The sequence below is a fragment of the Primulina tabacum genome, chromosome 7 (assembly GCF_025594145.1).
Source record: "Primulina tabacum isolate GXHZ01 chromosome 7, ASM2559414v2, whole genome shotgun sequence".
Classification (NCBI taxonomy): Eukaryota; Viridiplantae; Streptophyta; class Magnoliopsida; order Lamiales; family Gesneriaceae; genus Primulina; species Primulina tabacum.
The window spans coordinates 35,378,345-35,519,592 of record NC_134556.1 but is presented as its reverse complement, the minus strand read 5'-3'; the positions used below and the strand labels follow the sequence as shown (position 1 = coordinate 35,519,592).

The 141,248-nt window shown below is 34.8% G+C and overlaps 15 protein-coding genes across 21 annotated transcripts; 7 read left to right on the top strand and 8 right to left on the bottom strand.

Annotated features, from left to right (window-relative positions):
* Nucleotides 1-1,687: 1,687 nt before the first annotated feature.
* Nucleotides 1,688-7,033, bottom strand: LOC142551492 (putative xyloglucan glycosyltransferase 12). Of its 2 annotated transcripts, none has more exons than XM_075660761.1 (2): nucleotides 5,780-7,033; nucleotides 1,688-1,823 (listed from the first exon to the last, which is right to left on the bottom strand). In XM_075660761.1, the coding sequence occupies exons 1-2, from the start codon at nucleotides 6,533-6,535 to the stop codon at nucleotides 1,749-1,751; spliced, it is 831 nt and encodes a 276-aa protein (XP_075516876.1). In that variant the 5' UTR covers nucleotides 6,536-7,033; the 3' UTR covers nucleotides 1,688-1,748. The 2 variants fall into 2 exon arrangements, with proteins under 2 accessions (XP_075516876.1, XP_075516877.1); XM_075660762.1 differs by lacking the exon at nucleotides 1,688-1,823 and adding an exon at nucleotides 5,579-5,650 and having other exon boundaries at nucleotides 5,780-7,032.
* An 11,887-nt stretch (nucleotides 7,034-18,920) lies between these two features.
* Nucleotides 18,921-22,792, top strand: LOC142551491 (putative xyloglucan glycosyltransferase 12). The gene is made up of 5 exons (XM_075660759.1): nucleotides 18,921-20,154; nucleotides 20,301-20,609; nucleotides 21,072-21,362; nucleotides 21,492-21,605; nucleotides 21,706-22,792. The coding sequence occupies exons 1-5, from the start codon at nucleotides 19,399-19,401 to the stop codon at nucleotides 22,327-22,329; spliced, it is 2,094 nt and encodes a 697-aa protein (XP_075516874.1). The 5' UTR covers nucleotides 18,921-19,398; the 3' UTR covers nucleotides 22,330-22,792.
* A 17,981-nt stretch (nucleotides 22,793-40,773) lies between these two features.
* LOC142551490 (growth-regulating factor 6-like) lies at nucleotides 40,774-43,471 on the top strand. 2 transcript variants are annotated; one of them, XM_075660757.1, is made up of 4 exons: nucleotides 40,774-41,344; nucleotides 41,601-41,774; nucleotides 41,866-42,187; nucleotides 42,573-43,471. In XM_075660757.1, the coding sequence occupies exons 1-4, from the start codon at nucleotides 41,053-41,055 to the stop codon at nucleotides 43,186-43,188; spliced, it is 1,404 nt and encodes a 467-aa protein (XP_075516872.1). In that variant the 5' UTR covers nucleotides 40,774-41,052; the 3' UTR covers nucleotides 43,189-43,471. The 2 variants fall into 2 exon arrangements, with proteins under 2 accessions (XP_075516872.1, XP_075516873.1); XM_075660758.1 differs by having other exon boundaries at nucleotides 41,211-41,344; nucleotides 41,426-41,774.
* A 2,290-nt stretch (nucleotides 43,472-45,761) lies between these two features.
* On the top strand, nucleotides 45,762-46,085 carry LOC142550715 (large ribosomal subunit protein cL38). The gene has a single exon (XM_075659793.1). The coding sequence runs from the start codon at nucleotides 45,762-45,764 to the stop codon at nucleotides 46,083-46,085; it is 324 nt and encodes a 107-aa protein (XP_075515908.1).
* Nucleotides 46,086-47,284: 1,199 nt separating this feature from the next.
* Nucleotides 47,285-52,399, bottom strand: LOC142551488 (inositol-tetrakisphosphate 1-kinase 3-like). 2 transcript variants are annotated; one of them, XM_075660755.1, is made up of 10 exons: nucleotides 51,986-52,399; nucleotides 51,208-51,285; nucleotides 51,059-51,091; nucleotides 49,544-49,664; nucleotides 48,963-49,055; nucleotides 48,687-48,794; nucleotides 48,416-48,592; nucleotides 48,148-48,203; nucleotides 47,940-48,024; nucleotides 47,285-47,744 (listed from the first exon to the last, which is right to left on the bottom strand). In XM_075660755.1, the coding sequence occupies exons 1-10, from the start codon at nucleotides 52,181-52,183 to the stop codon at nucleotides 47,674-47,676; spliced, it is 1,020 nt and encodes a 339-aa protein (XP_075516870.1). In that variant the 5' UTR covers nucleotides 52,184-52,399; the 3' UTR covers nucleotides 47,285-47,673. The 2 variants fall into 2 exon arrangements, with proteins under 2 accessions (XP_075516870.1, XP_075516871.1); XM_075660756.1 differs by lacking the exons at nucleotides 51,059-51,091; nucleotides 51,208-51,285; nucleotides 51,986-52,399 and adding an exon at nucleotides 50,550-50,969.
* Nucleotides 52,400-59,206: 6,807 nt separating this feature from the next.
* Nucleotides 59,207-66,170, top strand: LOC142551487 (RNA-binding KH domain-containing protein RCF3-like). 2 transcript variants are annotated; one of them, XM_075660753.1, is made up of 8 exons: nucleotides 59,207-59,282; nucleotides 62,389-63,174; nucleotides 63,501-63,917; nucleotides 64,020-64,274; nucleotides 64,455-64,754; nucleotides 64,931-64,998; nucleotides 65,083-65,194; nucleotides 65,668-66,170. In XM_075660753.1, exons 2-8 carry the CDS (start codon nucleotides 62,431-62,433, stop codon nucleotides 65,809-65,811), a joined length of 2,040 nt encoding a protein of 679 aa, XP_075516868.1. In that variant the 5' UTR covers nucleotides 59,207-59,282; nucleotides 62,389-62,430; the 3' UTR covers nucleotides 65,812-66,170. The 2 variants fall into 2 exon arrangements, with proteins under 2 accessions (XP_075516868.1, XP_075516869.1); XM_075660754.1 differs by lacking the exon at nucleotides 59,207-59,282 and adding an exon at nucleotides 60,001-60,022.
* A 406-nt stretch (nucleotides 66,171-66,576) lies between these two features.
* Nucleotides 66,577-70,786, bottom strand: LOC142550900 (amino acid permease 6-like). Its single transcript, XM_075659942.1, has 7 exons — nucleotides 70,517-70,786; nucleotides 70,163-70,396; nucleotides 68,866-68,959; nucleotides 68,526-68,743; nucleotides 68,060-68,202; nucleotides 67,255-67,482; nucleotides 66,577-67,144 (listed from the first exon to the last, which is right to left on the bottom strand). The coding sequence occupies exons 1-7, from the start codon at nucleotides 70,620-70,622 to the stop codon at nucleotides 66,719-66,721; spliced, it is 1,449 nt and encodes a 482-aa protein (XP_075516057.1). The 5' UTR covers nucleotides 70,623-70,786; the 3' UTR covers nucleotides 66,577-66,718.
* Nucleotides 70,787-79,333: 8,547 nt separating this feature from the next.
* On the bottom strand, nucleotides 79,334-80,335 carry LOC142550714 (uncharacterized). Its single transcript, XM_075659792.1, has 3 exons — nucleotides 80,153-80,335; nucleotides 79,957-80,083; nucleotides 79,334-79,707 (listed from the first exon to the last, which is right to left on the bottom strand). Exons 1-3 carry the CDS (start codon nucleotides 80,333-80,335, stop codon nucleotides 79,334-79,336), a joined length of 684 nt encoding a protein of 227 aa, XP_075515907.1.
* A 2,145-nt stretch (nucleotides 80,336-82,480) lies between these two features.
* Nucleotides 82,481-83,995, bottom strand: LOC142550713 (uncharacterized). The gene is made up of 2 exons (XM_075659791.1): nucleotides 82,967-83,995; nucleotides 82,481-82,870 (listed from the first exon to the last, which is right to left on the bottom strand). The coding sequence occupies exons 1-2, from the start codon at nucleotides 83,993-83,995 to the stop codon at nucleotides 82,481-82,483; spliced, it is 1,419 nt and encodes a 472-aa protein (XP_075515906.1).
* A 6,230-nt stretch (nucleotides 83,996-90,225) lies between these two features.
* On the top strand, nucleotides 90,226-94,654 carry LOC142551486 (xylulose kinase 2-like). Its single transcript, XM_075660752.1, has 11 exons — nucleotides 90,226-90,417; nucleotides 90,675-91,329; nucleotides 91,443-91,531; nucleotides 91,822-91,886; nucleotides 92,769-92,824; nucleotides 92,900-93,020; nucleotides 93,107-93,181; nucleotides 93,263-93,316; nucleotides 93,542-93,636; nucleotides 93,721-93,895; nucleotides 94,245-94,654. The coding sequence occupies exons 1-11, from the start codon at nucleotides 90,359-90,361 to the stop codon at nucleotides 94,475-94,477; spliced, it is 1,677 nt and encodes a 558-aa protein (XP_075516867.1). The 5' UTR covers nucleotides 90,226-90,358; the 3' UTR covers nucleotides 94,478-94,654.
* A 2,490-nt stretch (nucleotides 94,655-97,144) lies between these two features.
* Nucleotides 97,145-99,826, bottom strand: LOC142551485 (VQ motif-containing protein 9-like). Of its 2 annotated transcripts, none has more exons than XM_075660751.1 (2): nucleotides 98,599-99,826; nucleotides 97,145-98,018 (listed from the first exon to the last, which is right to left on the bottom strand). In XM_075660751.1, exon 1 carries the CDS (start codon nucleotides 99,632-99,634, stop codon nucleotides 98,624-98,626), a length of 1,011 nt encoding a protein of 336 aa, XP_075516866.1. In that variant the 5' UTR covers nucleotides 99,635-99,826; the 3' UTR covers nucleotides 97,145-98,018; nucleotides 98,599-98,623. The 2 variants fall into 2 exon arrangements, with proteins under 2 accessions (XP_075516866.1, XP_075516865.1); XM_075660750.1 differs by lacking the exon at nucleotides 97,145-98,018 and adding an exon at nucleotides 98,067-98,288.
* Nucleotides 99,827-106,782: 6,956 nt separating this feature from the next.
* On the top strand, nucleotides 106,783-109,451 carry LOC142551484 (uncharacterized). The gene is made up of 5 exons (XM_075660749.1): nucleotides 106,783-106,979; nucleotides 108,208-108,525; nucleotides 108,604-108,686; nucleotides 108,788-108,869; nucleotides 109,215-109,451. Exons 1-5 carry the CDS (start codon nucleotides 106,938-106,940, stop codon nucleotides 109,266-109,268), a joined length of 579 nt encoding a protein of 192 aa, XP_075516864.1. The 5' UTR covers nucleotides 106,783-106,937; the 3' UTR covers nucleotides 109,269-109,451.
* Nucleotides 109,452-110,269: 818 nt separating this feature from the next.
* LOC142551483 (uncharacterized) lies at nucleotides 110,270-121,359 on the bottom strand. 2 transcript variants are annotated; one of them, XR_012821579.1, is made up of 16 exons: nucleotides 121,180-121,359; nucleotides 121,024-121,070; nucleotides 119,489-119,582; nucleotides 118,900-119,078; nucleotides 117,668-117,718; nucleotides 116,495-116,551; nucleotides 114,967-115,087; nucleotides 114,590-114,656; nucleotides 114,452-114,493; nucleotides 113,645-113,750; nucleotides 113,431-113,541; nucleotides 111,705-111,765; nucleotides 111,505-111,606; nucleotides 111,390-111,436; nucleotides 111,228-111,255; nucleotides 110,270-110,655 (listed from the first exon to the last, which is right to left on the bottom strand). XR_012821579.1 is itself a non-coding variant. In XM_075660747.1 (16 exons), exons 2-16 carry the CDS (start codon nucleotides 121,039-121,041, stop codon nucleotides 110,518-110,520), a joined length of 1,233 nt encoding a protein of 410 aa, XP_075516862.1. In that variant the 5' UTR covers nucleotides 121,042-121,070; nucleotides 121,180-121,355; the 3' UTR covers nucleotides 110,270-110,517. The 2 variants fall into 2 exon arrangements, 1 of the variants encoding a protein (XP_075516862.1); XM_075660747.1 differs by having other exon boundaries at nucleotides 111,694-111,765; nucleotides 121,180-121,355.
* Nucleotides 121,360-127,325: 5,966 nt separating this feature from the next.
* Nucleotides 127,326-136,979, top strand: LOC142551482 (uncharacterized). Its single transcript, XM_075660746.1, has 12 exons — nucleotides 127,326-127,718; nucleotides 127,800-127,949; nucleotides 128,377-128,494; nucleotides 128,846-128,942; nucleotides 129,866-129,972; nucleotides 130,913-131,035; nucleotides 131,240-131,393; nucleotides 132,113-132,173; nucleotides 132,273-132,655; nucleotides 133,656-135,258; nucleotides 136,060-136,441; nucleotides 136,759-136,979. Exons 2-11 carry the CDS (start codon nucleotides 127,822-127,824, stop codon nucleotides 136,304-136,306), a joined length of 3,021 nt encoding a protein of 1,006 aa, XP_075516861.1. The 5' UTR covers nucleotides 127,326-127,718; nucleotides 127,800-127,821; the 3' UTR covers nucleotides 136,307-136,441; nucleotides 136,759-136,979.
* Nucleotides 136,980-137,386: 407 nt separating this feature from the next.
* Nucleotides 137,387-138,841, bottom strand: LOC142550899 (chemocyanin-like). Its single transcript, XM_075659941.1, has 2 exons — nucleotides 138,493-138,841; nucleotides 137,387-137,953 (listed from the first exon to the last, which is right to left on the bottom strand). The coding sequence occupies exons 1-2, from the start codon at nucleotides 138,665-138,667 to the stop codon at nucleotides 137,511-137,513; spliced, it is 618 nt and encodes a 205-aa protein (XP_075516056.1). The 5' UTR covers nucleotides 138,668-138,841; the 3' UTR covers nucleotides 137,387-137,510.
* Between the last annotated feature and the right edge of the window lie 2,407 nt (nucleotides 138,842-141,248).

Sequence of the window (141,248 nt, the reverse complement as noted above, 5' to 3'; positions counted from 1 at the left end):
ATCGTTTAATTCGGTTAACCGATTTCAAAATTTTGAAAATCGTAACCGAAACGAATTAACTGATATAACCGATTTTTTTTAATTTGAAAACCAAATTTCTGAATTGGACTGGATTCGATTGATAAATTCGATTTAACTAAAATCTTGTTCACCCCTGCTTTTTGTAATTCTCATTGCATGTTGATCAGATTTGGACTTACAATAATCAGTTTGCCATATGACAAATTTTATTTTGTACAGTTTATATTATATATTTTTATATTTTATAAGTTATTTCAAGAACAAATCATCGTTAAATCTCAAACGTACAGTTGTATTTATTTTCAGTAATATTAAAAAATAATTTAGCCCGAAAAATGTTTTTGCATTCTTTGGCCTCGAAATTCTTTATAAAATAGTAAAAATCTAGTACTAATATATTATATTTAAGTACGCAATATTTCAAATCTAAAATTAAAATATGATATTTGAGTATTCGAACATGTATAACGAATATTAGTATTAATAACATATTATGAACATTTGTGTTCCTCTTGCAAGTCACTTAATCATTTTGCAATGTTGTAGTTTGTCATTGATGTCACAGGCAACCCAATTGCGTAGGTATACTCCCAGGTATCATTTGTTTCATCAGTTCGTCACTTCACATTTTAGATCTACAAATAATTTTTAGCAATGTACCATCATCTGCAAGGCTAGGATCTTATATGTTATGACATTTGCATCCTAACTTGCTTTATTTCCATTTGCTAACCTTGAATGTCGTTGAACTGCAAAAAGTTGAGCAGATCTCAATCAATTTAGACAACGCTCAGATCTTAAAATTCTTTTTACATTTGTTTATTCTGGTTTCAATTATTTTTTTTAACGAAATAAAAACATAGAATAGGCGTATGATTTGTTTGCTTATTATTGAACAATTAAGCTAGTTCCTCCAGAAATCAAAGAAGTAAACTAATAGGTTATTAAAAAGACAAGGTTTCTGAAATCTTAGTGTTCTCCTGCGTGTACGTTTGTGCTGAAAATTTTATGCAATTCAAATTTGTTTATTACCTTGTTCATCAATTCTTGTGCTTCTTTTAGGAGAGAATTCGGTGCATGCACCTTGGCAAGAAAATGGCCAAGGTGCATATCATCAACACTCTCAGAGAAATGATTGGTACTGGAATATGGATAAATCGTTCAGAGATCATGGTAGTAATTTTAGGGAGACTCCTCGAGCCACAGAAAGAGCTCCATTATCACATCACTATTTTCGGTACTTGGCCTTGACATTTTGAATTTCAGAAAATAGATTTTTCAAATCAATTTCATGTAGAATTTTATGTTTTTACTTTCACTGAAGTAGTCTACAGTAGTTTTATCAAATCCATTGCATGTAGTATTATTCTTATTTTCACTTAGTAATAGCAGAGAATGTGTGTGTGTGCTGTTGTTGAAATTTTTGTGCTTATCCATTTCGGTGGTTTCTTTCCAAATGACTTTGCTCTACCAAATATCTGTTTATGGTATAATGCATGTAATTTACTTGGATCTTGAACTGCAACCTTATTGCTGGTATGCGACATTTGTGTTGTGAATGATGGGTCCTCTTTATTTCTTCTTGTTTTTGTATTTGCTTGTATAATCGTGATCATCTTTCATATCTCCCACATTGTTCACAGTCAGCATTCAGAGTTAAGGCAAAGGAATTTCACCCTGATCAGAATCAGGATAAAAAAGGTGTTGAATTCGCCACCAACTCCGTATTATTTTGAACTTTCTTTCATCATCTGATTGCTTAGTTGCTCTATTTGCTCGACATGTGCTTCATCCAGAGTTTGCTGAAACAAAATTCAAGGAAGTTATGGTGTCATACGAGGCTATCAAGACACAAAGAAAGAATAATGGGCAATAATAAGAAGCTTGAAAGAAGTTGCTACTCTCTATTCCCAAGTCTCGTGAAACCATTGGCTTGTTCACCTCAACATATACGTGATGGTGCAAAATTTTCATTTCTCCTCAGTTAGTTGCAATACGAGGACGCGAAACTGTCTCATCTTTTCTGGGTTGGTGGTATAGTTGAGTGTCGTCAAGAATCAGACTAGTTTTCGAGGTTGAGTTTTGCTAGGACAACTGAAGGTTGTGATGCTTGTACTCAAGGATGCAACCAACCATGTATAAAAGAGAAAATACACATTCATAACTGGAATAGTTGGGATATTAGAATATAGCATAAGACTGCACACGAAACCAAATTAGTTGATTGTATATATCCTTGCAAGTTGTTAGCGTTATCTCGACATTTCTAAACCCGTTTTTCCGAAAAGAAAAAAAAACTTGTGTTTTTGTCCATGTGCTATTATTTGCGTGTGAGTGTTCATACTGTTGGAAAAATGAGTTTTGTACTCGTTTAAAAAAATCGATAAAATAATTTGAACGAGCTACGTAGCATATTGATAGCGTTCTAAACATCTCAAGTTCGTGTGGCTTTGAAATTTGTAGTGCTACTATTTTAAAGCCGTAGTCGTTATATCTTGGGAAATGAATTGTGCCAATAACCGTAAGCATCGGGGCGGGGCAATATCGTTTTAAAGGAAAAAGAGTCAAACTGTTGCATCGACTATTTTTTCCTAGCCATTTGGTTCACCCATTTATATCCCTTTATTTCCCAAGACAAAAGAACACCAAACCAACAATCTTAAAACGATATTCGAACTAAAATGGCCTCAACAAGTACAACGACGAATCCAACGGTCCATCATGGAGAAAAACCTGAAAAGTTCCATGGTATTGATTTCAAGCGGTGGCAACAAAAAATGCTCTTCTACTTGACCACCTTAGCTTTGGCGAAATTCCTCAAAGAAGATCCACCTACTGTTGATGAAGGAGAGCAAGATACTCAAAAGAGGACAGCCGTTGATGCATGGAATCATAGCAATTTCCTATGCAAAAACTATATCTTGAATGGACTAGACAATGCACTATACAACGTGTATTGTCAAGTGAAAACGGCAAAAGACTTATGGGAGTCACTTGACAAAAAGTATAGATCTGAGGATGCCGGCTTGAAGAAATTCATTGTCGGACAATTCTTGGATTTCAAGATGATTGATTCCAAACCTATTATGGCCCAAGTGCAAGAGTTACAAGTAATTCTGCAAGAAATTCATTCGGAAGGAATGAACCTTAGTGATTCATTCCAAGTGGCGGCCATGATTGAAAAGTTGCCTCCTATGTGGAAAGACTTTAAGAATTATCTCAAGCATAAACGCAAAGAGACGAATCTTGAAGACTTGATTGTACGCCTTAGAATTGAGGAGGACAACAGGGCATCCGAAAAGAAGGCCGGAAAGAGCAATTTTGAGGCGAGAGCAAATTTGGTGGAACAAAACACTAGCAAGAAGAGAAAGCACCAAGGAAATGGTGCAAAGAAAGGAAAGGCCAAAAAGTTTAAAGGAAATTGCTATAACTGTGGCAAGCCTAACCATTTGGCACGAGATTGCCGAGTTAATCAAAAAAAGTCAAAGGACCAAGTGAACATCACCGAAGATGAGAAATTGTCAAATGACATGACGGATCTCATGCTTTCTGCTGTTGTGTTTGAATCCAATCTAGTGGACAATCCAAAAGAATGGTTCATCGATACAGGAGCAACAAGGCATGTTTGCGCCGAAAAGTAAATGTTCTCTACCTATACTCCGATTAGTGGACGACAACTCTTTATGGGTAACTCTACTACGTCAAAAATCGTGGGACTTGGAAAGGTGGTGCTCAAGATGACATCCGGCAAGGAACTAACTCTTATTGATGTGCTACATGTTCCGGACATTCGAAAGAATCTTGTGTCGGGATCAAAACTTGTCAAGGCTGGATTTAGACTAGTGTTTCATTCTAGTAAATTTGTACCATTTAAGAATGATATGTTTGTAGGAAAAGGCTATCTAGAAAAGAGCCTTTTCAAACTGAATGCGATGATTGTACTTCGTAACATTGAAAGCAATAAAAGTAATAATTTTATTTACTTGGTTGAGTCGTGTGATTTATGGCATGATCGTTTGGGTCATGTAAGTTATAATTCATTACGTAAACTAGTAAATTTAAATTTATTGCCTTCAATTGACGTAAACAAAAAACACAAATGTGAGATTTGTGTTAGGCAAAATTTACAAAGACCTCGTTTCCATATGTGGAAAGAAATACAACTCCTTTAGAGTTAATTCACACTGATTTATGTGATTTGAAGTTTGTGCAAACTAGAGGAAGAAAAAATATTTTATTACTTTCATTGATGATTGCACAAGGTATTGTTATGTCTATTTGCTACGTAGCAAAGATGAGGCTCTTGAAGTGTTTAAACACTTTAAGAATGAGGTTGAAAACCAATTGACTAAACGAATAAAAATTATTCGCGGTGATAAAGGTGGAGAATACAGAGCACCATTTGACGAATTTTGTTGCGAAAGTGACATTATTCATCAAATTACTGCGCCATATTCACCACAATCAAATGGTATTGCTGAAAGGAAAAATCGCACCCTTAAAGAAATGATGAACGCAATGTTATTGAGTTCAGGATTACCCCAAAACTTGTGGGGGGAAGCAATCCTTTCAGCCAACTACATTCTTAATAAAATACCACACAAAGTTAAGGACGAAACTCCTTATGAATTATGGAAAGGCCACAAGCCTTCTTACAAATATTTAAAAGTGTGGGGGTGTTTGGCAAAAGTTGAAGTGCCAAAACTAAAACAAGTAAAAATTGGACCTAAGACAATAGATTGCATATTTATTGGATATGCAAATAATAGTAGTGCATATCGATTTTTGGTACATAAATCTGAAATAAGCGATGTGCATGAAGGAACAATTATTGAATCAAGGAATGCTGTCTTCTTTGAAACAACATTTCCTTGTAAAGAAAATAAGGAAATAAGTTCTCGAAAAAAAAAAGACTTATGAAACTACGAGCAGTGGAGTTCAAGAAGAACAACAAGAACCACGACGTAGTACGAGGGCTAAAACAGCAATGACCTTTGGCCCTGATTTTCTAACTTATATGTTGGAAAATGAACCAAGGACAATTAGTGAAGCACTATCAAGTCCTGAAGCCCCTTTTGGAAGGAGGCAATGAACAATGAGATAGAATCTATCTTGCAAAATCATACATGGGAATTGGTTGACCTCCCTCCGGGAAATAAACCATTAGGATACAAGTGGATTCTTAAAAGCAAATACAAGACCGATGGATCTATTGAAAAATATAAGGCTAGATTAGTAGCCAAAGTATATAGACAAATGGAAGGTCTTGATTATTTTGATACATACTCGCCAGTGACGAGAACATCTATTCGTGTATTGATAGCAGTTGCAGCATTACAAAATCTAGAAATACATCAAATGGATGTGAAAACGGCGTTCCTCAAAGGGGAACTTGAGGAAGAAATATATATGGAACAACCCGAATGGTATATAGTTCCTGGACAAGAGAAAAAAGTGTGTATACTCGTTAAGTCATTATATGAGCTTAAACAAGCGCCAAAACAATGGCATGACAAATTTAACAAAACTATGTTGTCAAATGGCTTCAAAATTAACGAGTGTGATAAATGTATTACATCAAAGGCACACCTGACGTATATGTGTTGGTATACCTGTCACAAGTCAAGAACTAACAAGATTTACTCTTTTAAATTAATCGGGAAACCAGAATAGAACAGTACATTGCTCTGTTTGGACCATTATTCGCAAGTTTAGATTCAAATTATTGAGAAACAAGAAAAGTATTTGAGAGTGGTACCTCTTTTTCATTGCACATTGGGATCTGAACTAAGACCATGGGAAAGTAACCACCTCCATCTCCCGACTCAAGATCTACAAGGTCTTGTTTGGCAATTGGTTTGAGATCCTTTAATTTGATCCAGAAACAACCCAAACAAAGTATTAGCCTATCCACGCTTTGGATAAGGAAGAGCAATATACAGATATTGATCAAGAACTGGAGCGGTGGAGCAAGATACTCAACCCTGATCAAAACCCAACTCGTGTAAAATGAATCAAACACACCCTTTACTGTTAGAGGATCGGCTAAAGTGTACAGATACTGCAATTGAATATCTGGAGCCTCAAAATGCCACCCTTTGAAATATGCAGACATTTCAAAACCAAGCATGATTAAAGATAGCCCAAGGAATACTTTGATGAAAATATAGAATCTGGATTTGACGGCGGGGTTCTCGGCGTCCGAGGTGTCGGTGGAGTCCGTCGTTCCCGCAGAGACGCGCCGACGGATGATGGAGACGAGGGAGAAGAATGCGGCGGCAATCGATGCGAGGCATCCGGCGGCTTTGTGGGCCTTTAGAAGAAGAACCCAAGTGAGCTGCTTGGCGTTCTTGTTGCGGCCGCCCTTTGAAACAGGGCCGTTGGGGTACATGAAATCTTCTTCTGAGGGGGATTCTAGCTCCACCATTGACCAATTGTTTGGATGCTCCATTTTTACTACCACAGGGGTGCCCTTGTGAGTTTCCTTTTCCCACCAATACAAAGATGGTGCCATTATACCACAATAGTTTGATTTGATTTTCTTGAAATGTGTCAAAAGTGTATGTATAATCAGGATCTTTTACACTTATTTACGTGATGGCTTTAATCCCAGATGGGAAATTTCAAGAAATGCCCCCAAAAGTTAAATTTTGAATGGTTTTCATGAAATGGCATCGAATGCTGTTGAAACACCAAAACGTTGAAGCTATGAATCAAGAAATGGAGCCCTTTTTCCTTGGGTATTTGACCAAGCAATACCAGAATACAAAGGGAAAAGCCCACAAAAATGCTACAAAAACTTCATTTCAAATGAGCACAGAAGGCGAAGAGAAAGATCGATGGACTCGTGTGAAGAAAGAAGAAGCTTATGCGTCTGAAACTCAGGCAGACACTCGTATGGAGATTATACGGGAACTGAAATCCCACAGCGGAAGCAAAAAATTACTACAATTTATTAAACTATCTTTCCTATTTTTTGAGGTGAAAAATATAAAATGGGGAGAATAAGAACATTACAAAAAGTCCTTGTGTTTCATTTACAGCTTGCAAGATAAAGAACTGAAAAGGACAGGATGTGGGGGCAGAGTGTTGTTCGACTGGAACACTGTACAAAAATGGCAGAAGCATACCAATCTACAGATATCACGTTTCACAGCGGTGAAAAACAAATCGAAAATTAGAACTCAAAGGTTAATAGCTCAACACGTATTTGATTTGGATTCAAAATTTTATTTTATTTTTAAGGAAAACTAATCATGAACACAGATAATAGGACAGAAGCGCGTTCTGCGTCAAAATCACCACCAACACCACCAGCCCAGCCCACCTTTCGGTTTCCACAAAAAAACAAGAGAAGAAAATCGATTTACCAAGAAAATCTTGAGTTTAAATTTTCACCTGCGAGAAACAAGAAAATACGGAAAAAAACCAATATTACTCGAATTATTTGAATAATTCCCTCACGTTTGGAAACGACAAGGTAAGAATAAATCGTGTGAAATATAGAAAAACCTTATGTTTTTTTAAAAAAAACAGAAAAAATATATAAAAATTCCGACAAGAAGAAGTGGGAAATTGGCTTTTTGTAGTACAATAATCTTCCCAGTTACAGCTGCAGTTTGAATTGAATATGGCAGATATTCATCACTCAAATTTGAAAATAATAACAGAAATCGCAAAGAAATTCGAATTTTTTTTAATAGAAAAAGGCCGATTTAATATTTCTTAATCGCAATTTAACAAAAAATGGGCAAAGGGTACGCATAATTGACTGAAATTTCGAAGAGCAATCAATCAAATAATTAATAGGGGAAGATGGAAACTTCAATTTCCTTTACCATTGCAAATTAACTCATTGCGCGTATGAATGGCAGCATCTATTCATCAATATACAATAAATTTAGTGAAAATTGAATGAGCATAAATCGCAAATTAAATGGTGACGTTCACTAACCTTTGACCCCTGGAGAAAATGATGATTTTCCAATTTTCTTTGGAGTTTTTAATTGGTGCATGTGAGGATCATGCAAAACATAGCTGCTTAATCTGCATGCAGAAGAGGGAAACCAAAAATTGCTGGAAAAAACGTTTTTATTTTATCTCATTGGATAATAATAATAATAATAATAATAATAATAATAATAATATCACAAAATTTGATTAGCATTGATTCATTAGCTACACAAATTTTACGCGCACGTGTGTATACATATATGCAAAAAATTCATTGATCATCTTACATGTCAATTTTATGAGTCGATCTTACCGAACTCGACCCATAAAAAATTATTATCTTTAATGTCAAAAATATTTTTTTACTTCAATATGAATAGACTCAATTCATCTTACAAATATAAATCGATGAAGCCTTATCACGGAAAACATACTCATTTTAGGCAAAAATTTGTGTGAGACGGTCTCACGGGTCGTATTTTGTGAGACGGATATCATATTTGGGTCATCCATGAAAAGTATTACTTTTTATGCTAAGAGTATTATTTTTTATTGTGAATATCGATAGGATTGACCGTCTTACAGATCAATATTCGTGAAATCATCTCACGAAAGACTCGTAATATTTTTATGTTTATGAAAAATAAAACACAATGAAACAAAAAACGAATTATTATATTTTATGAAAATAATTTTCCAACATAATTACTTTTCGTAAAAAAAATTTATATACTTACAATTATTTATTGAAACGACATCTATGATTATATTTTGTATTAAAATTTAATATACATTCATCGCATATTTATGGGTATTAGTGTTTATTAAATTAAAAAAATCCATCACGTTATTCTACGATTTTGCATTTAATTTTATTTGAAGAATTCATAAAATTCGTTGACTAAATATATGAGTGGTTGACCAGTGATCGTAGTTCGATTCCTCATATAAACATCTTTTCGGACGATCATGTCGATAATAATTATTTAGTGAGGTTTACTGGTTGCATACTATTAAGTTAAGTTCCATTCACTGACCAAGCCTCCCATTTGGTAAAAAAAAGGTGGAGGCGTTAATCGCAAATAAACTTAGAATTTAGGGTGGTTGCAAAACGGCTAATCATGTGTTTACTTTTACTGAATATTGACATAATTTGCGCTAAACCAAATATACCAAAACTCATCACTTCAAAGCTTTGTATTAAATTTTAGAGTAATATTATACGTACAACTGCATTTGTACAACAATTTTTATAACACAAACAATTCAATATAAAAATCACGTTTATCAAAATTTCATGATAAATTCAATACAAAATTTCATGATATAATAACAAAATCTCACTTATAAATATAATATTGCGGTAAGATATATATGTTGTACGTTTACCATCATATTCTAAATATTATCCGTGGTGTGAACTTATCGTGCGAAATTGGGTTTAAATGAATTCACTGATTTAGACTTAATTTATTATTACAACAAGTTTTAGAAAATGACATCAACACATCCCTACTCGTGGCTTCGACATAATTATTTAATAGGAAAATTTATCGTTAACTTGTTGAGTCAAAATCAGTGGGAGAGTGTTACACTGGATTATTCACTTGATAGAAATAATATTTTTTTAATAAAAATAAAATATTATTATTCGCATATGTGAGACACGTTGAATCGATCTAAAGTTAATAATTTTTCATAAGTTTGATCGGATAAAAGATTTATCTCATAAAATTAACTTGGTCTCACAGGTCTTTTTTTTGAAAAATTAAACACTCTTCACAGATAGTAAATTTATCTTATAAAATTAATATTTAAAATTGTCCGATATGAATTTTTATGAAAAATTAAACACTTTTCAACTATAAAAAGTAATGTATATTAATAACTTTTTAAGATAGATAGATACGTACTTGTTGTAACAAATCCGAGAAAATTGATGAAAAACGACAAATTTAACATAATTTTTAAAACAAAAATTCTCATTTAATAAGCCCAACATTTTAAAGAAAAGAAAACGTTTAATTTAAAAAAATACGACAATCCCGTACAGCTTCCAACCCACGTCGAGCTGTCTGCTTTCAATGGTTGGTTTTGAAAGGCTGTGAAATGTCGAAAACAGCCTCGCTGCCTTTTTGAACCACCGACAGTATATACCCGAGGATGATCCCACCAATAAAATGTGATGTCTATCTTAATGTATTATTATTGTTATTATTTTCTACCACTTTTTTAGATATTAAATACATATTAAAATTACTGATGTAAGTAATTTAACACAATTAAAATAGAATATATATATATATATATATTGATTAACAAATTTTGACAAATATATGTATGTTATATATCACACATATATATGTTATATTATATATGAAAAACCTAATAAAACATGTACTATATTTTTGGATTCTAACTTTTGACGAGAATTGTAAGAGCGAACGTTTGTCATTTTACTAAAAATTATAGCTGATATAACAATATAACTAAAATATTTTAAACCGTGCAATAACTCAAACATCACTACGTCGATTTCTTTCTTAAAATATACAATTATTGCACAAAAAACATACATATATGGAGAATGGCTTTTAGAATATTAATTTTCAGTGAAATACAACTTAATAGTGTCGTGAAAAATAATAACTTTGTAATGATTGAATAAAAATATGACCGATATTAATATTAACATCCGAGGTCATCAAACCGAATCCTCCGCTATGCACGGTAGAACCGTTGGATCACGCAGGCAGATCCAACAATGGTGTCGTGCACAACACCTGATGCGTTGCACATGGTCATCCACTTTGATAAATGATACTACGTATGTCCAAAATAAAAATAAAAACAATCAGTAAATATATTTGTGATTTATAATATATAATAAATTGTAAAACAAAATACGATTAAATTAGATGGGAGAGTTCTTGATTATAAATCTGTACACTTAAATCAACACGTTTCAGCACATGAATAATTAGCTGTTAAAAGGAGAAAGTCCGAATAGTCGCTCTACAATTATATTCAACTCCGCGTTTCACAATAATTATCGTTGAATTGTCTCACCTCTTATGATGATTATTGGCAAAAACTTGTGTGAAACGATCTCACGGATCGTATTTTATGAGAAGGATCTCTAATTTGAGTCATCCATGGAAAAATATTATTTCTTATGCTAAGAGTATTACTTTTTATTGTGAATATCGGTAGGGTTGACCCGTATCATAGATAAAGATTCGTGAAACCGTCTCACAAAAAACCTACTCCTGATTATTATATCAAAATAATTGGTGTCGAAAAATCGAACTCATTAAAATGAGTCGTTTTGTCTTCTTCAAATGTTGTTAACATTTTAAGAATGTTATTACTTTGTCAGACATATTGCGAACGACATCCCATATCGAATTTTGCTTAGTCTTCTTATGACGAATACAACACATTCTTTGGCAGTTTGAATTTGTATCACAAAAATCGATTACATTTAAAAATAAGTGTTGCTATAGGTTTTCATTGCTTAGAGTATTTGGAATAAAAATCTTAATTTTCACATACTGATTTTGGGTATAAAAAAACCATGAAACGATTCAGATGACCAAATTAAATATCGGTCACACACTTCACCAAAAATTAAAATTGATAATGGTTAATTAGTATGTAAATTGAGGCCAGCATACCATTAACCACCTCTCTAGAGATGGAGGGATCGATCAACAAGACATTTAGTCTTTTGTTGCAATTATTTTATCGATTTTAAATGAGTACAAAACTCATTTTTCCAACAATCCCCCACATGAATGAAAATTAATGCATGTGACTATGCTGACTCGACAAATAACGTTCTAGCAAAATATTATTGCATCAGGATAGGTAGCTTTTGGCTTTGAACCTTTCTTAGTAAGATATAATCGGATTTACTTGGCAATTAATGGACGTGATGCCTTGAATTATTCGCCGTTTTGTGTAAACCAAGACAATTATATTCACACAATAATATTTCTAACATTTCATTATGTTCTCATTGTTGGGTCCATTTCGGCCATGTACACCTCTTGGTTTCGGGAGTGCTTTTCATATTTGAAGCGGCCACACTTCGCACTTACGCCGGTGATCTCCTAGGAGAGTATCCCACTATACTCCAACATACGTATTAGCATATCTTAGGAATCATTAAAGGTAAAACCTAGCCTCATACCCCTTTGTGGGCAACACTACTTATCATAGGAATAGGTAGGAGTTTTCTCCAAGGTGTTTCTACCAATCTTGTAATTTAGTTGTCCCTTTTGAACCTAGATCTTGGGATCTCCAGTCAACTAGGTTGGGTATCTACTACAAGATTTAATTTTGGGGTTTTAATCCCATTCCTCTTGATAGACAATTCATTTGATCTATCGGCATACATTTTGTAAGTGGATCCGCTAGATTCTCCTTTGATTTTACATAATCAATGGAGATAATACCATTAGAGATCAATTTTCGTATGGTATTATGTCTACGACGGATGTGTCTAGACTTACCATTATATATAGTGTTTTGTGCCCTTCCAATTGCTGATTGACTATCACAGTGAATTATTATTGAGGACACTGGCTTATTCCAACAACGGATTTCTTCTAAGAAATTTCGAAGCCACTCGGCTTCTTTTCCAGCTTTGTCTAAAGCTATAAATTCCGATTCCATTGTGGATTGAGCAATGCAAGTTGGCTTAGAAGACTTCCATGATATAGCCCCACCACCAATGGTAAATACGTAACCACTTGTGGATTTTGAATCATTTGTGTTAGATATCCAATTTGCGTCACTATAACCTTCTAGGACCGCGGGATATCTCGTATATTGTAATCCATAATTTAAGGTGTATCTTAAATATTTAAGTACCCTAATTAATGCCTTCCAATGATCATTGCCAGGATTACTTGTAAATCTGCTGAGTTTGTTTACAGCATAAGCAATATCTGGACGAGTGCAGTTCATGAGATACATCAGACTGCCTATAATCTTCGAATACTCTAATTGAGATATGGGTTCACCTTTATTTTTAGAAAGATGCAAACTTGGATTTACAGGTGTTTTGATCAAGGACATATCATTCGCATTATATTTTTCCAATATTTTCTCAACATAGTGAGATTGCGACAAAACACGTCCTTCCGATGTTTTGGTAACCTTTATTCCCAAAATGACATCTACTTCTCCCATATTTTTTATATCGAAGTTTTTTGTTAACATCTTCTTAGTAGTCTTGATGATATTAATATTGCTTCCCACAATTAACATATCATCGACGTACAAGCATACCATCACATATACTTCAGGTGTGCCTTTGATGTAATACATTTATCACACTCGTTAATTTTGAAGCCATTTGACAACATAGCTTAAAATTCAAATTTTCAAGATATAAAATCTTGAGTTTGAATTTTCTAAGTTTATACGCTTAAATTCGAACTTTGGAGTTAAATTTGAGAGTTGTCTTCTAGTTTTGAGTTTTTTAAGCATTTACGCTTAAATCCAAGTTTTGCAAGATTTAAACTCTTGTAATTGAATTTTTAAGTTTAACGCTTAGAATTCGAAATTAGAAAGTTTGCATACCATATTGATAGCGTTCTAAACATCTCAAGTTCGTGTGGCTTTGAAATTTGTAGTGCTACTATTTTAAAGCCGTAGTCGTTGTATCTTGTGAAACGAATTGCCAATAACCGTAAGCATCGGGGCGATATCGTTTTAAGGAAAAAGAGTCAAACTCTTGCCTCGACTATTTTTTCCTAGCCATTTGGTTCACCCATTTATATCCCTTGATTTCCCAAGACAAAAGAACACCAAACTAACACATACATTTAAAAACATATATATATTTTATTTTAAAAACTACTTAAAATATATTTAGAATTAAGAAAAATCGTTCACTCCTGCCGTCCATTCTCGCTTCACTGTGGAATTGTGATACGGGGCCAACGATCTCTCATTCCAATAATGGATCCATGGACAGCTATTAGTGCACGTGACTAGTTCGATTCGAATGATGCAGTTTCGCGTTTCTAATATATCGTTTGATTCGAATTATGGGCTTGCACGAGGATTTTGAAATGATCATTCTACACGATTAAACATGAATTATGGTCACATGTTCAACCATGATGTATAGATGAGTGATCATGATCACTCATTACACGTTTCATGTGCTGAGTGGATGAAAGTAATCCTCATATGGGTAGCATCTATCAAGTCACAATATTGCAACAAAAGACTAAATGTCTTGTTGATCGATCCCTCCATCTCTAGAGAGGTGGTTAATGGTATGCTGGCCTCAATTTACATACTAATTAACCATTATCAATTTTAATTTTTGGTGAAGTGTGTGACCGATATTTAATTTGGTCATCTGAATCGTTTCATGGTTTTTTTATACCCAAAATCAGTATGTGAAAATTAAGATTTTTATTCCAAATACTCTAAGCAATGAAAACCTATAGCAACACTTATTTTTAAATGTAATCGATTTTTGTGATACAAATTCAAACTGCCAAAGAATGTGTTGTATTCGTCATAAGAAGACTAAGCAAAATTCGATATGGGATGTCGTTCGCAATATGTCTGACAAAGTAATAACATTCTTAAAATGTTAACAACATTTGAAGAAGACAAAACGACTCATTTTAATGAGTTCGATTTTTCGACACCAATTATTTTGATATAATAATCAGGAGTAGGTTTTTTGTGAGACGGTTTCACGAATCTTTATCTATGATACGGGTCAACCCTACCGATATTCACAATAAAAAGTAATACTCTTAGCATAAGAAATAATATTTTTCCATGGATGACTCAAATTAGAGATCCTTCTCATAAAATACGATCCGTGAGATCGTCTCACACAAGTTTTTGCCAATAATCATCATAAGAGGTGAGACAATTCAACGATAATTATTGTGAAACGCGGAGTTGAATATAATTGTAGAGCGACTATTCGGACTTTCTCCTTTTAACAGCTAATTATTCATGTGCTGAAACGTGTTGATTTAAGTGTACAGATTTATAATCAAGAACTCTCCCATCTAATTTAATCGTATTTTGTTTTACAATTTATTATATATTATAAATCACAAATATATTTACTGATTGTTTTTATTTTTATTTTGGACATACGTAGTATCATTTATCAAAGTGGATGACCATGTGCAACGCATCAGGTGTTGTGCACGACACCATTGTTGGATCTGCCTGCGTGATCCAACGGTTCTACCGTGCATAGCGGAGGATTCGGTTTGATGACCTCGGATGTTAATATTAATATCGGTCATATTTTTATTCAATCATTACAAAGTTATTATTTTTCACGACACTATTAAGTTGTATTTCACTGAAAATTAATATTCTAAAAGCCATTCTCCATATATGTATGTTTTTTGTGCAATAATTGTATATTTTAAGAAAGAAATCGACGTAGTGATGTTTGAGTTATTGCACGGTTTAAAATATTTTAGTTATATTGTTATATCAGCTATAATTTTTAGTAAAATGACAAACGTTCGCTCTTACAATTCTCGTCAAAAGTTAGAATCCAAAAATATAGTACATGTTTTATTAGGTTTTTCATATATAATATAACATATATATGTGTGATATATAACATACATATATTTGTCAAAATTTGTTAATCAATATATATATATATATATATTCTATTTTAATTGTGTTAAATTACTTACATCAGTAATTTTAATATGTATTTAATATCTAAAAAAGTGGTAGAAAATAATAACAATAATAATACATTAAGATAGACATCACATTTTATTGGTGGGATCATCCTCGGGTATATACTGTCGGTGGTTCAAAAAGGCAGCGAGGCTGTTTTCGACATTTCACAGCCTTTCAAAACCAACCATTGAAAGCAGACAGCTCGACGTGGGTTGGAAGCTGTACGGGATTGTCGTATTTTTTTAAATTAAACGTTTTCTTTTCTTTAAAATGTTGGGCTTATTAAATGAGAATTTTTGTTTTAAAAATTATGTTAAATTTGTCGTTTTTCATCAATTTTCTCGGATTTGTTACAACAAGTACGTATCTATCTATCTTAAAAAGTTATTAATATACATTACTTTTTATAGTTGAAAAGTGTTTAATTTTTCATAAAAATTCATATCCGACAATTTTAAATATTAATTTTATGAGATAAATTTACTATCTGTGAAGAGTGTTTAATTTTTCAAAAAAAAACCTGTGAGACCAAGTTAATTTTATGAGATAAATCTTTTATCCGATCAAACTTATGAAAAATTATTAACTTTAGATCGATTCAACGTGTCTCACATATGCGAATAATAATATTTTATTTTTATTAAAAAAAATATTATTTCTATCAAGTGAATAATCGAGTGTAACACTCTCCCACTGATTTTGACTCAACAAGTTAACGATAAATTTTCCTATTAAATAATTATGTCGAAGCCACGAGTAGGGATGTGTTGATGTCATTTTCTAAAACTTGTTGTAATAATAAATTAAGTCTAAATCAGTGAATTCATTTAAACCCAATTTCGCACGATAAGTTCACACCACGGATAATATTTAGAATATGATGGTAAAAGTACAACATATATATCTTACCGCAATATTTATAAGTGAGATTTTGTTATTATATCATGAAATTTTGTATTGAATTTATCATGAAATTTTGATAAACGTGATTTTTATATTGAATTGTTTGTGTTATAAAAATTGTTGTACAAATGTAGTTGCACGTATAATATTACTCTAAAATTTAATACAAAGCTTTGAAGTGATGAGTTTTGGTATATTTGGTTTAGCGCAAATTATGTCAATATTTAGTAAAAGTAAACACATGATTAGCCGTTTTGCAACCACCCTAAATTCTAAGTTTATTTGCGATTAACGCCTCCACCTTTTTTTTACCAAATGGGAGGCTTGGTCAGTGAATGGAACTTAACTTAATAGTATGCAACCAGTAAACCTCACTAAATAATTATTATCGACATGATCGTCCGAAAAGATGTTTATATGAGGAATCAAACTACGACCACCGGTCAATCACTCATATATTTAGTCAACGAATTTTATGAATTCTTCAAATAAAATTAAATGCAAAATCGTAGAATAACGTGATGGATTTTTTTAATTTAATACACACACTAATACCCATAAATATGCGATGAATGTATATTAAATTTTAATACAAAATATAATCATAGATGTCGTTTCAATAAATAATTATAAGTATATAAATTTTTTTTACGAAAAGTAATTATGTTGGAAAATTATTTTCATAAAATATAATAATTCGTTTTTTGTTTCATTGTGTTTTATTTTTCATAAACATAAAAATATTACGAGTCTTTCGTGAGATGATTTCACGAATATTTATCTGTAAGACGGTCAATCCTATCGATATTCACAATAAAAAATAATATTCTTAGCATAAAAAGTAATACTTTTCATGGATGACCCAAATATGATATCTGTCTCACAAAATACGACCCGTGAGACCGTCTCACACAAATTTTTGCCTAAAATGAGTATGTTTTCCGTGATAAGGCTTCATCGATTTATATTTGTAAGATGAATTGAGTCTATTCATATTGAAGTAAAAAAATATTTTTGACATTAAAGATAATAATTTTTTATGGGTCGAGTTCGGTAAGATCGACTCATAAAATTGACATGTAAGATGATCAATGAATTTTTTGCATATATGTATACACACGTGCGCGTAAAATTTGTGTAGCTAATGAATCAATGCTAATCAAATTTTGTGATATTATTATTATTATTATTATTATTATTATTATTATTATCCAATGAGATAAAATAAAAACATTTTTTCCAGCAATTTTTGGTTTCCCTCTTCTGCATGCAGATTAAGCAGCTATGTTTTGCATGATCCTCACATGCACCAATTAAAAACTCCAAAGAAAATTGGAAAATCATCATTTTCTCCAGGGGTCAAAGGTTAGTGAACGTCACCATTTAATTTGCGATTTATGCTCATTCAATTTTCACTAAATTTATTGTATATTGATGAATAGATGCTGCCATTCATACGCGCAATGAGTTAATTTGCAATGGTAAAGGAAATTGAAGTTTCCATCTTCCCCTATTAATTATTTGATTGATTGCTCTTCGAAATTTCAGTCAATTATGCGTACCCTTTGCCCATTTTTTGTTAAATTGCGATTAAGAAATATTAAATCGGCCTTTTTCTATTAAAAAAAATTCGAATTTCTTTGCGATTTCTGTTATTATTTTCAAATTTGAGTGATGAATATCTGCCATATTCAATTCAAACTGCAGCTGTAACTGGGAAGATTATTGTACTACAAAAAGCCAATTTCCCACTTCTTCTTGACGGAATTTTTATATATTTTTTCTGTTTTTTTTTAAAAAAACATAAGGTTTTTCTATATTTCACACGATTTATTCTTACCTTGTCGTTTCCAAACGTGAGGGAATTATTCAAATATTTCGAGTAATATTGGTTTTTTTCCGTATTTTCTTGTTTCTCGCAGGTGAAAATTTAAACTCGAGATTTTCTTGGTAAATCGATTTTCTTCTCTTGTTTTTTTGTGGAAACCGAAAGGTGGGCTGGGCTGGTGGTGTTGGTGGTGATTTTGACGCAGAACGCGCTTCTGTCCTATTATCTGTGTTCATGATTAGTTTTCCTTAAAAATAAAATAAAATTTTGAATCCAAATCAAATACGTGTTGAGCTATTAACCTTTGAGTTCTAATTTTCGATTTGTTTTTCACTGCTGTGAAACGTGATATCTGTAGATTGGTATGCTTCTGCCATTTTTGTACAGTGTTCCAGTCGAACAACACTCTGCCCCCACATCCTGTCCTTTTCAGTTCTTTATCTTGCAAGCTGTAAATGAAACATAAGGACTTTTTGTAATGTTCTTATTCTCCCCATTTTATATTTTTCACCTCAAAAAATAGGAATGATAGTTTAATAAATTGTAGTAATTTTTTGCTTCCGCTGTGGGATTTCAGTTCCCGTATAATCTCCATACGAGTGTCTGCCTAAGTTTCAGACGCATAAGCTTCTTCTTTCTTCACACGAGTCCATCGATCATTCTCTTCGCCTTCTGTGCTCTGAATCTTGGTGTCATTTGAAATGAAGTTTTTGTAGCATTTTTGTGGGCTTTTCCCTTTGTATTCTGGTATTGCTTGGTCAAATATCCAAGGAAAAAGGGCTCCATTTCTTGATTCATAGCTTCAACGTTTTGGTGTTTCAACAGCATTCGATGCCATTTCATGAAAACCATTCAAAATTTAACTTTTGGGGGCATTTCTTGAAATTTCCCATCTGGGATTAAAGCCATCACGTAAATAAGTGTAAAAGATCCTGATTATACATACACTTTTGACACATTTCAAGAAAATCAAATCAAACTATTGTGGTATAATGGCACCATCTTTGTATTGGTGGGAAAAGGAAACTCACAAGGGCACCCCTGTGGTAGTAAAAATGGAGCATCCAAACAATTGGTCAATGGTGGAGCTAGAATCCCCCTCAGAAGAAGATTTCATGTACCCCAACGGCCCTGTTTCAAAGGGCGGCCGCAACAAGAACGCCAAGCAGCTCACTTGGGTTCTTCTTCTAAAGGCCCACAAAGCCGCCGGATGCCTCGCATCGATTGCCGCCGCATTCTTCTCCCTCGTCTCCATCATCCGTCGGCGCGTCTCTGCGGGAACGACGGACTCCACCGACACCTCGGACGCCGAGAACCCCGCCGTCAAATCCAGATTCTATATTTTCATCAAAGTATTCCTTGGGCTATCTTTAATCATGCTTGGTTTTGAAATGTCTGCATATTTCAAAGGGTGGCATTTTGAGGCTCCAGATATTCAATTGCAGTATCTGTACACTTTAGCCGATCCTCTAACAGTAAAGGGTGTGTTTGATTCATTTTACACGAGTTGGGTTTTGATCAGGGTTGAGTATCTTGCTCCACCGCTCCAGTTCTTGATCAATATCTGTATATTGCTCTTCCTTATCCAAAGCGTGGATAGGCTAATACTTTGTTTGGGTTGTTTCTGGATCAAATTAAAGGATCTCAAACCAATTGCCAAACAAGACCTTGTAGATCTTGAGTCGGGAGATGGAGTTGGTTACTTTCCCATGGTCTTAGTTCAGATCCCAATGTGCAATGAAAAAGAGGTACCACTCTCAAATACTTTTCTTGTTTCTCAATAATTTGAATCTAAACTTGCGAATAATGGTCCAAACAGAGCAATGTACTGTTCTATTCTGGTTTCCCGATTAATTTAAAAGAGTAAATCTTGTTAGTTCTTGACTTGTGACAGGTATACCAACAGTCTATCGCTGCTGTGTGTAATTTGGACTGGCCCAAAGGGAGATTATTGATTCAAATTTTGGATGATTCGGATGATCCAACGACCCAGATGTTGATTAAAGACGAGGTTCATAAATGGCAGCAGAATGGTGCCAATATTATATACAGGCACAGGGTGATTAGGGATGGATACAAAGCTGGCAATCTGAAGTCTGCCATGGGTTGTAGCTATGTTAAAGATTATGAATTTGTTGCTATTTTCGACGCCGACTTTCAGCCTACTCCGGATTTTCTTCAAAAAACTGTGCGTCATTTTAAGGTACTCAATTCATCTCTAAGTTTGGATCATCACTTTGGAATGAGTACTTGAACTGGAATATATTAAATTTGTTATCTTAAATTTCCATAGTTTCCATTCATAGAACGTGTTGCACTTCGTAAGTTCATTACCATGGCTTTTATTTTCATTATTGTTAATGCATCAAGCAAGAGGGATGGCTCATGGCAGTGGCTGTCTCTTCTGAAATATGATAACCAAATATAATTTTGACCCCTAAAATTTTCAAGTTTTTGTTTTGCCCCCACGACCAACTTTTTGGTTCCGCAACTGATCATGGCAGAGGACCCATGGGGAGACCAAGACTTCAGAGCTGACTGCCGTCTCCATTAGTTGTTACTTGCGTTGTGGCCATATGCATAAATCTTAGCATTATATGTGTCATGTTTGAATTTTTTCTGATTTATAAGGAAACAAAAGACGTGCCTTGGTTTCAAATTGTAGGATAATGAGGAACTGGGATTGGTTCAAGCGAGATGGTCATTCGTGAACAAGGATGAGAATCTACTGACAAGGTTGCAGCTCATTAATTTAGCTTTTCATTTTGAAGTGGAGCAGCAAGTCAACGGCCTCTTTCTAAACTTTTTTGGGTTCAACGGGACAGCGGGTGTGTGGAGGATTAAGGCGTTGGAAGAATCAGGGGGATGGTTGGAGAGGACCACAGTTGAGGACATGGATATTGCTGTCCGAGCCCATCTTCATGGTTGGAAATTCATTTTCCTTAATGATGTTGAGGTAATTAAAATATTACACTGTGAAAATTGCCATTTTGAAATACATTTTGAAACGCCTTGGTCAAAATTAAAAACTAGATTTAATGGCATTGTTCTATATGAGTTTGCTAAAACAATTTGAATTTTTCAGTGCCAATGTGAGTTACCAGAATCTTACGAAGCATACAGGAAGCAACAACATAGGTGGCACTCGGGGCCGATGCAGTTGTTCCGTCTCTGTTTGCCAGCCATCATTCAATCAAAGGTTTGTGCTAAAACTATGCGCTGTGTTGTACAGTTAATTTTTTTGCTCATCGTATCGCGATTAATCTTGTTTGCTTTCTAAATTTGGTCTCTATTTGCAGATCAGCATTTGGAAAAAAGCGAACATCATATTTCTCTTCTTCCTGCTACGAAAACTTATACTCCCATTTTACTCGTTTACTCTATTTTGCATCATTCTTCCGATGACCATGTTCATCCCAGAGGCAACACTTCCATCCTGGGTTGTTTGTTACATTCCGGCTGCCATGTCGTTTCTCAATATTCTACCTGCACCAAAGTCGTTCCCCTTCATTGTACCTTACTTGCTATTCGAGAACACAATGTCAGTTACCAAGTTCAACGCCATGATCTCTGGTCTTTTTCAACTTGGAAGCGCATACGAGTGGGTTGTCACCAAGAAATCCGGCCGTTCATCGGAGGGTGATCTCATATCCATGGCTGAAAAAGAACCGATGCCCCACAGAGGCAGATCGGAGCCAAATTTAGAAGAAATGCAAGTGGAAAAACGGCAAGAAAAGAAGAAGGATTCGCGTAAAAAGAAGCATAATAGGATATATACCAAGGAGTTGGCTCTAGCTTTCCTTCTATTGACAGCTTCAGCTAGAAGTCTATTATCTGCTCAAGGTATCCATTTTTACTTCTTGCTCTTTCAAGGTGTATCGTTCTTGCTCGTTGGGCTAGATTTGATCGGCGAACAAGTATAGTTATGCAAAGTTATCTGGTTTCATATTCATACCAAGAATGTAAATCACGTGGATACTGAAGTCCATACACATATGTGAACGTGGAACAAGGACCTCTAAGGATCAAGAGACACTGTCCCATTTTTCTCTTTTCGTAAATATAAGGTTTGGGGGATGATCGATGATCACCTACGGAGCACATCATCTGCGAGTCAAAAATGCGCGACCGCTAATGGCATTGCCTTCGGTACGTCGTGTCTCGGAATCAAACGAACCAGAAGGGAACGGTGATGTTCATCGTCATGGAAGATTTCCTTTCCTTGTTTTGTAATGTTGGGTTAACTTTATTTTATTAGATTTTTTGGATTTTTTATTTAATTTTTTGGGCGATATAATATTCTTTTGTAAGAAGAATTTGTGGGAAAATTACAAAAACTGAGTTCTTTCATTGCTGATGGGAAAATAAGAGAATATTCATAAATTATTGATTGAGTCTTTTTAAATGACATATTTATTATGTTTCATGGAAATACAAAATATGTTTTTCTCCATTTTATGATCATATATGAATAGCATGTCATGTGTTTAATCTGTCCGGTCAAAATAAAATAACTTCACGCGATCATTGGATGATCTTAGTACAAGAGGAAAATATGTACGCACGTTACATCTGTTATTATTATTTTTAATTTGACTAAATAAAATTAAATAATTAACACGAAATTTTTTCTATTTACAAGAGTTGTTCGATTTAAAATATAAGTTTTGTTTAGATTTTTTTCTACGTAAAATATAGAGTGACTTGAGGATGTTTTTAGTAAGGTAAGAATGGTAATTAGAAAATTAAATATTTTGATATCTTCTACAATAGTTACTCTAAGAGTCTCACACGTATGTGTATATATATATACTAGTATAAGATGCACATGCATTGCATGTGCTATTATTATTTTTAATTTGATTAAATAATACTAAATAATTAACACGAAATTATTTTCGATTTAAAAAAGTTTTTCGATTTAAAAGGGAAGTTTTGTTTTGATTTTTTTATATTTAAAATATGGAGTGACTTGAAAAGGTTTTTAGTAAAATAAGAAGGGTAATTATAGAATTAAGTATTTTGGTGTCCTCAAAAGTAGTTATTCTAAGGTCCTCACACTTAATATAATAGTATATATATATATATATATATATATATATATATATATTATCCTCCTTATTTATGAATGGAGATGGTCTTTGCCACACAAACAATATATTTTTTCGAAGTGTTATTGCAATGTTTATCTTAAGCCAACGACTATTTGGGTCATGTTGTAGGGGACATCAATCGCATTGATGAATTGGACACACTTCAAATAAATACTTTTGGGTGTAATAATAATTTTAGGAGTTATACTCCAAGCGGTTGCTGAAATACTACAACTTGCCACCCATAACTAAATGAGCCCAAATGTCATAATATATATACTTTTTGAAAATTAATAATACATTTTTTATTATATAAATGACAAAAACTTGTGTGAAACGGTTTCACGGGTCGTATTTTGTGAGACGGAGTTCTTATTTGGGTCATTCATGAAAAAATATTACTTTTTATGTTAAGAATATAACTTTTTATTGTGAATATCGGTAGGATTGACCCGTTTCACAGATAAAGATTTGTCGTCTCACAAGAGTCTTTTCCCGACTTGTTTTTTTATTGATAATAAAATCATAATTATTCGAGATCGAGTAATCAAATTTGGGACATTAAAGTTCGAGTTGTACTTTGAACTAATTACGTAAACATCGAAAACTAGTTACATTAACTATCCTAATCTCATGCTAATTAAATCTAATAAGGTAACGGTCAATCGCAGGGATACAAACAAGGCATAGTTGCAATTAGCTTATTAATTGAGTAACTAACTAACTAACTAACTTGTGAGCTATATAGACTCAAGGATGGTGAGTGGATTAAGCTAGAGGAAACAACGTTGGCACAAATAATGCAAAAAGCCTTTTTTTTTTTGGCACTTTGTTTTTATGTCGAGGACAGAGTAAAATTTCAGAAATAGAAATATTTACTTATTCGAGTTGGGGTACTCGAACTTGAGACATTAGAGTTCGAGTTGCTCATGAGCTACTTACTCGTCTACTCACGAACGATTTCAGTTAGTTTCCGAACAAAATAGCCAAGTTTAGAGATGTAAATAAACTAACATGTTCACGAGCTACTAGGAGCATGGCTCGTTCGAGATCGTTTGTTAAGTTTATCGAGCTAATCTCGAATTTAAGGATGTTCAGCTTGTAAGCTCGCGAGCCTGTGCATGAACTCAAAAAATAATGAGAAAGATTTTACAAGTATTAAAAAATAAATAGTTAATATTTAAACACAAAAATCTCTATAATACAGTCTCATATGTCAATTTTGTGAGATTAATCTCCAACCCGACCAAGTTTATTTTAAAAAAAATATGTCAAAAAATTTACTTTCTCTTTGTAAATAAGAATCGTGTCAACCAATCTTACATATATAAATCAGTGCGACCATCTCACATTAGACTTACTCATATTTAAACACAAAAATTCATATGAGACCTTCTCACGATTCAATTTTGTGAAACGGATATCCAGCCAGAACAGGTCCATAAAATAATATTATTTTTCATGCCAAAAATATTTTTTTTGTAAATATGGAACGAGTCAACTCATCTTCCATATATAAATCCGTGAAATGTCTCATATTACACTTACTCATATTTAAACACATTATCAAATGAATTCATCCAAACAAACCAATAAATATATTATTATAAATTTTCAATCTTTAGCTTTCTCAATCCTTTCATCCAAATCAAGCGCTACTTAAATTAATTGGTACTAGGGATGTCAATTCAGGTGGGTCGGGTGGACCAATAGTACTATTCAAAAATTACTCAACCCGAACCCGAGCCAACCCAAAAACTCTCAACCCGAACCTAAACCCGAATCAACCTGATCAACTCGTATAACCCGATTTCGAATTTTTTAAAATTTTAAAAGAAAATTAAATAAAATTCAAAAAAAATGATAATAATATTTTAATTTAAACACATAATAACAAAATATCCCTCATATATATAATTTAAATTTGAAGTTTAATTGTAGAAAAATAAATTATATTTACTAAATCAAATAAACAATTATTTAAAAAATAAAAAAAATATTCAAAATAAATATTAAATTCTGAAAATTTATGATATAAAATATACAATAAATATTTTTTCAGTAATATAATATATAAAAATGTAGATAATATTTATTAATTATATGTTTTTTAAAAAAATTAAAATTTTCGGGTTGACCCGAACCCAACCCAACACGATCGTGTTTTTCGGGTCAGCTATCGGGTCCAACCCAATCTAACCCGAACCCAAAGGCATCAAACCCAAACCTGATTTTTTCAGGTTGAACCGTGTTGGATTGGTGGATTGTGTTTGATTTTGATACCCCTAATTACTACTTCCTCCCATTGGGCTGGTATGAAATAATGAAAGGGTTATGCAGGTAAAAAAACACAGGCTTCATCGTTGCAATTACAGGCTTTTTATTCACAGCCCATAAAAGTTCAGGCCCAGAAAACTAAATATAAAAAAAATAATTGTATGGCAGCCCATTTGGATTAGTTTAGCAAACCGATGGCTAAATTGTAACCATGTAATTCCTCGAGACCCTACGTATTATAATTATTTATCATAAATATATATTTAATTTATTTGGGTAAATAAAAATAATTTTTTTTGGTCTGAAGAAGAAGGGTTGCCAAGAAAGATATTCAATCCCAAGGTTGAAAAAAGCTAAGGGAAAAAAAAGGTAGTTAGTATAATAATCCCACCGTCGATTGCATGCGAAAATTCGATAATCTCGTCTTAATTATTATTTAATGCATTTTTAGGCAGATTTATTTAATCAATCCACTCTATTTTTTTAATCCATTGCATGTGACATGAACTTTGAATAACTTGTAAAACCAATGCTGCCTATTCTTTCAATATATATATTAATAATAAATAAAAATAAATATTGGTAGACAATGAAAGTATATATTAGATTAAGATACCGAAATGTCACTTCATCTCTTTGAAAAACAAATTTATATTTTCTTATTTAATATGTAATTAATTAAGTGATGACGACTTATACTACATCTCGCAATAATGTTTCAAATCTTATATAACATATAATATTTGAGAACTGATTATAACAAACCTTTTTTAACTTAAAAAAGAGTGGATCTTTTGTGAGACGTTATCACGAATCTTTATATGTAAAATGGGTCAATCCTACCGATATTCACAATAAAAAGTAATACTCATAGCATAAAAAGTAATATTTTTTCATGGATGACCCAAATAAAATATATGTCTCACAAAATACGATCCGTGAGACCGTCTCACACAAGTTTTTGCTCTCAATAAATACCAATGTATTCATATCAATCGAATCTCGATAGTCCTCATATGTTTTAATTACGTTGTGCTCCTTACATAAATAACTATCATTTAATTAATCATACATATCATACGATATGCTCATTAGTAGCTAAAATAATAGTACACATCAATACCTAGATCAAATGCAATCGAACCTTTTTTATGTACTCGCGATCTATGTTCGGTGTAATAATCGCCTTGTTGAGTACAACAGTCGGAACGCGATGCTCGTGTTGTTGTATAGTTAAAAATATTTGAATTGCACTGTTATCCCATCTATATTTATTTTTTGATAAAATGACAAACGTTCTGTCCCGAAATTTATGTATATTCGATACATCTGGTGTAGCTTGAGCTATTGAGATATATATCTCCTTATTTTCTAATGTAATATTTCATATATACTACATATATATGGCATAATTGACACTTAATTTTCAATATTTGGAAAGCAACTCGAGCTTATATATAATTGAAATTGATATATCAACTTATAATTGTGTAACAAAGATCATGTATAGTATTTATTGGTTTAAAAAAAAACAGATGGAATATATTTAGTCAAGATCGATAGTTGAGAAGATATAAACTAAAGTATGGCGTGAGGTTTAAGAAGCATCTAAAATTGATTAATTAGATTATTATACGTAATTTTTTTATATATCTAATGACCAAGCTTTTGTCGTTCCTAGGTTTCCAAAAAAATGTACATCATCCGAGGCATTCAGTCATTAATAAATAATCTTTTTTGCTAGAAATAATTGTGTGTGTGGTCTAGGGTTTTCGGATCGTGTTGGGACTTTGGAATTGAAATCAATGCGAGGCAGGTCTACAAGGGGTGAGTTAATTAATGTCAATATTTTATTTTATTTTAGCAAAAGAAATTTTAAAATATATTACTTTTTTATGTTAATAACGTTATTTTTAATGTGAGTATTGGTAGAGTTGACTCATCTCACAGATAAAGATTCGTGAGACCGTCTCACAAGATTCCTACTCATTTTTTATTTCAAATAATATACTAGTATGAAGTGCACTTGTATTATAATCATTCAAGAAAGAGCTAGTAGACATATTAATTTATATGTTATAAAAGATTTGAAATTATATTATTGATTTAAAAACGACAAAATCCAAACATATGGGATTCCTGAATTTTTTTTAAAAAAAATTATAATCGATGATAACAAATGTAAATTTTTTTATACCGAAAAACAGTCCAAAATATACGTTTGGATGACTGTCTACAAAAACAAAGACAGTTGTTACTCTGGGGAATTCACAAGCTAGCAACCTTTTCCATGACAAACCCTAGGCAAAATATATAATTAAGAAACAATAGTAAAAAGTATTTTTTGGAGGAAACAATATTATAAAGTAGTAAGGCTACAGATGCCGTAGGTTTATTGTTCTTTGGGAACATCAAAATTAATTAGTATTTCACTAATTACTGTATAAACATAGAGGATGTTCTGTCAGCCATTAAGTCCTCGCCATATTGACAACCAACGCAGGTTTTTATAAGGTTGTCTTATATATATATATATATATATATATATAACTTCTATCATACTATTCAGAAAATAAACTTGAGAGTGTCACGAAAATACTCTGATGATCAACTCAAAAGTTATACGATAAAGTATCCAATAAATTAGAGCACTTGAAATTATAATTAAATATAATGTTTTTTGAATATGAGAATATGTTGTTTACATAGTTTTGAATGAATACGTGTTTTTGGGCTCATTTGGCCCTAGTTAAATTTAGGACATGCATGGACATATAAACGAATCGAATCGCTCACAAACTATTCGGAGTTCAGTAAAAAAACTCGTTGAGATCGTTTGTTAAGTTTATCGAGTCGAGCTCGAAAATTTTATCGAGCCAACATAAGCTCACAATCTTGTTCAAGAGATCTCGAGCTCGACTAATTAGTTAGGCCTTGAGTATATAATAATAACTTGCATCGTCTCAATTCGAAATGAAGTGATTGAAAGACTATAAAATGAGAAGTCTACCCAAATTACCTCTAAAATAATATTGTTAACGAGCTCGAAAACAAGATTTCTTAACGAGCCAAACTCGTTAAACATGATAAACGACATACTAACGAGCCGAGTTCGAGCCTATATATATTGTCACGGCCCAGCCCACTTGTGATATTGTTCGTTTTGACCCGAGGCCTCACGAATTTAAAACGCGTCACAAGGGGTTGTTACACGCTCATTTAAATGCCCAGCATCTCTCCCGTAGTTTAGCGATGTGGTTTAACGATGTGAGATTTCGCCTAAGGGCCTTCTATTAGAGCGTGTAGCAATCCCTTGCGACACGTTTTAAAGCCGTGAGGCCTCGGGTCAAAGCGGACAATATAATAAGTGAGCTAGGCCGTGACATTGATATGAGAGCCAGTGTGAATGCCATCGCACGAAGTGACGCGTTTTAAAGCCATGAGTCCTCGAACCAAAGCAGACAATATCACAAGTGGGCTAGGCCGTGACATTTGGTATCAGAGCGAAGTTTGAGCCAGTGTATGGCGCCGCACCATGTGACACATTTTAAAGCCGTGAGGCCACGGGCCAAAGCGGACAATATCACAAGTGGATTGAGCTGTGACATGTGGTATGAGAGCCAGTGTGTGGCGCACGATGTGACGCATTTTGATGCTAACGTGATTGATCAAGCACCAAAGAAAGCATCAGAGTCGTTGGAGTTGCCCGAAGGACCTATAACGAGGGGACGTAGCAAGAAGTTTAAAGAAGCACTTCAAGGACTCATGATGAACTATCAAGGAGGATCTACAAATTGGGTGACTAAATTAGAGGAGGTTGGGAATCATGGGAATAATATTGGAGGTCTTTGGAATATTATTCAAGTGCAATTGCCGAAGGTCCAGCGCACCCACGCTAAAACTGGGACCGCACCCGCGGTCCATGATAATCGAATTTAAAAAAAAAATTCCCGAAGCTGCACCGCACCTGCGGTCGAATCATCACCGCACCCGCGATCTTCACTTCCGTGTCAAATTTGCTAGTTATCTTAATTAAGCTTTTTTACATTACTTTTTCATGCTTTATTGATTATATATGCATTGTATCAGACCATGAACAAAATAATTTCAGACTTTAAACAAATTATTGGAGGTTTCTCTCAATATTCAAGGCATTTTGCTTTGATCGTCAACACAAATCAAACTTATCAAAGATTGTATCTTTGTGGCGTTTGTCGATTGTTTTTCGCACGGATTGTCAAAACAAGTTCTTTGAAGGTTCGTTTCAAATTCGATTGTTATTATCGTTGATATTTGTTGCTAAGTTATAATCGCTTAGAGGTGAATATCACAAATCGTTACTTGTTTCAAAAGATCGGGACAACATAATCGATTCTTGTTTATTATTGAATTGAGGGTGCGATTTCAATATTCGTGCTTGCTTTTCATTCGTACGAGGTTTCGTATCATTTGGTAACAGAGCTTTGGCTCATTGAATTCAAGTAAGTATCTTGTTCTTAATTTTCAGATCTGTCTAAAATTTTGTTCTGTTATCAAGTCTGTGGTATCCTTTCGTTTCTTTTGTCAAATCTTTCTATATATAAAATATATATATATAAGAAAAGAAAAATATAAATTTCATTCTGTTATCAGATCTGTGTTATTCCTTCGTTTCTGTTTTCAGATCTGTGTAATCCTTTGTTCTGTTTTCAAATATGTGTTATTCTAGTGTTCTTGGCTTTGTGCAATCCAAGTGAGACAGTTGCAAGTGTCACGAGTTGAATCTTGATAGTTTGGTATACAAATATAAAGATTGATCACCTCTTTGAGAGAACTATCACATTCGAGTGAAAATATTTGAGTGCGAGTGTTATTTCTTTGGAGTGATTGTGAGAATTTGGGTGAGGAACATATTTTATTTCTACTAACATTTTCTTGCAGGTACAAAATCTGAAAGTAAAATGGAGAGGGAAGTAGGAGAAAGTTGGAACCAGGGGTTGTCTAAGGTTCAAATGGAGGCGTTATTTGGGCATTTTAGTAGAATGATGAGGGCCGAATTGGATTCTTTATATGAGAGGTTAGATAGGCTTGAAGTTAGCACTAGTGAAAATAAATCTAAACCTAAAGGTTTGGGTACAGTCGAAGAAGAAGAGGATGATTATGAATTAGGAGTAGAAGAGGATAGTCAAAACGAGAACTGGGGTAGGAGCGAAAGAGGTAGAGGATTTGGTAGGGGAAGAAGAGAAGCCTTACAGGGTAGGTACGATGATGGTAATAAGGAAGATAATAACATAGGTAGCATTAAGATGAAAATTCCGTCGTTCCATGGTAAGTCGGATCCAGAGGCTTATTTAGAATGGGAAAAGCGAGTTGAATTTGTGTTTGATTGTCACCATTATTCTGAACTCAAAAAGGTTAGGTTGGCCGTGATTGAGTTTGTTGATTATGCACTTATTTGGTAGAATCAATTAGTAACCACTAAGAGAAGATGCAATGACAGGCCTATAGAAACTTGGGCTGAGATGAAGAGCGTAATGAGGAAGAGGTTTGTACCAAATCACTACTATAGAGAAATGTTTAAGAAGTTACAAACTTTGAGACAGGGTATGAAGAGTGTTGAGGACTACTATAAAGAGTTGAAGGTAGTCATGATTAGAACAAATATAGATGAGGATAGTGAGGCTACTATGGCTCGTTTTCTGTGTGGTTTGAACAGGGAAATTCAAGACCAAGTGGAGCTTAGACATTACTTGGATCTAGATGAAATGGTGCAGATGCCGATAAAAGTGGAGCAACAACTCAAGAGGAGAAGAGTTGGCCGTACCACACAATATGGGAATACATCAACACTTTGGCGTTCCAACGTTGTTAAACGTGAAGAAAGCAAGGTAGTGGTCAAACCCAAAGTTGACATTAAACAGGAGGCGCCTAAGCAGGGAGTGCAAGGTAAACCTGAAACTCCTATTAATCGTTCTAGAGATATTAAATGTTTTAGGTGTCAAGGAGTTGGTCATATTGCTAGCCAATGTCTCAATAAAAAGGTGATGGTGTTGAATAATTATGGGGAGTATGAATCTCATAGTGAGGGAGATGATGGAGAGGATGAAGATGAGATGCCTGCATTAGAGGATCCTGATGAGGGATATGAGGCAGTTGTGGGGGAAGCATTATTGACTAGGCGTATAATGAGTACCCAAGTCAAGGAAGAAGAAACTAACCAAAGGGAAAACTTATTCCATACTAGGTGTTTTGTCAATGGCAAGGTTTGCAATCTTATTATAGATGGAGGAAGTTGTACCAATGTTGCTAGTTTTGAGATGGTTGAAAAATTGAGCTTGCCTACTTTGAAACATCCTCAACCATATAGGCTACAGTGGTTGAATGAATGTGCTGAAGTGAAAGTGAACAAACAAGTCTTGGTTGCGTTTTCGATTGGGAAGTATATTGATGAGGTGTTATGTGATGTGGTGCCAATGCATGCTTGTCATATTTTGTTAGGGAGACCATGGCAATATGATACGCAAGTGACACTATGATGGGTTTAAAAATAGATATTCTTTTGTACTCAAGAAAGAACCCATTGTTTTACTTCCTTTGTCCCCAAAACAAATCATGGAAGACCAACGACAAAAGAAAAAAAGAGATGAGCCCGAAAAAAGAGTGAAAAGAAAAGTGAGGTGGCCTTAAACAAACAAGAAAAAGATATGGTCAAAAAAATAAGTGATAAAAAAATGATGAGATGACCATAGAGATAAAAAAAGAGGGAAAAGAAAATGAGAGGAAAGAGGTCAAAAAGAAAACATATATGGCCCAAAAGAGTGATATGAAACAATTGTTGCACATACATGATACACTTGTGTTGATTCTTTACAGAGAGATTCTCTTTAACACAAGTGATATAGCCGAAAATCTTCCGAGCATTGTTGTTTCCCTTTTGTAGGAGTTTGATTATATATTTCCGGAGGAGCTACCTCAAGGAATACCACCATTGAGGGGGATTGAGCACCAAATTGATTTTGTGCCCGGAAGTGCATTGCCAAATCGTCCAGCTTATAGAAGCAATCCGGATGAGACTAAGGAGCTTCAGCGACAGGTAAGTGAATTGTTAGATAAGGGTTTTGTGCGTGAGTCCATGTCTCCTTGTGCTGTACCTGTTTTATTGGTTCCTAAGAAAGATGGATCATGGCGAATGTGTGTAGATTGTAGGGCAATCAATAATATAACCATCAAGTATAGGCATCCCATACCTAGACTAGATGATATGTTAGATGAGTTGCATGGTGCATGTATTTTTAGTAAGATTGATTTAAAAAGTGGTTATCACCAAATTAGAATGAGGGAAGGTGATGAGTTGAAAACGGCATTTAAAACCAAATATGGGTTATATGAGTGGATGGTCATGCCTTTTGGCTTAACTAATGCTCCTAGTACCTTTATGAGGTTGATGAATCATGTTTTGCTTGCTTACATAGGGAAATTTGTTGTTGTTTATTTTGATGATATTCTTGTGTATAGCAAAGATTTAGAAGAGCATGTTAAGCATTTGAGATTTGTACTGATCACACTTAGGGATGAACATTTATATGATAATCTTAAGAAATGTGATTTTTGTACAAGCAAAATTGTCTTTCTTGGTTTTGTGGTAAGTTCACAGGGGATACAAGTGGATGAGGACAAGATAAGTGCTATTCGAGATTAGCCAACGCCTGCTAATGTTAGTCAAGTTCGAAGCTTTCATGGTCTAGCAAGCTTCTATAGGAGGTTTGTAAAAGATTTTAGCACACTGGCGGCACCGATGACGGCGGTGATTAAGAAAAACGTTCCATTTCATTGGGGCGAGGAACAAGAGAAGTCTTTTAATATTATCAAACAAAAATTAATTAATGCGCCTTTACTTGTTTTACCTGATTTTTCTAATACTTTTGAAATTGAATGTGATGCCTCAGGTGTAGGTATTGGAGGAGTTTTGATGCAAGGAGGATGACCAGTGTCGTACTTTAGTGAGAAACTCAATGGAGCAGCGCTGAACTATCCAACGTATGACAAGGAGTTGTACGCGCTTGTGAGGACTTTGGAGATATGGCAACACTACTTGAGACCTAAGGAATTTGTGATCCATACGGATCATGAGTCTCTAAAGTACCTTAGGGGACAACAGAAAGTGAACAAGCGGCATGCTAAGTGGGTGGCATTCATAGGAACATTTCCCTATATAATCAAGTACAAACAAGGTAAGGATAATGTAGTGGCCGACGCACTATCACGGAGATACGTACTAATCTCTTCCTTGGATTCAAAAATCTTGGGATTTGAACATGTGAAAGAATTGTATGCGATGGATGAGGATTTTAAGGAAGTATTTGAAACATGTATGCATGGTCCACATGATAAATTTTATTTGCATAATGGGTATTTATTTAGAGAAGATAGATTGTGCATTCCTAAGTCATCAATTCGTGAATTACTTGTGAGGGAGACACATGGTGGTGGTTTGATGGGACACTTTGGTGTGGCTAAAACTTTGAGTTGTTTGCATGAGCATTTTTATTGGCCACATATGAAACGTGATGTTGAACGTGTTTGTGAAAAATGCATTATTTGTAGACAAGCTAAGTCTAGAACACAACCACATGGATTGTATACACCACTTCCTGTTCTTAGTGAATCTTGGATTGATATTTCTATGGATTTTGTTTTAGGTTTACCAAGGACTAAGAAGGGGAGGGATTCAATATTTGTTGTTGTTGATAGATTCTTTAATATGACACATTTTATTGCTTGTCATAAAACCGATGATGCATAAAATATTGCGGATTTGTTCTTCAAGGAAGTCGTTAGGTTACATAGTATGCCTAGGACTATTTTATCTGACCGTGATGTTAAATTTTTGAGTTACTTTTGGAAAACTTTGTGGGCTAAACTTGGCACAAAACTGTTGTTTTCTACTACATGTCATCCTCAAACGGATGGACAAACTGAAGTTGTTAATAGAACTCTAGGGACACTTTTGCGTGCTATGCTCAAAAAGAACTTGAAAAATTGGGAAGAATGTTTGTCATTTGTTGAGTTTGCTTATAACCGTAGCGTGCATTCTACTACGAATTATTCATCATTTGAGATTGTTTATGGTTTTAATCCTTTAATTCCTTTGGATTTGATGTCTTTGCGTGTGAGTGAAAGGTTGAACATGGATGGCAAGAAGAAAGCTGAATTCGTTAGAAGTTTGCATGAGAAGGTCAAGAATAACATCGAGAAGAAGAATTTACAATTTACGAAGCAAGCCAACAAGGGGAGGAAAAAGATGGTTTTTGAAAAGGGAGATTGGGTGTGGTTGCACTTAAGAAAGGAAAGATTTCCAAAAAAGCGACGTTTGAAACTCTTACCTAGGGGTGATGGACCATTTCAAGTGCTTGAAAAGATCAACGACAATGCCTACAAATTAGACCTACCAGGTGAGTACAATGTCAGTTCTACTTTTGATGGTAGTGATCTTTCGTTGTTTGATGTAGGAGATGATCAAGATTTGAGGGCAAATCATTTTCAAGAAGGGGAGAATGATGCAAACGTGGTTGATCAAGCACCAAAGAAAGCATGAGAGTCGTTGGAGTTGCCCGAAGGACCTATAACGAGGGGACGTAGCAAGAAGTTTAAAGAAGCACTTCAAGGACTCATGATGAACCATCAAGGAGGATCTACAAATTGGGTGACTAAATTAGAGGAGGTTGAGAATCATGGGAATAATATTGGAGGTCTTTGGAATGTTATTCAAGTGCAATTGCCGAAGGTCCAGCGCACCCGCGCTAAAACTGGGACCGCACCCGCGGTCCATGATAATCGAATTTAAAAAAAAATTCCCGAAGCTGCACCGCACCCGCGGTCGAATCATCACCGCACCCTGCGGTCTTCACTTCCGTGTCAAATTTGCTAGTTATCTTAATTAAGCTTTTTTACATTACTTTTTCATGCTTTATTGATTATTTATGCATTGTATCAGACCATGAACAAAATAATTTCAGACTTTCAACATATTATTGGAGGTTTCTCTCAATATTCAAGGCATTTTGCTTTGATCTTCAACACAAATCAAACTTATCAAAGATTGTATCTTTGTGGCGTTTGTCGATTGTTTTTCGCACGGATTGTCAAAACAAGTTCTTTGAAGGTTCGTTTCAAATTCGATTGTTATTATCGTTGATATTTGTTGCTAAGTTATAATCACTTAGAGGTGAATATCACAAATCGTTACTTGTTTCAAAAGATCGGGATAACATAATCGATTCTTGTTCATTATTGAATTGAGGGTGCGATTTCAATATTCGTGCTTGCTTTTCATTCGTACGAGGTTTCGTATCACGTTTTAAACCCGTGAAGCCTCGGACTAAAGCGGACAATATCACAAGTGGGATGGGCCGTCACATTTGGTATCAGAGCGACTCCGCGTGGGTTTGAGATGGCGGGGCAAACCTCAGCGAGGACGCTGAGTCCCGAAAAGGGGGATGAGAAGGCCCTTAGGCGAAATCCCACATCGCTAAACCACGGGAGACATGTTGGGCATTTAAATGAGCGTGTAGCAACCCCTTGTGACGCGTTTTAAAGCTGTGAGGCCTCGCGCCAAAGCGGACAATATCACAAGTGAGCTTGGTCGTAACATATATATTTAAATGAGCCGATAATCTTGTTTAACAAGCTCGAAAACAAGCTTGTTTAACAAGCCAAACTCGTTAAACATGATAAACGACATATTAACGACATATTAACGAGCCGAGTTCGAGCCTATATATATCTTAAACGAGCCGAGTTCAAGCCTGATATTATTAAGCTCAATTCATTTATATCACTAATAACATGTATCAATAAAAGAACCCAATAATTTTAGATATATATTTTTTCCAAAATTTAATATTCTTTTATCTTTATTTTTATTAGATAATGAAATTTAGTTTTCACCAAAATTATAACTTACAATCATTTATCTGTTCGTGAATTCTAATCAATAATTGGTCGTCCCAAAATATCATAAAATCGTTGAAAAATTGTAACCTTGAAGGACACAATTTACTCGAATTCATATCCTTGCAAAAATGAACTTCCGATCAAATATATTCTTGTCCCCTCATTATTATTATTATAATTATTATTATTATTATTAATTGAGGGATAAGATGAAAGATATTTCAATTTTCATTATTACATATGAATTGAATCTTGAAACTTTTGATTATATTTATAAACCAAACTCTTTATACCATAAAACATTTTTCAGTTAATCAAAAAATATATTTGAATATGACAACAGTTCAACTAAAATATCTTTAAATTATATATATATATATATACATCAGTCACAACACTATGTTTTGATAACTTTCGAGAGTAATTATCACTTTGCAACAATTTCATCCCAAAAATTGTATCATCTCATAATTCATATGAATCAAACATATGACATTTACTGTAATATTAATTATAAGAAAAGTGTTTGTCACGTGATCAAAACTATATCATTACACAAATATTTTAAACTATGTATTAACTAAGCACCACATTTCAATCGTTCTTTTTAATGGAGAAAGTTGTTGATTTTAACACTTTTCGATACCAATATAAAATATTTATTTTAATTTTAAATATCCATAACAAAAAATACATTTTAAATATCAATTATAGAATTCAAAAAATCATTAGGTGGTTGAATATTAAATGTGGTGGTGTAACTTTGGGAAAAATCCTAATGAATAATTGTTTTAAAAATATACATTTTGATATTTAAAAAAATTAACAATTCAATAATTTCAAAAATATCAAAATAGGAGTGGGGTACACAAATTAAAGTTGATGTTAGGATGGAGGCACGTGAAGCTATTTCAAAGCTGGATTGGGTCCCAACACATCCCTGTCGGCAAATGGGAAGCCAACCCCATTCATTATAATTTTGGAGCATTTAATTATTTTTAACAAAATGTTAAAAAAAAGTACGTGAAATAATATTTAGACATAAATTTGAAATTTAATTTTTTTATCAAATATTTTAATTAATAAATAAACTTTAATTAATTTTTAAATAAGTTTGTTACGAGACAGTCTCATGTATTTGTGTATGTATGTATATATATATATAAAAATTGATATGATCAGTATTTATAATAAAAAAGAATAATTTTTATAAATAATAATAACTTTGTATGAATTAAATTAAATCAAATCAACCGAGTAATTCAGTCTGGGGCCATCGTACCCGACACGTCCATATCAGACTCTTTAGCTCTATTCGTCTCCTGCTGTTTCATTATTCGCGCACACTTTTGGATTCCAAGCTGATGTGATAGAACTTACATTTTGTATATAATTTATGTCAAAGCTAACTTCCACTTATATGGTAAAAGGAACATTTTTCTGTCAGATAAAAAAAAAAGGAAATTGGCCTTTCGGTCTTCGGTCGTCGATTTTTTTTGTGTTCAGTCTCTGGATACTTTTTTAGTATCACATTTTCACATGAAGTGTACCACATTTTGTATGACATAGTACCACAATTTTGTGGGTAGAGAGTGAACCCCAAGAAATGTTTTGATTGGTGATTTTTCACCAACTTCCCCAAAAAAAACTCTTCATCTTTTAACATTAAAATCTATTGAGTAGGTCTCTTGTGAGACGATCTCACAAATCTTTATCTGTGAAACGGGTCAATCCTACCGATATTCACAGTAAAAAGTAATACTCTTAGCATAAAAAGTAATTTTTTTCATTAATGATCCAAATAAGAGATCCGTCTCACAAAATACGATCCGTGAGACCGTCTCACACAAATTTTTGCCAAACTTATTTCATAGTCAAAAACAAATTTTTCGTGCGGAGTGAAAAATAATATGTTTGGACATAAAAGATAACACGTTTGCAAAATTCGGCTTGTATAAAAGATTTGTATCACAAAATTGATATACGAGACGATCTCATAAGAATTTCTATGATAAATGATCACATCATCAAAATATTTTTAATCATAAAATCCACTTAAAATGATAAGTGAAAGCATAAAGAAATGATGGATAATATTGAATCAAGAAAGTAATAGATTGGAGTAAAAAATGAAAATAAAAAAAATAAATAGCTGATAAAAACCATAAGTAATAAAAGTAAAATAAAGTAAAAGTTGTGTACGGACACGCGTGTATGAAAAAATGCGACTCCAGAGAAGACAATTCGAGGGGTGTCATTAAAGTAGCAGCCCTCCCTCTGGTACCAAATCCCACTCCTATACAATTATCCAACTATTTTCAATTTTCTTAATTATCATTGTTCGTCGTATCTGTGTTCAATGAGACCTGAGACGGAAACACCTCGGCCAACGACGAGTGAGGGGTAGAGAAAAACTGTTGTAGACATGAGATTGTTGTAAGAGATACAACTACATGCGAAAGAATAAAGATACGTGAAACAGATTGATTTGATTTATTTGTTTATTCAGAAAAAAAGAAGAAGAAATTGTTTAGAAACAATAATTGTATCTATTATAAGAGCAAATGAAACAAGACGATTGTTATGTAATACATTTTATAATATTTAAGTTGCACATTGGTGAAAGTTCAAACGTTAGAAAATCGACCCAAATATTTCTTAATTAAAATTTCCATTTAATTGATTATGAAATTTAATTTTCATAGCTAGTTTTGAAATTTTTGTTGGAAGAATGAATTATTTTGCCCGTGATGTACGTCACGTGCTTGTGGTGTTTTAATTTATAACCTCACATTTTTTGTGACACTGCATATCAATGCGAGAGAAAATGCACCATCATTATTTAATCACATATTCAAATATAGGAATGTGAATCTAATAATATTCATGAAATATAATAAATAAAATTATAAATAGAATAAATATATTTTTATAGTTAGATTTAATTAAAATTTGTTATAAAGAAAAGAGACATCGATAATTTAGCGATTGAAATCGAGTTCATCAACGACTCGGAATTATAAATCTCTAAATGGATCGATCATTTTAAGGTTTTTTTTTATTTGGTTATGTTTGGATTTGATTCCTTATTTGAACTTTTAAAATTTGCAACTAATGATTTATGTGTCAATCTTGATTATATACATTATTCTTGTTATTGAAAATTGATGTGTATATTATGAAGACCGTCTCACGAATCTTTATATGTGAGATGTTTCAACTCTACCGATATTCACAATAAAATGTAATATTCTTAGCATAAAAATGTCATATTTTTTTATGAATGATCCAAATAAGAGATACGTCTCACAAAATACGACCCGTGAGATCGTCTCACACAAGTTTTTGCCGCATATTTTATTCTATATTAATATTAATATATTATCGTATTAAATTAATATATATATATATATACACACACACACACACGCACGTATATATTATAATTTTGTCCTAAAAATTCCTGTAGATTAGGAGATTAAAATACCCCATTCTTCATTTCTTGACCAGACAGGATTATAAAAAATCAATTAAATTCGAAAATCAATCCAACTTTCATTTTAAATTTTAAATTTTATATATAATATTTCCAAAACTCAATGTTCTCCCTAAAATTCTTCTTGCTTCCTCACGAAAATGGTAAAAACTTGTGTGAAACGGTCTCTTGTGAGACGGTCTCACGAATCTTTATCTGTGAGACGGGTCAACTCTATTGATATTCAAAATAAAAAGTATTAATCTTAGCATAAAAAAGTAATATTTTTCATGGATAATCCAAACAAAAGATCTGTATCACAAAATACGCCCTGTAGGACCGTCTCGTTTTTACCAATATTTTATTATATTAGTATAATAATAATTTTTTGATTTGATTGATTAAATTTAAATAAGATGATAAAATATAATATTGTTTTTTGATATAATAAATAAATAAATAATATGACAAATAACTGGATAAATTATTGTAACAGTGACCAACAGTATTGCTTATATGATTGGGAAATATCGTTTATATAAATTGTTATGTATTTAAATTAGAAAATATATACATACACCAATATTTATATATGCGTGATATAAAAAGTCCAGAGTATAGAAACTCGACAGAGGCAGCCATGGAGTTTGCCACAGACCTTACAGACAGTAGCCCTTTCTTCCCTTGGTGTCTCTCCCTCTAATACGTCCCTTTTCCAACTCTGCTTGGCCAAAAACGGAGCAACATTTCCGAGCTCAAAATATGGTCTATTATCCAACGAACGAACGAATCTATGGTCGCCATTTTTGCTAACCCTTTAGTCCATTTTAACTGAGTGAACGAAATCCATCTGGTTGCTGCGTTTCTTAATGGATTTTGGTGTTACAAGATTAGATAACTTGACGTACTCGAACATTAAAAATAGCAGCTTCGCTTCAGCAAATGGCGCCGAGTCGAAAAAGCTTAAATGGTGTGGATCTGGATTTGTGAAGCAAGAGAGGACATTAAATGAAGATGTCTTCAGGGAGTTTAAATTGAACGAAACTTCTAATAGCGGCATTGAAGGGCAGCAGCAAATGCTCAGTTTCTCTTCCCCAAATTCACAGGCTGTAACTTGGCCTTATCTTCAAAGTATATCAAGTCCCTTTAGCAAGAACACAGGTCAGTGCAAGCTCATCTGAAATTTGTGCAAAAACGGGGGTTAGTTAAGAAGAGTAAAGAATTTGCGACTTTTGTCAACAGTGGCAAAGATTTGTTTTTGCTGTTCTGGTTAAATGGGCTTGTCATGTGGGTGGAAAGAACAGATACGCCCCCAAAATGCTTCCGTTTTCTCGAAATTTTAGGAGATTTTTTTACCCAAGAAAAGGTATTTTTTGCCAACATTTTCATTACTCATTCTTCTAAATGGTTTTTGCAGGTGTGAGAGGCTCTTTTCTTACTCCATCACAATGGATTGAGCTAGAACACCAAGCTTTGATCTACAAATATATCACTTCAAATGTTCCTGTACCTTCTTGTCTTCTGATTCCCATCAGAAAAGCTTTGGAATCTGCTGGTTTTTCTCCTTTTTCTGGCTTTAAACCCAGTGCTTGTGAGTAAATTTCCTGCTTTTTCCCAACTGTTTAGAAAATGTGATGTTTTAATTTAGTTGTGAAATGGTTTCTTTATTGAAAAATGGGCAGTTGGATGGGGTGGCTTTCATCTGGGATTCTCCAGCACTGATCCTGAGCCGGGGCGGTGCCGTAGGACGGACGGGAAGAAATGGCGGTGCGCCAGGGATGCTGTTGCTGACCAGAAATACTGTGAACGGCATGTGAACAGAGGCCGCCACCGTTCAAGAAAGCCTGTGGAAGGCCAATCCGGCCATTCCGCCGTGGCGCCCAACGATTCCTCAAAGCCTGCGCCCGCGGTTCCTGCCGGCTCTGCATCCAACGCTCTCTGCTTCTCACACAGCCAAGAAGTCCACAGCTTGGAGCTCGGAATACCCAGTATCAATGTTAACAGGTGAGCTCTATGGTTTCACATGGTGTTACCTGCCTTATCGTGTATGACCACAGCTGGGATTGAGGAACTTTCCTTCGCTTAGGAAAAAAACATATTCACTTAACTCACTTGTTAAACAAAAAGAAGTCTGTCGAACAAATCCGGTGGTAAGCGTGAAACTCAAATTTTTTTTTTAAAACTCTGCAGACAGCTAAGCATTATGTTTTGATCGTGGTGTCATATCGACAAACATATATAGTAATGGAAGCAATTGTTGCTTCCTAACTTTCATTCTATTGTAACTTGTGCTGCCATAGAATGTAGGATCCAAAAGATTTGTCAATGCGCCGTTACAACTTAGTAGATATGATAATTCTGTAACACCTTCAATTGTTTTTACTCTCAGATGTGTTCCTCAGAAGGATAATACGAAAAGGGTGAATCGACATACGACCATCCTCTCCATGGCAACTTCAGGAACAAATCTTAAGGAAAACCGGTTCGACGAATCCTCTCCTCGATCAGAGTTCGGATTAGTCTCTTCAGACTCTTTACTCAACCCTTTAGACAGGGGTTCGCCAATTGTCAATTGTGGAAACCACAGTACTTCAGACGACATCAAAGATCAAGAAAACAAATCTAAAAATCCGCTTCAGCAGTTCATAAATAACTGGCCGAAAGACCGTTCAGAACAGCGTTCTACCTTTTCTTGGCCTGATCACCTTGATCTTCAACCAGATGGAACACAGCTCTCGATTTCTATCCCAGTTGTGACCTCAGACTTCGTGTCTCCTACTTTGTCTCCATCGAAGAATGAGCTTCAAGCTAACCGAATGGGCTTAGGCTTTGGCAAGATTAGTACTCCTCGTACGGAAGAAAAGCGAATCCAAGCCAACTGGATTCCGATATCGTGGGAAGGGGGACCCCTTGGAGAGGCATTGAATACCACAAACAACAGCTCTCTCGAATCCAAGAATGCCAAATCATTAGACCTCTTAGAGAGCCAGGATAATAGCCCTTGATCAGCATTCGGATCACTGTCTAGCAGCAGTTGAGGAAGTAGCCCACCACCTGAAAAGGAAAACCTTTGATGTACCTGGTCTCCAGGTCTGATGAACTCATCTCTAAACCAGCGATCATGTCGTGGCACAAGTTGCATATGATAAATTAATCTGTGATAATGTAATATTTCCTTTTTACCTTGTTATCATGGTCCTTGTAGTTGTACATGAATCTTGAAATGAGACGTTGAATTGCCTCATTCTTTTTGTTATTTAATGTTGAATTTGTGTGATTTTTGTTTGATAGATTGTGTTTGTTACCATTTTTATCTGAGGTTGGTAGGAAGGAAGCATGCTGGCTTTCGGGGAATTTAGGTAAGATACTCGTCGCTTGAAAGAACTATTCTTGGTGGGGTTGTGATTCCCGCTAGCTTTCTTGATATTTCGTGAACTGAAAAACTTGGTTGGTGGCTTAAATTCATTATGAAGTCCACAAAATTTGAACTGTAGTCATCACCCTGTTCCAGCCCGGATGTATATCCTGCCTCGAAATTGTGATATTCCAGTCCACCTTGGTTTGTTGGAAGAGACATCAGTAAATTAGAAATAGCCAAAATCAGAAATGAGTGGGTGAAATATTTAAATATATGATTAATGGTTATGAATTTGATTTTCGTTTCAATATTTACGTGATTTACAGACTATTGTGCTAGTTCATGTGTTTCGGTTTATCTGATTAGCATGGTTTTTAAGCTACTGCAATAACTCATGGGTTTACCCAATACGGAAAGAGTAGGTCTCTTGTGAGACGGTCTCACGAATTTTTTATCTGTGAGACGAGTCAATCCTATCGATATTCACAATAAAAAATAATAGTCTTAATATAAAAAGTAATATTTTTTATGGATGACGCAAATAAGAGATCTGTTTCACAAAATACGATCTGTGATACCGTCTCACACAAGTTTTTGCTATGCGAAAAAGTAATTGCTGCGGGTTTCGACTTTATTTTATATAAAAAAAAGCCAATTTTGTTACCTAATTTTTTTGTTAACTAACTTGTTGAAACTGGGTTTTTGTCCTCGCAAAACTTAAGTATTTTTTTTGGCATTTGGTCTGGTTTTCCCAAAATGTTGAAGCTAATTCGGAAATACTAACATAACAATCATAAAAAAAAAAAAAAAATTGACATGTTTGACTTTACATCACATCAACACTTTATTAAAATAGATCAAAAGAAAAAAAATTACTTAAAATATCAAAATTTAAAATAAGCCATTCGTCAACTTAGAAGACCGTCTTATGAATTTTCTCTAAAAAAAATTATAAATGAAATAATATATTTTTGGCAAAAATTTGTGTAAACGATCTCATAGATCGTATTTTGTGAGACAGATCTTTTATTTGGGTTATTCATGAAAAAGTATTACTTTTCATTCTGAACATCGATAAGGATGACACGTCTCACAGATAAAAATTCGTGAAATCGTCTTACAAAAAACATACTCTGTACTTTTATATGAATTTAGAGTCAACTCTTTTTTGTTCACTAAGATAAGATTGGGATAAATATTTTTGATAAATATGCCAATTTCAGCCGATAAAGAAATTCTGGAGAAATTTCTTCTGGAGCATAGAAATCTTAATCGAGGCTTTACAAAATCGTTCTTTTAATTGCTTTAGTCTTCGGTGGTCCTTTCCACTCTCGTGGTTCCAATTTTGCATTCTTTTCGCTAATATTTTGAGAATATAATGTAAATTAATATCATCTCAACAATTTATGAAACAAATAGTTAATCTTTTAATCAAAATGGAAATCGAGAAAATTTGTTATCTTATAAAAAAAATATTAATATATTTAATATTAATTTTTTTTTGAATTTATTATAATATATAGAAACGACGTATTTGTGGGTTGTTTCTTGGAGTGGACAGCTCGTTTATGTAAGAGTAAGATGCCTCTTGACTTAAACGTCAAACTAAATCGAGGGTGTGCACGAATAAGCAGAGATCCGAAAGAAAAGAATAAACACAGACTCTCAGAGTATACCTCAAAATATTTAGTGAGAAATGTGCTCTACACGAGAATCGATTCTACGACGTCGAAGAGTATGAACTCATGTCACCCTAAACCTTACCAACTCGTCTATGTCTCTTGGCTGATATTACATAGGTGTGGATAGGATAATGGACATTCAATTTTTATAATTGAACATGTTTAAGTCGAGTAACATGTACCCGATTCATACGTTTTTATATATATACATTTATTTTATAAATTCTCATCTATTGAATATTGTCTTTCATATGTGATTTCGTAGATTGCATAGAATTACTCTATTTGGTTGAATGTGTATTATAAAATTTATTTAATTTTTGTTATTTTGATAGTATATGTAATAAATAAAAAATATTATGAATCTAATTGTCTATTTATAACATTCAAATTTAATTATTAATTTATTCATATAATTTAAAAGTTATTTTGCTGACCGTAGGATGGTGTGGATAATAAACTGTACGGCGACGCTTTCCCGAAGCAAGCAGCTACTCTTCTTATCTTCCTGCTCTGCTCCCAAAACTCACGCGAAAGAATGTCAGTCTCAGCCATATTCGGTACGCGATTGGAGGTCCCCCTTCCCCTTCGCCGCGGCGGCGGCGGCGTGGTCCCCGTCAAGCAACTGCCACCGCCAGAGACAGTGGTGTTTTGCGGCGGCTGCGGATCGGTGGTAGAGTGTTCGTCTAGGCCACAGAAGAAGGCTACCAAGCATCACATGAAGACGCGTCCTCGAAAGTCTCAGCCTTGGGATATACGACGTGGTCCCGCCGTTTACCCTCCGCTTCCTGCTCTCCCTCCCGAATGGACTCTCGTTTCCGGCGACGCCGCTTCTCCGCCGCAGCCTGCTCCGTCAGAGTAATTCTAATTATCTGCGCCTTTTTTGTTTATCGATGCTCAAGTCAAGTCCAATTGAATCTGCCATGTGACCTTTTTTTGGATCTGATAAACCAAGTTTTTGTTCATTTTTACTCATCGTCATCGCTTTACCTGCTTAAACTATAGGAGAATTTTCTCTGTAGCTATCTGTTTATTTGTAGAAAATTAGGGTTAATTTTCGATTACAAGTTAGGACTTCGAATTTTTCTAAACAAGTATAACAAATTCCCTTTTTTCAAACTGAATAACCAAATGCTGCAGGAAACTGGAAAAGATTTAATAACCTTACAATTTTTTTGTTTAATATTTGGTTCTTATGTGTTTTCACGCCCACATCAACTTCGAGGTACCGCATAAGAAAAAAACATCAAAATCCGATCCAATTTATTATAAGGTGTTGGGTTGAAAAGACGGAATGTTTAATGTATTTCATCCGGAGAACTAATTAGGTTGTTACGAACGGAACGAATGGGGTGCGAGTAAAATATATAGTTTTATGATTACATCAACTAAAAAATAGTTGTTAAATTAATTATAAGTACAATTAAAACGAGCGAAAAAAGAAATATGAGTTAATACGTGTTATAAGGTTGAAAATATCCTAAGATTATAGGAAACAGGAAGGAAAGCTCGTCATAAAGCAGTCTTCTACTCCAGCACGCCTCTCTGGGGAAACATGGCAAAATTTCTCTTTTGGGTAGATACAGTAAGAGCAAAGGAGATCAAATACATGGAAACGAACATGAAAAAAGGGGGAAAAACGAAAGTTTATGGACATGTGACTTGAAAAGGAAATCTGATTTTAGTAAGACTTGATCTGAATGGTAGTACATATTAACTAGGTCTGTATTTGATTAATACTTTTGATATGAGTCAAATCGGTAAAAAAATCATCAAATAAAATTAATATGTGGAACAATAATTTTTTTTTATTTTTCAACCTTATTCATGAACATATTTTATGGAATTATTATGTTTTGAATCAAAACAGAGCACCAAGTCCAACTATTTTGTTGGATGTTTCGTGAACCGTACATGAATTTCAATATTTTAATATCATTTTATCACTATTCTAGAAACTAGATGAGTTAGAATTTCAATTCAAAACATTTGAAACAGAACATGATAATTAAATTCGATTGAGTTGGAATTCGAACTTCGAAATGGATAAAAAAAAAAGCCTTCGCCAAGTAAAAATTTTTACCAAGAGAAAAGATCAAAAGATTGTGATTCAGGAACCTTTTACATAGAGAATAGATCAACAGCAGAACATCCTCTGAATTTCACATGCTTCTGTCTGGACATCAAACTGCAATGAGATGTGACAAATCTTCGAACAAAAATGGTTTTACAGCGTCGAGAACTGGACTTTTTTCGCAAAGAATCTGAGTCATATTTCTGCACCTTCGATGCACAACACTAGGCACTTGTGGCGCCACAACACAAGAACCACGCTTCCCAGTGTCGTCCATTCTCTCCAGTTGATTCCGAAGTTCTATTGATGCATCACATTTTGTAACCACGGGCTCAATCAGCAGTTGCATTGCACCCCTTTGGCCAGCCTTAACTTCCTATTTTCTTCGCACCAAGTCCAGAAGAAAATCCGTAAATATATGCTCATATTCAGGCATTTTCCCATATCCTGCAAATGATACATATGTAAGAACAATAGAAGTTGCAATCCCTTGCACATATCTTAACCTATATTTCCAGCCACCAAAAATTATTTCCAACTTTGAAATCAATCTTCATTGTCATCAAACTACCTCAACTCGTAGTTGGACTACCATTGGTTAGCAAGAAGATTATGAAGGATGTGCGTACGACTGTGGTATACCTGGAAAATAGTTGATGTCGATCACATAATAGCTGTCTTGAGTTCCATGTTCTCGAATTATATCCAAGTTGAACAGGTGAAGACCCTTACGAAATTTATAAGACTATATTGTTAAGAAAATATCCCAACAAGAGCAATGAAGATTCAAAAATTAATTCAATGTTAATTGCATCAATGTTGCTTGAAAAGAAAGGGTGTATTGGAGTACCAGCCGGCGACGTAGCTCCCCGGCTAGTCTCTCCAGTAATGGGCCTGGTGGAAGCTCTGCAGAACGAAGGTAAAGCTAAAGATGAGTAATCTTTGAGCAAAAAAGGATTCGGTAAAAAGTAGATTTAAAACAGCAACAAAGCAAGAACATAGTCGCTAACTCATTCAATGATTAATTATCAATTAAGTTAAAAAGAGGATGATTGTTTCACAGATCCATGAAAAAAACATATTTTGGCACCCAAATGGTCAAATGAGAAAATGCTTACCTGCAACACCAGGGTCTAAGTCTGCTTCATCAGCAGATGCAGCAGCACAAGATACCCTTGGAAAGTGATACACACCAAAATTCTTCGACAATTCACGCTTACTAACATCAGGCAAGGAGAAACGTCTAACAACTTTTATAGCTTCACCAACAACATAAACTTTGAAAAGTACACCACCTAAAAAATTGAATAGGAAAGACTAATGCAATGTAATTTTTCATCCAAACCATCGAGTATGTAAGTAACCACAAAATGAACTATGATCTCACACCATGATTAATAAATTCCTGCAAAACAAGCGGGGGTACCAGCTTCTGGAGGGAGCTCTCATCATAGGCAAGCGACAGTTCATGAGACTTTGCAACCAAAGGCTTTGCCACTGAAATACGTGTAGATTGATATAAAATAAACCGAAATAACGAGGACAACATTATGACTAGATTTCAATTATGGAAACCAAACTGCACAAAAGTATGAATTAAATAAGATGCTGATGAAATGATTGCTCACGCACAAGTTAAAACTGACACTACTCACTATAACATACCGATAGGTAGCCTTAAACCAGCCTTGTTCACTGCATCTGGAATGGATGATGGATCCTTCTTGATAACTAACTGTTTAGGGACATCAACTGTTCCTGAAAGCAAAATGAAAACCTTATGATAAAGCTCTAGCGAGGAGACAGTTCTGGATTATGTAAAATCCAAAACAGAATTAAACAGAAAAATTTGAATGGGTAAAGATTTGCATAAACTATCCAGTATAAGGATGTTCAAAAACCTGAAGTAAGAAAAACAACACTTTCTCACATATTTTCAGTGAAGATATAGATTATCACCTCTCTAAAGGACTCTGGGGTCCATTAGGTGTTCACTGTTCAAAAACTTGTTTGATACATTTTCCACTACTTTGATTCTTCACTGTTTGCATGCATTGCTTCCTCATGTCTCACACTTAAAAATGCTAACTATTTGCGTAACTCGCTGTAATTCTAATGAAGGCCAGAAGTTTGCAAAAAAACCATCAAACTTTGTTTTGACGCCCATTTCCTTACCCCTCGACCAAAAGAACGGAAAAATTGAAGGCCAAGAAAGAAAGAGCAAAAGGCTCATCTGTAAATATTACCATAGGGGTCTGAAAGATTCAGGTCAGTGACATCTTGAAGCATGGACTGACGATTGTGAACATGCTGGATGGCATCAGGAGGATCAAGAACAGTTACCTCTGGATGTGCCTGCCTGTAATCCTACAGCAAAGGTAAATAATGACTAGAGGGGCGGCCCAACACAACCTGCTTATATGATCATTTATATTCAAACAAGGTGAAGTTTTCCCGTGCAACCAAAAATATTATACAATTTTTTATCACGAAAAAGTAGTTGGAAGACCAAGAAAGCTTATTCAAGGTGAGTTAGCAAACTACAGCTTTTGTAAGTACGTTAGTAATAGCTACAAACACTTCATTTTTTATAGCCACGACACTTTCTTCCATACTTCAGTTCGCGAGGCTCGACGATTCAGCTGGGTTTATTTGCTTAAGCGCTAGCTTGGTCTCCTATGAGTGATGATTAATCATGAATGAGAAACAAAAAAATCCAACAAAAATTATATGCTAAAACAAAATGGGAACATGTAAGATGATATATAGGCGGGAAGATAAAAAAGTATGTTTCCAAATATCATTCGTCTCTTTTTCGTAAACCTCCAAGGCGACTAGAAATTTTCAGTGCAAATTTTTTTCTCCGTTAATGCAGGAACAAAAGATATAGTCATTTGGTTCAGACTAAATTGCAAGATACTGAACAAAAAGTTAACATGTTTCCGCAATTGAATTATAATCACACTTAAACAAATGACAGCGATGAAAAACTGTTAACATCTCCACATTTCGGGAAAATTATTTTTTACCGAGAACACAGATGCTTTGGCGAAATAGATACAAATACCTAAAATTTGTAGCATAAAATGATCAAGAATTTAAATTTAAAAAAAATGCCCATAACAACAAAATAATAAAGGACTATAAAACTGTAGAAACACATTGTTTATATATCTCCTAAAAAGCTGTAGCCAATACTAGTAACCCTGGAAGAAAACAATCACTTAAAAGATAAAACCAGGAATCCTCAACCTGCTGCAAATCAGCTAAATATTCCATTGAAGGAGAACATCCTCTAAAAGCTGGAATCTTGAGGCTCCAACCTCAATTATCAAGTCAGGATTTACTATGGAGGAGAGAGCAAATTACTCTGCAAATTTTTCACATAAAAAGCTTAAAGCCGAAGACATCAGGCTGCCAGCTACTCGCTGGCAACTTGCATCAACCTGCTGCAAATCAGCTAAATATTCCATTGAAGGAGAACATCCTCTAAAAGCTGGAATCTTGAGGCTCCAACCTCAATTATCAAGTCATGATTTACTATGGAGGAGAGAGCAAATCACTCTGCAAATTTTTCAGATAATAAGCTTAAAGCCGAAAACATCAGGCTGCCAGTGGCTCGCTGGCAACTTACGTCCAATTTGTATCATCGATGTCTGCCATGAAGTTGCCTAAATAGCTAAATGCGGCCATCTATGATATTTCTTGAAGGTATATACAGTAGCTAAATATAGAATACAATACCACATTATGAAACCAACCTCAAGTATGTGCCGCCATTCCTTTCCTGATAACTGCACAACAATTCAGGCATGTAAGATTTATGGATAAAGTGTATGGACAGAATCTGAAAAAAGGCATGATGGCAAAATTTCAATTCGAAAATAAACAAGCGCATAGGAAAGCTCACTTTATGCAAGACAATGTCGAAAGGACCTTGATCCGACAGGGGTCTACTTGGGTCGATCGCCACAAATAGGATTCCCTTCTTCCTGTATTTTCAAACCAAAACATGGTTAGCTAATGATAGTATGTATCCAGCGCTTCAGCTATTCCACAACAGTTAAGAAAGTGAGTAGTGTCATGAGATAAAATTAAGGGGAAAAAATGCATTACACCGGCGACCGATTAGAGACATCAAACCAAAAACAGACCACATATAATATAGCAATCTATTTTCTCCACCAAAAAATGCCATCAAGATGTAAAACCTGACATTTTATCCAAAATAAAAGTTTGGTAAATTTGAGATTGTTTTCACACTGTTTTAACAATACCAATGACAAAATATAGGATCTTCCGCTTAAGATATTCGTACAAGAACTTTCAATAACAAAACATTCAGAAATTTAAAACCATAAACAACATCCGCACCAATAGTAACATTCAGAAACTTAAAACAGAAGCAACATCAGCACAAACCACCAAAATCTCAGAAACCCAACTCACAGTGAACTTTAATCATAAACCAGATCAAAATAACTTAAACGTGTACTCTATAAAGATAACTCATAAACATATTTTATGGGAACACATGCAAAAGATCACGTCTCTTTCAACAGGAACGAACGAATCAATAATTACCAAGATCAAAATTTAGAAAGCCAAAAAAAAAACTCAAATTAAAATGCAAATTAACGTTCATTTTGTTTTATAATTAGCAATCCCAAATGACTCAAGAAATTGACTTGCCTTGCTAAACGTTCAAGCTTGGGCTGCAAAAAACTCTTAATTTTCTTAGATGTAAGAGCATAACCCACCACCGCCGCCGCATTCAATGTCGGAACTGCCGACACCGTATACTTCCTCTGCATTTTCTGTTCCTCCACCTCTCCGTGTTCCTCTACCCCGCCCTCAGGACACGCCATTTCACCAATCATCGTCATCCCAAACCCTGTCGATCTATACTTATATATTCAGAATTTCAGACGAAAATCAATCTGCTATTTCCAAAAAAAAAAAAGTATTGCCTTTAATTATCTGTTTTTTTGTTTGAAATTAAGATTTGATATCGCCGAATGAATTAATTATCGAATATTTTCGAGAATATCTTTGCACGAGGCTCGTAAATCAGAGAGAAAATTGGTAATTAATCGAGCTTGTTCATTGAATATATATATAGAGCTACGAGCCGACACGCGTACAGAGGAAAATGATGCTAGAAAGGCTGAGTCGCACCGCGTGGAGCCACGCACCGCCAATTCATTATTTATTTCACGTTGTAATAAAATCTGATTTATTTATTCCTTCCACACAATATATATATATATATATACACACACACACATTATTCTGGTCATTGTTCCAACACGACGATTTTCTCTTAATCGACTTGTGTAATACGTAGATATTGTTTCACAATTATAAAAGAAGTTTCGAAAGTATATAATTTTCAAATTAGTCTATTTTTCTCATTAAACGAAAATATAATAAAAACAAAACAAAACAACGAAAGCAGTTTTATTTTTCTTTATCATCCCAAAACTGGATATGTTTTTCATTTTCAATCTTTTTCTTATTCTTATCTGATATGAGTTTGTAGTGGGTGACTGATATGATCGTCACTCTTAAATCATCTCAGTTTCGAAAACAATACATATATGATAGTAGCCTTTTGACAGCAAATAAAATAATTTTCGGATAACTATAATATGAGATTCAGTAATCATAAGTAACAATAATCATATTTCAAAAGTGCACTGAAATAATTACGTTCCTCATAGCTTAAACTGATATCATTCCTAGAACGTCCAAAATGATATCATTGAAATCTCATAAACATTCATACTTGAAACTCATTCATATCATTTTAAGCTTGGAAGACATACATCATCTATTTATACAAGCGGATAGAGCACCAATGATCAGGTATGTGAAAGACACGCTCGCACACGCTGGCACAGGGATGCAAATCATCGGTCCAAATTTGTAAAATATCATCACTGAATCAAAACTTTAAACAAAATATGTGAACATGTATATATATAATTTATAAAACTAAACTACATAATTTATATAAATTAAAATATGAAGTTAATATTAATTAATATTTTAGTGAAAAATACAACATTCATAATATTTTATCAAATAATTAAATATAATTTGTTTGATTATGTTGTTGGATAATATATATATATATATATATATATTTCAATAAAACAATACGTTCCCGAAAACTAATAACATCATCCCACAAAACAAGAAGATAAAATTGGTTATACACGAATTTGGTTAAACAACTTCATTCGTTCGTGATTTGATATGGAACTAAGTGATTACGAGTAATCTCGATTCAATCAAAGATACACGAGTAAGGTAAAAACTTGTGTAAGACGGTCTCACGGATCGTATTTTGTGATACAGATATCTTATTTAAGTCATCCATGAAAAAATATTATTTTTAATGCTAAGAGTATTAATTTTTATTGTGAATATCGGTAGAATTGACCGTATCACAGATAAAGATTCGTGAGATCGTCTCACAAGAGACCTACTACATGACTAAAAATATCACGTCCAAAACAATGACGCAAAACTGAAATGAACATTTTGTCTTTGTATCATTTGGCAGATCTTCGGTCACATTTAAAACAAATGAAATTGTGGAGACTTTTTGTTTCCATTCTGCATTGATTGAATTTGACACGTTTTGGTGTGTCTAACGTGGAAGTAGATATCTACCAACATTTATCTATCTAAATAAATAAAATCATTTTGTGCCAATTTAATAATCAAGACAAGTCTCATAATCTGCGATGTTAGAAATTATTTATCATAGAGATCTCCGAAAAAGAAATGGTGCAAATAAAATATACTAACCATCAATAAATATAGATAAAAACTTGTGTGAGATGATCTCATAGATCATATTTTGTGAGGCTGATATCTTATTTGGGTCATCCTTGAAAAAGTATTACTTTTTATGCTAAAAGTATTAATTTTTATTGTGAATATCGGTAAGTTTGACCCGTTTCACAGGTAAAAATTCGTGAGATCGTCTCACAAGAGACATACTCATAAATATATGTTCGAAATTAATAATGATGAGTTAATCTATTTTCATCATATCTATATTATCTTCTGCCATTTCAATTTCAAAAAATTGATTATACCATTTCAATTTAAAAATTTGATAAATCTCATTTTAAAATTTAAAAAATACTATCTCTCTATTTTTTTTAGGGATCAGACGCCATGTGTGTTTATACACACACATTACAGACCTATATTTGTGAGACAAATCAACATCATTCATACTTACAACGAAAAATAATGATTAAATATAAATAATAATAATTTTTCATCTACCACATTAAATCAGAGACTCATCTCACAGAAAAGAATGAAATTGTATGACACGAGTTTTATATGCATATATATGGAAATCTACACACCACCACCTACTGTAATATATAGTAATGGGAAATCTACTTGATCTTATCTTATCTTAGTAGTAAATGTTTGCAACTTTATTGATTTGGTTTCTTATATCATATTGCATTGTTAATAAAAATTTGTGTGAGACGATCTCAGGTCGTATTTTGTGAGACAAATATCTTATTTGAGTCATCCATAAAAAATATTACTTTTTATAATAAGAGTATTAATTTTTATTGTTAATATTGGTAAGGTTGACCCGTCTCAGATAAAGATTCGTGAGATCGTCTCACAATAGACATATTCTGAATTGTTTTATTCCACATTTTTTCTTTTAAACAAATGATAAATGATCCACATCTCTTTACTTGAGCACAATTATTCTACATACCAATATCGAGTTCTATTTTGAAAATTAAAAAATATCGATACTCCAACCTTATCCTCACACTCTACTTTATGATTCTTTTGTAGTATTTTAAGTATTGAATAAAAAAATCATAAAAGTAGAGTGTGAGAATAAATTATTGAAGTCCAATAATAATTCTATATTTTTTATTAATACTTTTATAAGTAGGAGAATAGATAAACTAAAGGATTTAAATTTTAATAAATTTTTTTTGTTATTTATTTGTCGCATTGTATTAGTTTATTTGCTTCTCGAGTAGACGAATAAAAGAACGAAGAATAAGTCTCTTGTGAAATGGTCTCACGAATATTTATCTGTGAGACGGATCAACCCTACCGATATTCACAATGAAAAATAATATTCTTAGCATAAAAAATAATATTTTTCATGGATGACCCAAATATTTCATGGATGACCCAAATAAGAGATCTGTCTCACAAAATACGACCCGTGAGACCGTCTCACACAATTTTTCCCCAAGAATGAAATGTTTTATTTTTCAAATATATAAACTCTTGTGTTATTTACATTCCGTGTCTTATTGTTTATTCGACTCTCTTACACATTTATACTATGTAAAATTGTTAAGGAATACGGAGTTCTTGAAACTCCGATTCAATTAGTACGATTGACTCGAAGCAGTCATTTTAAATGTGGCTTACCTGCTTAAATGCGAGGAAATGGCTTGTTTGGATTAGATAGAATTATTCAAAATTTAATTCCAAGGATGAGACATATATGCATGTTATTGAGCATATATCGAAGGTATTATTGTTGGTTTTTTTTAGGTTGATATTGTGATTTGAGGCATATAGCTTACTGCTATTCACATATATCATATAATATTAGTGTATCGACATATCTGTATAAATTTTTTATCATTAATTTTATTTATATTGAAATAAGATAATATCATAATTGTTGAAAGTAATGAAAGGTCTTGCAACATTTTGAATTTATTATATCTATACGGAGGTCATACCTAATTTTAAAAATCAATGAGGAACTAAAATGTAATTTGAATCTATGAATTTTTTTTTATAAACAAAATAGAACACGACACCGAACTTTTTTCTCATTATGTTTAGACTTAAGATTATTTCTCATGTGAGACGGTCTCACATGTTTATATCCGTGAGACGAGTTGATCCGTTTCATACTTAAAGCGAAAAGTAATACTTTTGCTATAAAAAATAATATTATTTCATGAGTTGAACCGAGTAAGAAATCTGTATCACAAAATTAATTCGCGTGAGAGTCTCATATGATTTTTTCTGTAGAATTAATAATAATAACATATAAATATCTAACTAACATATATAACATGATTCATCGAAACTAAAAGAGAGATTATTTAAAAAGGTCTCCTACAAGTACCTATAATAAAATTTGATCTTAGATTAAAACAACTAATCAAATTTTAGCATGTTAATCATAATAAATTTCAAGTATGTTAATTAAAATTTTACCTTCTTTGCATTATTTTGCTTCAACATAATGATATGATCGATTAGAGGAGAAGCATTGAGCTCTAATAGTTCGATACTTGAAATATTGAACATCAAAAAATTAAATTGAGTTTAGTTTTCAAACCAATCGAAAAACACTCAAAATAATATCTCGTATTAACATTTTGAAAATCATTTAAGAAATATGCTAGTTGTATGTGTAAAAACGTTTTTGTTTGAAAATTTTATCAAATACTTGATATGCAATATTTTAGTTATTTGAAGAATACATAAAATGCTTCAACGATGCATCTTAAAAACATTAAAAATAAATAAATGCGATAGATAAATAGACACAAATTTGTTTATAGATGTTCTGAGATTATCAACTCATATGTCACCCTTTTTTCACCTAGGAATGATTCACTAGAAGACTTTGATTTATACAACTCATTGTACAAACTCATTTCAGTTTATGACTTATATACATAATTGAAACTCTTAGCACACTCGACTGTAGACCACAACCTCACAATGCACGTGCTGTTTAACGTCTTTTATGACTATAAACATTATATTTAATGTTTTTGTGTGGAGATTACTCATCTAAACTTTGAAGGTCAACTCTCATATATTTCAAATGTATCATCACACTTTGGTTTTATCTCATTCTAGCTATTTTCTTCATATAGGTTGTCTATACTTTGAATCCCCTTCCAAAGCTTGTATTTGATCTTCAATATGTTATATTTATAACCTCGTTAATGATATAGACGTTAGATACAAAAATATGACCGTTTGAAAATGTTGTGTATGAATTCTAGTATTGCAAACGGTCAAATTCTTATTTCTAGCCATTTGGCGAAACTGGGTTGTTGATGGTCCGCTCTAATCTGCCACCAGATCAGCTTGGGTCTTATCTAGTCTACCATCAGATCAGCTTGATATGATCTAGTCCAATCTATTTGGTTTGACTTTAGTTTAATCAAGTCAAGCTGATCAAGTCGAGCTATTTTATTCTTTTGATTATAACTCTCGATTCATCAATTTTCGGATAAAGCGATTAACATGAAAATTGTAACCCTTTCTCTTACATTTACATGGAATTAAGAATAAATCAATTCCAATTCTGTATGAGAGAGATATGATCGACGGATCATAAAATTAGCAATCTATAACTTATTATTCGTTTAGTGAAGAAATAACATTTTTATCATGGTTCACCAGCTTCTTCTGTTCTGATTCAGATTTTGACTTGTGAAAATGATTTTTAGATCATTTTCTTATGTTTCTAACAAATACTTAATTGTTCCATTTCAGTAACAAATCTAAGATATATGACCAATATACAATGATTGGTCAGCTGATTGCTGCTTCAGTTTCCGTCAGATCGATTTTGCGACTAATATTTTTTATCACCGAGCTGTGAGATGTTATCAAAATACTACAATTCGTCATATTTTCAATTTGGCTGATTTCGAGTTTCAAATTCGAATTTGAGATAATAACTTCACACTTGAGTAATATGTTAGAAATACAATAACAAATTTTGTTATAATCAAAATCAAATTTGCTCATGTTTCTCAACCCAACACATAAACATAATTTGAAAATACTATAGTTTATATTAAATCAACAAAATATTATAATATCATTATACATTAATTCATCCTAAGATCTTAAATTTGTATTAACATATAAATTAATGTATTACAAATTACAAATTAAATAAAACGTCTGTACAATTTTTTGTATTTATATACATAGCCATGGTTTATCAAAATAAATTTAACTTTTATAATTCTTGGCAAAAAGATATCTATATATTTATAGTTGAAATGATATTGATCATAAATTCAAGGCAAAAATTTGTGTGAGAGGGTCTCATGGATCGTATTTGTGAGACATATATCTTCGGCGAGCTGCTATTGGCTTGGATGTGAAAGAATTGGTTCTTCTTTTTTTAGGTTTTCTTTGGGTCATCAATGAAAAATTATTACTTTTTATGCTAAGAGTGTTACTTTTTATTGTGAATATCGGTATGATTGATCCGTTTCACAGATAAAGATTCACGAGACTGTCTCACAAAAGACTTACTATAACTGCAATGCTCGCAGAAAATAAAAATCAAATAGTATAAATTAGTAATTAACACGCGCAAGAAATAAATATAAAAATTTAGAACATTAAAATAAGACAAAAAATTGTGTGAGACGGTCTCACGAGTCGTATTCTGTGAGACGTATATCTTATTTCGGTCATCCACGAAAAAATATTACTTTTTATGCTAAGAGTATTACTTTTTATTATGAATATCGGTAGGGTTGACCCGCCTCACAGATAAAGATTCGTGAGATCGTCTAACAAAAAAACCTACTCTTAAAATAACTTGAATAACCATTTTTCTTCTTTGAGAATGTAAAATTTTATAAGTAAGTCATAGAGAAAATTTATTTCACATTAAACTTATTACTTCGTACATAATATAATTTTTCAAACTTTTAAAAATTGAATGATAATTTCGGGGAAGTAATAGCATGTTATTGAGATTTGAGAACGATTCTTATAATCGGGCCGGCCCTAAGTGGTCATGTAAATACCCGACCCGGCCCATATCAATTCGCTACTATAAAAGCAGCACCGAGAGAATAGAGGGTTTCTTCTATTCATGTGCGACATTGCAATTCTTGTCTTATGTCTGTAGTAAAAAACCAGACAACTCAAATTGGAATTTGAGCCAAGTTTACTACTGTAAGTTACGACAACCCATTTGGGAATTTTTTTCCCTGCAATTCAAATATTCTTGAGCTTTTTCTCATTCTTTGCATTGATCTGTGAACATAATCAGTGTGCTCGTGGGTCATTGCATGTTTATATAAAAAGCTGATGATCGATTCTTATATGTATCTATATGCTAAAGTTTGAATTTTTTTACCTAAAGATTGTAAGAATGTAATTTTTGTGTGTTGGCATAGTCGGTTTTTGATTTCCGAGAAGTGGGTTTGGAGTGATTTGTTCGGTTGGATTTACTTTTACGTTATACCAAATTATAGGCATAAATTGCTTTGTAATCACTGCAAACAGAAGGTTCTGTGTTTATGGCTTCTAGAATTTTTGGACTGCAGTACCTTGGAGCCTTCTTGATATGTAGAATATCCTTCATTCTAATTGGTCTAGACTTGTAATAAATTAGATGGATGTTATGTGAATTATGTAAGTTGAAAAACTCGAGATTGTTTTGTTTTGTCTCAACAAGTTGCTAGAAGTTTTATTTTTACGTTCTTTTGTTAATTTAATTTTTCTGAGAACCTTTACATGCCGTTGGACGCAATGATATGATCGATGAAAATGAAGAGAAGGCATTAGCATTATATGTTATATTAGGATATGGAAAATTGAGTTTTTCCTGTCCATTTACTCCGCGGAGGAGCGTGAGAGAATCCATCAGAAGGGGAACATAGATATGTTGGAATTTAACACTGTGCATTTTCGTATGTAAGATGTGATGTCCAACATTAATTTTCAAATGATTGGCTTTTATTTTGTTTATGTGGTTTAACTGTGGGTAACTGAAAGTGAAACTTGCTACATATAAAATATTATTATTGACCTCTTTGTTTCTATGTTACAACTCTGATTAACCATTCAGAGTTTGAACTGTCAGATTTATTAATTGTGCAGCTCGTGTTTGTGTTATTGTTATTGTTTTCCACGTGTTCGCGCCTTTTAACCGTTTTGAGACAAGAAACACGTGTCCGCCGCTTTTAAACTGTTTGAGACAGAAATTTCCTTTTCTGTTATGTTATATAAATTTAACTATTCAATTTATTGGTTTTCACCACTTTAATGATATATTTTCTATTCTAGTTTATGGTCTTTGGCAAACATAGACATAAATTGTTTTCTTAACCATCTCTTTGTGTCAAGTTCTTAGAGCCTTGTTATCACGTGTCTGTATGACCTTACCTTATTTCCCAAATCATTTGATGGATTAGACTAGGTGTCCCAAGATTAGATCGTACCTAATCAACCAAATCAGTTTATGATTTGCACACGTTGTCCTAGGATTTGACCTTACCTTATTTACCAATCATTTTATGAATTACATGTGCTGGTCCAGGATTCAACCTTGCCTTATTAACGAAGTTTATGAATTGCTCAAGAATATATCTCTTGCTATAATGGCAAGGATGGAATTCGATTTATAAAATAGCAAATTGACGATCAAAGATTTCAGGAGTATGAGGATAGATAGAAAGATAAAACGAGGACTACAAAGGTAAAGGAGGAGAGGAACTAACATTTGATTTAAGAAGTCTGGCTCTAGAAGGGATAATTATTATTCAATTAAGTACCCTTTGTAGAACATTAAATAGGGCCATTTTTGCAAATATACAACATCCAAGTGGTGGGCAATGTTACCAGGGTGAATTGGCATGCTTCACTTGTTAGGGATGACGAATTTTGGGATAAATGACTCTGTGTCAACTTAGTAGTTTGTGGTGGTTACTGGCTCATAATTGGGGACTTAATGCAGTTGAAACTTTTGATAAAAGTCAAATAGTGTTAAGATCTGCAGGATTATATGATCATTTGATGAATTAATTAGTGAACGGGAGATGAGCAATTCCCCATTTTATATTGCACACTTTATCGGTGTAATTAAGGAATGTTCCTATTTGTTATAGGCTTGACCATTTTTATATGTTCGTATGAAATTAGCTATTTAAGGATGATTTGCCTTATCACTAGCTTGTACTAAATAATCACTAAGGTTATGGTGGGCCGATCAAAGGAAACAATTGAGGGTGAGGTATTCAAGCTTAAGGAGACCTTTAGTAGCTAGATGGTTTTCTGGATGTGGTGCATGACTACATGTGGAACAAAACAAGTGAGGATTATATATCTAAAGAACACCCTGCAAAAGTTGAGAAAACAGATATCAGGATGTGTGCAACACTAGATGTAAAATGAATGAGAGCCTGAGTTGTAACTTTGCAAAAATTGTGGGATGTTTAGTTGGTTCCTGGCAAGTCAAATACTTGTGTCTCCCATTAGAAGGAATTCCATGGAGCTTGACCTTTTGGGAAACATTAGCTGAAGTAGCGAATGATTGGGTGGATGGAGGATATCTTCTATTTCTTTAAAAAAATGAGATCGCTTGGATTATATAGGTTTTTTCTTCGCTTTCTCCCAGTTTACTTTATATCATGATGCCTGTAAGAGCAACAGATGAAAGCTAATTGTAAGATCTCACATTGTATCTTTGGAAGAAGATTTTTTATGGAATTTGTGTTCGCTTAGTTTTGTCCTGTAAATGTAACACATCTATGTGACACGTCATATGTTTGGAAGAGAGAAAAAATACAAAATATTCGGGAAGTTGGTGATACCAACTACTATTTGGGGCTGTGGAAAGAAGAAACAAGGGTAATTTTGAATGAACGTAGGAGATGAAACTCTTTTTGTGAGCGTATCAAGTAATATGTTGCAGTTTTGGTACCACTATACAAAGATAATGAAGGGATTCCATTTAGCTGAATTCTAATTGGATGATGACCTATGCAAGTTTAAGTCATCAGCTGTGTACTTTGTATGTGTAACATTTAGGAAGTTAGGTTGTCATTTAAATCTTTGGATGATGATGAATGGTAGAATGTCTTATCCTCCTATTAGACAATTTTATGCTGGTATCATATTCGATTTTATCGATAAAACAAATGTACATGACTCGGTTCTATATTCAGTTTGTTCAACATTCATTGCTATGTGAATGGTTTACTAAACAATATTGCGTATTTTCTAATTTGTTTGTAATCTTCATGATGATTTTAATTCTGGGCATTCTTTGCAATAGCTACTGTTTTCTCGGGGTGATTTCGTTGGAGCGTCTGTTCAGATGACACCTTCTAAGAGACCGCACGAGCTCTCTCTTTCTGAGGTCGATGTTAGAAGGAAATGGCAAAAATCAGCAGCGGTAGGTTCTCATCATGCACCTTCTAGAGGATCTTCTGCTAGACACATTATACGATTTCTTTTCCCTGCTTCCAAAATTGGAGCTGTCATTGGCAAAGGTGGCAGCAATATAGCTCAAATATGCCAGGAAACTGGAGCAATGGTCCATGTTGAGGAAATTATGCCTGGATGTGATGAAAGAGTCGTTGTTATAGCTGGGTCAGATAAGGACAAGGACAAGAATAATGAAGTTGTGAGCGAACAGGTTAAGGCTGAAGGCGAGGAGACAAAAATCACTGAATTGGGTGATAATCCAGATGGTGAGCAGACAAAAATCCCTGATTCTGGTGATAATCCAGATGAACATGGGGAAACTGATGAAGACAAGCGGTCTGTTCCAGTTGACCATTCCCCATCGGAGAAGGAAAATGAAACTTCAACCGTCCAGAAAGCTTTGTTGGTTGTGTTTGATAAAATGATTGATGGTTTGCCAGAGACAGGTGAAGAAAGCAACAAGCAGGCTTCATCTGTTGTTAGGTTACTTGTTTTCTCCAGTCAAGTGGGCTGCCTGTTAGGGAAAGCCGGCACTGTGATTAAACAAATGTCATCTGAAAGTGGGGCTCAGATTCGAATTCTTCCAAAGGACAAATTGCCTTCTTGTGCATCTTCTTTTGATGAACTCGTCCAGGTAATTCTAAGCAATTTTGTTTTCTTGAGATATCTCTCAGTGAATTATCTCGGCAGCATGTCCAGTAGTTTTCAATGCTTGACACCGAATTTGAGTATCATTTTTACCTAGATAGTGTGTCTTGTAATTTTTTCCCCTTTCTGGAGGGACACCGCTTGGTACTGTTGTCTTGTATTCATTTACATATGTGAAGGGACTAAAAACACTTGGATTAGAACCAACTGGATCTTCAATGAAATGAGTGGAAGTTGCATTCTTGGATTATAAAGTTTGTAATAGATTTAGCATTGATTTGATAAATTGAGTTGCTTTGAAAATTGTGGCAGATATCCGGAAACATTGATGCTGTTAGGAAAGCTCTTCAATCTGTATCCCGACAATTGCTTCATAGTTTTCTTCGTGATGAGGACTCTCTTTTGCCCGATGTTGGTGGTCCGTCATCTCATTCCTCTGGTCTTTCTAGGCAGGAAAGATTCCCATCTTCCAACTATCCATTTCATGGACATGGACCACCAATTTCTCATGGATTTCATGATGCTGGGGTCAGTGTTCCTGGCAGAATGAATCTTCCTCCTGAAATCCTGAGCTTCCGGTTGTTGTGTAACAGTGAGAAGGTAGGCGGGATAATTGGAAAGGGAGGTTCTATAGTAAAGACCATCCAACATGAAACTGGTTGTGAGATCAAGGTCCTTGATGGTGTGGGCGATTCAGAGGATCGCATAATAGTTATATCTGGCCCAGCTGTATGATTTTTTTAAAATTTGTTTTTGTGTTCTTTTTATCTGCCACTTCTAACAGTTGCTATTCGTTAATAAATTGCAACCTTTGAGCTCTGTTAAATGCAGCACCCCAATGATGGAATATCTGCCCCCCAAGAGGCACTACTTCAAGTACAGTCCAGAATATTTAGAGCCGCCCATGAGAACAAAGAGAAAGTTATGATAGCCAAACTCCTTGTCGCCTCTAATCAAATTGGTTGCCTCCTTGGAAAGGGTGGATCTGTTATTTCTGAGATGAGGAAGTCAACTGGAGCTTATATCCGTATATTGGGTAAAGACCAGATCCCGGACTGTGCTTCAGAAAATGAAGAAGTAGTTCAGGTATAACTTCATGCATGATGTTGAGATTTGAGCTGCCATTTCTTGAGAGTTGCATATCATGTTCTTGTTATGTTGTGATGTGGATGTGGTACAATATGTTTAGTATCTTACATCTGTGTTATAATACCATGAAGAAAAGGATTTTTTTCAGGTGTTTTCCTTGCATTGATTGTTGTATAGGTAAATGGGGACCTTGAAGTAGTTCAAGAAGCTCTATTGCAAATAACAACAAGGTTGAGAAATCATTTTTTCCGAGATGCATTTCCACCACTGAGTCACCCTCCTAATCCTCCGTTTATGGACCGAGTGCCTCCGTTTCCATCGTACATGGGAAGGATGTCGTTTTCACCTCCTGGGTCGTTTTCTGCTAGAGGTCCACCATTTAACAATTTTGATGGTCCCGGTGGTCGGCCTCCACATGGTGGTTTTGATCCGCTTGACGATCACCCACCTTTTGCACATGATTTTCCCAGACCGTGGGTGAGTCATATCTTTGTTTCAAACTTGCAAGATAAAACTTTACCTTTTCCAGTGATTCAATTTGTATCTAAGTTATTGAACGGAAAGTTAATTTTTTTTTTGCCTTGGAGTACGGTTATTCATTTGCAATGATGTTCCACGGAACTTGTTCACGTTCTTGCTTTCCTGTTGTGCAGGGACCTGGTTCTATGGGATTCCCAGAGTATCCAGGAGCCCCTCCGAGAAGACTTGGTGGATTTCCAGGGTTTGTCCTTCTAGATTGTCACAAATAAGTTACTTGCCTAAGTTCTTGTGGGTTTTAATTTAGATTTTTTATTCACTGATGTAGAGGACATCAACCAGCTATTATCACAAGTACGAGTATGGAAGTAGTTGTGCCTCGCTTTGTTGTTCCTGCAATCTATGGAGAGGATGGTGGATGTCTGAGACAAATTCTTGAGGTATGCACGTTAATACTGCCTGTGTTTCCCATGTTATTTTTATATATATTTGCTTCACAAGTTCAGACTTTTCTTCTGATCATTTACTTTTTTGACGGTTTTAATTCATGGAAGAGGCACATAGCTTTTTTTCTATTGATAGTAGCCTCATTTGGCTTTGATTCTTACTGATGTTATTCGCCCTAAATTTTTCTCTCCCCCCTCCATCTTTGGTTTAAATTGTTCGCTGTCTCATTAACTGAATATGTTTCTTAAATATTCAGTGTTTGTCTTCATGAAGTTTCTTTTAGAAATTAGGGGTCCTCTCTAAGCATAGTCATAGTAATTGCAGTGATCGGGAAGAAAAAGTAAATAATCATATAAATGTTTGGGTTAAAGTTGTTTGCATCTTTGAGCATGATTGTTTTTAGTATTTGATTTTATAAATACTAGGTTCACTTCGTTCACAATAACCTAGTTTATTGTCCTTCCAGATATCCGAAGCTAAAATAACCATCTCTGATTCAATGCCTGGGGCAACAGAAACCATGATTAGAATATCTGGGACGCCCGAGCAGACAAACGCTGCACAGAGTCTCATTCAAGCTTTTGTAATGAGTGAGAATGAAGGATCTTGAACAGTGAAAATATGGTGTTTCGGCTCTTACTGCAAAAAATGCACTTATCACAAAGTTTTTTTTTTGGCAGGCCTTTCCTGCATCTTTCTTGTCAAAAATTTGGAGGCTTTACTTAAAATTGGTAAGACTTTGGGGTTGGGAGGGAGCAATGGTTTTGGCTAAGTTATCGTTCTTTTGGCATCGGTCACATGGACATGATTCCTAGACTTTTCGTTTGGTATTGACGTAGAACCGAACTGAAAACTAATGCAAACAATCCTAGTCTTTGCAAGCGGATATATTATCTGTCTTTTTTTATGTGGATGAACTATTTGTGGAATTTGTTTTAGTGTGGAGTGTCGGGACTTTTTTGTTTTGTACATCCGTTCGTTTTATATTTGACAATTTAGGGACATATTTCAAAATTTAAAATTCTTCAAACTTAACATTAACACACTTGACACAAGTACAAGTGTTTAGTTCAATCTACCGGTCCTCGTAGATCTCCATGACCGTCATTGTTCAAAAAAATATATATGGATCCCACATGTTTCGATCAATGATGATCTTATACGTGTTTAGTTACCCGTCCTAGTAGATCTCAGGACGGCTGTTTTTTTAAGAAAATCATATGAGTCAAGTATCGATCTCACGTGTTTCGATCAATGATGATCGAAGGAGCGAGCTTAGATAGAATTGATACATAAAATACATGGATTTTTAACTTGAAAGTATCTCCTCACGGAACCATATGAATCTTGATTATGTTATTTATCGAGCTTCATGAAATTTGCATCTCGATATGGCAATACTTGATGTTTTTAGGTTATACAAAAAATATGTACCGATAGAGTAGTGCCCGACGTATTATGGGATCCATGCATGAAATCAAAGTCCAAATATTATAAAATATATTAGTTCAAAAGACTCATGACTGAGTTTGGAAAGGCTTGTATGTCTTGACATCTTGCGCAAGCCCTTGTACGGATCCAGCAGCTCCGACCACAGACACCAACAAGCAAGCACAACTCAGTATCTTTAGGCATATCCATTTGAAGGAATATTTCGGTATCTTGGCTTTTGATATGTAGATTTCTATCGGAAAGTATACTGTCAACGGATAGAAGGACACGGCCCCGATCAAGCCCAAGAAATCGTTGAAAAATGGGAATATCATGGCAACCACGGCAGTGAATATAACGTACACCGTGCGCCACACCAGACGAAAGAAGTTGATGTTGTATGGCCCGACTAATGGGATGTATATCGCATGTTCTGTTGTGATGAACTTGTTTTCCGGCCATTTCTCACTGCACAGTTTCTCCACGAACCCGAATATTGGTTGCGCATAGACCTGTTTCAAGATTTAACCGAACTGTCAAGAATTTCATTTCGACATGAAATGTAAAAAAAATCAATAAAATATTTTTATGTACTGTATCTGAATTTTTTCTGGAATTTTACCTGATAAGCGCCTAAGAGGTGAATGGCAATGCAAATATTGGCAAAATCTATCAACCAAAAAGGTTCATAAAACCCGAAACCGGTGAGGAAATTGCCAGGTGCATTGTTTCCGAAGGCGGCGTACCCGACGCAGCTGCACAACATGTAGAACAGGGTTGTGGTCGATACTCCCACAAATGAAGCCTTCTTCATTACCTTGTTCTCTGGAGGATCTGATTTTAATGTGTCCTGAAAATTAAACATTAAAACTTAAAAGTTAGCATGACAATCCATATTCTGAATTTTTTTTAAAAAGCAAATACATAGAAATAATGTCAGAATACTGAAAAAATGAAAATTAACACTTACAATTTGAAGTAAATATTACCATTTTAATTACCCTCATTTGGCAGAAATAATTAATCTATTTACTTATAAATTAAATATCAACCACAAATAGATCATATTTTTACAAACATTTATTGTCAATAATAAATATGTAAAAAAATAATACACTAGCATCATCTCCACATTCTTTTTCATAGTCCCATCGTTAATATAAACCGCTCCATTTGGTTACTAACCATTATTAATTTAAGATTGTCCAAAAAAAAAAAGTCAAGAATAAATATGTAACACTTAAATCGAACATATCTTGATTTATACTCTAAAAGTAACACTTTTTACATAAAAATAATATTTTTTCACGGGCTAGAATAATTATCACGTAATAATTCGAATTTACTTAGTAAAATCCTAATTATATCCAAATGTTTTGAATAAAAATGAAAAATATTTTGAATATAGTTAAATTTAGGGTACTTGCCTGGATTTCAACGAGGACAGAAGAAAAAGTATAGGCAAATGCAATGTCTCCGACGGCTTGAAAGCTTTTCCAAGCCTTTTCTGAAGCAGACACGTCCACTCCTACACTTGTCCCCGTTAGACTAGTCCTCACATGTGCACCACCTATATATATAAATATTAGTTATTTTTCGCCTAAAAATTATTGACATGACATCGAATATTGCTTATATATGACCGTCACTACATAAACACTACGACAGAAAAAAGTCGAAAAACAAAAGAGATTCAATTTCATGGAATACGACCATACTTTTGACTACTCAGAAACTAAAACTTAAAACAAATCAACATACATACACGAACAGTCATAATATAGCTAAAACTAAAACGCAATTCAAGCATCATATTTCAATTATCATACGAACCAGATATCGACATGGTGGGTCTGGTCAAATGTTGTTTCTATATGCAAGTGTAACTTTTACCTGCAACCTTTGCAATTGAGAGGCCAACTCCAATGGTGGAGTAAGCAAATGACATTACGGCTGCCACGATTGAGAGCCACCATAGCTTGTGGAAATTTGGTATCTGGCTAAGAACTACTTGAATTGCTGAAAATATGATCATGAATGGGTAGTTCGATATCGAGCACGCTACGTGATCGTGCCCGTGTCTATGGAAACAATTCGACCTCTTCACCGCCCTATAAATTTTTTTTAAAAAAAATTTAGATATACTAGGAAAAGTTAACAACAATTTGTATAAATAATAAAATCACTCAATTCTTCTTTTTGTGTATATTATCATAACAAGAAAATTGCTTACACCATACTAATTGATGCAGTGATTGTGTATCCAATGGTGACCCCGACCATATTGCCGTACTGAGCCAGCCCACATAGCTTAACTTTCACACCGCCTGAAAATTATTTTATTATTTAAAAAAAACAGCTCAATAATCAATAATTCAGCATATATACATCAGCTCAAATATCATGTTTCGATAGCTCTATCCAATCAGGATAATAATTTCACCCAACAATGTCTCTTTCAATAATTATAATTCTTACAATCAATGAGAATCTAAATCATATCCTTGCTATGTTGTTACGGTATAACTTTAATATTTTAAATCGTACATCAACACAAGTGGTGTAATCAGTAGGAACAATTATTGCATCTAGTATAAATTTTTTAAAAAAATATTAAGAAAAAAAATCAAATTTAAGAAAATTTTTAGGAACGTGTGACAATTATAATAAAAATAATTATTATTTTCACATTCACTTTAAAATTTAAATTATTATTATGAAAATGAGTTTGTATAATTGAAGACGCTAATAAAACGTGAATTAAAGATTCTTCCGGAACCCCCAAGGGAAAATCTTGACGTGAACATCGTCATCAATTTCTGCTGCGTAGGTTCCAAGATTCTTAGGGAATCGAACCCCCAAAAAATTCACAAACAATCAATAAATACAATCCCAACCACAAGTTCACGTCAAATTTGTGGAGTATGTGAACGTTTTATTAATAATCAAGATTTTTAACAATATTTTTTCGATGAATATAACATACATGATTTATCAAATATGATTTATCCACTTAATGTATTTTACCATCTACCGCATTAACCCATAGATGGATTATCATATCATATCTAAATAAATAAAATCTCTAAAAAATATTATATATAAGTTTTTCGGAAAGTCAAAAACTTGTGTGAGACGATATCACGGATCGTATTTTGTGAGATAGATCTCTTATTTGAGTCATCCATGAAAAAATATTACTTTTTATTGTGAATATAAGTTGATTCGTCTCACAGATAAAAATTCGTGACACCGTATCACAAGAAACTTACTCTTCCAGAAATTATTATCTCACCACTAAAAAAATTATTTTTCATACGAACAAATCTATACATCTTCACGAATCTAACACAAGATTTAGAGAAATAAACAGCCATTTTGTATATAAATATTTTATATATTAAATAATGTTTAGATGAAAGATGAGAGAATAATTTAAAATTTTGATAATATTTTTTTATTTGTTCAACTTAATTATCGTAAAACTTAAATAAACAAATATGAATATATTATTAAAAAAATAAAAGTACCTAAATGAGCGCGAACAACATCCATGTAAGTGTAATTCCTAACGCCGTGCATGGGTCCCGGCGCCCGGTAGCTGTCGGCGAGCAGAGTCGAAGTGAAGTAAGTGGTGATCGAGAATATCATCAGCACCGCCGGACCCACCACCCACCCCAGCTGCGCAATTCCCCACGCCAGAGATAGGACGCCGGAGCCTATCACCGCCGTCACTATGTGGGAGCTCGCCGTCACCAACGTTCCTTCAGTTCAAAAAATAAGTTACACCCCCAAATCAATCACCGATTCTCAATCAAAAGTTTTAAAAAACAAAAAAACAACACACACACACGTACATATATATGTATGTTACGTATATGTACCAGTTCTTTTAGGTCGGCCATCGTCGTCGAGAAACTTGGATGGCTGGAGGGATTGAAGGGCTTGTTCTATGTCCATAGAGTGTTTGTCGAAATCTTTGTCGGCCATTTTTGGGTTGGTTCAGGCTGCCTGTGTTCTGTGAGAGATTTGGGCTATGAAATTGGTTGTTTGAATTATGAAAATTGGAGGGGGGACAAAGGGATTATAAGGGAGGAGAGTGGATGTAAACAAGAGTAAAATTTGATTAATGTAACAAAGTCAGGGCGGAAAAATAATTGCAGGAAAACGGAGAATAACAATAATCATACCAAGAGTAGGTTTTTGGGATTCTATCCCAACTATATATATATATATATATATATACACATATATTATGTCCACGAGATAAGTCGATCTGATATTTATTTATAACAAAATATTATATTTTTTTTAAAATATATAATTTTTTGAATCAGATTGGATCAATTGAAATATCTATATCATGATCTCCTAAATTTTTTTAATGTATATCTAATAGTACTCAAGGCAAAAACTTGGCACGTCAAAACACTTGTGTACAAGCCTAAATATGGAAGTATTCTACTCAAAAAAATAAATACAAATTATGGAAGTATTAAAGTGTAGGTTTTGGATATAAGCTAATTGTAAAAACTTGTGTGAAATAGTCTCACGGATCGTATTTTGTGAGACAGACTCTTATTTGGATCATTCATGAAAAAATATTACCTTTTATGCTAAGAGTATTACTTTTTATTGTGAATATAGGTAGGGTTGACTCGTCTCACAGATAAAGATTCATGAGACCGTCTCATAAGATACCTACTCCTACTACAATGATCAACCAAAACTCGCCTCGTGCGGTGAAGCTCACCAATTATTTTTTATTTTTATTAAAATTGTGAACGATCAGATTAACCTGACTGTTTTAAATATTTAAAAAAAGAAAAAAATCTTAAAAAACTATAACAAAAATTATCAATGGACATATTTTTTTAAAATTCAAGTGTTTGTCTATAAATAAACTCAGTTTAAATTATGAGGTTAAAACGCTGACATCAACATTTCATCTCATTAACTTCTTTACAACGTTGAATATGCTCTAATTGATGTTAGATATTTATGAATATGTTGATATATAATTAAATTTAGGTCAATATACTAACTAACTTTTAATTTTATTTATAAAATTATAATTATATCATCATCAGTTAACTTTATCGATAGAAATTTTTTTAAATAGCTTTTTATAAAAATAAAATCTTTTAATCTTATCTTTACCTTTCAATGGAATATTCCATTATGTTTTTAGTTTTTAGATCACTATATCGCTCCTAGCAAAATAATAATAGAAACTTTTATCATATTATCTCACGTGTTAATTTTGTGAGACTCTGATCTAATCAAACCCATAAAAGATTGTCATTTTTTTTTTATCGAATATAATAGAGATAATAGACCAAACTGTTAAAATATATTATATAGATCTTGCAAAACATGTTATACGTTCATAAATTAGGTTTTTTCTATTAAATTTTTTGGCATCAAATGATTTTTGTTTTAAAATTTTAATATCAGTTGAAATAATTATTTCATAATATTTAGTCATTTTTCAGAATTTATGGTGTAATTTTTCACAATGCATCAAAACACCAAGATAAATATTATATGCCCCAACTTTGTTATAATATGTTAGTAATTATAATTTTGAGCTTTAATCCACACTACTGGTGCTTTGGAGTGATCACACACTCAGAAATTCCCTCAAATTTATAGTTTCTATAGTATAACGAATCAATTATGTTCACATTCATAATAAAAATAGAGTAGGTTTTTTGTAAGATGGTTCGTGAGACGAGTCAATCCTACCGATATTCAGAATAAAAAGTAATACTCTTAGCATAAAAAATAATATTTTTTCATGGATGACCTAAATAAGATATTCGTCTCACAAATTACGACCCGTGAGACCGTCTCACACAAATTTTTGCTTTAAAAATAATATTTTTAACATAAAAATAATATTTTTATAGTTGATTCAAATAAAATAATGGTCACAAAATTGATTCGAATGTCTCACGTGTACAATTTTAAATTATCAAGTTTCGAAGATTTGGACGAATGAGTGACGCAGACATGACAAAAAACAACATATAAGGTGAATCAATGTCTTACTTCCATTACATCTGTGCATGGCCCATTATATATATATATATATATATATATATTTCATAATTTAATTATGAAATATAAAGTTTTATCCCTATCTATAATATAAAAATTTAAGATTAACATACATGGATATCATATCAGAATGATGTACAAATCTAATAATTTTTAAAACTCGAGTCAAACGTAGTGTAAAACAACAAAGTATAATAATTTAATAAGATTTTTTCGATATATTTAGATGAGAAAGGAAAAAAAAAAGATATAAAACCCATAATATTATTCTTGTCATGGTTTTGGTTTCCGGAATATGAAATCGTTGATTTCCTAATTTACTTTGTAAGAATAATCTTAATCGAATTTTATTAATTAAATCCTCAGTTGTTCAAAAATTAAGGTTACGTGGTCCTCGAACTAGCAAAGTTAATAAGCTTTATTTTTTTAATAATCATTATATAATATTTTGATGGTTTCGTTTTTTCTATTGAAAAATTTTAATTATATAAATCAGTTATTCTTATAAACCATATTACTTACATATAATATTGGTTTAAGTCTCAGGACATGTACGAGTTGGTAAGATTGTGGTGACGTATGTTGATATTTTTCGTTGTCACACGATTAATTATTGTGTTAAGCATATTTCTCACTGAAATATTTGAGATATACTCTGGTCGATGTTTGTTGAAAATATTGATTTCGAGAAGTCATGGCTCGAATACTATACAACTTTTAAACTATTCCAAAGACTTATAATACTGTCCATGAACAAAAAGACAAATCCACTGTTATAATTTTTTTTAAATCATAAAGAACACCTTTATGCTCACATGTTACATAAAATTTGGTACATACATAAGTTACTTCGTAAGTTGCAGTAATAAAGCCAAAAAAATAAAGCCAAAGTCGATAGAACCTTGAGATTGTGATGCTCAATTGGCTTTGATTCACATTAAGACATTTGTTGCCTGTGTTGGTATGTCTTATTCGTCTGCGAAAATACATCCAATGTTGATGAAATTTTGAAGATGAACAATTGTTGAACACGATTTTCTTAAGAAGATCGTACCCCGATCTTGGTGCTTTGGAACGTGTCATGATTCTTCTTTCAACATATAATAATCATACTTGCATGTGATTATAACATAATAAATCACAAGTTGATTGATGTGATCTCGTTAAAATAGGTGAGCCGGGTACGGGGCTCCAACGGACCAAATCAATAATTTATAATGTTTGGGAATTTGAGTGAAGATAATGGCTTGGATCAACACTTGCAAACAAGAAAGTAACTCGTGAATGAGCGCCGGAGGGATGTCCGACGTGGCCACTCCGATGCTTAAGTCAGCAGGTTTTTAGATGAACACAAGCAATATTTGAGGGGAAATATGTAAGTGCTTTTAGTTCAAAGATCTCAGAATCATTAAATGACTTTAATACCTGCTATTTATAGTGGAAGAATGGGTAGTTACCTCGATTATCACACCACCTACTAAGTCGGTTTATCATACTAGCTTCTGATGACTTCTCGGACACTCCAAACCCAAGTGGTTCTGACGGATTAGACTGCCTGTATCGATCACACTCGAGTGTGGTGCAATTCTCGAGGTGGCCTGGGTAGTTGGTTACCTGGGTACCTGTATGAGAAACCGGGTGGAGGAAAAGTCCCCGGGCAGTTGGCTTCTGATCCGGGCTATTCAACCGATAACCCGGGTCATCATTAACCCGGAAATGGGTCACCATTAACCCGGACCTTTACAGGGGTATCACCACACATCCTAAAAATAGTCGGGCTAGAGCTTGACTCGCTGTCCCGATCAGTCATGCATGTTTACTCCAAAACATATCCCAGAGTGAATAAGAGCATTGAGTCTCTAAATATCCTGCAGAAGTGAGGAGGTGTCAGGTTTCCATATCTCTCAGGTTTTGAACATTCATCGTTTAGTACTCTCGGGAAATCCAATGAATGTCATTATGCTGCATGCGTTAACAGCGATACCGTCGAAAATTTTTTCGTATTCCGATGTAATAATGAGCCTGTTTCCTCGATACCCGTACACGTCTTTTCATCTGCCTGCTCAATTTCCTAGATTCCCTCTGATCGTCCGATTGGATTCGGATCGATGGTGGAGACTGATTCCTTCCTATATATATACAGTAACCCGCTTACCTATTCTCCTACATTCCATCAATTCAGTCCTCAAGAAGTGCAATGGCGGGTTCCAGTGGTTCGAAAACTCCCGACATGGCAGCAGAGTTCATGCAAGCAGCTTTTGAGAAACGAAAATCTGAATTGGAAGATGAAGTCTTCCAAAAGATCCTCCATTACTGGGAGGAGCTGCAAGGACTTCAGCTTCTTCACGAGTGGGAGGAGGCTATCACTCCTGAGCTGGTGGCCAAGCTTGCAAAGTATCGGGAACGCTTGCAGATTTCTGATACGGAGGACCTCTTTGAGGACGACTTCCTCCTCCAACTATTGCTTCATAAAGAGAGGAGGACGCTGCAGAAGATTGCCGACTCCGCTAGCTTTATGAAGGCGTTCACTGGTAGCTCTGTAAAGAGTTTTGTGATTAAGTGGATAGCCTCTGTAGAAGAGGAATTTTTTAATGTAACGGGTAAAGAATTCCCGGAATAATAATAATAATAATAATAAAAATGCTTATCTAGTTACTCTTATTGCCCGTATTTCATTGCCACCGCATGATATATGTACCATAAACTGAATCAGAATAAATATCCAGAACTGATAAGTGACCAACTGAAAAAAAACGGGCCCTAAAATTCCCCATGCTCAAAATGAAGTACCGGGGCCTTACTCTTCCCGGGATGAAGATAAGATGCCGGGGCCTCAAACCTCCCGGGCTTAAGAGTAAATGCCGGGGCCTCAAACCTCCCGGGCTATAGTGAGATCTTGGGTAACCCACGGGATGCCATGATAACGCGTGCCCTTTCTTTCAACGGTCAGGAACGTTTCGTATTTCGAGGAGCCGATAAGTCTGACATTTTTAATTATTGCGTGTGTCCCGTCATATGCCTGGTACAATTTTCTAGGCAAATCGTGGTCGTCCACGCATGCTTTTTAAATAAACGGCTGAGATCTTCCCCCACCGCCTATATATACTAACTAACAGGTTTTCCAAAAATTACTCTCAAATTCGAAACTGCAGCGAAGCTCTTGCGAATTCTCTTCTCGAGACTCTATTTGTGCGAAATCATTTCCGGCAATCTTCCACCGCATATATCGTCGTAAGTTTTCTTCTTTTAAAATGTCTCACTCCACTTCTTCCACCTCAGAAGCGAATGCGCGAGGCTCTCCTAGCGCTGAGTCTTCCGCACTTCGTTCCGATTCTCCCCCCTCTCCCCCACGTCGCTCCATCACCCAACCTTCTAAAAAACCAGTGGCACTTCCAACCAAACCTCTCTTTTCTAAGCCTTCATCTTCTGGTCCCCTCCCGGGCCCGAGCTCTTGCGAAGAATAAGGGTAAGGGTAAAGCCAAGGTCTTGAGTCCTCGGGCGATCGAGATCCCGGGAACTCCCTGGTTCTCCTCTATGCGAAGCGCCTTACGCTCGGGGACAGATGAGGAACTCCGAGCGCTGGGCAATATTCCTTCTTCCGTTTCTATCTTGATACCTGGGCCTTCTGATAGAGCCGATAACCCTCCTCCCAGGTACACAACTTTCTTTCGGGACCAGGTTAGGAATGGTCTTCGATTTCCCTTTCATCCCTTTTATATTGATGTTGCCAAATTTTTTGGTGTACCTGTCAATCAACTTCATCCCAATTCTTTCAGGATTATGGCCTCGGCCTATGTCCTTTTTAAAATGAATACTCTTCTCATCACCCCTATCATCCTTCACTATTATTTTTCTTGCCATTTCGGGGATAATGTATTTTCCCTTAAATCCCGGCTAAACACCCGATTCCTTGATGACATCCCTTCCTCTCAAAAGGGATGGAAAGGAAGATTTTTTTACATCCAACTCCCGGGTCCTTTACCCTGTCTAACCTGGTTTCTCCCTTCCCTTCCCCAACAACCTTCCCTTCCTCCATCCTATAAATTTGAGGAGCCTTTCCTCATGAGTCAAACCCTCGTGGAGGGACACAAGTACTCCTCTTCCATCCTTATCTCAGAAGAGAACTTAGTGGCCTACGGGTTGAGTTCCCGGGCTGAGGACCCCATAGACCGGGTAATTGATGAGGTGGCTGGCTCGGGCTCTCAACCCGGTACATACTTTATCTTCTGTGCTTCCTTATTTCTTTGTCCTGTTTATTTAATGTATCATAACCCTGTCACTCCTCTATGCAGATAACTTTGAGATGCAAGCAGCTTTTGCTAAAAGGCGTGCAGCTGAGAAGGCAGCCCGAGAGAAGGAAATGGCGGCTCGCCGGGCAGCGACGGAAGAAAAGAAACAACGGGATGCAGAAGCGGCAGCCTTGAGAGCTGAGGTGTCCCGGGAAGAACCTCCCCATGATGGCGCTTCCCGAGCGATGACTGAGAACTCGGAGGAATCTGAAGATCTCATTCCCATCAATCAGAGAAAACGAAAAGCTACTGCAGAACCCGAGCTGGTTATTCTCGAAGACCCTCCCGAGGGTGATCCAAGGCGCCTTCCGATCTGCTCCACCTCCTCCTCTCCCCCCCCAGTCCAATGAAGAACCTTGCCAAGAGCTCCCTCCAACCGACCAGCTTTCTCTAGCCAACATCTTCTTCGAGGGAGCTTCCGCCGTTGGTGTTAAGCGCTTCAAGAAGGTGCTCAGCCCTGCTGAGATAGCTATCCTGAAAAGCACTCCTTCTAGTGTGAGGTTTTTGGAGGGGTCCAACCATCTTTTGTCTGTAAGCTTTATTCTTTTATTTCTTTTCCCTTTCTATCCCTCCCCCTTTTTTCTTTTTTAAGATTCCTTCTTGTCCAGGCTGCCCAGATGCTAGTTTCGGCCTTTGAAGAGGTGGCAGCTGGTGGCAACCAAGAAGGGTAAGCAAGCCCGGGCGGCTCAGGATATTCATGACCATCTCCAAGGAGAGATGGCCCGGGCTCAGAAGCTTCACGAGGAGACAACTGCCAGTCTCCAAGCTTCCTTGGAAGCAGCTAATCAAGAGCTGGCCGCGGCTCAACTTTCTCGTGATGAGAGCATAGCCCGGGAGGAGGCTTCTCAGAGGCAAACTGCGTTCCTGGCATCTCGGATTAACTATCTCGAGGATGAGGCCAGTGCCCAGCAACATCGAGCCGAGATTGCTGAAGATAAGCTTAGACTTCTTCAGCTGACCCATGAAGAATGGAGGGCTATTTTCCTTCAATCGGCGGAATTCCAGGCAGCTGTTGAAGATAGGGCATACAAATACTTTACGATTGGCTTTGAGAAATGCCAGGAGCAATTTTAGGAGATAGGTCTGATTCCAACAGATAAGGAGGGCTTTCCCGATATTGATAAGGCCATTGCTTCCCTTCCCAAAGATGATGCTATCGAGAAAGAGGCTGAGAAGACTCCCGGGGAATCCGAAGAACCATCAGGACAGTAGACTTTAGAATAGGCTTGTAATTTACTCTATATTTTTTTCTTTGTATTTCTTGCCTTTGAACTTTGTAAGGAAATGTTGATTTCTTTCCATCGCTGTGCCTTTTTCCATATGGTTTTTGACAATTTTTCCGCAACCCGAGTAATGCAATAACTTATGATTATTTCTTAGTACGAGAAAACGGTAATTTCAATCAAATACCCGGGGTCCCGGTCCATACGTTAAATAAGTAGCTTAACTAATACTCCAGATGTAGAGATTTAAACCTGAACTCAAAAGGAGTATTTCTTGGATTCCACAAACCATGGTGTAGTGCCCTGAGTTTTTAAGAAACGAGGTTCGGAGCCTTGGGCCGGGGATTATGTCTCGGGACTTGGGAATGGTCGAGGTGTGGTGCCCCGAGCCAGGGTGTAGTGCCCTGGGCTTTTTAAGAACCAAGGTACGGAGCCTTGGGCCGGGGATCATGTCCCGGGACTTGGGAATGGTCGAGGTGTGGTGCCCCGAGCCAGGGTGTAGTGCCCTGGGCTTTTTAAGAACCAAGGTACAGAGCCTTGGGCCGGGGATCAGGTCCCGGGACTTGGGAATGGTCGAGGTGTGGTGCCCCGAGCCAGGGTGTAGTGCCCTGGGCTTTTTAAGAACCAAGGTACGGAGCCTTGGGCCGGGGATCATGTCCCTGGACTTGGGAATGGTCGAGGTGTGGTGCCCCGAGCCAGGGTGTAGTGCCCTGGGCTTTTTAAGAACCAAGATACGGAGCCTTGGGCCGGGGATCATGTCCCGGGACTTGGGAATGGTCGAGGTGTGGTGCCCCGAGCCAGGGTGTAGTGCCCTGGGCTTTTTAAGAACCAAGGTACGGAGCCTTGGGCTGGGGATCATGTCCCGGGACTTGGGAATGGTCGAGGTGTGGTGCCCCGAGCCAGGGTGTAGTGCCCTGGGCTTTTTAAGAACTAAGGTACGGAGCCTTGGGCCGGGGATCATGTCCCGGGACTTGGGAGTAGTCGAGGTGTGGTGTCCCGAGCCAGGGTGTAGTGCCCTGGGCTTTTTAAGAACCGGGCCATAACAGCTCCCGAGATATAATAACAAACGCAATACTCTGAGAAAATATATTTTTTATTGATTTCTTCCATCAAACAATTATATCTATTATGCATAGTACTTCTTTAAGTTAAACACATTCCAAGGCCTTTTGAGGGGACGTCCCTGCGTATCTTCTAAATAAAAGGATCCCGAGTTGACTCTCCGAGTGAATTTGTAAGGTCCTTCCCATCGGGCTTCCAGCTTCCCAACTTCCCCAGCACGGTTGACTTTTTTCATGACTAAATCCTCAACTTGGAAGTCTCGGATGCGGACCTTCTTGTTATATGATTTCATCACCCGACTTCTGTATGCCTCCATTCGAATAAATGCTCTGTTCCTTTTTTCTTCTATTAAGTCTAATTCCATGGCCCTGCTCTGGTCATTGTCCTCCGGGTAAGATTCTACCTGGGAAGAAGTCTGCCCGATCTCTACTGGAAAAACTGCTTCAGAACCATATACCAAATTGAAGGGAGTTTCTTGAGTAGGTGCCCGGGGAGTAGTTCTGTAAGCCCATATAACACTAGGTAACTCCTCCACCCAATTCTTTCCTTTACCTTGAAGTCTTGCTTTTAATGCTTGCACAATGATTCTATTGACAACTTCTGTTTGACCATTGGCTTGAGGATATGCCACAGAGGTAAAAGATTGAGTGATTTTCATTTCCTAGCACCATGACGTAATTCCTTTACCTTGAAATTGTCTTCCATTGTCCGAGATTATTCTCCTGGGCACACCGAACCGGCACACAATGTTCTTCCACAAGAATTTCAATACTTCCTGCTCGGTGATTTTTGCTAAAGGCTCAGCTTCAACCCACTTGAAAAGTAGTCAACAGCTACTAATAAGAATTTTTTCTGAGCCCGGGCAACCGGAAAAAGGACCCACAATATCCATGCCCCATTGATCAAAAGGGCAGGATGCCCAAATAGGCTTCATGAGAGTGGGCGGGCTGCAGCTGAAATTCGAATGATGCTGACAGCCCTCACAAGTCTGGACCAAACGAGCAGAATCTTGTTTTAAGGTGGGCCACCAGAATCCAGCAAGCATTGTTTTTCGAGTTAAAGACATTCCTCCGAGGTGCTCGGCACAACACCCCTCATGAATCTCTCGGAAGAACATAATCCACCTCTTTTTCATTTAAACACTTCAAAAGCGATCCTTGGAATGATCTTCTGTACAAAATTTTATTTAAGAGAACAAACCTGGGAGCTTGTCTTTTGATCTTCTGAGCTCGGGCTTTATCCTCAAGGAGCTCATGGTTCGTAATGTACGCGATCAGCGGTGTCATCCATGAATCTTCAGGCAGGGGTGATGCTTCTTCCTCCGTAGAGAGAACCAGCCGAGTAATATGCAGCACCTCCCGGGTATTAACTTCTGATAAAGAAGCAGCCATTTTAGCCAAAGCGTCTGCCTCACTGTTTTTTTCCCGGGGTATTTGTTCAATACTCCAATCCATGAAGCTTTCTGCTTGGGCTCGAATGAGCTGTAAATATTTAAGCATCCTGTCATCCTTAGCCTCATAAATGCCCTTTATTTGTTGAGTGATGAGCTGTGAATCAGAATATAGAATAATCTGAGAAGCTCCAACTTCCCGGGCAGCTCGAATACCTGCAAGAACAGCCTCATACTCAGCTTCATTGTTGGTTATCCGGGAATCAATTCTTAATGCTAATTTGACCTTTTCTCCCAGGGGAGACATTAACACCACCCCTACTCCGCACCCCACCAGGCTAGATGCCCCATCCACTGACACTTTCCATAACTCCTCCTTGCTGGGCTGGATCATTTCAGATAAGAAATCTGACAAAGCCTGCGCTTTAATGGCCACTCGGGGCTTGTACTCGATGTCATATTCCCTCAACTCTACTGTCCATTTTATCATTCGCCCGGATACTTCAGAGTGAGTCATGATTCTACCCAGAGGACTATTGGTAAGAACAATAACCTGATGTGACAGAAAGTAAGGTCTTAGCTTCCGGGCGGTCATGACCAGGGCCAAAGCAATTTTCTCCACTTCGCTATATCGGAGCTCGGGCCCCCTCAGAGCAAGGCTGACATAATAGACAGGTTTTTGATCAGTTCCTTCCTCTTTTATTAGAACAGAGCTGACAGCATACTCTGTAGTGGACAGGTAGACATATAATTTTTCTCCAGGTTCTGGTTTCACCAACACCGGGAGCCCGGCAAGATGAATTTTCAAGTCCTGGAAGGCCTGTTCACATTTCTCATCCCATCCGAATTGCTGGGCCTTCCTTAAGACTTGAAAAAAAGGATAACTCCGGTGTGCTGATCGGGAAATAAATCTGGAAAGGGAAGCAATTCTCCCAGTTAGCTTTTGTACCTCCTTGACAGATCGGGGAGATGGCATACTTAGCACAGATTTGACTTTCTCTTGATTCACCTCGATCCCTCGGTCTGTCACAATGAATCCCAAGAATTTGCCACTCTTCACGCCAAAAATACACTTGGCAGGATTAAGCTTGATTCCATAATGCATGAAAGTCGCAAAAGTTTCTTCTAGATCACTAATAAAGCTGGCACCCTCCCGAGATTTGGATAGAATATCATCCACATAGACTTCCACATTCCGTCCCAGCTGCTTTTCAAAGACTTTATCCATCAGACGCTGGTAAGTAGCCCCTGCATTCTTCAACCCGAAAGACATTACAATATAACAAAATGTACCTCCCGATGTGATGAAGCTGGCTTTGTCTTGATCCTTTTTAGCCAGGGGGATTTGATGGTACCCATGGTATGCGTCCATGAAACTTAGCAATTCATAGCCCGAGGTGGAATCCACCAGCTGATCAATCCTGGGCAGAGGATAATGATCTTTGGGGCACGGCTTGTTGAGATCGCGGAAGTCTACACACATGCGCCACCTCCCGGTAGATTTGGGTACCAAGTCCACATTCGAAAGTCATGTGGGGAATTGAATTTCCCAAATGTGGCCAGCTTTCAGAAGCTCCTTAATTTGCGCATCAATCACTTTGTCCTTTTCAGGGCCAAAGTGCCTCTTTTTTTGTTTTACTGGGTGAGATCCTGGGAGGATGTTCAATTGATGTTCTGCTATCAAGGGAGAAATCGATGTCAACTCCTGTTGGGACCAAGCAAACACACGAATATTAGTTTTTAAACAATGAATCAGACTGACCCGAGTGGATATACTGAGATCTCGGGCCACCCGGATTTGCTGGCCTGGTCCGATTTCTATTACTTCTTGTTCTTCTTCTGCCACAAAATGCACCTCTCCTCTCCCCATCGTTCTTTCCCCCTTCCACCCTTGCACCTCTCCACATAGCATTTCCGAGAGGATGGTTGATCTCCTCGGACTTCTCCCACCCGAGCTCCTACTGGAAATTTTATCTTTTGGTGGTATGTGGATGCTACGGCTCTCAATTCGTTCATAGCCGGTCTCCCCAAAATGATATTATATGATGACGGGGAATCCACTACGGTGAATGAAGTCATCACCGTCCTCTTAAGATCCTGAGAACCTAAGGTTAATGGCAACATGATCTCCCCTTCCGGGTAAACCATATGGCCAGCAAAACCAAAGAGGGCAATCTCCACAGCCTCTAGGTGGTAGCCCTGCAAATCCATCTGTACAAAGGCATCTTTAAAAATTACATTTACAGAGCTGCCTGAGTCCACAAAGACCCGTAGAATATCATAATTCGTCACTCGGGCTTGGATCACCAAGGCGTCGTTATGGGGCAGATTCACCCCTCTCAAATCTTCCGGGCCAAAACTAATGATCGCCTCATTCCTTCTTGCTCCCTCTACCTTCAAACATTCCCTCATGCTTCTCCCCTTCCTTGCCCGATTAGAGTCTCCATCAGTAGAGCCTCCTAATATCATTTTGATCATTCCTGTGGCAGGGGGCGAATTCTTTTTTCTCTCGGGCTCAGGCTCCCTTCTTCTACTGGGCTCAATCCTCGGGATATTCCTCACACTTCCTCCTCGAGCGCTGGATCCTGGTGGCCGAGATGTCCAAGGTGACACTCTCGGCCTCTGGCTATTGTTACTGTGTCCCGGGATGGAGGGTGAGACATAATTCCCCTTTAGTGCCTTGCAGTTTTCAGTGTTATGGTGGCATACTTTGTAAAAAGAGCAAAATCCACTCTTTTCTGGCCGGGATAACTGATGATCCGGGGCCAAATCTCTGCTGCACTCCTGCACTTCCCTCTCTCGAGCAATTTTCAGAGGCACGTGGTGAGAAAAGTGCCCTATATTGCCTCTTTTCTGTCCCTTCTCCTCGGGCTTAGACATCCGGTCTCCTTTTTCCTTTCTCACAGCCTCCCTCTTCTGTTTCTGGGCCTCCTCCATATTGATATATTTTTCTGCTCGCGACAATAGATCCTCGAAATCTCCCGACACCTTCTTAGTCAGTGACTTGAAGAACTCACCCTCTCTCAAACCCTGGGTGAATGTAGTAGTCTTTGTTTCAGTGGCGCAAGTAGGGACGTCTAGGGCCACTCTGTTGAATCTTCTGATATAGGCCCTTAAACTCTCTTCTGGGTTCTGCTTAACTTCAAAGAGACTAAAAGCAGTCTTTTTGTACTTTTTACTGCTGCTAAAATGGTGTAAAAACACCTTCTGGAAGTCTCCAAAGGAACTGATACTTTGGGAAGCCAAGCCTTCGAACCACCTCTGAGCTGAATCCACCAGTGTTGTTAGGAACACTTTGCACTTGATTCTATCAGTGTAACAGTGCAACATGGCCATATTTTCAAACCTGGCCAGGTGTTCCTTCGGGTCTGCATAGCCATCATAGTCTTTCACCTTCGCAGATTTGAAATTTCCAGGAAGAGGCTCCCGGACGATGATATCAGAAAACGGGCATCCTCTCGGGACTGCCCGGGCAACGCTCCGTCTTTCCAACTATCCTTCCAAGACCTTCATCTTTCGCCTTAATTCCAACAATTCCTCTGCCACGGTAGGAGATTTGGACCCAGCGCTGGATCCCTCGTCTTCTCCTACCATCTTGTTATCCATCCTTCCCTGCCCCTGCTCCTGCTCCTGCTCAAATCCCTGATCATGTCCCTGTTTATCACCGGGTGGTGTGACAGGGTGAGAGACCTCCTTCCTGGCCATAGCTAGCACAACGGCATCGGCCATCATTTTCTTTAACTCTTCAGGGGTCAGAGTAATGAGGTTTGTTCCAATGTTATTAACATCAGCTTGTCTTGAAGTTTGTCCCCCATCACCCTGGGCGTGAGAATTACCCTAGTTGGTTCTTCTCGTACGAGCCATATCAACGTCTCGAACTCAGTGATTTCCCACAGACGGCGCCAATGATGTGATATCGTTAAAATGGGTGAGCCGGGTACTGGGCTCCAACGGACCAAATCAATAATTTATAATGTTTGGGAATTTGAGTGAAGATAATGGCTTGGATCAACACCTGCAAACAAGAAAGTAACTCGTGAATGGGCGCCGGAGGGATGTCCGACGTGGCCACTCCGATGCTTAAGTCAGCATGTTTTTAGATGAACACAAGCAATATTTGAGGGGAAATATGTAAGTGCTTTTAGTTCAAAGATCTCAGAATCATTAAATGACTTTAATACCTGCTATTTATAGTGGAAGAATGGGTAGTTACCTCGATTATCACACCACCTACTAAGTCGGTTTATCATACTAGCTTCTGATGACTTCTCGGACACTCCAAACCCAAGTAGTTCTGATGGATTAGACTGCCTGTATCGATCACACTCGAGTGTGGTGCAATTCTCGAGGTGGCCTGGGTAGTTGGTTACCTGGGTACCTGTATGAGAAACCGGGTGGAGGAAAAGTACCCGGGCAGTTGGCTTCTGATCCGGGCTATTCAACCGATAACCCGGGTCATCATTAACCCGGAAATGGGTCACCATTAACCCGGACCTTTACTGGGGTATCACCATTGATAAACCAGAAAATATTGCAAACTCTATATTGTGTATTGTGTCTATGATATATATGTTCTTTTAATCAGATGGAGGAATTTTGGAGTTCAAAAACTAAACACAAGTCCAAAAGACACATCTTGAAACAATGGTCTATAAAAAGACAACATTTTTTTGTGAACAAACACTAACAACACCCCTGTGCCACTTTCCGAGCTTGGGTACGCTCACGTTTTGAATAAACTCACCTGAAAATTTATCCAAGTGGCACAGTGGAGCCCAAATAGTGGCACCCCGTGCTGCTACATTAACCTTTTTTTCTATTTCCGACCTCGGGGTATTTCTAATGTCTTTATTGCTTATTTTTCATTCATTAATTAAGCTTTCCAAAATTACTCCACATTAATGAAATTAATGCATGCATGCACATGATTTCAAAAGAGTTTGTACAAAAAATTATTGTATCAGGACATGTAGCTCGTGCTTGTGGCTTTGAACTTTTCTTATTAGAATACTATTGGATTTACTAGGCCACAAAGTGAATGTGATATCTTGAACTTCTTGGCGGTTCATGTAAAATCAGATTATAAGTACTTACATAATAATCACTCTAATATTACACTTGGTTTTTTAGGTTGCATCTATTTTGGCAATGTAACACATCTTAGCTTTATAAGTGTTTTAATTAGGCTGCTCGTCCTTACACTTACATAGGTAATCTCCTTATAAAAGTATCATGTCATACTACGCCTTTTCCAAGCTAAGAAAACATTAAAATTACAAATTAATCTCACTACATCGGTATGCTACAACACTTAACATCTATTAATGGGAAAAAAAAAGAAATCATGTATGTTCTCAAATTTTTCTAGTTTATTTGTCTCATCGAACCATGATAACATGATCTCCAATCTACAAGGTTGAATGTCTACTATGAAAATTTTATTTCATAGGTTTTAACATCACTCCTCTTGATAAGCTATACATTTAATCTCTATTTAATGTCTTTGTAAGCGGATCTGCCAAGTTGTCTTTTGACTTGGCATAATCAACAGTGGTAACCCCATTAAAGATCAATCGTCACATAATTTTATGTCTTCGATGAAATATGTCGAGACTTACCATTATAAATATTGTTTTGTGCCTTGCAATAAAATATTGACTCTCACAATGTATCATTATTGTAGGCATTGGTTTTGTGCATCAAGGAATATCCTCTAAAATCTATGTAGCCATTCGGCTTCTTCCGAAGTTTTTTCTAGAGCTACAAACTCAGAGTCCACAGTGGATCTAGCAGTGTAAGTCTGTTTGGATTATATCCAAGAGACTACATCACGTCAATGCTAAAGACATAGCCACTAGGGGATTTAGAGTATTTGGTTTCAAAAATCTTGCATCAATGTATCCCTCAAGCACCGCAATATATTTTGTGTGATGTAACCCATACTCCGAAGTGTGTCTCAGATATCTAAGAACCTTTGTCAAAGTCTTTAAATGATTCTCATTCGAGTTACTCATGAATCGGCTCAACTTATTCACCCCACATGCAATGTCTAGTCCAGTAAAATTCGTGATGTATATCATGCTTCCAATAACTTTAGACTATTCCAATTGGGAGATTGGTTCCCCGTGATTTTTATTAAATGGAGACACATATCCAGAGGCGTTTTTGCAGAAGGATGATCGAATGCATTGAACTTCTTCAAGACGTGCAATTTCAGTATAAGGAGATTCAGATATAACGATTGCTTCTGAAGGCTTATAGATTTTAATCTCTAGTACGACATTTGAAATGCTCATATCCTTCGTATCAAAATATCTTGTTAACATTTTCTTCGTTGCATTTATCATCGTTGCATTTATCAAGGCTCGATTGCTCTCCATTATAAGCATGTTATCAACATAAAGAGATAACATTACATATGAATCACGTGTGCCTTTGATGTAAGCACATTTATCACGATCGTTAATCTTAAAGTCATTTGACAATATAACTTGTTTTAATTTTTCATGTCATTGCTTAGACATTTGCTCAAGTCCATACAATGATTTAACGAGTGGTCACATTTTCTTTTCTTGAAACTTGATTTAACGTCCATTTGGTGTATCACAAGATTGTATACATTTGCAACTTTAAAAGCCCAGAAAAAAATGGAAACCCTCAGCGGCTCAGGCCAACCAAACTACCAACTCGATTGAAATAGGGCCCAACACCACTTCCCAAAAATGTGCATTTTATTTAACATGTCGAAATTATTATTTGAGGTATGACTTGATGTGCACCAAAATTTTAAAAATAAAGTATGTACATGTGTTGTTACATTATTTCTAGTACTGTGTGGGAATATTTGAATATATTTTGAGACAATTTTAAATCAAAAGATTTCAAGTCCATTGATTTGAAATTATAATTTTATGAAATCCTTTGTTGGGATGAATATGAATTTTGGAGGAAAAAAACACAGAGTTTAAAGAAGTTTTATTTAGATTTTTTTCTATGTAAAATATGAAGTGACTTGAAGAGGTTTTTAGTAGGGTAAAAAAAAGTATTTATGAAATTAAATATTTTGGTGTCTTCTAAATTAGTTACTCTAAAGATCTCACATTTAATAATATAATATATATACAAAATGGCAAAAACTTTTATGAGACGGTCTCACGGGTTGTATTCGTGAGACAGATCTTTTATTTGGGTTATCCATGAAGAAGTTTTATTTGTTATGCTAAGAGTATTATTTTTTATTGTGAATATGGGTAAGGTTGACTTATCTCACAGATTAAGATCCGTGAGACGGTCTCACGTGAGACCCACTTATACAAGATATAGATCTTGATTCTTTCTTCAAATCACTTAGAGAATATCGAAGGAAGATTTAGAAACAAACAAATGTACTCAAATTCTTGAAAAACGTATGTAGATACTATTTTAACCAGCTATTGAAACCGACTTAAAAATAAGATTTGCAAAATTCGAAGAAGATTGAGATTATCTTGTATTTTAATGGATAAAAATAAGTTTTTTTAAGACAATTTATTTTATAAAAAAATTCATAAAATTTCATATAAGAACTCATAGGTCAATTTTTGAAATAGATAATCAACCTAAGCCAATATATGAAAAATATTATTTTCTTATATAAAAAATATTACTCTTCACTTCAGATATAAATCGGCTCGTCTTCTCCACTTTATAGCTTCCATCCTACAACGGTTTTTTCCCTTCTAGTTGATTGTATCCTTTACACTTTTTTAGGAGAGTGAATAATCCGTCTTATCGTATCCGTTGCGAGCCTATCAACTATAAGAAAACTATCTGAATGCGTATCCGCTCTTTGTGACCTACTCAATTTTTTATAATGCATATCTCCTATATCAATTGTTTCATTTATATGACTACAATCCAAAATCTTATTCGAGTCTTATTCAAGAGAAATAAAATACATATTGTACATACTTTTTAATATATCATAGAATAAAAATTAATTAAGTATCATTTTATATACCAATTTATGTATAAAAAAATTATCCAAAATTCACTCTGCTTTTCCAATTTTTTCCCTCAAAAGAAAAAGGTCTTCATATGAGAAATTAGTAAAATGAAATTTCAGATAAAAATTTTATTCCATAGATTTTTAAATATAAATTTTTTGTAAAAGTAATTTTTTTGTTAGTTTTCTCTAGGGAAATAAAAATGAAAGTCCCGCGATATTTTAGTCAATTTATTTAGTCTTTGTGTAAGTAAATAATCATTTAAATATTTTTTCAACTATTGTATTTGTTTTTTATTGTTGTTTTCTCCTGCAAGTAGAGTATTACGAAGAAGAGGTGTTTTTGGGGGAAAAACAAAAAAATTAGAGACTATTTTTATTAGTCTCAAATTAATATTGTATATTATATAATTCAAAAAACTCTCGTCAAACCGTCCCACAAGTTAATTTTATTAAATGAATCTCTAACTCAACTCATACAAAAAAAATTTTTTTTCATGTCAAAAAAATTATTTTTTAGTGTAGTCATAGATTGAGTCGACACGTCTAATAGATACTAGTGTTATTATCAAATTGTCCTATGAGTCAATTTTGTGGGACGAATCTTCGATTCGTTCATGTAAAACAGTATTATTTTCATGTTAAAAGAATTATTTTTCACTACAGGCATAGATCGCTTCGACACATCTAATAGATACTAATGTTTTTATCAGATCGTTTCACGAGTCAATTTTGTGAGATGAATTTCCGACTCGGCCCATGTAAAAAAATTATTTTTTAATCTAAAAAGATTTGCGTTTCACTGCATGCATAAATAGAGTCACACGACTAATAAATAATAGTATTATGTGGTAAGTGATGTGTGTCATGTTAATTTTTGAGTATGTCTCTTATGAGACGGTCTTACGAATCTTTATCTGTGAGACGGGTCAATCCTATCGATATTTACAGTAAAAAATAATACTTTTAGCATAACAAATAAAACTTTTTTATGGATGATCCAAATAAGAGAATCGTCTCACAAAATACGACTCGTGAGACCGTCTCACATAAGTTTTTGCCTTAATTTTTTTGTATTTGATAATTTTTGTGTAAAAAATATATATAATTTTATTATGATATGATACTTATATATTATTAATTATATAATATTTACTGAGGTAATTTGAATTTTTAGATAAATTGGAGAAAAACGAAATAAGATAGAGAAATATACAAAAACTACTAATAAACGAACAAAAACAAAATTAACTAACAAATATTATGGGGTAAACCTATATAAAAACTTTGATGTCGCATTGACATACTAAAGTTAGTTAATATGATATGTTCAAGTTTAATAATACAATGTGTGCGTATATAAATATATATATTGTATTCTTAAGACTATCTCACAATATATTTGATTTTATAAATTTGATATTTTAATTTAATATTATGCTCCAAAATTATTTTTACCATTTTTTAAAAAAAATATTGAATTGTCAAGATATTGAATTATTAGTCACCTCAAATTCTAAGCGTGATTTTAGATTTATTAGTCAACTCAAATCCTTTTGGAACAAATCGATTCTTATCCAAAATTAATACCCATCACCCCCTATATTCGTAAATATCTGTAAAAATTTATTTACTGTAAAGTATTTACTTTTTTGTACCTTTTGGTTTGAATCTTTGAAGTCCGCCGGCTCTGTAGCTCCCTTGAATTTGCTCTAATGGAGGATTTCTCTCTCCCGAAAGATTCTCACTTTCTTGGATTTGATAGCTCTACGCAGTGAGTTTTCATTATAAATTGCACCGATGTTCGTCAGATATTTTATGGGATCAATATATATTTTTTAATTATATAACGACAAATAGTAGATTTTGTGTGATGAGAAGATGCTTTTTAGAACAATTTGTAGTGCTTATTCAGTTGAATTTCAGCTAAAATTTTCTGGGTTTTTGTCGAATTCATCTTTTTTCAGTGATTGGGGTTCAAGATTGAAAATTTATGTAAATTAACAAAAATTATGATTGTTTTTCCTGCAGGTCAATTAAGGCAACCGTATTGGATGCAAATCTCAATATTGTAGCTTATGATATAATTAATTTTGATTCTGAACTGAGCCATTACAAAACCAAAGATGGTGTGTATAGGGATCCTTCTGTCAATGGGAGGATTGTTTCACCCACTATAATGTGGGTGGAAGCATTGGATTTAATACTTCAGAGACTCGAAAAGTCGAAATTAAATTTCGGAAAAATTGCTGCCATTTCGGGTAGTGGACAGCAACATGGTAGCGTGTATTGGAAAAATGGGAGTTCTTCGATTCTTTCATCATTGGACTCAAAGAAGCCGTTGGTGGATCAATTTGGTGATGCATTTTCGGTTAAAGAATCACCTATATGGATGGATAGTAGCACTACCGATCAATGTAAAGAAATCGAGAAATCTGTTGGTGGTGGACTGGAGTTGTCAAAGCTCACTGGTTCTCGAGCTTATGAAAGATATACGGGTCCACAAATTCGAAGAATATTTGAGACACAACCAGAAGCTTATAAGAATACTGAGAGAATCTCTCTAGTTAGCTCATTTATGGCGTCTCTTTTCATCGGGAAATATGCTTGTATTGATCAAACGGATGGGGCAGGGATGAATTTGATGGACATCAAAACGAGGGCTTGGTCAAAATTAATTTTGGAGGTCTGTTTATACTTCATTACTGGTTTTCGATTTCTTGTTCCAGCCAATGTTTCTATTTCAGTAGAGGTTCATTGTAGTAAATGGATTTCATATGTTATGTACGTTTGCTGTAGGCCACTGCTCCAGGCTTGGAGGAAAAACTTGGGAAATTAGCTCCTGCACATGCGGTAGCTGGTTTGATTGCCTCTTATTTTGTGGAGAGGTCAGTGGCATCTTAATCTTTTGCGTATGGTGTTTCATTGTAAATTTTGTGTACATAATTGAACTTCTCAATCAATAGCAGTAAACCAATGCTAAATATGGACTAGTTTTTCCTTTAATAAAACAATTTTTGGACCAAGACGTGGTGATTAGCATGATAAACATTTTTGGCCTGCAATGAGTGAGATTATAAATTCTTGAGGCCTCGGTTAAAGTTGTTTCGCTGTTAACGGATTCCATATTTGTGTAATTTGATGGATTCTAATAAAACTTGTCATAAAATGTTTTCAGGTATAAATTTGACAAGAACTGTCTGATCATTCACTGGTCTGGTGATAATCCCAACAGCCTAGCTGGTAACTATTTCCATGTTTAGTGGTGTTTTTCTTGTAACCAAATTGTTGGAATTCATGAAAATTCTTCGTTGTAATCTGTTTGCCATTTTTTAACGCATATGGATTGAATGACACATCAGGCCTTCTACAATTCTCTTGGGGGCTCCATTTGGACCGATGAATTTGAATTTTATAATGGATTTTGAATGAAAGGATTTAATGTAGTTAAAATGATCACTTTTTGAAGGAATTTCAAATCCTCACCAAAATATGGCCTAAAAATGCACTTTATTTGAAAGACAAAATTTAAATCATCTTTCTCTTCTTTTGTAGCTAAACAGACATGGTGGAATTGAATGACACATTTTAAATCCATGAACCTAAATTTCATCGATCCAAATGCAGCTTATGTAATTTGTAATGATTAAACTTGAACTTTTGTGCGTTTATTCCTGAGAAGTTTGGCCCCCGATTATCTGAAGAAGAGAATACTGAACTGCCCATTGCTGCATTCTTTGGTTCTACCTGCATTTTATGATTAAAACAGCATGTATGGCTTTGTTGTATGGCATGCTCATTCCATTCTATATGGAACTTTTAGGTCTTCCTCAAAATACAGTTCATCAAGGCACAGCGATTCATAAAACACTAAAACAGTTGAAAACCAATATATGTGGGGCATTGCAGTATAGTTTGGTGTTACACGAGCCTAGAGCTGAAACCAATCAATGGTTAATCACAGACTCAAATTTCATTCACCATTCAGTACTTGGTTTTGAGTCATGTACATGGCAACATTCTATGAAATTTAATCTAGTTCCTTCATCATGATGCTAATGCTAATTTAGTAAACCATGCAATATAATTCATGTTGATGCTCACTGAGTTGCTTATATGTTTTAGGTTTAACCCTGAGTAGTCCTGGGGATCTAGCTATCAGTCTGGGAACCAGTGACACTGTAAGTCATCTTCTTTTGCTATATCTTCTCTTTTACGCTGCATGTTATGTCACTCCAATTTGATGTTCAAAATAGGTCTTTGGGATTACTAACGAGCACAAGCCATGCTTAGAAGGGCATGTCTTTCCTAATCCAGTAAATGAAAACGGTTACATGGTGATGTTGTGCTACAAGAACGGGTCTCTGACCCGTGAAGGTTCATAACAAACTTTGAAAAACAACAATTCGGATCTTATAATTTATGATTGAAAGGTTATTAATATCTTATTCCAAACTTGGCAGATATACGCAACCAATGTGCAGATAAATCTTGGGACGTTTTTAATTCATGTTTACAGGAAACGCCACCTCTAAATGGTTAGTGCATCTTTTCTAATAGTTTCTTTTGGATATATCATCCATGCTTCTTTGCCTTGGTTTTAATTTTTTAAGGTACAGGGGGCAAGATAGGCTTTTATTACAAGGAACATGAAATTCTTCCTCCACTCCCAGGTTAATATGCTACAAAAATTGTAAATAACTGCTTGCATGTTCTGGAATCAATGTTCTTGGTAAAAGATATTGTTTATTATTTCCGTTATTGCCACTTATTTATTGGATAAAAAATAAATATCAAATTTGTAAAACAATATTCAAATTTGACTATATACATTGTAGTCTTGACTTGTACTACAGTTTGAAATATGCAAATATATGACGTGCTTGCTATGATTGCAGTTGGATTCCATCGTTATGTTCTCGAAAATTTTAATGAAGACTCGGTAGATGGAGTAAAAGAACACGAAGTTGACGCATTTGACCCTGCTTCTGAGGTTTGTGTACCTCACCTTCAGTATGCAATATGCATATATGATTATACGACCCCAGATGTGCTCACTTGAACAATGTTCTAGCAGGTTCGAGCATTAGTGGAGGGCCAGTTACTCTCAATGAGAGCTCATGCCGAAAGATTCGGGCTCCCTTCACCTCCCAACCGTATAATTGCTACGGGCGGAGCATCAGCAAACAAATGCATTCTTACATTAATATCTTCGATTTTTGGGTGCAATGTACATACAATTCAAAGCTCAGGCAAGCCATATTTTCTTTCCATCGCCTTTGGATCTCTTCTCGAGGAATTAAAACTATAGTAATCTCTTATATCATACAACACAATCATGACTCTTTTCTTTATGTAAGTGAGAATATCCATCATAATTTTAATAATATCAATCTAATTATCGTATTATACTTTTCGATATTTTAATAATATCCAATCTGAATTTCATATTGTACTTTTTGATATTTTCCGTAGAGTTGAATGGGAGAATCAGAAATAAAGCATTCACATTTCCACAGAATTTCGTGAAAAAAAATTGTGCAATATGTTCTTCATCTTAGACCTCTTTTTGGTGAAAATTTCATATATTTGGTTTTACAGACTCGGCTTCTATGGGGGCTGCACTGAGAGCTGCTCATGGCTGGCTGTGCAACAAGAAGGGCGGTTTTGTTCCTATATCTAGCATGTACACGGACAAATTGGAACAGACGTCTCTAAACTGCAAGCTTGCGGCTTCGTCTGGATGTCAAAAGCTTGTTACTAAGTATGCTTTGTTGATGAAGAAGAGAATGGAGATTGAGAATAATCTTGTCAAGAAACTGGGACGATTGTGAACTCGATGGGTCGCAATTTGAATGGAGATATGAGTTGTGCAGCGAATTACTGGTGGTGTTGGTGGTAGTTGTTCTTAGTCAATCTGATTTTTTCCATGTTTATTTTCTTGGAAATTTTTGTGAATTTCAGCTTTTTCACTGTTTTTTGCAATAAATTTGATTTGTAAATACCAGCAATAGGAATGGTGATATTTAAAATAATTCTTATATGAACAACAGCAAATTATTACTACTAATAATAATAATATTTTCTCAACAATAACAAATATATTCAACCATATATTTTGTTAATAGTTTTTATATGGCAAAAATTTGTGTGAGACGATTTCACGTGGCGTATTTTGTGAGACGGATCTCTTATTTGGGTCATTCATGAAAAAAGTATTACTTTTTGTTGTGAATATCGGAAGGATTGACCCGTCTCACAGATAAATATTTGTGAGATCGTCTCACAAGAGACCGATTCTTTTTATAAATGTAATTCATGACATGTAATATCATTACCAATTTTTAACTTACACCAAAGGAAAGAATGTACTATAAGTACATTTTCGAATGAGGGACAAATGTAATTTCATTATCTTGCTGAGCTTATATTTTAATTTTTATAAAAAAAAAAAACTTATTTGGAGTCATGAAATCATGTATATAAAGTTTATAATAAATAGAAAAAATATAAAGATTAACTCTTTGATACTTTGTGAGAGAATAAAATGAACATAGATATTTATAAAAAGTCAAACTGTAACTTATCAGTGCTGTAATTTGACATAATATGACATGTATCAATAGTAATCGTTACAAAAATATCTTGTCAAGTGATGTGTAGTGATTGTCCAAGACTCTGAAATGAACATCGTGAGCTAAAGAGGTGGCTCTCACAAACATTCGGTATAACAATTTTCCCCACGTTCTCAATTAGGATCCGTACAATCGATCATTTATGAGCCAATGTGAACTCACATTTTCGAATTGAAGTCATGTTGTTCAGATGATCCATGTACCAGGTTTAAAACCCGTTATTCATTTGACTCGCTTTTCGGGCCAAATCCACGTTGTCCACTGGACTAGCAAATCCGGTACATCGACCGCTGTCTAGGGCTCCGGTCATTCCGTCAATCAGCCATTAACCGAAAAACCAATAATTCCATAAATTCATGTAAGCATAACAATATGATCAATAAAACCTGAAATGCACAATATATTAATAAATCGATAATTTATAAAATTTTACAGTAAATTTGAGGTCGAATGTCAAAAGAGCCATAATTGAAAAAAAAACTAAAAAAAAACTGAGCCATAATTGAAAAAAAAACTAAAAAAAAACTGAGACCTATTTATAACAAGGGAGTGAAGTGGGTGAATCATCGTCACACAACAAGTATCAAAAAAAAAAAAAAACAAACAAGTATCAAATTATTTTTGGCACCTACCTAAGTATCATCTCTTAACACATGCCAGCCAGGTATATTTCATGATAAATAAGGTTAAAATGAATCAAAATTCCTTATTCAATATTTTATTTTACTCTCTTTTATTTATTTATTTTTATTATGATTATTATTAGAAAAAACCTAAATGTTTTATTAAAATCATATTATCTTAGACATATATTTTATGTGTTTGAAGTGTTTAATATAAATATATTAAATTTTACTTTTAGGATAATAAAATTCATTTTATATAATTAAATTATTATTATTTATATGTGTTCTTCAAAATAATACTAGAGAATTTAATTCTAAGTACTAACATTTTCAGAGGTGTTACAATAAAACTTGTGTTTTTATTATCATGTTAAAAGAGAAGAAGTTGATATGTATCTTTTCTGAAGGGACAAAATATGCATACATTGTGTACCTTATCTTATCTTGAAAAATATCAAGCAAATCAAACTTTTCTTAGAAGAAAAGGATATAGTTGACTCGTCATTTCATTGTAAGTGCCCCAAATATGTTCATTTCCATCGACTTTTTATATCTTTTTATAAGCGGAGGAAATAGGAGAAAAATAAACCATTAGTCCAACCCAAAAAGATTTCAATTTGATAATTGAGCCAAAAGCATTAGCAAATTGGAAGTTTGAATATGGAATCAGTCAAAGTCAAAACATAAAGCAATCGTCATGCAATGCATAAATGTTAAAATTTCAAAGTATAGATAATTTTCAAGAAATGCCCGAAGTAGATGGCATATTCATAATGCCTAATCACACTCTACTGGTCAATACTTTTGAACAGAATGGAACTCTATGCAACACTCGGTCTCGCACGAGATTTTAAATCGTCTTCAACAAGAGAGTAACATTCCCTAGTCCAGCTCAAGTCCCTGCTTACTATTTTTTAAGCTTCCCTTACATGCATTACAGTCGACGAATCCGTTTCTCCACAGCCATTCTCTGCCTTTAACTTTATAGCACCGTGTAGCAGCAATACAAGAGTCTAGAAGCCGGTCAATCTGCACCTTCTTCTCACCCCACTGCCATTCTATCACCAGCTAACCACTCACCACATCTCCTCAGTCCTCACCAATCACCACAGCTCTTAAGGCCCATATAATCTACCTTCGACAGCTAGTTTCTCAAACTAACAAGAATGACTCTGCGTATATCTACAAGCAGATCATTTTTCGGAGGAAAATGGCATTGTATAAGCGAGATGAAGGAAAATGAGTAACAGATAACATAATATATGCACCTGTCTGGTGCATCTCTTCTGGAAAGTAGAGAACTTGAAACGTCTGTGCATTGTTAAAATTCTACTAATTTAACTTAATTCGTCTAATTTAATGACGGAATATTACTCGCACAAATTATATGTGATAAACAAATTAAGCAAAATATCCATCCACAAATGAATTTTTATTTATTTTCCACAAATGAATTATTTGGTCATTATATAAATTCATTTAGTTACAATGCTCTATGGGTCACCAACCAATATAAGAGCTGAACAAAGCAATGGAAGCTCCGTCTTCTTGATCTTCACTCCTCTTAGCAGACATGGTTAGGTTTATCCATGTTGCATTCATTATTGCATATACAAAACTCGATATAAATTCGAGAATGGCACAACATGAGATAGTAATCCTTAGAAACCACAAATTCATTCATAGTTTTGGTGCTTTTCTGGTGGAATGTCATCTGTATTGTATCTAAATACATCGTGTCACTGAAAATGAGATTACCCATAGCTTCCTTCATGTTAAGCAACACACAGCTTTCTATTTCAAAAAAATCTGTGCCGAGCATTGTTTCCATTGAATGCTACATCTATACCAGATGTGCTTGGATATCTTATCAGGGATAATGTGTAAGGCCACATGGGGATATTGAAGGACATTTGGCAGAATATCGGTTAATGAATGAAGTACTATCATTTGTTTCGTGCCTTGGCAACAAAAGGATCTGCTCCCAATTCGCTCAAGACAATCCACTGTTGAAGGGGTTTGTTTTTCTAACATGGAGTGTCTGGTCACAGAGGGGCCAACACCATGTTACTAGTGACATACCTTTTCAGTCCTGACTCCATTTATGCTTACACCTGCAGCCATTTTCTAACTCAAGGTTCGTGGATAATGCATCAATCAAGGATGGCTACCTCTTGGTCTATAGACAACATTTTTCTCTTTGCAGAAAGGAGAGAGCAGTTCCATTAAAATTTAAGAAACATAGAAACATTAACAAGGATTTAATATTTATATTAATTGATGAAGAATAACTTTTATTGTTTACCAACATCAAAGTACGTTCTACCATAACTCACCATCGAATATCCAAGAATAAATCATCTAAGAAAAGCATAATGCACAATCTGCACAAAAGTTGTAAATGGATAGAGATGTCACAAATAAAATATCAACAGAAGATAAATCAACATCACCATGAAGATTTAGAATTCACTGTCAAAACATACGATGTGAAGAAGTAACTTAAGGTTTTAGATCACTGTCTCCACCATTCATGTACAAAACAAACACTAATTGAACAGCCGCCTACATCTCCTTTTCCACTATAATTCACTATAATCTCCCAAAACCATATACATATTTAAATTACAGTATCATCACTATAAAATAAAAGGGAAAGAAATACAAATCTGTAGAAACGCTAAAATGACTTACCTTAGGGAAAAGCTTAGCGAGAAGCTTACATGCCCTGCCACCTTGGGCTAGGAAGAGGCACCGTCGGTGACAAGGGTAACTGTGGCAACCCAAATTGACCTGTCGGTGAAAACAGCAAACTCGGAGAGAGCATAGCGTACGGAGACATAGGCGATGGAACGCATCCAAATGGCAGCGGAGAGAGAGGAAGCACTGGAAAATGTGATGGCCAAGCAGAAGTTGACGGCACAGGAGGCGGCTGTTGCTGTGTGTGGGGAGGAGGAGGAGGATGAAGCAATGGCGGGCCGACACTGTTCCATCGTGGCAAAGCAGCAGACGTGGAGTTTGCCGGGCTCTGGAGAAAACGCATGTAAGTAGAGACCGGGGATTCTATCGGCTGTAGCTGCGATAAGGTTATAGGATGTGATCCCCGCTGACCGACTTCGTTCTGAGGCTGGAGAGAATCGGGACGAGGTCCAGTTGCGGCTACAGCATTCCACAAAGGCGACGGAGCTGACGGGATAGAAGAGTTCTGGATAAAACGCATGTAGGCAGAAATAGGTGACTCCGCTGCCGGATGCACAGACGGAAAAGGCGGCAGCGGCGGTAAGGGCTGTCCCACTTCCCGTTTATCAGCATCGTTAGGAGGACGAGGAACCACCTGGGTCAGCTGCGGAGGGCGGTTGCCAATTTGGACCAAAGGTGGGGGACGGATCCTCTGTAGCCGGGAGCTGGATGGCCTCGGCTGGGAGACCGGCGGCGGCGTAGGAAAACGTTCATGAGACGGCGAACCCGTGAGCTTCTGAACGACGTCGCGAAAGTCGTTCTTGTTGATGTTATACACCGGTGGCTGCTGCGACTGCGGCTGCGTACTGGGTTCAAGAATCGGCCCCGCCGCAGCTACTGCAGATAGAGGTTTCCGCACAGGCTTCGATATCTTCTGTGAATTCTTGTTCACTTGTTTCAAGTAAATTTCGCTGCTGCTTCCTCCTCCGCCGCCGCCGCCGCCGCCATTACTACTATTTGAAGATGACACACTACCAAATCCTTTATCCATTTCTCATACAGAGCGTAATCTCTTCTCCCACAACACAAGATCTCCTGTAAATCTCTCTGACCAGTCCACCTCTTCCCTCTTATAAAGAGTGGTGAAACGTCATCTCAGATTTGGGAATTAGGGCTTTGCGAATGATTGTACGGCGCGCTTCAAATAGGATGCCACCTTTTTCATTATTGCTCATAGATTTGCGCACACACAAACACACATATATAGATAAATATATATATATATATATATATATGTATATATTGGAAAATAATATTTAAAATATGTGTATTGAATATTTGAATGTTGAATATTTGAATGTTGAAAATAAGAACTTGTAAATATTGAAAATTAGTGTGTGATGATGTAGGTAATGATGTATTTTATTTTTGGATTATTTGTAAAGATTTCCTATAAATAGATCTCTCATTTGTGAAGAAAATCACAATTGAGTAGAGAGAAAAATATTATAAAGTGTGTAGTTTGGTAAATTTTGAGAGTTTGAGATTTTTACTTTTTACCATAAATTTTTACTTTTTCACAACACGTTATCAGCACGAAACTCTAAAAGTCCTACATACTTTTCCAAGCTCCAAACAGAAGAAAAAGGTAACAAAAAATAATTATATTTATTTTACTGTTATTTATTTATTGTGTATTTATTTAATATACAATATAATGTTATTATTAGAAATAATAAAAATAAATTTTTCATAAACTTGTTATAAATCCTGGGATGATGTTAAGACGACATCCCACACTCCCGGTAAGGGATACGACAAGTATAAAAGCCTATAAGGTTTTTAAACAAAATAAATTATGACACTCATTATAACATTATGATATGATATACATAATTATTTAAACATGTCTAATATTATATATATCATATTATTACCATAAAATTATACAAATACATACCTTTATTTTTTTTGTACCCCAACGGTCATAAATGGTAAAAAACGGCTAGTTTTTGCCCTATAAATATGATCTCACAAACACATTTCATCACTCCAACTTTCTCTTCTTCTCTAAAAATTATTCATCATCAAATTTTTCGAAGAAAAAAGAAGATGGCTTTCTCAAGGATATTTTTAATTATTTTGGTTGTCATACTCACGAGTCTTGTATTTATCGGAGAATATCCTCCTCGTGCGTTTTCTTTATTTTTACAAATACTTGTACTTGTTGTTTATCCGTTACTTTGTATTGCAATAATTATTAACTAATAAAATGCATCGTAATTTTTTTTAGTACCACCATGTCAAATTTAACAAAGCTCGAATTTGTTACGCTCGACATCACGAGAAAGAATTATATGCCATGGACTCTAGATGTAGAAATGCATCTTGAGTCATTGGGTCTAAGCGAGACCATTAAAGAAAATGGCATATGCACGTCACAAGAAAAGGCAAGAGCCATGATATTTTTGCGTTGACATCTCGACGATGGATTGAAATGTGAATATCTGACTGAAAAAAATCTCATGGCTTTGTGGAAGGGATTAAAAGAAAGATTCGAACATATAAGAGAATTTATATTTCCGACCGCCCGGGATGAATGGAATACATTGAGATTCCAAGACTTTAAAAAAGTCAGTGATTACAATTCGGTGATGTATATAATAATCTCGCAATTAAAATTTTGTGGTCATGAGGTCACAGAATCTGAGATGCTTGAAAAAACATTTTCCACGTTTCATGCATCAAATATTACTCTACAGCAACAATATAGAGTACGTGGATTCGCGAGATATTCTGAACTCATCGCCTGTCTTCTTGTGGCGGAAAAAAACAACGAGCTATTAATGAGAAATCATCAGTCCCGACCCACTGGATCAACAGCATTTTTCAGAAGTAAATGCTGTAAGTAAAAATGAATTTAAACCTGGAAACCAAAATCAAATTCAAAGACAAGGTTTTGGTCGAGGTCGAGGTCGTGGACGTGGACGTGGACGTGGAATTGGCCGTGGTCGTGGTCAAGGCCGTGGTTTTGAAAATAATCGAGATAGTTATTTTTATAACTCATCTCAAAAGAACGTCCCAAACCATCCACAGAAAAGATCATGAGAATACAAGTGTTAATTAGAAACACTCAAAAAGATATGAAAGTTCTTGTTACAGATGTGGTACTCCAGGACATTGGTCCAAAGTTTGTCGAGCCCCTGAGCACCTTTGTAAACTTTATAAAGAATCATTAAAGTGGAAAGAAAAGGAGACAAACTTCACTGAACGCAGTGACCGTTTGAGTGATTCAACTCATTTTGATGCTGGTGATTTTATGAATGATTTCTCTGGAAATGATCAATATGTTGGTGGGATAGAAATGAACAATATTGATGCTGCAGATTTTCTCAACGATTTCTCTGAAAATGAACAATATAATGGTAGAATATAAATGTACAATAATCTATTTTTCATGTATTCATAGAATAATGTTTTATTGTATAATTATGATTTGTGTTATATTTAAATATATATTGCAAGTAATTTATTTCATTGCATATTTTTTTGAAGTTCAAATATGGAAAATGCTATGAGCAAAGCTGAAGTTTGCATACCCGATAGTGGTACAACGCACACTATCCTCCGAGATAAAAGATATTTCTTGGAACTAAAACCAACAAAAACAACGGTGAATACAATATCAGGTCCTGTAGACTTGATTAAAGGATGTGGTAAAGCACAATTTTTGTTACCTAATGGTACAAAATTTTTGATCAATGATGCTTTATATTCACCACAATCGAAAAGAAATTTGTTGAGTTTTAATGATATATATTCCCATGGGTATGATACTCAAACAATGAATGAAGGGAATGAGAAATATATGTGTCTTATCACATATAAATCAGGAAAGAAATATGTGATTGAAAAACTACCAATGCTCCCTACTGGATTGCATTATACACATATAAGTCCCATTGAATCAAACATGGTAGTTGATAATTCTTCTATATTAACCAATTGGCATGATCGATTGGGACATCCTGGTTCAACAATGATGCGAAGAATTATAGAAAATACACATGGTCATCCACTGAAAGACCAGAAGATCTTTCAGAATAATAAGTTTCAATGTAAAGCATGTTCTCTTGGAAAACTTATTATAAGACCATCACCAGTCAAAATCCAAACTGAATCACCAATGTTTCTTGAACGTATTCAGGGTGATATTTGTGGACCAATCCATCCACCATGTGGACCATTCAGATACTTTATGGTATTGATTGATGCCTCCAGCAGATGGTCACATGTATGTTTATTATCAACTCGAAATGTTGCATTTGCAAGATTACTTGCTCAAATAATAAAATTGAGGAATCAATTTCCCGATTATACAATCAAGAAAATTAGACTTGATAATGCTGGTGAATTTACTTCCCAAACTTTCAATGATTATTGTATGTCTATGGGAATCATTGTTGAGCATCATGTTGCTCATGTACATACACAGAATGATTGGCTGAATCATTGATTAAACGTCTGCAAATGATTGCTAGACCAATGATTATGAAAACAAAGCTCCCTATTTCTATATGGGGACATGCAATTTTACACGCTGCTTTCATTAATTCGCATCAGACCAAGTGCATATCATAAATACTCCCCATTGCAGCTTGCATTTGGTAAAGAACCAGACATTTCTTATCTGAGAATTTTTGGATGTATGGTGTATGTGCCTATTGCACCACCGCAACGAACGAAAATGGGACCTCAAAGAAAGGTTGAAATTTATATCGGTTATGATAGTCCATCAATCATTCGATATCTTGAACCTCAGACAGGCGACGTGTTCACGGCACGTTTTGCTGATTGTCATTTTAATGAGGAAATCTTCCCAATGTTAGGGGGAGAACAGAAACATACCGAAAAGGAAATTACATGGTATGTATCATCATTGTTACATCTGGATCCAAGAACAAAACAATGTGAAAAAGATGTACAACAAATTGTACACTTGCAAAGAATAGCAAATGAAATACCAGATGCATTTGCAGACACAAAAGGGATAATTAAATCATATATACATGCTGCAAATGCCCCTGCTCGAATTGAAATTCCAAAGAAACAAATGGAAGATACTCATGATGTCATTAAACGCCTGAAGGGTGGAAGGCCAGTCGGTTCCAAGGATAAAAATCCTCGAAAAAGAAAATTCATAGAGAAACACGATGATCACAAAATAAAGAATGACGTTTCTGAATAAACACATGATGATCACAAAATAGAGAATGATGTTCCTGAAGAAACACATGATGATGAAAATGTTCTGTCAGAACCACAAACTGACAAGAATCATGAAATCTCTATCAATTATATTAATACTGAAAAAATATGGAACCGAAAAGATATAGATGAAATTGATGATATATTTTCTTATAATGTGGCAATCGACATCATAAATGATAACGAAGATCATGAACCAAAATCTTTTGGTGAATGTAAAAATCGGCAGGATTGGATAAAATGGAAAGATGCCATCCAGGTTGAATTAAATTCGCTAAATAAACGTAATATTTTTCGGACCTATAGTCCTTACACCTGAAGGTGTAAAACCTGTTGGATACAAATGGGTTTTTATTCGAAAGCGAAATGAGAAAAATGAAATAGTAAGATATAAAGCTCGACTTGTTGCACAAGGTTTTTCTCAAAGGCCTGGAATTGATTATGAAGAAACGTATTCATCCTGTGATGGATGCAATTACGTTTCGGTATTTGATTAGCTTGGCGGTATCTGAAAATTTAGAAATGCGTCTTATGGATGTTGTTACAGCTTAGTTATATGGATCACTTGATAGTAATATATATATGAAAATCCCTGAAGGATTTAAGATGCCTGAAGCACAAAGTTCAAAACCCAGGGAATGTTATTCTGTGAAATTACAAAGATCATTATATGGGTTAAAGCAATCAGGTCGAATGTGGTATAATCGACTAAGTGATCACTTGATGAAAAAGGGATATGTAAATAATTCAATATGCCCTTGTGTTTTCATTAAGAAAACAACATCCGGATGCGTAATTATTGCTGTATATGTTGATGATTTAAACATTATTGGAACGAATAAAGAAATTCAAGAAGTTGTGTCATACTTGAAGGAAGAATTTGAAATGAAGGATCTTGGAAAAACCAAGTATTGTCTGGGTTTACAAATTGAACAAAAAGAATGTGGAATGTTTGTTCACCAGACAAATTATACAGAAAAGATCCTTAAACGTTTTAATATGGATAAAGCAAATCCTTTAAGTACTCCAATGGTTGTTAGATCATTAAACATAGAAAAGGATCCATTCCGTCCATGTGAAGATGATGAAGATATTCTTGGTCCAGAAGTACCATATCTAAGTGCCATCGGTGCCCTTATGTACCTTACAAATTGTACAAGGCCTGATATATCTTTTGCCGTGAATCTGTTGGCAAGATTTAGCACATATCCAACAAAGAGACACTGGAACGGAATTAAACATATATTCCGTTATCTACGAGGAACGACAGACTTGAGATTTTTGTATTCAAAAGATGCTAATTCAAGTATAATTGGTTATGCTGATGCTGGATACTTATCTGATCCACACAAGGCACGTTCCCAAACTGGATATGTATTTACTCGTGGAGGCACTGCAATATCTTGGCGTTCTCAGAAACAAACTGCTCGTAACAACTTCATCAAATCATGCCGAGATTATTGCACTACATGAAGCAAGTCGTGAATGTGTGTGGTTAAAATCAATGACCCAACATATCCAAATTTCATGCGGATTATCATCTGATGAGAAGCCTGTGATACTATATGAAGATAATGCTGCATGTGTTCTCAAATGAAAGAAGGATACATAAAAAACGACAGAACTAAACATATTCCTCCTAAGTTCTTCGCATTCACCAAGGAGCTTGAGAAGAATAGATGTATTGATGTTCGTCACATTCAATCAAGTGAAAACTCATCAGATCTCTTCACAAAGGCACTTCTTACGTCAATATTCAGAAAACACATATATAATATTGAGATGCGCAATCTACGAAATTTGTGAAGAATTGTTCATGTCAACATCAGGGAGAGTTTACGTGACTGCACTCTTTTTTCCTTACTATGGTTTTTATCCAAATGGGTTTTTTCAAGTAAGGTTTTTAACGAGGCAGTACAAAAACACGTAATGAAGACATCATCGTATCATGATCATCATCACAAGGGGGAGTATTGGAAAATAATATTTAAAATGTGTGTATTGAATATTTGAATGTTGAATATTTGAATGTTGAAAATAAGAGTTGTAAATATTGAAAATTAGTGTGTGATGATGTAGGTAATGATGTATTTTATTTTTGGATTATTTGTAAAGATTTCCTATAAATAGATCTCTCATTTGTGAAGAAAATCACAATTGAGTAGAGAGAAAATATTATAAAGTGTGTAGTTTGGTAAATTTTGAGAGTTTGAGATTTTTACTTTTTACCATAAATTTTTACTTTTTCACAACAGTATATATATAAAAAAATTATATAATAGACCTTAGAATATTTGAATTATATCCTAGAGCAAGTCCACATACGTCGATAAATTATTTTCTTGAAACCAATAATATTTGAAATTCATTTATATTCCATATATATTTTATTTTATATGTGAAATATATTGTATGCAATATAAAATATATTGTCAACATCTTCCTATTTTTATTATCCGAGTTTCTATCTGAAAAATATACATGTGATATTTTTACTATGTAAGAAGTACAATGTAATCGATTCAAGATTTATTTAGAATATCATACCAATAACTGAAGTTAATTGTCTATATAATAATAATAATAATAAAAATAATAATAATAAAAAAAGGCCAAGTGTAACTATTATGTAAAAAATTTACTTAATAATATAGTGTATATTATTCTACAAAATAATATTTTCTTGAGTCCATAAATTTCTCACCATTTTCAAACATGTTAATAAAATCCAAAGTTTTATTATTTTTTTCAGACGAATTTTCAATACGAAAACTTTTGTTAAGTCATCTCACGATTAATTTTGTCAGATAAATTTTCAAATAACTTAATTAGAAAAAAATTACTGTATTAAAAATATTATTTTTTATGATAATTATAAATCAAATTGATCCGAATATAAAACTCAAATTCGTTCAGAAGACCAACTCATTAATAAAATAGGAATAATTTTGTGAATTAAAAATCGTTCCTTGTAGCCGGGCCTTATCCATTTGAGCCCAAAACTTATCTCTTCAATTTCCACTCTATCTTGGGCCTCTGGCAACGAAGCTTAACCAGACCACCGATTCTCCGCCGCCGTAATATCAATGGCCGAAGCTGATGCCTCTAGTCCCCGATCCTTGGCTGAGGTGGTTCTTTGCTCTCCATTTTTCTTATTTTATGTGCTCTTTTTTGTATATTTTTATCGTGTTTTTATTTTGTGTTTCGGAATTTATCTATGTACATTGAAATTTATATACCAGCTCTGAGTTTCGATTTAAGCTAGATCCTGTTGTTTCGAAGATTTATTAGGTGTTTAGGTATTTTTTTCAGTGATAGGATGGTTTGGTTGGAGGGGGAACGTGATCGAATTGGGGCATGGGCGATCAGCTTAGGTGAGCTTAGTGGCTGTTGACGATACTGGAAAAGATTCGAATTTCACGTGTTTACGTAGATTAATTAAGTCCATTTGGTGAAAAACCTCGATCTCGAACTTCACTGGATGCAAAAATGGGAACAAAATTTTGTTTATGAATAATGGCTGGTATTTGCTCGTCTAATTCAAATTCCAAACACAGTGTGATTAAACCACTCGATCTTTTTTCCTTAGGTTTTTTTGCACCTAAGTGCCAAATACTTTTCAAGTATATAGGGGCTGTGAATACAAAAGTACACTTTTTTCTTACAATCTAGTGGTTTTCGAAATGCAATTTGGGCAAAAGCCCTTTGTTTTTTGTTAGCTTTAGTTCTAAAATCCGAGGACTTTTGGGTTTTTTGTAAAAGTAAGTTCTAATGGGGATCCTATTGCAACTTGCCGCTGAATTTTGCAAATTATGCAAGGCCCATCCGGGAAAGGGTGGAATTTAATTAAATTAATTTACTGAAATAGTGTTGAGAAAGCAAAACATGAAGAACGAGGTTATAAATAAATAATTGGTGGCAACAAATGTGTGAGAATTCAGAATTAAGAAAAGTGATGCAGTCAGTTAAGAATTTCACATTGCTACCTGATAGCTGGCTTCTGACTTGCTCTTGGAGTTAATATTGATTATGAAACGCTACCACAGTGTGGAACCTAGTAGAATTTCCTGAAGTTTTGTTCATCACTTCTGTAGCCTTATTTCTTTAGGCATTTGTTTTTTGACTTAAAAGGCATGCCATTGATATAGTTTGGGGTTTTTTTCTAACTCATTTGTGAACATTGAATAATCTTGTTGTTTGTGGATGCTGGTGTTAAATGCAAATGTTAATGATGAGAAAATAGTAAACTATCTGAAGTAAATATGGTAAACCCTGGAGATGCTTTATTCTGCTTTCATTGTATGGATTATACCTTAATCTATAATGACGTACTCTATCTGATTCTTTGGACGATAGCAATATTTATTAAAGGAGAAAGAACAGAAACCAGAAATGGCTGCAAAAGCTGGAGGAGGATCTGAGGTCAATCACATGATAGAAGCTCCTGCTGAGGAAACTGTTCAGAAAAATGAGGAAGCCCCGGCTGTTGTTGATAGTGAAGACTCTCCTGCTGCTGCTGAAGAGGGTGGTGAAGCCTCTGCAGGAGAAAGTACGGAATCCAGTCCTGCAAGTGAAACTAATGATGATGCCAATGCAGCCAATGAAGAAAGCAATGACAGTCCCGGATCTGACAACTCGGTCGATCAAGAAGCCGAAGAGACTCCAGAGATCAGGGTACGGCTCGAGCGACCTCAATCTTCTGTGTATTGGTTCACCCGTATCTCTCTTCTCATTTTACACTTGGATTTGCAGATCGAGACTGCACCAGCAGACTTTCGTTTCCCGACAACAAATCAAACCAGGCACTGCTTCACTAGATATGTTGAGTATCATAGGTGAAAGTTTGTAGCTTACCTTTCTTCTTCAATTGTGATTGTGATAATTCACAAGCCTTTTCTGCACAATGGTGCGTAATCTCGATCGTTTTACATGCCAGGTGTGTTGCTGCTAAAGGTGAAGGTGCTCCAGAGTGCGACAAGTTTGCCAAATACTATCGCTCCCTTTGTCCCGGTGAATGGGTACGTTTATCATCTATCTCAAAGTGCATGCAAACAGAATTGACTTTATTTCTTCCACCTGTATGTTGACGACAATGCCTTTATCAATATCTAATCTGAGCTAATAAAAGGATGGGGGACTTGGGAGCAGAGGGACTATGGAGTGTTTGCCAAAGTAGGAAGATGGTTTCAAACAAATACATCCCTCGATTATTTATTATGAGAAATGACCTTGTGAAAATTAGTTTCATGTTAAAGGGTAGTAAAATTCGGGTTTTCTTAGCCCCTTGGGTAATTTCTGCCAAATTGCTCCATTGTTTCTTCCTTTCTTTAGCTTTAAACTTTGTTGGGTCATTTTGGTTGCAGATTGATAGATGGAATGAGCAAAGGGAAAATGGCACTTTTCCAGGTCCTCTGTAAATAGAGCCCGCTGATTACGTTCCTTCGAATGCTTTCTTTCACATAGAGTTTTTTCTTTGAAGCAGCTAAAAATAAATATTGTGGCTTGTCTTTTTGGAGCAATTCAAGCACAAACTGTATCGCGGCATCCCTATAAACCAGATCGTTCTCTTGCAAATTTAGAGATGATATTTCGTCCTTTTATGCATTGCCTTTTGTTCTATTTTGTTATATTATAATTATTTATATAACATCCTTTGCGATACACTTCATGATGTTGTAACATCTCTTGTGATATATCTCACCACATCTGAAATCGTTAAATCTTTAATATATCAAGTTGGAAAAAAAAATAACGTCCTATATCGAAGCTTTCGATCAACCAACCGTAATCCGTAATGTATTATGTGTCAACTGAAGCACGTGGGGGTTTTTGTCTAGCAAACTGTCCATTTATGGCCTGCTTCTGTACTATATCCTTAAGTGTAAGGACATGATAATAACTACTTAGAGAGGACATCAAATTTTTCTTCTAATTTTACACTTATATGATACTAATATTACACTTTTGTTTTTTGTTTTTTCTTCAATTTCAACCCACAATCTTCCAATTTTATTCTTATATGATATTAATATTATATTTTTGTTTTTTTTTTTCAATTTCAACACACTTTTATTTTTATTTTTTTTATTTCAACAATTCAAATATCAATTTAGTCCCTCCATAATTTGTCAAATTTCACTTTAATCTATCGATGATAAAAAAGATTGTACACATGCATCAAGTGTGCAGAATAACTAGTGGTTAGAATATTTTCTTAACGAAGAAAAACTGGAAATTTAAAAAGGTTTGAACAAATTTTACATAAATGAAGCAATGTAGCTTATTTGAATTAATTTAACCATATAATTTGTATCAAGGGAGAAAAAGGAAGAAAAATAAACGCCAGAAAAATATTCCACTGGTGAGGATATAAAATAATGAAGCAACATTATTTGCGAAAAAGCACATAACAAGAGTCTATAAAAACATGATTCATTTTTCTTTTAAAAAAAACACGATTCATTTTACAACTCAAGTGGAGTTCCACCATATTGACTCACATCCGGAAACCTTTTAGGTTTTTTCCATTTTCCTTTGAAAATCTAGCCCAATCCTTTTATCATTTGTGGATGAGTATATGAAAAAATCTAACACCAAAACTACATCACACAGTTTCCTATCTCTAAGAGTCCATTTAGATATCTAAATCTCTTAAAGGGTCATTTTCTAAATCCTAGCAGAGCAGGTTTGCATACTTACGCACAAAACATCGGATGACAGGAATGGAGCACAGCATGACTGTATGTCAATCCCGGCAACCTCCATGGCATTGCAAACCCATTGAGGAACGTCTCCTTTTGGGAACTACAAAATCAGCACACAAAACACTCAGAGAACTTGGAACATGTTCCAACATAATATATTCTAACATAATACGAAAATTAAAAGAGTGGAAGCAGCTCCTGCCATCAGTGTTATTGCAAGAACGCCATGGCATATTTTAAGGGAAAACAGAACATAAAAAGAGGGAAAGGAGGAAAACTATTCAACTAAAAAGGTTATTTAACCCCCAATTTCCTTCTGAAATCTCAAAGCTTTATATTATCAAGAGATTAGAGGGAACAAGTCTTCACAGGGTCTGACATTGATCCCACAAATCTGAGCGAAAATGGGTTCCGCGAAAACCACTTGCTGTGAAAACTCAATAATACACAACATATATAAAAGGATAAAGAACATGTGTATTTCGTACACATATACGAAAGAAAACTTATCCTCGCCATTTGAAATGAAAATAAAGCAAAGGAAAATATATGAAGTGCCATCACATACCACGGACCAAAATCAGAATAGTTGTTGGCAAAGAAAAAAAAGCTTTAATTCAAGATACTTAATGTGTGCAATGATGTATAAGAGAGCATTCTTGGAAAAGGTACCATTTGGAGCAGAAACTCGCGAACAAACCTAAGAAAAAACGGAGAAAATTGAGGATAGTCTTCGTGAATAACAAAAGAAGCAAAACCAAACACTTCAACTGAAATGTGTTGATCGTAGCATTTAACGAGATTAAAATTTAATTAAAAAATTTGTAAACATACTCTGGAAACCGCCCTTCAATGATTGATGCATGTAAATTTCTGCTAAGCTGCAACAATGATGTAACAGTTTGTAAATCTAAAGAGAGTAGCAAAACAATAACAGATGGATTAGTACCTTCATCATGTAAAATAAATTGTGGTAAGATAGAAGTTGAGAGCCCATAGCATCTTTAGTGACAAGGCAATGAATGTATGCCCTCGAGTAACTTTTGCACACCTGCCGAAACAATTGGAAAATAAAGAATAATAAGAAAATTCGATGAGCACAACTCTACTTTAACTTCAAAACTATCGAACACCATACCATGCACTCACACGTACTATCAATCGGACGAGTATCATCAGCCATTGCTTTGTTCTTTAGTTTTAAAACTCCCTGAATGAAAATACAGGTACCGTTCAATCACACCGACAAGGAAACATATGTATCACACAATTGTGAATTGACTTCAATGTTTATAGGCCCAGAGTACAGCTTCTAATGTTACAGCTCATAAAACAATTAAACAGTGCAGTAAATGGCCTTCAACCAACAATCGCAAGCAAACATTTGTTTCCAAATCAATAAGAAACCATGTCAGTGCATTAAGAGCACAGATTTTTCTTGCTAAGTGAACAAAGCTATGGCTAATGAGGTGCCAGGTTCACTGCATAGTGTGGACTCTGGAGATGACATTCTGGGAAGACACGAGGGCGCAAGTGAGTTACCTCACGTTAATACGAATTTTTATTTTGATATGTAACGAACTTATGGAACTAAATTCTTATCATTTTTAATTTGGAATTGATTGTATAATCTCGGAAACCACGAGATTCCCCGCTAAAATTAGTAGGTAGGTGATAGAATCATACTTTAGCCATCATTTAGAGAAACATTGAACTAGTATGTCTTGAGCGTTTATTTTGTAGCAATATAAACTATTGAAAAAGAAATGCGAAAGCAGGAAAGTCAAATTCAGAGAACTACAAATTATGCTCTGTTGCCAAGAAAGGTCAAAGGAGATGTACATATTGAAGAAAAAGTGGATACGTTAAGAGCAAATCTGTGCGTGCATTGAACCATGTATCCATTTGTAGTCAATAGATAGTTTATAAATAAATCTCATACATTTTGTTGGTTGCAGGGAGTTGACTAAAATTTTGGGTAACAGGGCAGGTTCTAATTCAGATGTGTATTCACGCATATACCAAACGTGACAGCAGGAAAAGGCAGTGGCACAGCCATGAACAGCTGCAGATATCGTTTTACTGTGTGTAAGGGTGTAAAAGTGTGTGAGAGAGTGGCGTCTGCTCTGTTATGTGCTAGTGCTGGTGAGGTAGTAGATACATAGAGGTGGTACAACTGGTTTAAGTAGTTGAAAATTGCAATGATGCCACCGTTATGAGGGTCAGTGTGAAAATGTCGTGACGTGTTGTGCATGTGATTGATAAGTCCGAGTGTTGGTTATCAGGTTTTCAAGTTAAACATCTACAATTGCGTATACTTCTATTTCAAGCACAATCAACCTCGTTCATGGGGGATTACGTACAATACAAAAATCTAATGCAATCAGGAAAGTTAAGAAAGCTATGAGGTACTTCCATAATTTTTGTTGCACCTGTTAGATTTTTAGTCGTCTTGGTCAAATTGGTAAGATTGGAACAAAGAGATGCAGGAAAGTTGTTCCCAGACATTCTCATAATATTCCACATTTTGCATACAATGCTAACAGCTTGAGATCCAAACCCATCTAAACTTTTACCATGTCCATTTAGCAATTATTTTAACATCATGATTGACGAATAAAAGTCACGGGTTTACATTTAGAAGCAAGAGATGTAGAAAAGTTTTCTCCAGGCCCCAGGGATTCTAATAATATTCCGCATTTGGCATACAATGCTCACAATTTGAAATCCAAACTCGTGTAAATCTTTTGTGCATGTCCACATGGAAATTATTTTAACATCAGAATTGACAAATAAAAGTCAAGTGTTTAATGATGTGCAAATATATAAGTAAATAAAATAATCTATCAAGATTTTCAAAAGCAAGAATGGACACCTCAGGCACAAGAGCAGTTCCAAAGCGAGCAGTACGTGTTGGATAGACACAATCATACATGTCAGCACCTAAAGCACTGCAAACTACAATATCAAGAGGATAGCCAACACCCTGAAAGTGACCAAGATAATACGATGAATCATAATTGGAACAGATCCAAAAGGTGAAAACTACAATGTGGATGCAGCTACTTCATTGTTGAAGTAATTTATACCATCACGTATCGTGGTTTATCCTCAGGTAAAGTAGCTGTGCACTGAGCAACAACACGCCAAAATGAATCTTTATCTTCACCTCCTGCAAGGCCGCCAATAGCATAGCTGTCAAAAGAAAAAAATAGTTATTTTAAGACATTTATTGTTGAGGAAGGGCACTGAGAGCATTGTTCTTTCATATTGAGCAGTGATTTCACAGCTAAATCTAAATAACAATTAACAAAAAATCCAATGTCAGAAAACATATCAATTCCTTTTAGTAAGTGTAGAGCATTAGTGGCAGCGGGGTCATAGAAGCAGGGGAGGTGGATGGAAATGCATCATTGTAGACTTGTGGATACAAGATACATCTCTGGCAAGTGGTGATCAATCTTTATTTATTTTTGGTTGTACTCTGAATGATAACTGAGGTAAGTTAGAGTAGTTACGGCCTTCAAAGCAAAAATATGTATCTAGAAATCTTGGGACAGACCCTTGCAAACCGACAATTTTTTCATTCATTAAAATTCAACAATTTTCAAAAGATGTGGATTTGAATCCACCCACATACTAACCACTCCACATAGAATCTACAATTAAAACAAAAGGTACTTTGTTACTAGATTTTCACAATTGGATCATTCACTTGGTTGAGGAGATGCATAAAAAGGATAGGTTGAGATTCTTTTGTTGTCAGCAAAATTTTGAATTAAAAGGAGCCAAATTAACCCAAATCCTTTCACCAACAAATCACAAATGGAGGCTAAAATTACCTAAATTTTATGCAAGACAACTGTTAACATAATTATTGCAAAGTAAAGACATACCCAGGCAAATTACGCTCCACTAAACCTTTGACACATATATCCCTGTCAGCAATAAATTGCACCTGTTAACAAATGATTTTAAGCACAAAACAAGAAGTACCAGATAAATTAATAGGAAAAAAAGAAGTACAATCTAACCTTAATACTGGATCTAAGCCACCTTGCACAATGCCAAATAAATTCTGGTCATGTGGTCTCTTGTGAGCTGTATATGACATTAATAATGTCAATCACGAGGTGTAGATCACTTCCTAGATGGGAAAGAGAGCAATGAACATATATTAACTCAAAGTTCTCCTTTTCTTTCATTTTTCACTCAGTCCTTTGCCGAGGAAAAATAGCAAAGCAGAACCACTGAGAATGGAATAAAAGTTTACAGCATCAAGGTCATATTTACATTTGCATTCAGTCGCTATATTGCTGGAAGGCAATGTTATACTACAGCAAAACACAATATAATACATTCAAGTACGTAATTCTTAAGCTATCAAAATAAGCACTACGGGACCAATGACCTGCTATACACCTATCAATCCAACGAAGAGTGCGATACATAGCCTCTTCAATGCGTGGACCAGTGATTGTGGTTCTCACAACATCATCAAGAGCCATAATAATATCAGCTCCAATTCTGTTCTGCAACACAATAGAGAAACAGCTGAGTCATGAAGAAATCACGGAGCCACCCAACAATATCACAGAAAATTTCGAGTAAATATTGATATGTTACGCCCATGATTATAACGTGAGTAATAAAAGAAACCGGTATGATAACAAATACAACAGAGAAGATTAATTGTAAGATATAATGTGTATTCGATGATATATAAAGCAATATAAACCAACAGTTTCCTCTGTACAAGTGCATTTCCACACTTTCCCTAGCCAAAGCTAGTAAACACTTTACAATGAAAATAAAAGAATGACCCAACATTCCCCCTATCCACGTTTTTATTCACTCCCCTTTCTCTAGATTCTTCCCCCATTCCCACGTTACCCCTTCTCTTGTTTCTTCAAATGTACACATTTTTAATCATGGGCTTCTCATTGTTACTACTTGGGCCCCCATCTACTTGGTCCGTAACATGATAACACTGTTCTTATAATAATCTTTAACATGATTAGTCTTGAAAGCGATCAAGGGTACACAAAGGCCTTGTTTGAATGATCACGTCGTTGAACAAGTAAATACTTCACAAAGGATACAAAAATGACTTCATTTGATCTTCCCCAGTTTGGTTCTTGATTTATATTCAATCAGATTGGAAAAAATTTAAGGTCTCATGTACAGCCATTTGAAAGAATTCAAATGTCCGAAAGCAATGTCAGCAAGAATAGATTTACCTGGTGTTTCTTCTACTTTCATTCATTTTTCAGTAATTTAAATCTCTCTTTAGCTCCTAAAATAACCTATTATATCCAGTTTGAGATCTTTGATATCTAACCTCTACTGTCCAAGATCATTGAGAAACAGATCAACTTGATTGCTTCCTTTCTTGTTCTATGGCATGCAACAGATCAACTAATATTTATTTCATAGAACATGATGGAATAGATTTGCCATCTTGGAACATGAATTTAATTTGTTCCTCAAACTGCACCCTACAAAGGCAGGACTTGCAAGCAAGACTCGGTATGAGTAATAGACTGCGTACCCATTTTCATCCCCGTACATAAATGTGCCAACACAACATATTTGCTAGGTTTCCTTGATGTCATGCAAATGTAGCTGAACAGAACCACCATTTAACCACGGCTAACAAAAACTTAACATTTACCGGGAATTACTAATCATATACATCTAATGAGATAGAAAATTTGTGTGAAATAATGTAATGAGGGTGCTTTCTGAATGTTCTATAAAAATAATGATAATTAATAAGGACCGTGGAAAATAAAGCATCATAAAACAAGCTAACAGTTTGATTCGTGATATTTAATCAAACAGCTATGGTGATTTTTAAAGTACAATCACACCCGCCTGTCAAAACATACAATAAATTAATTGCCACAAGTGAATTCGAAAGTCATGAAGGAAATTACTTGTATTTGTATTGATTCTTCTGGAGTAAGTAGCATAGGTTTCCCATCAACAGGAGACTGTAAAAGGCAAAATAAGTACATATTCAGGCACTAACTATAGACGGTCTTAAAGAGCAAAGTCACTCTCAGCTTCTGATGGTTGAAACTATCAGAGGAGACAAAAACCTGAGTTACTCAACAAAAAACCAGGCCAATCAAAAAATAATAATAAATTACACAAAGACAAAAAAAATATTTTTGATCTTCATTTTCTTACTGCAACACTTGTTTGCGTAAATGTTTTTGGTGTTCATCTTCGTTTCTTTATGTTATCCCTTTCCTATGTATGTATGCATTTGAGGGTTGTGTGGCAGTGATTCAGGTGGTACTTGGATTGAATTTTCCAGGTCATCCAGAGAATATTCAACGGCAAAAAATAAAATTAAGATTATAACAAAAGGAATTAGAACATTGAAACAAGAATTATCCCAGGGATCTCTCTGTAGAAGACAAACAGAATCTCACCTTTAAAGTTGCAAAACTTGCAAGAAAGATTTCTTTATCGATGATCTAAGCCGATGGAAATTATATACTATTTGATATGTCATTTACAAGCAACACTTGGCAAAGACTATGTCGAATCCTTTTTGCACGAGGATTTAACTACAGTAATTGACTCTTGACCCAATTTTCATACAAAAATGGAATGTTAACACAAACAGATCGATAAAATAACACACTTGAAATTTAATGATTTATACATTGCCCTAATTGATTTAGTTTCCATAACACCCTCATGTGCAAGCATCTTCATTAACTATTACATTTTAGGTTCTTTTTCGTGCATTCTTGTTCCAACAAATTTTTGGAAGCCAGATCCATCAGGTAGGGTGAGAGCTATGATGCAACCAGTGCTTGTGGTTCTCCTTTTCCCCCTTATTAAAGCTTGTCAAAAATATGCCTCTGAGAAAGTGTTTTCCAAAATAAAAACAGTAACGAAAATTTATTAGAAAAAGGATAATTTACTTTCCTCTCTCATGCATTGACCAATGGAAAGATACAAACAAAGAATTTTGTGTAACACAGGAATAATTAGTTTCATAAATCTGCAGGTCAACAATCTATTAACTATAACTGTTTGTGAAGACAGAGTAGTGGAATTTTATATGCAACAACTAATAGCTAAAAGAGTACCTGAAATGTGACACCCTTTTCGGTAATGTCAGCCAAATGCAACAAGGATACCTACCAGCATTAAGAAGTGGTCATTTTTCTAGAGCAAATTATCTCTACAATCTATTGGAAGGAAATGAATGAAGTGATCCATAAACAGGATCAGCTAGGATATAAAAAAACAGTTAATTTCATATAAAGGACAATAGAGATCAATTCAACTATAGGAGTGAACAAGTTGATTGAGGGTGATCATGGAAGAACAATAAGCTAGAGAGAGAGAGATCAGAAGAGCCTAACGCGAGCTTGTTGTGCACAATAATAAATAGATCGCGTGAAAGGGTATAAGAAAAGGAAAAAGATAAATACTTTTTACAGAACCAATAGCAATGGTAAGAACTTGTGAGAAATTGCAATTTACCATTAAGTTTTGTATAGATACAAAATATCATGCATCGTATTAAAATAAGAACTCGTTGAGCTGGTAAATTTCAGAACTCGATGCCACGAGTAAAGCTAATTTTATTTAGTGATTTTTTTAGCAACAGTAAGAAGAATGCCTAACTTTCCTTAGGTACCACTAGCATTCGACATAAGTGGATGCCTCAAGAAGACATCGCAAACAAAATGATCTCACTTACAGGAATAAAGGGTTACAAAGTTTTTCGAGCCTGTGTAGCTAAGATTATCTTAAAAATCATAAAAGCTTTTAGATTATAAAACGCTTTAGTAGTTTATAAAATCTTGCATCTTATGTTAAAATTATACTCTCAAAATATTTGAACTAAAAACTATAGGGAATAGAAAATAAAGATCAAGAGAGAAGAGGAACAAATCAAGTCAACATCAGAAACAAAAATTTACATCTAGATAGTTCCTAAACATTTCATAAAATATTTTGAGTAAGTTATAAATTGAGCCAAAATGTTCTTAATTATGTAATGCCATGGAGTGAAATCGGATATCGGAGCTGATCAACCATGAATTGCTTCAATTTGAATGTCATTAAAATCTTTATACTATATAAAATTGCAAAGCAATACTTTAAGTAAATATTGCAGTGAAGACTTGTAAGTTCGAATTAAAAGTTTTAGAAAATCGGTGGAAGATTTTAAGCATCGTGGGATTTGTTTAGTAAGTATTCCAAGAGACACGTGCAAGCACTATTCAAAACAAACTAGGGGGCTGGTGGTTTACCTAAGAAAAGGTCGGGGTAAGGAAATTTATGTAAAATATTAACAGCAACGGGTTACCATTTGAAAGCCACCAGAGTCAGTAAGCAATGCCCTAGGCCAGTTCATAAATTTATGAAGCCCACCCAACTCATCAATGAGCTCAGATGTGGGACGGAGAGCCAAATGGTAAGTGTTTCCAAGAATTATTTGGCATCCAATTTCCTCAAGTTGACTAGTCGTTAACCCTTTAATCGTCCCTGTAAGCAAGAAGATCCAAGTCATCACACAAAAAATTAAAATCCTGCATTTACTAGTAGATGATACTAAAGCGATCAAGAATAATTTAGGCTCCACATAAGACATGGTAATAGTCAGAGCACCCTGTTTGTTTAAAAATGCTGGATGTGGTAAACGTGGAAACTTAGAATACACCATTTCAGAATTTTAGTAAAAAAATTTCACTACAAAGTACAATCCAGGACATAGTACATGATTTAGTGCAACAAGCTTTCTGCATTTAAATAAAAATACAAGAAGGCGTATTATCTTAATCACCAATTGACATATCCATCATTAATATTTTATGGGTGGGAGTGAATTTTTTTAAAAAAAAAACGAACAGCTTCTACAGAGCTACTAAGCTATATATGAATGCAAGATTTCCAACCTTGTGTACCCACAGGCATAAATAAAGGTGTCTGGGAAACAAAGTGAGGAAGTGTCAGCTGAGCTGCACGGGCACGATTGAATCTCCCAAGAATCTAGTACGATAAACATAAGACAGATACCCAAAGTAAGTGAAAATATAAGAAACCAAAAATATAGATGAGACATTTCATATAATCATTCATCTAAGTGATTTGAACTAGAAGTGGCAGATAAAAATGAAAATTTATTGAGAACTAATTGTCATAAAGAACTGTTTTTCCTCTACGGACTAGCTTATTTGATTTTTTCATACAAAACGAATAGTGTTATTGATGAGGTCCTAAAAAACACAAGAAGTCATGGTCAAGCTTAAAGTTTTTTTTGTTTAAAAATATCAAATATTTACTATCTAAAATTTAAAGTTAAATTTATCCAAACAAATTAAAAGTTGGCCTGAAATTTGATTTAAAAACTCGCGCTTTTTCGCGCTTTTTCCTTATTAACCAAAGGGTTGACAGTTTCTTTCACGATTTGCGCACAATCCACAGTTTTTCGTCTTTTTTAAAACACTGGTTAATGACACTATATGTGAAATAGAATAATGGTTATTGACAATATATGTGAAATGTGAAATATGGCACAAGCTCTGTCTTTTTTCCTTGAGTTTGAATAGCTGTAATGTGAAATTAAAGTCTTTAACCTGTTTCTCTCCTTACCCTAATGTATCCATGTTCAGGAGTAGAAGTGAATTTATATTGACAACAAATATTGATAGATTATTATTACAATATCTTCTCATGCAAATGCCACCACAAAAATTGCATGCTCTTTCGCATCCATATATCGATTGCCTATTTGAACTTCCATTGGATTAAAAATCAGGTTAAATTTCTCCTAAAAAAATCATGTTAAATTTGAAATATGCAAATCAAATCAGATTCAGGCCATGGCTGTGTTAACTGTTTATCATCATTTTCAACACATTCTTGTTAATTTTTTAGACGACAAAGAAACAAAGGAGCTTCTGTGAAATAACGCAGAGCGCAGTAAGCTCCAAGTCTTATTAAAAAATTCAACTAGGTTTCACCAGAATAAAGTAGCTAAAGTACCACCACTTTCAAACAAATAAAACACATATAGGTAAAAATCTACAGCTCAATTATTCTTTCACATAACTCATTTGAGGAAAAGGTGTAATAGGTGCTTCTAATGAAAAACATGCGAAATTTTGAGAATATGAAGCCAAAGCGTGGATAATTGATTCCCTGTTTCTTTCATCATAGAGAGAGTGATTTTTATTTTTTATTTTTTGTTAAATCTATTTTGGCAATCAAGGACAAAACCATGTCAGAGATTGTGAGTGCAGCTACCATGCATAATTTACCCACGTTACCCTTTTGATGTACATAATGTTCCTAGTTTCCCCCCACAGCCAAAATGCATGCCGTATTGTTGCTTTAATCTATATTACGACAGCCCAAAGCCAAGAGTTATAGATTAACTGGACTCTCAACAAAACCTGCACACAGAAGTCCTATAAATATTAACAACTACCTCGAAACGAAGAGCCATCTATCACTCTTGTGCCCAGCTAGCTCGAGCTGAAACGTCAAAAAACAACAAAAAAACGATTCCCCGTTCAGAGTTTTTTATCAGAATTGCCGGCGAATAAAATATAAAACTGATGCATATTGGAAGGAAATCAGCTACCCAAGGCCAGTGGAGGAGGAGGAGGAGGCGGCCGAGCGAAGAAGTTGGAGACAGACAGAGCCCTAAATATCTTATTTGCATTCGACTATATATACATACGCGGCAGATAGCGCGCGGGTCGAACTGACCAATGTTCAAAATATAACCGCTTTTGGAATCGGGTTAACGGTTGGCCCAATCCGTATTCAATTAGACCCGATACATCGGAGGCCCGGGCAAAGGCCTCGCCTCGGTTGGTAGAAAAAAATCATCTAGAACATTTTTTGTAATGTTTTTATAATATCATTACGTGTAGATTTTTCATTGGTATGAAAAATTTATCGTAATTATGCAGTTGGAAAAAAAAATGGGTATCTCACAACCAATTTTTAGCGTAGCCAATTATAAAAAAAGTGACGTATAAATATTATTGATGAATTTTTAATTCGAAAATCTTATAAGCTCATATATAAATAAAAATTTTAACATTTTAAAAAATCTCCAATAATATTTATAAAAAATAAACCAATCGTAGAATATATTTGGTTTTCGTTTTTGTTTTAAAATTAATAATATTATATAAAATTTATGTAAATCATTTTAAAATAGGTGAGTAGGGTAAATTATAATTTTTTATTATTTACTAAAGTAAATAACATTTTTAGAGCATCTCTAATCCAAGGTTATAAAAAAATTCATGCAACGTGTTATCATGAGTTGATTTTTGAGATGAATATCGAATTGATTTTTGAGATGAATATTATTTTTGGTCAATCATGAGAAAATATTATTTTTAAATCAAAATTGTTATAAATATGAGTAATGTTGATCCGTCGGATATATGTGTGTGTGTAAACACGATTAGGCCAAAACATATAAAAGTCCAAATGCAAGTGTATTTGTTTTGTTTGTTTCTTTATATCTTTAAAATTTGGGTGAAGTTTTTTTTGGATTTGGTAGGGTTTGAAAATAATTTTTAAATTTTGGGTCGAATACATACTACAATTATCTACCATTTGTAAATCCACGATATATATATATATATATATATATATAGATTATAAAATATTAAATAATATATATGGGTTGTGTATATATTATAAATTAAAATTCGAAATTTATTTTTTTAACTTTTAATTAAACATATTAATTACAATAAAGAATAACGCCACCTTGTTTCTTCCACTGTTAGATGCCGATGTTAGGCACCGCTGTTAGATGAAGGCAAGTCTTTGAAAATGTTTTGTGTTCGAGTTTGATTGAATTCTCAACAAGTATAAAAAAAGATTATCAGTGTCTTATATTTCATTGTATGTTTATCGTAAATGTTATCAGTGTGCTATTGGAGGGATGTTTGATCATTTAAACGCGATCAAACTTTTTTTATAAAAAATGATCTTCTCGAGTGTATTGAAATACATTATGGAATGTTATTTTTTAAATTGAAAATAGATAACTGTTAGATAATCAAATGCCTTTTACAAATTTTCAAATCTTTTATATTTGCATTTTTAAATATATTAAGGAAACAAACTATTGGAATTGATTTTTAATCAATGAGTCGGCTTTTGTAATCAATTTGTTGGTTTCTTATCTTCGTTTTTTCATAAGAAGGTATGTTCATGTGGAGGATCGAGACCCAGCTTTGTACTCGGGTTCATGTGTGAGATTTAGAGAGTAAGGAAAACAATTTAATATATAGAAAAAATTTGTGTGAAACGGTCTCATGGGTCGTGTTTTGTGAGTCGGATTTCTTATTTGGATCATCCATGAAATAATATTACTTTTTATTGTGAATATCGGTAGGGTTGACCCGTCTCACATATAAAGATTCGTAAGACCGTCTCACAAGAGACCTACTCTTAATATATTCATATAAGCTAAAGATAAAATATTTGAAAAGATTGTAGATCAATGTATTGTTGGACTTTGTAAATTAGATCGAGTTGGTTTTTCTTATCTTAGAGTAAAATTTAAATTCATCTAATTTGTTTTTTCAAGTTAAATTCAGTTGATTTCTTGCTTGGAAATGGATGACGAAAACTCATTGTCACTTCATGAGTTGTAGATAGAATATGGTCAGATTTAAAAAACGCAACGTGAAGTCTCTTACGAAGTTAAAACTCTTTTGTCGATGTTTTGGAAGGTAAATTAGAAAGGGGTTGCAAACTATCTCAAATATGCTTGTTTATTGTATTGTCAATATGCACATGCCAAGAGATTTAATGTGAATAAGAGTGATCAACTATGTTTTTCTCGTATTAATGAATTTCAATAGAATTAATTTAATTTTTTATGTGAATGTTTGCAAGATGAAAAAAATATAGTAAAACGATCTCAGCTTATCAAAAGTCGATCATTATAACTAAATGTAAAACCAAATTAGATATTACAATGGAAAAATGGAGTGAGCGACTGTGAGTAGATTTTTGGATTAGCGTAATCATGAGATGTTTGCAATTTATCAAACTCTTTTTGGGGACTATATGTGTGTGGTTGATTATTAATATTTTGGTTATATATGTCAATTGATACAACATGTAGAATAAATAATTATAATTTGATATGTACCCCATTTGTTAATAAAAGTCACCATATGTTGAATGTGATGTTTGGCTTGACCTTAGATGAATTCGAAAGTTTTTTTGAATGGTTGTTTACAACATTTTTTGATTATATGAAGGAAAGTAACCTCAAAATATCATGTCAAACCACGATGAAAGTCATTGAAATAATTCTTATACATTCACATAATCGTTTTTGTCAACTACATATAAATAAAAAATGCTTCTTTACACTTTGAGAGTTTAAATGGCCATTCAACTTTCAAAAAACTTGTGGTATAAATGCATGACTTATTGTGAATATGAAGATTAATTTGAGGTAGTGTGGAAATATATGATTGATATATATATAATTTGGATGATCATAAATAGTTAGATGAGATGTACATACTTAGAGAAAAATGATGTGTTGCTTCTAGTAATGGAAGGTTCGGTGCACAAATTTTGGCTATTTCGAGAAGTGAGGTCACTAACATGCTTTTAAAATAGTTTGGTGATAAAATGAGTTATTTGTAGTTTGTATTAATTTGTGATGAGTTATGCAAAGATTCAAAAATAATTGATGGGTAAATGAGAAGAATGAGGATACTCGTTATCGCGATGGTAAGCCTGCACACATTTTGAAAAATCATTCATTATCGATTCATGTTGTTGATTTTTATGCGATTTCCATATAAGAGTAATTTGAAATTGAATTGATTAACTCTTTGAATTGAAAAATTGTTGAACCACCGTAATGTTTTGGTAATTATTGGAATTGGATTCACATCAAAGTAAAATTTCATGACAAAAACTCAAAGGGTTAGACATGTGGGGTTCAATAAACATAACCATGAAATAAAGTACAATTGTCATAAATTTGAGACAACAAGGATTTTGTGTAAGCATGTTTTGATTGTGTTTAACAATATGTATGCCATTGTTTTACCCAACTATTTTATTTTAAAAACATGGATGGAGAATATAAAAAATAAAGTTAAATATGATTTTCAAGAAAGTGGTAGTGGTGGTTGTGGTCATGTATCTGAGATGGTGATTGTCGATCTCATTATTTGGTTGACAATTACCATCTCAGATACATGACGGATCTAACTCAACTGAGCAAATCTCATGAGGAAACGAGAAAAATATCATATAGATTGGTTAACATGCAAAAGACGAAATATCCAACCTTGTCTCGAATTTGAGTGTAGATGGATGAGACATCATATGATGATATTTGAAGTGATGGAGTATGCATATTTAACACACTTACTGCTAAATCAAAATGAGTCACAAATGCAAATATTACACGACATTGAAATAGTAAGAGGAAAAAAGAAAGGTAAAAACCGAAATTTCAAGTAAAATTTTATTCATATACTTGTCACACAATTAATCTACAACTGAGTTTGTAATTTTTTTGCATTTGCTAGGTGCAAAAAGAGCCAAAAGGAAGGACAAAGTTCCCAATATACCATTAACACATAGGAAATCATCTATGTGTCATCACAACAACACTGAAATTTCACAATATGACATTATTCATTTGCATATCCTCAATTTCCATCTTTATCTGGCTACAATCAATATTTTTCCATTATTCAAAACAAATGGTAACCGATTCTTTTAAATTTTTACCATGGAAGATAAATGTGTATTTAATCTTATATTTATTTTGTATTTTAATTGCATAAAGGTAAACAAACTTCTATTCAAGTAGTCAAATGAATTAATTCTTGTATCAGTTTAGGGATCCTCATTCATTTTGTCAAATAAAATTAAGTTTGTTTACAAATTGATTTTGCGTTAATTTTTTTGTGTTGTTTAGGGACGTTAGCATTATAACTGAAGGAGCCTGAAATTATTGATAAGGATACTATAGTCGTTGTCGGTTTTTGTTTTCTGTCTCTTTTACTGTCATAAATCAAGTATTCAAACTCTAGTACCAGATGTATTAGGAATTGGCTTATACCCAGGTATTCAAATTTATACCGGATGTTGAATTTATTTTGGGTTGGGAAATTTATGGTTCCATGTTCTTGATCTTCTTGTTGATATTTGAATGGTTTTGAAATCTTGCTTAGAAAATTATCATTTTGATGCACCAAATTGAGCTATTTTTTCAATTTGTTTTGGTTTTCTACTCGAACTTGCCTGTGGACTTTGAACTTGAATATTTCTTCTCGGTATAATGAAACATAAATCAATCAAAAAATATGTCTTTTGTGAGACGGTATCACGAATCTTTATCTGTGAGACGAGTCAATCTTACCGATATTCATAATAAAAAGTAATATTTTTAGCATAAAAAGTAATACTTTTTCGTGGATGACCTAAATAAGAGATTTGTCTCATAAAATACGACCCGTGAGACCGTTTCACACAAGTTTTTGCCTAAATCAAAATAGAACATGAAATTAAAATACTTTAACACAGTAGAAATTATCATGGATTTAAGTTAATGTTAGCCTTCGTTGGAAGCGATTGAAAATATGAACTTAATTTTGCTTCATAATAATGAGAAGAAAAAGGTTAAAAAATTGTACATATATTTCAATTTTCAATAACACTGAACCATGACTATAATTCAACTACGGCATAGTTTGGTACATATAATAAGATAAACATGTGATATATAATATAAAGATAAGTTAAAGATAAATAAAATGTATGATATTATATTTAATGTTTGGTATGATTTTAATAAGAGTGATTAAATGTATATATTAAATTGTAATGACAAAATTAACCTTATCATAATAAATTTTATAATTTCAAAGTTGTTGCTCGAGTTCATATTTTTTATATGTTCATGCGCCGATAGTGATTGCATGATTTATTTATTTTTACCTAATTTTATATATTATATAATATGATAATTGAACCCTTGATTTTGTGAGTCAAGTCAAATATCAATTTTTAAGGTTAAACGAGTGATACTAATAATTTTATTGATATTTATAAAAATTATTTATATAATTATCTCAAATTCATTTATATAATCATCATATTATATAATATATAAAAATAAATAAAAATATTTATTTGATTTTAATTTCTCCCTATTAGCATATATTTATAAAAATCATTTATAAATCGAGGGCAATTAAATCATTTGTAGTGTATTTTATAATTAAATTAAAACACTTTATCCTTCTAAAAAATTATTTATCTAAAAAGTATCAAACATAGAATAAAGAGGATTATTTATCGATCTCTCCCTTATCACATGTATCAAACTATGCCTACATGTATATATACAATCCCCAACCCCAAATCTAACCTCCCTGCTCTCATTTTTCCCTCAATTTATTTATCCACAAAAGGTTAGACGGTTTATTTCACCTCAAAATATGTACCAAAAACAATTACACTAATTTATGTTATCAAATTTCAGTTTTATTAATGTATATTTTTATTTTTTAAAATTTTAATATTTTTTATCGAGAGTCATGTCAGCGTCGTATCAACACTCAATTGATATCCCGTCAATACCAAATAATAAAAATGATTAAAATCATAAATAATCAAATATGTCAGGCCTTTTATAAAAAAAATAAAAATAAAAAATACAAGACCAAAAAACAATTTCCCTGAAATTTAAATCATTTTCTTCCCCACTGGCCACTTGCTTCAGGAATCGGATCCAAATAAAAACCAATTCGAGGTCTTCGGATTTGAATTGGAGCCAATCCATCCATTCAAGGCCGGTTTCCTTGACCTGTATTGGGAATACTGAACAACCATTAATAATGTTGTGCACTCTGAGATTGTTCATCTTCTTCATTGCATTTGCGGTTTCAGCTGATTTTTCTCGAAGCTAATTGGATCGAACCACGAACGGAAGTGCTCAATCGGGGTGCATCAACTGTGTTAACCATAAATTTGAGGAAAATTCTCACGCTTGCTTTCCCGATCAATTGACGCGCAGACTATAGATCTTTCGAGTCCATTGCTCAGCTTTCAAACCCTGGCTTGATCCAGCATTTCAACAAATTTCGTCACCAAATTCTGGTTACTGTTGGAATTTACTCTGCTTGTCGGCTTGTAATTGAGTAGTCATCATTAATTTGGTTGTCGTATGTGATTTTGCAGAGATTTTGGTGGAATACACAAAATGCAGCGCATGCCAGTTAGTATAGAGGAGCAGTTGATAATAAAAGCGATAAAAGATGAATGCCAATGGGAGAACCTTCCTAAACGCCTTCAATCCAATTTGAATTCGAAAGAAGAATGGCATCGAAGGTTCGTTTCTCCCAGTTTCGCTCTTCTGTTATCGACACTGGGTTTTTTCATGCAACTAAATTTGCAAAATCTCCCTTGCATTTGGATGCTAATGAGCTCATTTTTGTATTTTTGCTGTGCTCGGTTTGTGTTCTTGGTTGTTTTGTTGCATCCATTTATGTTTCGATCTGTTATTAGTGTACTTGCTTAAACGTGTTTGATATATACTGCAGTACGATTTGGCCATTGATTGACCTCTTTCGATGATTTTCATATTTCTTGATTCTTGATAGAAAATTAGAAAACAAGCTTTCTTTTGGTGCCTGTCTATTTCTAGGGCGGATATTCAAACATTTATTGCCAGAAAGGGCAGGCATCTAATTTTTTCCATTGCATAGTATTTAGCTGAAGTGGAATGCCATTGATACATCATCCTCCTCTCATGCAGGATAGTCGAATACTGCTTAAAGAAAAGACTCGTATGGAGCACTTGTTTTGCTAAAAAAGTGTGCAACGAAGGTGAATACTATGAAGACATGATGCAATATCTACGAAAGAATCTAGCGGTGTGTATTTGATGGAAACTCCTGACTCCATAATTTTATTTTGCTGATTAATTATTTTTTAAGCATTGAAAAAGTTGATAATCTGTTTCCATGATAAAATGCCCAATGAATTGTGCGGCATTTTAGAAATTATAGGCTAATACTGTAGAAATTTCAATTAAGATCGGAAACAAGGCAGCTCCCTTTAATTGGGCGGTACATTGTTTTCGAATGTTTTTACTTAGAAATATTAAAGGAGCTGACTCATTTGAGAGATTCCATGTCTTGAAAATGACAATCAATAGGTGTTTATGCCTTAAGCTGAAGTTTATTTTATTATTGTCTTAACATGTTTGTTTATTGTTTCTGCAGCTGTTTCCCTACCATCTTGCGGAGTATGTTTGCCGTGTTATGAGAGTGTCTCCTTTTAAATACTACTGTGAAATGATATTCGAAGTTATGAGAAATGGTATGAGAGTCTCAAAGTTATTTACTCAGATTTAGTATGTGCAATCGTATCTCATAATCATGCATAAAGAGAGCCAGTTTGTGCCGATATTAAAAGTTTTCAAGAATCATCCTTTGTTATTTTGGCACATCTAATGCTCATAATCGTGCATAAAATTTCATATATTAGTTATCTGGATCAAGAATATGTAAAAACTATAGAGTAGTAAGTAAAATAAACTTTTTATCTAAAAAAACGGGAGGATCGAAAACACAGTAGGATCTGTTTATCTGCTTTCAATAAATCTCAAAGAAACATCTTCTGCTTTTTTGCTTGTTAGTTTTTTGATTGACCGTACTGGCGTACAAACTTGTTTGATCAACTTTCCAATAATACTGGCTTTCATCTGCTGAGTCGAGCTGATTTCCCTGCTGCATGGAAGTACATTGGCTGTAGTAAGTGGGAAAAAAAAGAAACAGTTTTGTTTTAAAAAAAATTGTGTTTTTCTTTGATATTTATTGGAACCTCATTATCTTATTAATGAACACAATGTAGCGGTGGATAGGTGGGACAAATAATAAACAGGCTACATCTTTGGAAATATCTGAATGCATGATTGTCTCATAAACTCAAGATTCAAAATATTACCTGGTGCTCCTTGTTGATTAGGCGAGACTTTCAAACAAAAGATATTACATTCTTTAGAGACCATTTTCAGTTAGTTGATTGAAATAGTGTTACTCGAAATTGCTTTTCTCATTAAATGAGGGCTAATTTTATTTTTGATTATTTAGGAGTTTGTTGTAAATCAAATCATAATTCTGAATTGGGGGTTTGATTCAACCAAACTTGATTTCAATCTCAATGACTCAGCTCGTGTGCTTGCTATTCATGCCTTTCTGGTCATCACAGTGTAATCATTTTTTCCTTCCACATATTTGCAGAGAAACCATATGACAGCATCCCTAATTTTAGTGCAGCTGATGCCTTGCGGCTTACCGGAATAGGCAGAAATGAGTTTATCGATATCATGAACAAATGCAGATCTAAGGTAGGTTCTATGATACTTGATGGCTTGTTCAAAAAACACGTTAAAAGTTACAATTCACATGGTACCTAGAGCTTATAAAATATTCTTGTAGTCATTATTGTTCACACAGCATGATTGAATGATCTAATTTTGCAATACACTTTTTATGCTTCCAATGTAGGCTTCCCACCTTCCCATATTTCTTGGTATTCTTAACACCATTACTTTGATCTTTAGCAATGACCATCTGGAGGCATTAAGATTTCAAACCCTTACAAATTTGAGAAAATGAAGGTTTTTGTTTTTTGAATTTATGGTCAATATTGAGTTGTCGGTTTAGCATTCCCATTTAGTTTGATTCTGATATCCGTGTTGCTCCATCTTGTTTAATTGGTTTCTATCACTCTTAATGTTTGGCTTCCCCCATCAAAGCAGTAGACTACCAGAATTAAATTATTCGCATGACTTGGATTAGTGATGAAGCTGAGGAGGAGTCCCCAATCAGGAAGGAAAATTGATGAGCTTGAAACCTCCTGTTTGCAAAGTTTTCTAGAACGATCTTCTCAAATTTTGAACCTCATAATTACCTGAACTGTTCCAAACGTTGCCAAAAATTATGAAGTGGAATAAAAAATTCAGAAAATTAATGAACAATTAATTTGGGATTATATACACAACTAAATAAAATTAAATAGAATCTCTGGAATATTCCTACAAGAATCATTCACCTTGAAGCTGTACCTAGCTGGATATTCAGAATGAAGATAAATTGGCGATTCAAGAGGCTCAGTTTGTAAATGTCTTAAATGTTGGCTGCCAGAGATGAACTAGTGGTGGACCTCAAGCCCCTTAACATATTAATATAGTTGCCACTTGTTGTACCTTTCAGAGTTTCATATGTTGTATATGACATGAATATTTTTTTACCTGTAACTTATATTAACTTCTTGGAGTTTTCCAGAAAATTATGTGGAAGCTAAACAAGTCCATAGCTAAAGAACTTTTGCCTGTAGAACCTGTTGACTTCATGATTGAGCCATGGTGGGGAGTTTGTCTCGTCAACTTTACGCTGGAAGAATTCAAGGTTAGATTTTTAAAATAAATTCCTTCTAATATTCTGCTTTTGTTAAATCATCATGGAAACTAATTCCTCGTAATACTGTTGTAGGGTTTACCACAGATTTAATTATAAAAACATTGTGTATTTGGATAAGTTTTGCCTCAAGTTTTATCAAACTGACGCAGACTCTCATATTTGTCTTTCCCTTCTGTTTTACCTCTTTCCTAGAAACTCTCAGAAGAAGAGATGGCAACGATTGATAAAATCTGTAAGGAGGAAGCAAATTCTTTTATCCTGTTTGATCCTGAAATTATCAAGGGTCTATATCGACGGGGACTTGTTTACTTTGATGTACCTGTTTATCCTGATGATCGATTCAAAGGTAATTTTATGTACATATGATTAGAAAGTTATTCTAAATCTATTTTATTTCTCTCCACCTCCACAGCGAGAAGTGAGCAACAGTAGAAGAATGTGAACAAACATTATTGATCGAAAACTTCTTCTGGTTTTAAGCTCATTGCTAACCCAATTTTATGTTACATACCTGATAACCTCTATCGAATTCATTTGTAGTCAAGAGCAGACCAGGTAGAGGTTGTCCCTCAGAAAAATTTTAGGTGCAATTTCTATGAAACTTTTATGTTTCAGCACGAAATATGAAAAACTGCTCCTCCTGCAACCCCCTTGATTCCCTGAATAGGATTTTTCTGCCTACCTCTGTTTATGTCATAATCCATTTTAACCCTGTTCATCTCGAAGTCTTTGGACAGATCACTCGTTTCATGGAACCAAACAGATCTTTCTATTTGATAATTTTAGGAAACCCGTTGTGGTTTATGCTTGTCCATTTCCAATAGCAGTTGCTTTCTAAAACAATACATTATCCAATCTGAGGGGTTAGTTTTAGTATCTCACTTTCATCATCAGTCCCATAACCCTGGACGTTGCATAAAACTGACCAAGCAAGTTCCAGAAAAGAAAACAAACAAAACGGAGGGTGAAAAAGGTTTTCATAATTATATTTCATGCTATAAAGTGTCATGTTCTTAAAAGTGGGCCTTATAAGAATTAAGATTTTAATATTGTTTAGTGTTTCAGTTTCCAGGCTTGAAGGATTTGTTTCGAACAGGGAGCAGTCATATGAAGATCCCATTGAAGAGTAATATACTTATCTCGTCCTCCGTTTGTTTTAACTTTTATCTTTTCAAAAGCAAACCTTAGAATTTAACATTTGGACATCATGGATTCTAAAATCCAGGTTGCTTTATGCTGTTTTTGTGGTGTCGAGTGAGAATTCTACTGTCGCAGAATTGGCAACAACATTACAAGCTGATCTTTCACAGCTACAGGCTGCTTCATCTTTTGCTTGTCGACTGGGATGGGCAGTAAAACTTCTAGATCCTGCTTCTATTCTTCAAGAATCTAATGTTCCTGGATCTCCTAAGGGTATTCTCAGCGACGAAGAAGAAGGTTCACATGTGTCCATTGGATCTGCAAATTTGTCCGGTGATGGCAGTGCCCTCCAACAAAGCGAAATGTTAGGGACAGAAAATCATGGTGCAGCTGCCGATTGTTCTCGTGTTGCCTTTGTTGTTGATGCTAATATAACATCATATCTTATGATGGGATCTGTTTCTCCAGGTCTGTCAGCTATTATCGTCTCAACTTTTTTTCTCCATTCTTCAATATAGTACAGTTCTGTCCCTTCCCAGTAGACTTTCATTTCAATCCTGACTAATATTCATTTTTTACTGCTGGTTAATGTTCATTTCTTAATCGAACAGTAATTTAAGATGCCATAGTAACCAATTTCTATAGTTGAAGCAATAAAGGTTTCAGACAGTTGGAAATGAGCTGGAGAACTCCTTTTGTAACTTCATGTTCTCAATGTCTGAATGGAAACATGAAAGCCGACCTACCAATGAAATATTTAAGTATACATCATAGTAATGTGATCTTATCTGCGTGTAGGACTTGCAAAGTATAGCTTTTCCATCTGCATTATTGCTGAATCGAAGAATTTTCTTTATCATCATAAAATCACTATAGAAATCCCCTCGTTATAAGAAGAGTATCTGGGAAAATCTTATCATAAAACATAGGCAAATAATGTGTTAATGCTCTTCAACTTGAATGTAGTTTTTAGCATCTCTGTGGCACATTTCAGTCGATATAATCCCGATTAATTTGTAGAAAGATCTTTTATCGTTTGCAGAGTAAATGTTGGAATTATTTTGAAAGATGAATTGGATTTTTCATTATTAGAAAGAGAGGGTTATAAACTGATGAAAGAGGAACATTCAGAATCACACGAATGGATGTTTTAAAGAATTAGTGCTGTGGGATAAGCAGACTAAATACAGGGTTTATGTTGTATCTCATTTTTCCTTCTCATCAAAAGAGCCTGGTGCGATGGGATAACAGGGATACGACTGTTTCATTTCTCTCAGGCTTGTCAGCGAGGTTCACTTTAAGTACACATAATCAACTTTCTCTTGTCTTGTCCTTTCTGCATCACATTTTTTTAATAAATGTATGCACCAGTTTAATAATTTCTTTGAGCATTATGGTAGAAAGTATCTACTCCTGCAGGGGCTATGCATAGAATCTACATGATGATTGTGGTTATTCCCTATTGCAGGTCTAAAATCTCATGCCGTCACACTGTATGAAGCTGGGAAACTAGGTCATGCCAGCATTGCAGATCTTTGCAGAGATCTAATCACTTTAGAGGGGACCAAATTTGAAGGAGAGTTGCAGGAATTCGCTGATCACGCCTTCAGTCTCAGATGTGTCCTGGAATGCCTAACTTCAGGCGGGGTTTTGGCAGAAGGAAGAGACAGCATCAGGTCAATATCTGTGAGCAACGAGGAGAAGGATTCTGTTATAACCGATGATTTTTATGTTAGCAAGTCCACAGAGTCAGGTCCAAAAGAGTCTGATTTCAAAGCCGAGGATTATGTGCATCCTATAATCTCGGAGGGTAGTGGTTCTGCTGGCCCTTTAACTGGGGGTATCAGTGATGAAATTTGCTCTACCACTCTATCGGATAGAGCAAATTCTTTGGATGATGATTCTAAATCGGGCCTTGGTTATGAGCTTGATCAAAAATCTGATTCTGCTGAAGGTTTTAGTATGGGAAGAAAGATGAAGAAGCAGAAGAAATACCGAGTTGATATTCTTCGTTGTGAAAGCTTGGCTGCTCTGGCTCCAGCAACTTTGGATCGCCTATTCATCCGTGACTATGACATTATTATGTCCATGATTCCGCTTCCTCATTCTTCTATTTTGCCAGGATCCAAGGGCCCCATTCATTTTGGTCCTCCATCTCAGTCTTCTATGACTCCATGGATGAAATTGGTCCTGTATTCGGCTGTCTCCAGTGGACCTCTTTCAATTGTTCTGATCAAAGGACAATGTCTAAGGCTGCTTCCTGCACCATTGGCTGGTTGTGAGAAAGCCATTGTATGGTCATGGGATGGTTCAACAGTTGGGGGATTGGGAGGAAAGTTTGAAGGGAATTTAGTTAAAGGAAGCATACTTTTGCATTGTTTGAATTCACTTCTTAAATTCTCCGCCGTACTGGTCCAACCTCTTAGTAGACATGATCTTGATGATGGAGGGAAAATAGTAACTCGAGATGTCCCATTGCCTTTGAAGAACTCCGACGGTTCAATAGCTTGTATTGGGGAGGAACTGGGACTACGCATAGAAGAAAGTTCAAAGTTAAACTTGCTGCTGCAGGACATTTCAAATAAAATAAATCTATGGACTATTGGTTATATTCGCTTATTAAGGCTGTTTAAAGAGAGAGAATCAGAAACCTTTTCAGTCGATGATGGCAAGTATGAATGGGTTCCATTGAGTGTAGAATTTGGTATCCCACTTTTTAGTCCCATATTATGCAACAGTATATGTAAAAGAGTGGTTTCTTCAGAGTTACTTCAGACAGATTTACTCAACGATCATCATGATGCAATGCAAGACTTAAGAAGCAGGCTACGTAATGTTTGTTCAGAGTACCAAGCAACGGGCCCAACTGCAAAAGTTCTTTACCAGAAAGAGCAACCTAAGGAAAAAAGGTTGTCTAGACAACTGATGACTTATGCAAGTGGAAGATGGAACCCCCTTTCAGATCCTTCTTCTCCTATATCAGGAGCCTTGAGTGAGCATCAGAGATTAAAACTCGCTAACCGACAGCGTGGTCAGACAGAAGTTTTGAGCTTTGATGGTAAAATCCTAAGGTGTGTCTCCTAATTGGATATGCTCTCTATGTTTATGTGTGGACCAGGCTTTTTTTAAAGGTTCTTGAAATATTACTAAATTTACTGTTCTGTTTTCATCTCTCTCCCCCTATGTGCGTGTGCGTGTGCATGTGGTCATCTCAAATATGTATTGGTGTTCAGTTGATTGTATTCTTTATATTCTGTTTCTTTCCTTACTAATTATCGTTAGATGGGAGCAAAAGCAAGATAGTTTATGCTGTTGCAAATTCAAATTTCCGTGCATTAAAATCTCAATCAAACTTAGAGGGAATGCAGTACAAAAGCTACTTTTTAGTTGTTATAATCATTCAAATCAGATGTGTTTTGTGGTTGAAAAAAAAAATATTTACCTATAGTTTCTTTTCTAAATGATGCATTTCCTGCTTGGTTTGGGTGATCCATTATCATTTTCTAGCGTCTATAAATAAGAGCCTGTAATGCACTTTCACACTGACAAATTCTGTTCTTTTTTCATTGAGAGACATGGGCCATTTTTTGGTATTCTCCAAAAGTAATCCAGACTAGTTCACATTTAGTTGAAAAATTATTTCTTCTCTGTAGCATTCTAATCGTTCAACAAGTTTTTCGTTCACATTATCTCGAAATTTTGAATAAAAAAATATGGTATTGAGACTCTTGTTGATATATTTTGTTCCCGATATGGGATTTTCAGTTTTGAAATTTGACTCTATCTCAACACTGTTTGGGGTTTGACCTAATTGCCGATATGTCGCCGAAACGTTCATTTCTAATAACCATTTGATCTTCATGATTTTGCAGATCTTATGCATTGACTCCTATATATGAGACTGCTACTAGGCCTGTTGAAGACTCTCTTTCTTTGGGTACAGCAAAAGGTGAATCAGATGATTCTGACAGCAAAGAAGTAACTCTACCCGGTGTAAATCTTCTTTTCGATGGATCTGTGTTGTGTCCTTTCGAGATAGGAGCTTGCCTGCAGGCTAATCAACCTGTATCATTAATTGCCGAGGCTTCAGCAGCATCTGCATTTTTGGCTGGCGAATGAAAACTTATCATTCTGAGGATGCTTCTCTCCTTGGAACTCGTACTGGAACTAAGTTGTCTGCAGCTTATTAGTCTTTGTGGTTGGTGTTCTTTTGATCTTGATTCATCATTTGATCAAGGCATGATAGTTCTTGAGGTAAAAGCTAATTTTTTGTTTACAATTATCTTCTAGTTTCAGGGCTTCTTGTGTAATATAACTCGAATGTTGATCCTTTGCACTCGCAACATTTTTACATGCCGGTGACTAAACGTGTCAAAAGTTCAGAATCTGACAACCGAATAATTTTGGAGTCCTCTCATGTCTCTATCTGTTAATGGTTTGAATGCTGTAAATAATTTTCACCCTTTCTCATTCTATTTGGATTTGTTTGTAAGCGGGGAATCCAGTTTCTTGCTGTTCATTTTTTCTCTCATCAATTTTATTTTCCTTTTTGTTTTTTGTTTTTTTTGCAGGATTCACTCATAATTTCTTGTCCAGTATACAGTCGCGACAGGTCATTTCTCACCAGTGCCAAACATTTAAATTTTTTTAGATGTGTGCCATATCTGTAGTGATTCATTTTGTTGTCCCAATTCATTGTTATTATAGTATTTCCTGAACCAAAAATTGTATATGAACCGCTATTATCAGAAAATCAAATACGAAAGAAGTTTTCTTATTGATTAGATTTATTCTGTTACAATTTTTTTTATCTTCATGGATACATTCCATGCATGATCTTTTATTCCTGCGGGTATGTTTCGGAAATAGACTTTAAATGCTTTGTGACTTTGTTTTTTTCCAGAGTCAATTTGAGCGTCCTAATCAATAGGCTCAGTGTCTATTTATTAGAGGGATGCAGCTGAAGGTCTCATTTTGCTAGAATTGATAAAAACTTTAGCTACGTTTAGAGACTAGACAATGGGCTAATGAACTATTGAACATAGTAGATGTCCCTCAGCATGCTTGTATAATCACCTTTTGTGTCTTTATTGACCATGACCAACTTTGGAGGGACTGTTATAATTTCAGTTGTTTTCGAACCCGAAAGTTTTGGTATCTTGTGTTGTATGTAAGAAAAAAATTAGTACTCGAATCTAAAATGGAAGTAAAAATTATTAGAAAGGGATTTAATTGATCGATAATCAAAATCAAAGCTGAGAGAACTGAAAGCATAGTCATAACGAAAAGGGAGGGAGCACTGCCTCTATCCTGACCAAGGTTATCACAGAAAAGACTTCAACACTACAATGCTAATGGTGAAAAGAACAGCCACTTTTGGAGTGAAAAGTACTGCCGAAGAAGATGGTCGAGTAAGATGTTGGGAACCACCGGTTGTGGGAGCTGGTGAAATGCTTGTGGATGGCGGAAAATCTGTTGTCAGAGGTGGTGCAGCGGTGGTAGATGGTGGAGAGGTGATGGTTGGTGGAGAAGTGGTGGTTCTGGATGATGAATCACCACCAGATGCCGCCACTACATTCACCATAAGCTTCATTCCACCGCCACAATGGCCGGGTATGCCACATATGAAGTAATGTGGACCAGCAGTGTTGAGGGTGATGGTGGTAGCACCGCTGCTGTCGGTGGTAATGGCATTGCCAGTGGTACATGTCTTGTAGTCGTTCGTGCTCACTTCATCCACAGTGTGACCAGAGGCATAGTTGAATACTGCAAGCATGTAAGTTTTCATCACGTCAAGCCCTCAATTTACTTGTGGATTTAATATATGACATGCCTATGCCGCATCCGCACACATTATATATACATATAAATAGTTTTTCAACAAGGATGGATCCAGAAATTTGGGAGAAGGGGTGTGATGGAACTAGAGACAAGGGGGATAATTGAAAGAATTTACAGGGATGGATAAAGGGGGTCAAAGGTTATAATTTTCAGAAAAATAAATTCTAAAAATTTAATTTGAGTTGGACATTCGTCTGGACTAGACCCCCAATACCCAAAAAAACTCAAGTGTGCGTGTATCGGCCATGAGCTTGGCTGGGTGAACTCTTCCTCATGGACCATCCCAACTCATTCAGGTGAAATGAAATCAACCCGGCGGATTGAATTCAGTCTGGTTCTCTCCACTGGCCAAGGTAAGCCGAGATCGGGTTATCAGTTCATAAATATTTTGGGAATGAGTCACGGGAAAGTGAACTATAACTTTCATCATTTGTTCGTGTGTGTGTGTGTGTGTGTGAACTTACCAAGGGTGTCACCAACTGTGAAGGTCTTGTCACTAGCCCAGCTTCCATAACCACCACCCATCGACCAACCCGACGAATCCCCGACAGTGTATATTGCCGCTGGAACTCCATGAATTGAACCACAAATCATAATCAAAGCAACCAAATTTGAAATCCCACCACCAAAATTTGCCATTCTTGATTTGATCTGAGAACTTCTTGGTGCAAGAACGAGTGAATAATGGGTTCTGAAATTAGTTGTGAGCAAGCATGCAAGATTTTCTTGCCATATATATAATACTCAAATACATAGGCCAGACAGGTAATACAAATACAAATGAAATAAAATGGAGTTGGTCACTAGAAACTTTTGTTTTTGCTCGTTGCGTGGTTGTAAAGTGGTTTTAGACGATAGCCCAAGTTCCATCCTTCAATTCTTTCTTCTTATGGGCCAGCTACACTTCTTCTAGCCAGTTTAAAATAACACTTACATTTTTATATGGTCATAGTCACGCATTTTCAATAAAATCTTCATATATGACATTTATTTCTTTTTAGAAAATAAAATGTTATCAGGGTTCCATTGTTTAGACTGTCACATTTACAAAAAAAAAAACTCAACAAAAATTGCTAAAAATGCTCATTAATAAGAAAAAACTTGTGTGAGACGGTCTCATGGGTCGTATTTTGTGAGACATATATCTTATTTGAGTCATCCATGAGAAAGTATTACTTTTTATGCTAATAATATTACTTTTTATTGTGAATATCGGTAGGGTTGATCCGTCTCACAGATAAAGATTCGTGATACCATCTCACAAGAGACTTATTCAATTAATAATTGCTTTAGTTTAACTAACTAACAAGCAGTTGGGCTAACATGAAAGAAGAGCAAGTGAAAAGATACCCTTTTGTTTCCATAAAGCATTAGCCAACACTATTATCAGATAGAGTAGGTGATCCTGATACAGAGGCAATGCCACCAATCCAACCATCCAAGCTATGTTTATAGTTACTTTAAAATTTGATATATAAAAACTATGAATCAAAAATAATTTTTTAATATATATTTTACCAATTTTATCAAGTTTCATTGCGTTCCACCAAAACATGATAATAAAGATTACAACTCTAAGTCTCTCTTTATATTCTTATATAAATTAATATACTATATTGTTTTGATTATCAAATATATATTTTTTTTCCTTCCAATCTTTAATTTATCTTGACAAGTTATTAAGTCATACCAAATTCCCAACAAAATGCTCACCTAACCAAATAAACCACCACATGCATGCCTAACTCATCTTAAACTTTTTTCTATTGCATGTTTAGAAAAGAAGAAATACAAGTTTCTATAACGATCTTTCAGCTCATTTATCTATAATAATTATAAAACTTTATTTGAATTGGTGACTGTTGAGGGGATTTTGATGGCAAAAAGGTCTTTTTCATATGCCGAAATGATTTGGGTTATACTTTTGATGAATTTATCGGGGTTGGATCTAATATGTATTCATGCTGAATTGTTGGTCATCTTAACGGGAAATCGCTTATGTCAGTTGTCCTACATTTGTTAGATAAAATTCTTGGGACTTGTACATATGGGCTTGGACAATCCTGCCCCTTGAGCTAGCTTTTAGGTTGAGTTAGGTACAAGTTCCAATCTTAACATGGTATCAGAGCTCAGGTTCCACCGTTATGTATTGAACTGTCCATAGTTGGACCACCTGTTGTATTCATAATTGGGTCATTTGTAAATATAACGCTCCAAATCTTCACTCACGTTTTCTTTTGGTGTCTTTTAGAAGTTTGGCTTATTCTCATTCCTTGCATCTTTTTATTTTGTCAGATAAATTCAATAATTTCTTGAGCAAAAAAAATTATAGAAATGGAAACATAATACATTTTACCATCCGATCAGCTAGAGGAGGGAACAAAATAAAACACAGAAACTCTAATAAGATCGTCTCATGGTTATTTGTGAGACATATATCATATCTGAACCGATATATGAAAAAATATTACTTTTTATGTCATAAGTATTATTTTTAATTATAGGTATAGATCAGGTCGACCTGTCTCACAGATATTGATCCATGAAACCGTCTCACAATAAATCTACTTACATTAAAATTGGTTTTAGAAGATTTCATATTTTTTTAATATATAATTTATGGGTCAAATTAAACCGCTTTTTAAAGATACTTACTCATATATTTTTTGTACCTGATTTTTTTTTAAAAAAATAAAATAAATTTCCACTGTGATTCCATTGTTAATTAGATTTTAAAAAATAAAATAAATTTTCACCGTGCTTCCATTGTTAATTAGATTGTCACACTCAGAGAGATCTCAACAAGAATCGACAAACATGATAATTTATAAATAACGACTTTTAAGTTAAAGAACAGTTGTGCAAGTGCTTTGATTGAATCATGATTATCGTTGCAACTTGCAATTGTTATAAATTGATCATTATTAAATTAAGAAAAAATTGTTATTTATTTTTGTCACTTTGCAGTTGTTCTATATGTTATCAACATTTTAGTCATGTATTATTTGATTTTTGACAATTTTAGTCTTTTTTTCGTCGAAAATGTCAGCTGATATGTCATTACACACGTTGTATTGGTGCCGTGTCAACGTCTTATCGAAAAAAGACTGAAATTTCACAAACAAAAATAGCAAACTAAGATTCACAAAAGATTAAAATATCAAAGAGACAATCATACATGACCAAAAAATTGATTTTCTTAAAATTAATTATGGCGGTT

Bases quoted from the DNA above. Each gene is read 5' to 3' on its own strand.
- LOC142551492 (XM_075660761.1), bottom strand. From the start codon at position 6,535: ATGGCACCATCTTTGTATTGGTGGGAAAAGGAAACTCACAAGGGCACC. The intron at 1,824-5,779 runs GTACCACTCTCA...ATTTTGTTTCAG, and splicing joins CAATGTGCAATGAAAAAGAG to CAAACTCTGGATGAAGCACA.
- LOC142551491 (XM_075660759.1), top strand. From the start codon at position 19,399: ATGGCACCATCTTTGTATTGGTGGGAAAAGGAAACTCACAAGGGCACC. The intron at 20,155-20,300 runs GTACCACTCTCA...GACTTGTGACAG, and splicing joins CAATGTGCAATGAAAAAGAG to GTATACCAACAGTCTATCGC. The intron at 20,610-21,071 runs GTACTCAATTCA...TTCAAATTGTAG, and splicing joins AAACTGTGCGTCATTTTAAG to GATAATGAGGAACTGGGATT.
- LOC142551490 (XM_075660757.1), top strand. From the start codon at position 41,053: ATGGATTTTGGTGTTACAAGATTAGATAACTTGACGTACTCGAACATT. The intron at 41,345-41,600 runs GTCAGTGCAAGC...TGGTTTTTGCAG, and splicing joins TCCCTTTAGCAAGAACACAG to GTGTGAGAGGCTCTTTTCTT. The intron at 42,188-42,572 runs GTGAGCTCTATG...TTTTACTCTCAG, and splicing joins CCCAGTATCAATGTTAACAG to ATGTGTTCCTCAGAAGGATA.
- LOC142550715 (XM_075659793.1), top strand. From the start codon at position 45,762: ATGTCAGTCTCAGCCATATTCGGTACGCGATTGGAGGTCCCCCTTCCC.
- LOC142551488 (XM_075660755.1), bottom strand. From the start codon at position 52,183: ATGACGATGATTGGTGAAATGGCGTGTCCTGAGGGCGGGGTAGAGGAA. The intron at 51,286-51,985 runs GTCAATTTCTTG...AAATACAGGAAG, and splicing joins TTGAACGTTTAGCAAGGCAA to AAGGGAATCCTATTTGTGGC. The intron at 48,204-48,415 runs GTAAGCATTTTC...TTCGTTCTGCAG, and splicing joins CTTAGACCCTGGTGTTGCAG to AGCTTCCACCAGGCCCATTA.
- LOC142551487 (XM_075660753.1), top strand. From the start codon at position 62,431: ATGACACCTTCTAAGAGACCGCACGAGCTCTCTCTTTCTGAGGTCGAT. The intron at 64,755-64,930 runs GTGAGTCATATC...CCTGTTGTGCAG, and splicing joins ATGATTTTCCCAGACCGTGG to GGACCTGGTTCTATGGGATT. The intron at 65,195-65,667 runs GTATGCACGTTA...TTGTCCTTCCAG, and splicing joins GTCTGAGACAAATTCTTGAG to ATATCCGAAGCTAAAATAAC.
- LOC142550900 (XM_075659942.1), bottom strand. From the start codon at position 70,622: ATGGCCGACAAAGATTTCGACAAACACTCTATGGACATAGAACAAGCC. The intron at 70,397-70,516 runs GTACATATACGT...TTTGAACTGAAG, and splicing joins TGGCCGACCTAAAAGAACTG to GAACGTTGGTGACGGCGAGC. The intron at 68,960-70,162 runs GTACTTTTATTT...AATAATTTTCAG, and splicing joins TGTTGTTCGCGCTCATTTAG to GCGGTGTGAAAGTTAAGCTA.
- LOC142550714 (XM_075659792.1), bottom strand. From the start codon at position 80,335: ATGTCTTTAACTCGAAAAACAATGCTTGCTGGATTCTGGTGGCCCACC. The intron at 80,084-80,152 runs GTGGGTCCTTTT...CTACTTTTCAAG, and splicing joins ATCAATGGGGCATGGATATT to TGGGTTGAAGCTGAGCCTTT. The intron at 79,708-79,956 runs GTAAAGGAATTA...GTTCTGAAGCAG, and splicing joins CAATGGAAGACAATTTCAAG to TTTTTCCAGTAGAGATCGGG.
- LOC142550713 (XM_075659791.1), bottom strand. From the start codon at position 83,995: ATGGCCATGTTGCACTGTTACACTGATAGAATCAAGTGCAAAGTGTTC. The intron at 82,871-82,966 runs GTGATCCAAGCC...GCCTTTGTACAG, and splicing joins TGCCCCATAACGACGCCTTG to ATGGATTTGCAGGGCTACCA.
- LOC142551486 (XM_075660752.1), top strand. From the start codon at position 90,359: ATGGAGGATTTCTCTCTCCCGAAAGATTCTCACTTTCTTGGATTTGAT. The intron at 90,418-90,674 runs GTGAGTTTTCAT...TTTTTCCTGCAG, and splicing joins GGATTTGATAGCTCTACGCA to GTCAATTAAGGCAACCGTAT. The intron at 93,896-94,244 runs GCAAGCCATATT...TTGGTTTTACAG, and splicing joins ACATACAATTCAAAGCTCAG to ACTCGGCTTCTATGGGGGCT.
- LOC142551485 (XM_075660751.1), bottom strand. From the start codon at position 99,634: ATGGATAAAGGATTTGGTAGTGTGTCATCTTCAAATAGTAGTAATGGC.
- LOC142551484 (XM_075660749.1), top strand. From the start codon at position 106,938: ATGGCCGAAGCTGATGCCTCTAGTCCCCGATCCTTGGCTGAG. The intron at 106,980-108,207 runs GTGGTTCTTTGC...TTTGGACGATAG, and splicing joins GTCCCCGATCCTTGGCTGAG to CAATATTTATTAAAGGAGAA. The intron at 108,526-108,603 runs GTACGGCTCGAG...TTGGATTTGCAG, and splicing joins AAGAGACTCCAGAGATCAGG to ATCGAGACTGCACCAGCAGA.
- LOC142551483 (XM_075660747.1), bottom strand. The intron at 116,552-117,667 runs GTACTCTTTTAG...TGCCTTTTACAG, and splicing joins AAAAGGGTGTCACATTTCAG to TCTCCTGTTGATGGGAAACC. The intron at 115,088-116,494 runs GTAATTTCCTTC...ATTGTGTTGCAG, and splicing joins AAGAATCAATACAAATACAA to AACAGAATTGGAGCTGATAT.
- LOC142551482 (XM_075660746.1), top strand. From the start codon at position 127,822: ATGCAGCGCATGCCAGTTAGTATAGAGGAGCAGTTGATAATAAAAGCG. The intron at 131,394-132,112 runs GTAATTTTATGT...TTAGTGTTTCAG, and splicing joins TCCTGATGATCGATTCAAAG to TTTCCAGGCTTGAAGGATTT. The intron at 135,259-136,059 runs GTGTGTCTCCTA...ATGATTTTGCAG, and splicing joins TTTGATGGTAAAATCCTAAG to ATCTTATGCATTGACTCCTA.
- LOC142550899 (XM_075659941.1), bottom strand. From the start codon at position 138,667: ATGGCAAATTTTGGTGGTGGGATTTCAAATTTGGTTGCTTTGATTATG. The intron at 137,954-138,492 runs GTAAGTTCACAC...ACATGCTTGCAG, and splicing joins CACAGTTGGTGACACCCTTG to TATTCAACTATGCCTCTGGT.